Here is a 101,162-nt window from a genome sequence, read left to right on the forward strand (position 1 = left end):
TTCATCTGGACAGCTCGCCACCCTCCATCCCTCAATTATCGACCGATACCCCTTGCATAAACCTCAGTCTGAAGCAGGGGCCACTGTCACACCCTGCCCACAAGCAAGATGCTGGTAACCTTTCCAGCTGGTGCGTGGAGGCCCACTGTTTCTCCTCTCCAGCAGCGCCACATGATCACTGACAAAGACAGAAGAACTGCACATCATTCTGCAACTATTTCACTCTTGATTGTTGGTTTTCGCAGAGGCAAAGGCAACAGACTTGTGTTTTTAACATCCGGTCTATAAAAAAAATGAAGCCAACATCTAAATTTCAGGCAGCCAGTGGTTCTCAACGGGCACAAATGAGTCCATGTAAGGGGAAAGGGAGCCTTACCCCTAGGTACTGCAAGTCAGTGACTTCTTGGAGGGCGGGTAATGTTTTAAGAATGCCCCAAATAAAGGCAGGAGCACAAGAAAAAGAACAGGAACCAGCAGCTTGCCTGCCCGCCTGCCTCTCCCACGGAGGCACGCTAAGGTTTCCTCCTCTCAAAATAACTGCCATGGTGACTTCCATAACAGCCTGAAGAGTCCCCAAGAGCAGCAGAAGAAAAGCACAGGCTGCAGCCCCCCCCCCCCCCAGCATCTATCGGGTGTTCAATGCTCAGAGTATCCAGCAAGAAATTGCAGCTGAAAATGAAAGGACAGGCAAAACAGGCCATTTAAAAGATGGGTTTCATGAAAAGTTGGATTTTGTTGGATAATGGGGAGTTATATGGATCACATGCTATTCTCAATGCATTATCTAAAATATTGTATTTGTTAAAAAAACAAAAACAAATACACTCATTGCTTTATCATGAAAGCAAGAACTCATTTCCTTTTAAAATTAAGATGGTAGATCACTAAAAGCTGAGGAAGCCCTGAAGGCATGATCTGGGGGGGGGTCCCCCCCACTGAAGACCGCAATGCCAAGCTCTCTTTATGAGGTGAAGCAGCAGCTGCCCTTCTGTGCTCACGGCATAGGGGCCACTGTAAGTCAGCGGTCTGCTTTCAGTCTTTCCACATGCCTGGGAGGTCCACAGACACCTCCCGACTTCAATCGCTTTCAAACTTGATGGAGTTTATTTGCGTTGAGATGGTGCCGCCGCAGTAGCTTCCCCTCTTCTTCTTTGTCTTCTCATGACGGAAGGATTTGCCTTTTGTAAACTTCAGGACGTCGTTGGCCTTTGCGCCCCAGTCTCCAGCTGCTCCTTTCTGGAAGGGAGGAGACAGACACAGTGACCCCCCCGCCCCCCCAGCCAGGAAGACAACATTCCGCAGTCGTCCAGCCACTATCGGCTTCCCGGCCACCCGCCCCACCCCCCCGGTCCCGGCAGTCTCCAGACGGCCGCTTCGACCCCAAGCCATGCACAGGCTTCCCCTTGCCCATACCGCTATGCCTCCCCCTTACCTTGGCATCAAAGGAGTTGTTAGCTACCCGGGAATCCAATTCAATCTCTTCCTCTCTCACTCTGCGGAATGGACTTGACTGCTGTTGATAGAAAATTACCTGAACTGTCATTTAAATGCAGAACATGAGCCGAAGGCTCCTTGAAACTCCTGCACTTATCGTCCCAGAAAGCAAGTTAAGAAACTCTCCAGGCCAGAAACTGTTTTCAGAGTCCCTAATGGGCTACTGGGTCTCCAATGGGGCCCCCACTGGGGAGAAAGACAGAGTGTAAGGCAAATAAGCAGTCCAAGATACTGCCGCCACCCCCTCTCCCCACTCTGCCATGGAAGCTTGCTGGGGGACCTTGGGCCGGTCACTCAACTCTCAACTGCCCCTACCTCAGAGGGTTGCTGTAAGGATAATACTGAGCAGAACACGATTCTGCACTCTGAGTTCCCTGGAGGAAGGGCAGGATCGATGTGTGGCGGCCGGCCCCTGGACAGTTCACAGGGGAGCTATTTTGGTTAGAGTAAGAAACTGCAAGGAGGAGAATGTAACACAGAAACCTAGACACGGGAGGGGTCCCAAGGGTCCTCTTGTCCAACCCCCTGCTCAATGCAGAAAGTTCACAGCTTACCCACCCCCACTCCCCCTATGACCCTTCTGTACACTCATAGGAAGGCAAAACATTTGATCGCCTTTTCTCATTACTCACCTGCTTCATCTTGGGGAATGAGTGGGGTGTCTGAGGTTTGCTTTTGCTCTTCTTGAGCTCAGGAGTTTCCAGCACCGGATCGTCTTCCCTTTTTCGTTTCTTGTTGGCCAGGCCTACCCGTTGCCCACATATATAAATAAGCATATCAGAATTGCACACGGCCAACGCATCACACTCCATCAAACAGGCCGCACAGCCGCCCACCGCGTAAACTGCGGTGGGAGAGGAGAGGAAAGGCTGGTAGGGAGTGTGGGGGGAATGCCGCTGAGATCACAGCTGATGTCAATCGAGCAAATTATGTACGACACAACTGCCCAATGTAATCCCCCCCCCACACACACACACACAAGCTACGCTATTACTGGGAAAAGACTGAACTCGTAGCATGAACAGGCCGAGGCCCCCCTCCTCACCCATGCTGAACGTTGTGCACATCCTCCCCTGCTAGCAACCTACCTCCGTTTACTGCCCCTTGGTCCAAACCGCTCTCGTGGCTTGTTGTGACACCAGCCACTTTGCAAGGCTTCGCTGCAGGACTTTTCCCCACCGGTGTGGATGAGGCCTTGGGCTTCTGCTTAGCGCTCTGAGCCCCCTTCCCTAGTCTGCCTCCTCCCTTTTTAGGCTCTTCATCACTGGAGCTATCGGAAGAGGTACTGCTGGCACCTGCTGCCTGGCGGCTTCCGGGTGTTCTGCCAGCTGAGTTTGAGAGAGGCTTGCTCCGTTCCTCTTCACTGCTTGAACTCTCTGAGTCTGAACTGCTGGATTTGGAAGCGGGGGCCTTTGATTTGGAGACTGCTTTGGTAGTCTTGGCACCAGGCTTGGACGTGGGGGCTCTCTTGTCTTTGCCAGAGCAGCTACCGGCCTTGTTTGCCTTCTTCAGAGCTGGTTTTGCTGGAGCTTCTTCCTCTGAACTGTCGGAATCTAGGGAGAAAATTCTAACTTAAGAAAAGGAGGGCAACTCCCTTGAGAAAGCCCTCTGAAACATGAAATAGATCCTGTCCAAGCTATCTTCACTGGTTTTATTGTAGAAGAGAGGACATGCATGCAGAATGACAAACCTAGTTCCCAATATAGTTCCCAAAGTTGTCAATATCCAAATGAAGGAGAAATAAATCTCTTTCTCCAAGCAACAGGCTTCGGCTTAGGAATGTTTGCCTGCAAGGGTCTGAGCTGAGTTTTCAAGGTCGGTGCCTGTGCTATTGTTTGCCAAGTCAGCATTAGGCTATTTAAAATTTTACTGCGCTCTGATTTTTTATGCTGCCTTTCTACCCAACTTTGGAGTCCCCAAGGCAGTGAACAATCAAAAATATTAAAACACACTTTAAAAACACATACACGTATAAACAATTAAAGCAAAAGCATCAACAGGAAGGGAGTGAATGCCAAATGAAACAGAAAGGTCTTCAACAGGGGGACAGACAAATCTACCAAGGGAAGTAATTCCACCATTTTGGTGCCACGCCCAAGAAGGCCCTTCTCTCAGGCTGCCACTTATCAAATGCTGCACGTTCTGAAACCCGGAAAATGGAAAAGGAGTGGGTCTGAATGAATTATCTAAGGTGGGAAACGAGCCTAAGTCTCCACCCTCTGCCAGCTCTTTGGAGACTGAATCACTTCATTCCTCGGTATATTAAATTTTCCCCCTGCTGTGACCGTGGCCCAGTCAACATCTCTTAGCATAACCTGCCTACCTCACAGGGCTGTTGTGTGAATAAAGGGGAAATGCTACATATACTACCCTGAGATCTTTCGAGGAAGGGTGGGATGAAAATAAACAATCAAAGCAGTACCTGACAGGTTTTTCCCCTCGCCTACCACATTTGTAGTAGCTCTGAAAGTTTGGGTGGACCAAAACCCCTGATCTTTTTCAGGATTCAGCAACCCTTGATTTCAACCACCCACTTTCAGTTTGTGACAATTACAAAAGAAGAACAAATTGTAATTAAAACAAAACCTTCAGGATTAATTCTACAAATGTTCAGAGTCTATGCATTTTGAGATGCTGGTATGCTTTTCTGGCTAGTAAAGGACTTGTGCCAGAACTCCTGACTCTGGGCACCATCTCATTTGCACCCTCGGGGGGCGGGGAACCAAGGCTGGGAACAGCCGACCCAGAGCAGGGCCTGCCTGTCACTTTGCAGACCACCAGTTACCTGAGCTATCAGAGGAGCTGTCCGCTTGCTTCACCTGCGCTGGTTTCGTGATCCCCTTGGCTGCGGCAGGTTTGGCACAGGGCTTGACCGACACCTTCCTGCCTTCCTCCTCAGAGCTGGAGTCTGTGCAAGGAAAACACCGAATCCACAGGTGCGTCAGCAGACCTGATGGCCCCCTTTATAGGCTGACCTCACAACCAAGTGAAAGGTCAGCAGAACGTGATGCACATTTTGAAAATCTGTACCTTCTACTCTTCAATCAAGCCAGGTTCTCAAAAAGACATACAAAACACTATTACATACAAACAAATATTAAAATCAGCCAATACCACCTTCAAACAAGTCTCCACCCGGCACCAAGAGCCCAACAACAGCTATGAGCCCCCACGATAACTGAACCGTTTTTATGAGGATGCAGGAGAGGGGACGGATCAAGCCGCTACCAGGCAAGGGAGAAAACATGGGGCTGGATCCAACAATACACAAGCAGAAAGTGATTAAAATCTTTTGGAAATCACACACAAATCTTTCCCACATTTCCCCCCTTCCCCCACAATCCCACCTGACCCAGGTTCCAGGAAGGTGACGGCACAGGGAATTGGCCCCAAGAACCATCTTCCTGGGCCAGCAGGAGGCAAGGAGCACAGAAGCCTCTGCCCAGACCTGCGAGGGGCTGGGAATAGATAGCCACGAAGCCCATCCCTATACCGCACAGCCATCCCCCTTGCCATGGGCCTGAGCCAGGAAAGAGGCTAGCTGGCCAGGATGCCGCTCCTGTATAATGCCCCCCACCCCAGTAATTCAGGGATATGAGCATTACAATATGCAGGCCTCCATGACAGGTACACGGCAGAGAAAACCAAGTTCCATGAAGGATCAGGAATGTAAGTGTTTAAAAAATACTTAGGGTGTTAAAGATGAAAATGTCTCAATTCAACCAGATTTAAAACCTAAAGCACCTCTTTAAACCAAGTTTACACCATCATACAAGAATGTTGTCTAGATATGCTGTGGGGTGTCTGGTTCATTCCACAAAATTAATACACTTGACAAGAAAGGATAACAGTTTTCAGAAACAGTTACATTAAAGAAGACAACTGTGCACATTTTCCAGAGCAGGCATTAAGAAGTTAGGCCAGTGTTGTTTTTAACATATACAAGCCTAGGGCATGTTCTGGAATAATTGCCAGCTTGCAAGATGGCATGTCTTTGGCAAAATAATTCCACACCAGACATATTAAAAGCAGGCAGCAGGTGATCTGTTTCCTGACTCTCTCATTGCCTCTGCAACAGGTAAGAACAAACATGCTTCCAGAAAAAGGCCATACAATTACCAAGGACCACGAGCTCCTTGCTTGCATCCAAGGTACTCACCCGAATCATCCTCTGAGGAAGACACTCCTTTTTGGGTGAGAGCAGCAGATTTGGGGTGAGATGGTTGTTTAGCTACGAGCTGTTCAGCTGCAAGAAAAATAAAAAAAATACTTCCACTGCACCTTCATTTCAAGGACATTAAGTGACTCAGTCCCAAGACAGCAAAAGGGTCAAATACAGCATTAAAAACGCTACTAGGACAGACAGGGTAAGAGATGATACGTATGCTTTTGTTGTTCTCAGCCGAGCACAATGATCTCTGGGGGGGCGTGTAATGGGAGAAACGGTCCTGCAGGTACGCTGGCCCCAGACCGTTCAGGGCTGTAAAGGTGAGTCGTGATGTGCTGGGTTGGAGCAAAACCTTCTCCGCTAATGGGAAGGGGAGGTGCCAATTTCTCCCTCTTCCTGAAGACCTTTCCTTCGCCCTCCACGCTGCTCTGGAGGGTTCCGCATCCTCCAGGAGTCGCATCCTGGGCAGAAGCAGGAAAGAAGGAGGCAGAAGAGTTCCGTTCCACTGTTGGAACAAAACATCCACACAAGGGAGCGCCGGGAGGGACTGACAGCAACGTCATTGTTTGGGATTCTTCAAGGTTTCAAGCAAGAAGCCATGGTTTTTAAGGGATGCAGAGTCCTCCCGTAGAATAACCATGGTGCTTTAGGGCTATTTAGAGTGTTCAAGCAAAAAAACATGGTTTTAAAATGTTCTTTAGAGAATTCCAGGAAAAACAACATATTAAATGATTTTGTAGGGTTTTTAAAGTGAAAAAACATGGTTTTCTAGAGTGCTTCGGGGGTTTCGAGCAAAAAAGCATGACTTTAAAGAGTCTTCCCATGAAAAACCAGGGCTTTTAGGCTTTTTGATGGGGAAATCATTGGTTTTAAGGGTGTTTGGGATTTTGGAAAGAAAAACCTGATGGTTCCAAAAATATATCTTTAGGTTTTTTCGACTAAAAAAACATGGGATCTTCAGAATTTTTGAGTGAGAAAAAAGGGTTTTTAAGCTTCTCTCTCCCCCGGAACCCAAGCAGAAAATCATGCCTTTTCAGGGTTTTTAAGGAACATTTAGGGTTCACGCAGGAAAATCCATGGTTGCTTAGGGTTTTTTTCCAGAGAAGGGCCAAGGGTTTAAAACTGGTAGAAGGCCCAGGTTTGCAGAAAAAATATGAAATAACCTCTCTGCAATAACCCCAGGTCAGACCAGAACCAATGGGTTGAAATTAAATCAAAAGAGTTTCCATCTAGACATTAGGAAGAATTTTCTAACAGTTAGAGCGTTTCCTCAGTGGAACAGGCTTCCTTGGGAGGTGGTGAGCTCTCCTTCCCTGGAGGTTTTTACGCAGAGGCTAGATGGCCATCTGTCAGCAATGCTGATTCTATGACCTTAGGCAGTTCATGAGAGGGAGGGCCTCTTGGCCATCTTCTGGGCATGGAGTAGGGGTCACTGGGAGCATGGGGAGGAGGTCCTCCATTGTGCAGGGGGTTGGACTAGAACTAGATGATCCTGGTGGTCCCTTCCAACTCTATGATTCTAACTTCTTGTGGGTCCCTTCCTGGACATACATACATACATACATACATACATACATACATATATATACATGCTTATGAATCTGCTCAAAATCCAACCATTTCTTTAGTGCGCATTCCCTCTGTACTGTGCATATCTAGGGCACATTTACGCCTACATACACACACCATACCTGCTGTCTTCTTTGCCTTCTGCTCCTTTTTGCCACTGCTGTTAATTTTCTTGCAAGCAACACCTGGCCCTTTGCCTTTCTTTGGTTCTAAGACCAAAGGTGGCGGCACAGCACTGTACTGGCCTGCAAACAAGACAAATGAGGGGCAGGAACGCCAACAACAAGACCTATGCAAGAATTAGGTGAATCACTTGACAAAATTAGGGGCCTTATGTGTTCTTCAGGTGTGCACTTCCCACACTTTTCAGCTCTTACAAGAAAAGGCGTGGAGCGCTCGAGTTTTCAAAAATGGATATTGCACTTTACCTATATAGCCTCAGAGGAGGTGCCACGGCAGACTTAACAAGAAAGTTCTACATCAAGAAATACTCGCATTCTGGGCTCAGAATTATGCAAATCAACAGACTGCACAATACCCTGCTTATCAAAGCCGATACACACCATGCTCTTCCCACAGCCTACTACGACAACTTTAGAACATGACAGAACTAAACAACCACCCTAATTTTCCTGAAGATTTTTCCTGAAAAAGATAATTTTCCTGAATTCTAGACCTCCACCTCCTGGTACAGAAACCAACCTAAAATATCCTCCTGTCACTCACCAGGCTTGGGCTTGGAGGCGGGCTTCTCGTCTTCTGAACTGTCAGAAGAATCCTCCTCGCTGCTGCTGCTGCTCTTCTGCTTGCTCACAGCTTTGCCTTGACCAAGGGGTGGACGGGCAGCTTTAGGTTTGGACAGCGAAGCTTTCTTCGGGGCAGTCTAATAGTGAGTGTGTGTGTGTGGGGGGAGACAACACATTCCATTAAGGGTGACATTTTAAAAGACTGATTACAATGCAAATCCACTCCACTCAGTTACTAAGCAACAAACCAGAGACACGGGAGGTTATGTAAAGAATGCCATTTATTCTGGCAGAGCGGCCATTGTTAGTGAGCCACAGGAAAACAAAACAAAGTAACACGATGCTTCTGAAGTGCCCTACAAGGTTCAGAGAGTTTCCCATATCTAGACCCACTGCTAAGCTGGGCTCGCCTTCTTTCGTCGCCTTTTGGTGTGAAGTGTTAGCTCGCCGCTTCAGTGTTAGCTCACCAGTCTTCACAGGAAAGATCCTGGCTCCCTCTAATAATTCTCCAATCCGGAGTAAACCTGCACAGGATCAGGCTGCTGCGTCCCCTTGCTGAATCTTCTCCACACTTACTCATCGTTCTCTAATTCTGTAGCCCTGGCCCTATTCTGCATTGTTCACTGGCTCTCATGCTCTCCGTCTGCATTGTTTCATATCCTGTAATCTGACCTGAGTCTCAGAGAGAACAGCAGACTATAAAAGTAGTAAAATAAGTCAAATTAAAGTATTGTTTGCAGTAACCCAGCGCACATGGAAGCGGCGGTTGTCAGCCATTATAATACTTCCCAACTAGCCACTTTCCAAAATTCTTTTTTGGCATTTGAAGATGATCTCCCAAGTTTTGGACCTGGTAAAGGTGGGTGGAAGGGAACAGCAAAAATGTATCCTTTGCACTTCCTTGGCATGTCTAATCAGAGGATTTCTGATGCCCGCCCCCCCCTTTTCTCCCTACTGCAGAATTCAGTTTAAAAGCTATTCTTTGACCATGATTTGAAGAGCCATCCGCCCAGCCCCATTATTGCTCTGACTCTGTACAGGCACCCCGACTCCCCAAAACGGCCCTCGCTGCCTTTCAGACTCCACCCACATCCCTTCAGGCATCCATGAGATTCGCTACAGCCCTGCCTCCTACACCAGCCTGGTTTGTGGAACAGGCAGGACGGCTGGCGATGTGGCCCTGGACTTTGGCCTCCTACCTAGAAAGTAAAACAGCCCCAGGGTGGTGGAGGGGTTAGTGTGTTGGACTAGAATCTGGGAGAACCAGGTTCAAATCCCCACTCTGCCCCGGAAGCTTGCTGTGTCCGAGGGCCTGTCTCACACATACATACACCATCAGTCTAACCTACCTCACAGGGTTGTTGTGAGGATAAAATGGAGGAGAGGAGAAAGATGTACACCAGCCTGAGCTCTTTTGAGAAAAGACAAGTTAAAAAATTAACAAATATACTCTGTTTTTTCCTCAGCCCGAAAGAAAGGCTGTTATCCTAGAATGCGTCTACCTTTAAGAAGGCTACTGTTCCCAAATTCCTGAATGGGACGCTCTCCTCTCCTACATGCAGATGAGTGATCCAGCGGATACAGAAGTTTTGGGTGACCAAAAAGCATTTAAGAACTTCTCAAAGACTTATGAAGCCGCCTGACAACCATGGAACCCCCAAAAAGAGACCTTCTTATAGTTGGAGCTGGTTTAAAAAAAAAAAAACAGTTAACAAAAAATGGAATGAGGTAAGCCATGAGATCTGTCAGTGCTTTCTAGTTTCCTCAAACAATGGAAAGAACTATACAGTCAGTGTGAGGTTGAGGTTTGCCAATGACAATTAAAAAACAACAACCAAAAAAAATTATATAAATCTGTCCACGGGGGTTCCAGAAAGATCCGTTTCCTATAAGTGGCTTTTCACATGTATGACAACAATGAAGAGATCGACAGGAGCTGACAAATTATGAAATCTCCTGAGGAGGAGGAAGAGCTTAAATGAAGAAAGGGGCTATGTGGGATTGACAAACTTGAAAGGAACCCAAGAACGACTGGAAAGGCAAATAATATTGTCGCTTCCACGCTAAGACCTACTGCTTACCTTTGCAGGTGTGCCTTTTCCGGTGTCAGAATCTTCACTGCTGCTGCTGCTGCTGCTGCCACCCTCTGCTGTGCCATTAGCAACTCTGGGTGTCCCCTTGGCAATTTTTGCTGTCGATTGTGATAAAGCAAAGAATATTCCATACCCAGAATGTGCCAAGTCTACCACTACACACAGCGTGCAAAGGTACAGACTTTTCCCAGGGATAGTTTACTGTGCTGTGTGCCTTCAGACAGCATAGATGGGCTCAAATTAGTATACACCACAACTATCACTTCAGTACTCTCAGTTTACTTTAGATAAAATTAATACTGTACTATATTTGATTTGAGTTGGTCCAAGACGCCCAGAGGAACACTGCAGCTCAGTGCCCATAAGCTAAAGGAAAGGCACATATTTGTGGACTTTGTATTATTTTTTCTTTTAAATGCCAAAAAAGCTTCACGTGTCATCCTTCCATCAAGCCACCAGAGCAGGGCAAGGCATCAAATGAAAAATATTCCCAGAATTCCAAATGCCACCAGAGCAGGGCAAGGCATCAAATGAAAAATATTCCCAGAATTCCAAATGCCAAAATACAGATGCAACCTTCTATCATACAAGTGGAAAGCAGAGAAATATCCAGAGCTGACTGAATGGATGAATAAATCAACAGAATATGTAAATATGGCAGAACTAACATCATTGACATAATAGGTCAATTTCAGCGATACCCCTGAATCAACCTCTTTATTTATCTAAGCAAGAACCATAAGACAATAAAACAGATATTTGTTAATGTCCTCAGCACTCTACCCCCACCAAATCTGACTGAGGGAGATGCCTCTTAAGGTCAAACGTGCTTACTAAATTTGGAAGCCACATCATCATTCTGGAGCGCCTCTGCCGAAGAGCTTCTTCACAGACCCTCCCCATTGGTGCTGCGTGTCATGCAGGCAAGTACCTGGCTTCAAAGGAGACCTCCCTGCCTTTCTGACAGCTTCTGGTTTCTGCGGCTGCTTCTTCGGCGCTTCATCTTCTGAACTACTGGAATCTGAACTGGAACTCGACGAAGTCTTCTTCTGGGGCTTTGCTTTGGAGGGAACTTTCTTCGCCGGGAGATCTTTTCCATTCTAGTGCCACCCACAAAAAATGACAGAACAACACAGGTTGAGTGAAAGTAAAGCGCAACTCTGCCCAGAGTGAACGCTGCTTGGCCGCTCGAACGCTCAGCGCGAGCAGTCCCACTCCTCCCTCCCTCTCAAATTCCACCTTGTTCCAAGGAAGCTGAACATGGGAATGTTACCTCTGCCGCGCAACAGCAGAAGAACCCTCCTCTTCATCTGGTGCATTTCCTGGCCTCATCCTGGACATACAGGCACCTAGCCATGCAGCCGCACAGGCTCTCAGACCCGCAGAGGGCTTAACCTTCTCTCCCACACGGCTGCAGGACTCTGGCCCAGAGAACCACCAGGTCTCAGATTCACATCCCCTTAACCTGAGGCTCTCGCTTTTAAGACACTCAGCCTCAAATTCAGGGAATTCATCCGGTATTGGATTGTCTCTACCCATCCAGTGCTGGGGATTCTGGGGGAGGTGCTTGGGGGGACACACACACACGCCCTTAATTTACAGAGGACCTGGACCAGGCCAGCTGGACAATACCTCTACTCCACACCGTTACAGCAAGTGTCATTAAAAGCACGGCACGCTCCTGCCTCCCCCGAGCAACGGCCTTTTGGAAAGCCTGTTTGCTATTACTGATCTCTTCATTCAGGGTTGCCATGAACAGTGAAAAAAACCTTGGCTTGAAAATGTCCCCGTAGAGAAACTGCATCATAGTAACACCACCAGGGTGCCTTTGCTGTATTCTGTGACCAAACAGGTTCCCCTCCCCTCTTCCTTCAAATTCTCTCTCTAGAACCCTAGCCTTTCCCTTCCTGCGTTTCATGACTCACACGGCCCTGACTCCCACCGCTCATGCATCAGTCCCACCTGGCCACGCCACTATTTTAACTGTGGACAGACATCCAAAATTCTCTCACACTTTTTGCTTTGGACATGGGCTGGTAGCTCCCCATAAAAACCTGACCATGAACATAACTCTGGTTGCAGAGTTCTACGACAACTTTTTGCCTTTCCAATACCATCACAAAGCCTTACGATGAAGAACCAGACAGCCCACACAAGACCACTCAAGCGAGTCTTCTGCTTTTTTCAAGCTCTCTCTCCACGGAACAGGACTTGGGACGAGCAAAGGGGCACCCGCACTGACCTTGGCCCCGACCTTCTTCTTCTCTTGCTCAGAGTCTGAAGAGTCGCTGGAGTCCTCACTGCTGCTTTCTGCCTTGACAGGGGCTGCCTTTACCGCTGCTTTACGGGCGGGGGCTGGCTTACTTCCTGGAGCTAGAAAAAGCAGGGCACTGAGGCACGGAAGAAGGAACTAAGCAGCAGTGGCAGATCTTGACTGGCACCAGGGGTCAGCCTGGATTCCAACAGAAAATAGGCTGATCCTGCATTGAGAAGTGGGTCGGACTAGATGGCTTGTAGGGGCCCTTCCCAACGCTACGATTCTACAACAATGCGGTGAAGCAACACCACAATGCGCATGTGGCAGCTGATGTGATTTGTTTGCCACATTTTGGAGTGCCTCGCTCTATCTTTAATTTAGGAAACCTCTAAGGAAAACCAAAGGAGCAAACATTCGAAGAGTGATAAAGGACAGGCAGAACAATTCAAGAGAACAACAACAAAAACCAGGTTAAAAGAATGAAGGACTGATGATGGTCAAAGTGACACTCTCACATTAAATGTGCACGACAGTTTGATTGCTTGACTCACATTGAGCTCTCTGATCTGCAAACAGCCACTGTTCATTCCTGCAAGCGAGACTACAGATTTTAGTCTACGAAGAACCGGGGGGATGATTTTTACCAGCTATGCTTCTGATCTCTTCCAGCGCTGCAACTCTATGGGCCCAATCATGAAGGATGGACAGCGTTCCAGTGAGCCCTACGTGCTGATCACCTACTCCAACAGATCCTCTAACACCGGATCACTCTTTGATCCAGTTTACATTACCCACAATAGCTAATTCAGGTTCAGAGGCAACATCCCTCTGAATACCAAATGATGAGGACAAGCAGCAGGGGAGGCTGCAACCTTCATGCCCAGGTGGTCACGTTCCTAGACGTTACCACAATGGTGACCACACAAAAGCAGGATACTGGTCAAGAGAGGCTTCATGGTTTAGTGCTGCGGAGCTCTTCTTAAGACTCGGGCACAGCAACGGGACGGCCGCCAAGCGTGCCACAGCCACGTGCCTCCTCAGTCAAGAATTAGCTCTCTCTCGTCAGTGCCAATAAAAAGGTGGCAACGCTCACCTGCTTTCCTGGCTGGGGGCGCCTCATCTTCGCTGGAGCTCGAAGAACTGGACGAAGACTCTCTCTTTGCTTTCTTTGCAGGTGGGCCATTGGGAAAAGCTTTCCGTTTTTTGGCTTCAGGAGACCTGAAGAAAAATATTTAGATTACTATTCGGTAGTACGGGGTGGGGGGTTGGGTTTTGCCCAGTTGAAATGATGCCATAAGCCGGCAGCAGATACACGGGCACTTTTAGCTCAGCATCTGCAGATCCACATAGTACCCCTCCCTCCTAGTTCCTGGAGAGCAGAGGCAGAGAGACGTCCAACAGGAAGGAGCAGACAGGCTGTTGGGGGTGTAGGACAGAGGGACAGCTGGGTGTCATCAACATATAGGTGTTGCTATTAGATTACAAGCCTCTCTCTTTGCTGATTTCCCCACAACAGACAATTGATGGCCCTGCACCAATAAGCAGCAGCCCTTCCTAGTTCTCTGGCTCTCCCCCAAGGCAGAGGTGCAAGGTAATCAGGCAGGAAATCAGATGCAAGAATGCAGCATGCAGCAGACACAAAGAACACATCATTTTTAAACCAAATTCAAGTCTTCCAAACGTTTTACAAACATGCTCAATAAGTCCTTACAAGAGCACTATAAGGCAGGCCAACGTGATTCCCAAGCTCAGGTGGAGCTAACAGAATAGTGGCTTCTGCTCAGCAGTAAAGCATATACTTCACGTGAAAAGAGTCCCAGTTCAAGTTATGGCATTTCCAGTAAGACCACCTCTGGTAACTGGTGTTAGGAAAGATCTTAAGATGGCACTGCCTGTCACAGCAGGCATAATAGCAAATAAGGATCAGTAACAACTCCAGGTGAAGTAAAAAAGCTTAGGGCAAAAACTGAACGTTTGGTTGGTAGCAGACATGAGACCTCCCAATCAAGCTTGCTTTCAACTTGTAACGTTCAAACAGACTGATTTGCAAGGGAGAACTGGCAGGCAGGCAATGTTTAACCTTCCCCTAGTTTTACCCCTGACTACTTTTTGTCCTATCTACTTAGAGATAAGTTTCCCCACTGTCAAGTGGGGTGCACCTGGGTTGAAAGGAAGGTGGTGTTGCGGTTCATCTTCCCTTCCTCCTTCCTACCACTTCTCCCCTGCAAATATCCTCCTCTCTTCACCCCCTTCTTTCCACGTTAGAAGCAAGCAGAGGACTGATGGTTGTGCGTCTGCCACTTTACAATCCAACTTGCGTTAGACAACATATCTTCAAAACGTAACACGTGAAAACACCCCGCGGGCAGACACTGCATCACTTACTTCAGCCAGTAGTTGAAGACGTCCAAGAGAGAAGCAGCATTGGGATCTTGCTCTGTCTGAAATGAAAGTAGAAAACAGAACTTTTAAGACACTGGCCTGAGATCAAAGCTCCTCTCCACAAGAGCTGCCAAGGCAGTTTGGAAAAGTAGTTTAGAGAATTAAGACCCCCTGTGTGGTGGTGGAAAGGGCTGTCAAGTCACAGCTGACTTACGGTGATGCTGCAGGGTTTTCAAGGAAAGAGATGTTTGGAGGTAGGGAGTCACGAAAAATCTGGCAACAGTAAAACCTGTTTTATATACCTATACACCCGGGGTCGCACAAAAATTTCACAGGCAAAAAAGGGGTCGTGAGTGGGAAAAGAGTAGGAAGCCCTGGGGCCAGACGAAGGAGCAGAGTGGACCGAAGCCCTGCGGAAGTCCTCACTTCAGGGGCAAAAGCATTTTGCAACCTCCCACCTCCAGTTTAAGCGCTGTTGCCCAGCACCTTAACTATATACTTTTATCTCGCCCCCCTTCCTCCTAGGGGCTCGGGGTGGTGGGTGTGTGTGGCATGCGTGGTTCCCCCCCACCACCCTTCACAATTTTAGCAGTCCAACATCCCAGCAAACAAGATCAAGCCAGGGAAAGAATGGCTGGAAAGGTCGCCCCGCAGAGCACCTGCAGGCTGAGAATGGGGGAGGGACGGCCCCCCCCGTCGCTGTTGACTCCGGCGGGGTTCCCAAACTCTTCGGGGGCCGCCCCCGCCCCCCCTCGGTTCCCCAAACTCAACCCCAGCGCCCCCCATACCCTATCCAACAGCACAGTTGAAGGGGCCCCGCCTCCAGCGCCCCGCCTTGCCTCGCAGTGCCCCCCCCAGGCAATCCCGCCGCGCCCCCCCCGGGGGTGGCACTGCCCACTGCGGGAACCGCGGCTGTGGACACTCGGCCCCCCTTCCTCCCCCCTCCCCCCCGGCGCTCCCTGGGCAGCACCGCACGGGCACGTGGCCGCCGGGGGTTCCTGGGGGGGCGGCCGCTCCCCGGCCCCCCCGCCGCCGGGGCTTCCTCTCACCACCCCGGCCGCCTTGCCGAAGGCGCGCGCCGCCCCCTCGAAGTGGTTCTCCCTCAGGAAGGTGAAGACGAGCGGGAACAGGTCGCTGGGCACCGCGCGCCCCGACGCCGCCATCGCTCGTCGCCCTCGCCGCCGGAACAGGAAGGGGAGGGGCGGCGGCCTCGGGGCGAGGGGACCGGAAGTGGCGCCGCCGCCGCCATCTTACCATAGGCCACCGCTTTGCCTCCCCCGCCCGGGCAGCGCCCCCTGGCGTGGCGGTGGCCTCACCCCCTCCCTCCCTCCCGGAAGCGGCAGGTGCGAAGGGGGCCCCGCCCAGCACACACCTGCTCCGCCGCCGCCTGGCGGCTCCCTGCCTGCCTGCCTGCCGGCCTGCGCGGGCGGGCGGGGCTGCTCGAGGCGGAAGGACGGCGCGGTGCAGCGGAAGGCGCCGCTTCGGTCCGCCTGTCTGGGGCGGGGAGCAGGTCCCTCTTGGCTGCGGGGGGAGAGGCCGTGTTTCAAGGCTAGATGGCCGCCTGTCAGCCATGCTGGTTCTGTCACCTCAGGCACATCATGTAGAGGGACGGGCGCCCTGGGGGGGTGTGTGTGTGTGTGGGGGGAGAGGTCGTTGTGACTTTCCTGCATTGTGCAGGGGGCTGGACCTGATGACCCTGGCGGTCCATAAGGTGTGATCCCCCCCCCGTGTGCAGCCTGAGATGTGGGGCTGTATTGGGCGCAGGCTGTCGTGGGTCGTTTGCTTTCCTTTTTCTGCTCCCATGCTCAGACTTCCAAATTCTCTACCACAGGAGTCCCCCCCCCCCTTCGCTCCTGGTGTTTAAGGCATTTTTGAGAAGTGATTTTGCAAGTGTGTGGATAATTCTGATTTCCTGATTTTGCCTCAAGAGGGGGGGGAGCCGTCCCAAACATCTGCAGTTGTATCACAGCCGTTTCAAGCCCCTGTAGAGACACGTGGTTTGCTATTTGAGACACCTGTTCGACCACAGAACAGACTAAAGAAACACACTGATTTATAAGCCTCTCTTCCAAAAGCTTCTTGCTGATGAATGGGGGCTGTTTGTAATGTTTAAAGCAAGAGAAACCCAGGAGAAACCTTTTGAGTTATCCCTGTCCGATACGAGCAGCTCCAGCAGCGTCTGCAGTGACTAACCACAGCAAGGGGGTCACATGAAAAGTCTTCCAATTTAGCAAGCTACGTGAAACTTCAGGGTTGCGGGTCAGTGATTAAGAACAAAGCACTTTCTGAACCGGTTTTAAATTGCACTTAAAGATTTCCCCTTATTGTTTTTGATTGAAACCTCTACATCATGCGCTACTGGACTCAACTCTTAACTGTTCTACTGCAGACCAACGTGGCACGGCTACCCTCTGGAATCTCTCCATCCCATTAATTCATTTAAATAGGCCATTTCCAGAACAGTATACAGAATTTTTTTAGCCGCTTCTATAAAATGCTTTGACAAAACTAAGTTGTCCTTTTTTAAAATGCTTAATACATTGATGTTACATATTTTGTTCTATGTTCAGAATGTCTGTCCAGGCGTCCACAGGCGCGGTCTGGAAAAACCAGCCGTAGCCTCGAGTCCTGTCACTGGGTAGGCCAAAGATAGGGAAGTGGTTAATTCACCCAGAGGATTTCAGCAAGTCCAAGGCAAAATAACAAGCCTGCAGCAACGCAGTCCCAGCCAGAAGGCTCCGGTACCACAGATGTAACAGACAGCCAACGGGCCAGATACCGTCGGGGTGTCTGAGCCCAGAAGGCCACCGCCCTGGAAAGCCACTGGAAGCCAAGCAGCAAGTTGACCCCGCCGGCCCCTCTGGACGGACTCCTCAGCGTAGGCCTGGGCCGCAGCTACAGTGCTGAAAGGGGAAGGGTCACCCACGGTTACCTTTGCCACCGGCCAGGTCTGAAGACGAGTCCATGTGACGTCTGAAGCATCATGGCCCCCTGCCTGCCTCGTGGGACAGTTGGTAGCCCTTGTGGAGACAACCGCTTTGCAAGAAATACAGACCAAACTGGCCAAACTGTTTGACTGGGCAAGACAGTGCAACGTATTAGACTGATGGGGGGGAAACCACCAGCGGCCTGCCTGGATAGCCCGGGCCCGGCACGATGTCCGAAGCAAAGTAGGCTTGGCCCCGGTGAGCGCTCGGATGGGAGGCCGGCAAAGAAGTCCCGGGTTGCTCCGCAGAGGCAGGCGATGGCCAACCCCCCTCGGAAAGGCTCTTGCCTCGACGACCCCACCGGGTTCCCAGGGGCCAGCTGCAGCTTGACCACCGTGTTTTAAAAATGGCCCCACGTGCCAGGCCGGCCCTAGCTTAGGGGGGGGGTGGTTGCCCCCCCATCGGCCTAATTCGTGGCGCTGCCTTGTCCAGCCCAACCGTTTGGCCGGTTTGGGCTGTGTTGCTCGCGAAGGGGCTGGAGCCGCCACCCTCCCCGCCCTGCCCTGCCCTGCCCTGCCCAGCCCAGCCCGAGCCGGCGGCCTGCTCGGCCGGAGCCCAGGGAAGCGGCCCGCCCGCCCGCCCGCCTCCGGCTGCTGCTGCTGCCGCCAGGGCGGCCCGCTCCAGCCACGGCCCGGCCGAGCCCAGCTGCTCGAGCGGCTGCGTCGGGGGGCCCGGGGGAGGAGGCCCCGCGGCGGCCGGCCCCCCCGGGCGCCCCCTCCCTCCGCGGCCTGCAGGGGGGCCCCGAGGCGGGAGGGGGGGCCAGAGACCTTCCTGGGGGGGGGCTGCCCGGGGGTGGGGGTGGGGGTCTCGGGCGTTCCCGCCCGCAGGGTCTCTGCGGCGGCCCTGCTTGTTTGGAACGGTGCTCCGGCGGCCCGCTGGCGAGGCTGGCCCAGCTCCGGCCGGGGCCTGCAGGTCTCCCGCAACAGCCGCCGCCGCTTCCCGGCCGAGCGGCCCGGCCCCGCCGCTGCTGTGCAGGGACGGCCGCCCTTCGGCGCCAGGCGCGCCTGGGAGGGGGGGGCGCCGGCCGTGGGGCCCGCGGGGCCCGCCTCTCTCTCGCGCCGCTTGGCAGCCGTGGGCGGCTCTCGCCTGCCGGGGCGCGGGTCGCGCGGGTCGCGCCGGGCGCCGCGGCCACCAAGGCGGACGACGCAGACGCAGCAGCAGCAGCAGCAGCAGCAGCGCCCGGCAGGGGGCCGCCGGCCGCGCCCCCGCCCCGCCCCGCCCCGCCCCTTTCCCCGGTGGGGTGGGGGAGCGGCCGCCAGGCGCCCGCAGGGGGAGGACGTGCGCGCCGCCCCAGCCAGCCAGCCGGGCAGCCGGGCGGCCGGGCGGGCGGGCGGGAGACCAGCCAGCTGGCGCGGGCGGCGGCGGGAGGGCCGAGGCTGCTGCGGCCCGCAGGCACGAGGGACCCCCCGGCCCGCCCGGCCTCGGCCCGGCCCGGCATGGCGGCGAGCGCGGCGTCCTCAGGTGGGTCCCGGGCCGGTGGCCGGTGGGCTCCCTGCGCAGCGAGAGCCCCTCCATCGGGGAGGGGACGGGAGGGCCCGGGGGTCCCGCAGCCCTGCCTGCAGTAGGGGCGGCGGGGGGGGGGCTTTTGCTCCCTCACCGGCCACACCGGTGGGGGGTGGGGGGCAGCCACGGATCCCGGCCTCTCCTCCTCCTCCCCCCCCCCGGCCTCGCAGCCCGCCTCCTCCTTCCCCGGGGGGACCCAGCCCCGCTTCCCCGATCCGCCCCGCAGGAGAGATGCCGGACAGACTTCTGCGGACCCGGGGGTGGGGGGGTGGGGGGTGAGGGGGTGGGGGGGGGATGGTTAGACCTGGGAGGCCCGGGTTCCGAGCCCCGCTCTGCTGTGGAAACTGGCTGAGCCACCTGGGGCCACTTGCACACGCTTCGCCTAACCTCCCTCACGGGGTTGTTGTGAGGATACAGTGGAAGCAAGGAGCACCAAGTAAGCGGCTTTGGGTCCCCATGGTGGAGAAATGGAGGGCACCAACGAGTTAAATACAGACTTACATGAGTGTAGAGGGTTTGGCTTACACAGATTCATGGAGAATTCAGAGAGATGCTGAGCTCTCCTTCCCTGCAGGTTTGGAAGCAGAGGCTAGATGGCCATCTGTCAGCATGCTGATTCTATCACCTTGGGCAGATCATGAGAGGGAGGGCACCTTGGCCATCTTCTGGGCACTGGGGGTGTGGGGGGGGAGGTGGCTGTGAGTGTCCTGCATTGTGCAGGGGGTTAGACTACATGACCCTGGTGGTCCCTTCCAACTCTATGATACTATGAGAAGAGGGCCGTCATTGGCTACCAGACATGGTGATTAAAATGAGCCTCCATAGACAGAGGTAGTAAACCTCTTGAATACCACTGCTGAGAGGCATCACCAGAGGCGTGGCCTTGGCCTTGCTTTTATTTCTGTTGTTTCTGTTGCTGATAGTCCGCTTTTCTCACTGAGACGCAGGGTGGATTATACAATATATACAGCAATGCAATCATAGAATCAGAGTTGGAAGGGACCACCAGGGTCATCTACTCCAACCTCCTGAACAATGCATGAAATTCACAACTACCTCCCCTCCCACACCCCCAGTGACCCCTACTCCACGCCCAGAAGATGGCCAAGGTGCCCTCCCTCTCATCATCTGCCTAAGGTCACAGAATCAGCCTTGCTGACAGATGGCCATCTAGCCTCTGCTTAAAAACCTCCAGGGAAGGAGAGCTCACCACCTCCCGAGGAAGCCTGTTCCACTGAGGAACCACTCTAACTGTTAGAAAATTCTTTCTAATGTCTAGATGGAAACTCTTTTGATTTAATTTCAACCCGTTGGTTCTGGTCCGATCTTCTGGGGCAACAGAATCAATGGGATAAGGCATCTAAAAACCAGCATAAAAGGGCTACAACAGCAGTCTGAAGAAATGCATATGTATTAGGCCCGAAATGTTGAACAGCGCAGAAATTGCCTTGCAGAATGGGTGAAATCTGCACATTTTGTCCAGCTCCTGCTAATAACCAACCTGGGGCACTGTGTACCAGCTGGAGTCTACGAGTTTTCTTCAAAGGCAGACCCATGGAGAGTGCGTGACCGTAGCCGAGTCTCAATGTTACCAGGCATGGATCCAGGTGGCTAGAATGGGCAAGTCGGTGCCCTCTTCGGTGGCCCGCCAGGCCAGCTAGTTGGCCACTGCGTGAGGCCGGGGGATGGACTGGAGGCCTAACCCTGCCCTCATCCGGCAGGCCTCTTCTTAGGCTTTTATGAAGCACAAGGTGAGGAATTTCAGCAAATAAATTACTTAGTAGGTGCCCTGAAAGACTGGGGTTGATAGAGCTGTCTGTGTACCAGTGGCAAGCAGCCTTTAAGTCTTCAGAAAAGGTTGGTTTTTTTGAAACTCTCATAAATAATCCTCTGGATGTTAGCTAGTTCTGGCTACATTTGAGGGTCCCTGTTTGATCTCGTAATGGTACACAGGAGTCTGGCAGCAGCTTTAGTTTGTTTGGGGGGGGGGCGCTGCTCTCTGGCCATATCCGGTCCCCAAAGTGGTTCACAGCACAAACTGGAAACATCAAATCAAAAACCTTCAAAATGGTGCATTATATGTAAAGGGAGGACCATTTTCCCCTACTCTAAAGACAAGCAGGATTTGATTCCAGCCCATGCTTTTGCGCCCGAGAGTGCCTTTTACTAGATGCAGAGAGGCCGTGTTGTGTAGTGGTTGGAGTGGCAGGCTAGGATCTGAGAGACCCAGGTTTGAATCCCCACTCTGTCATGAAAACTCGCTAGGTGACCTTGGGCCTGTTACAGACCCTCAGCCTAGCCTACCTCACAGGGTTGTTGTAGAGAGAATATTGTAAGCTGCTTTGGGGACAAAGGTGGGGTATAAATGAATGAACTAAATGAAAGTGTTGGGTCCTCACTAGGCAGACATTGTGCAGGGGGTTGGACCAGGTGACCCTGGAATCATAGAATCATAGAGTTGGAAGGGACCACCAGGGTCATCTAGTCCAACCCCCTGCACAATGCAGGAAATTCACAACTACCTCCCCCTACATCCCCAGTGACCCCAACCCTCCCCCTGCCATGCAGGATCCCACAATCAAAGCTCTCCCGACAGATGGCCATCTAGCCTCTGCTTAAAGACCTCCAAAGACAGGGACTCCACCACCCTCCGAGGCAGCGCAATCCACTATCGAACAGCCCTCACCATCAGAAAGTTCTTCCTAATGTTTAGGTGGATTCGCTTTTCTATTAGTTTCTATTAGGTCCCTTCCAACTCTGCGTTGCTATGATTTGTTAAATGAAGGGATGAAGGAAAAATTATAAACTGCAGAAACACAGGGCCATGAAATGCAGGAAGTGTGGGGTGAGATGTGCTTACATGAACTGTACGTGTAATCCAGGAAAGTATAGAGGCCCTTGACAATAGCTGTGTTGGCGTCCACAAGCACTAACTGGCCAGCCCCCCTCGTTTTCCTGAGGCACTTAACCCCTGTGGAGGCTGAGGAGTGCCTGCTGCTGGTTTCCCCCCATCCTAACCTCAGACTGACGCCTGCCTGCCACGTGAGGACAGGCGTCTTACAAAGTGGCTCTTCTCACGCAAGGCTCAAATCTTGTTAGTCTTTAAGGTGCCACAAGATTCCCGTTTGTTTTCCTTGCAATGGACTAACAAGATTACCCCTCTTAAATGATCAGATCACAGAATCCCTTTGTGGCGGTCAGTTTAGTGGGCAACCAAGGAATCCATCTCTGTGATCTTGAGTTCGAGAAGCGCTGTTGATGAGCATCCAAGGAACTCGCAGACTCTTGCTAGCTCAAAGCTCCCCAGATTGAACAGTGCATTTGCCCCCACCCCCCGTGATCTAGGCAAGGGGCACAATTAACATGTCCTTTTGTGGGATGGGAGAACGGGTCATCCCCCCGCCCCTGTGGGCAGTTTGCACAAAGTAGTAACGATACTGCTTGCGCTTTGTCAACACTTTATACTCCAGTCCAGGGCTTACTCAGAAGTTGTTTCATTCACCGAGTGCGCCTGCCTAATCTCTCGAATGGTCGTCTTGCAGCTGTGCATGTTTGTTCAGAGGCAAACCTCACTGTTTCTAAAGAGGCTTATTTCTCGGTAGCGGCATAAAATCACAGGCTGTGCTGTCTGGGGCATGCTTTTCCCAGTTAGGTGTTCCAAAGGCCAGTAAAATCAGTGGAGATTAAGTGTGCTTGTCTCTAAATAAGACTGCAGTTTTAGAGCCTGATCCTGGACTTCTTTGCTTCGAAATAAAGCCCACTGATTTCCGGGTAGCTTAACTGCCCATTAAGCCTGTTTAGGGTTATGGCTTTAGTCTCTCCTTTTTGGTGTTGCCATTTATTGTTGTGGTTTAGCAGGGGCCGAAAGCTGCACCGTTGCTTCTTGGCCTCACCATCAGGCCTCAAGAACGGTGTCCCCTGGTCAGGCCAGGGTTTGGCCACATCTGGATGTACACGAGTCAGCTGCTTCGTTTGCATTTCCGGTTCCTTGGCTTTCCCCTGCATGTTTTCCTTCAGTGTGCGGACGCGCTGTTGTGGTAGCCAAATGTCAGCAGGACCGTTTCCCCCCCAGAATTCAGCATTGCTCCAAGATGGACTTTACACGCTAGCAGGAGAATATCTGGCCAGACTGTGTGTAGAGTGAGGGGCACCCTCAGCCGCTCAGAACGTTGCTTAGGGTCTCAGGCTAAAAGCGAAAACGCAAGTGAGTTTCTCTTCCCTTTTTACACTTCTGTTAGCTCAGCGTGGCTGGGGGGGGGGGCTTGTGCATGTTCCTTTTGGGGAGTTGCATGAGCTGTCCTCACATGAGGAGCCCACCCACGTTACCCACAAGTGTGAACAGAGGAAACGCAACAAAGTGGTGTGCGATGCCCCTCCCAAACAACTGTTATTTTTATGTTCATATTTATTAATGTATATCCTGACTTCAGGCTATCAGAAGCCTCAAGGGAGTTCGCATGTAAAATAAAATAACAATAGAGCTTTGTCTTCCTGTACAAGTGAACCATTTTAACAGAGCTGTGGGTGGCACCTAATTCAGACGTTATGTCTGGGGAACATTATCTGCTGGGACCCACAAACTGACTTTCCTAAGAGAAGCTCACATTCTATGTGTTTGTTAGAGAATCCTTCAGCAGTCTCCAGACAAGCATGATGGTTTGTAGTGTTCACAGTTTGGGATAGAGTTTGGGATAAAATTCATGGACCAGATCTGTGGGTGTTGTTCATGGCTGCTCAGAGGAGAGAAAGCCCCAACAACCATTATCCTTGAATACTTTGGGGGGGGGGAGGGTCAACAAACATGTGCTCAAGAGGTAAGATTTGGCTACCAGGGAACCGTAGATGAACTGTTGTATATCACCCAGAGCCCTGACCTGGTTGGCCCAGACTAGCCTGATCTCGCGAGATCTCCTAAGCTGAGCAGGGTTGGGCCTGGTTACTACTTGGATGGGAGACCACCCAGGAAGAAGTCCAGGGTTGCCACACGGAGGCAGGTAATGGCAAATCTCCTCTGTCTGTCTCTTGCTTTGAAAACCCGACCAGGGGTTGCCAAAAGTCGGCTGCGACTTGACGGCACTTTTCACCACCACCATGCTACAGAGAAGAAAGGCTTAAACACTCTTCTCTCTCCATCCTGCTTCTCAGATCAAATCAAGAGCACACCCATGGCTGCTTTGGATTAAAAAAGAACACAACAACCAGTCTTGGATTTCCTACATTAAGTCTGGCTTTGTCCCAACCTGTTGACATCAATGGACTTCAGCTTGCGTAGGATTTCTGCCGCAAACAGGTTCTCCCTGGACTTTAAGATAGGCAGCAAGCCCTTTTCCTCAACTCAAGCCCCCAAGCCTGCATGCCCATCTTTTCCAAAGGGTGGTTTTCCTGAAGAAGACAAGCTGGGAGGCAGTGATAACATGCTTGTTAATCGTTGCTGTGAGCCAAGTAGCACTGCCGAAAGCTGTGTTGTGTGTTCCGGTTGACGGAGTCTCCAATTGAGCCCTAACCCCATTCCCCAGCTGAGCTGCAGCTCAGCCCTAGGAGAGCTTGGAAGCCGGCTCTGAATGATGAATCGTCACCTGCTAATTGCGACTTGAGAAGAGTATACAGAAGGAAACTTGTGTGGTGGGGCTGTTTGAGTTGTGTTGCATTTACACAAGTCTAGGCAGCATGTCCCAAAATCATTTCACTGACATTGTGGGCCTCTGCCTGTTTACTCAGAAGTTAACCTTACTGAGACCAATAGGACTTCTTGTCAGGGGGTATGCCGTAGGATTGCAGCCTGAGTTATTTTGCAATGTCACCTCTGTGATTCAAACCGTGGAATCGTAAACAAAGTTAAACTATCCTAAGGCCTCTGATTTCAGTAGCTTTAGAAGGGCATAATCCTGCTTTGCCCTGACCTGGATGGGCCAGGCTTGTCAGAGCTCAGAAGCTGAGCAGGGCTGGCCCTGGTTAGTACTTAGATGGGAGACCACCAAGGAAGAAGCCCAGGGTAGCTACGCAGAGGCAGGCAATGGCAAACCACCTCTGAGCATCTGCTTTGAAAACCCTACAGGGTCGCCATAAGTCTCCTGGGACTTGATGGCACTTTCCACCACCCGTATTGTTTAGGATTCTCTCATAAATGTATTCAGATGGGTAAAGAAACAATTCAGTGTATGCAAAAATGAGGAAATGAAATAGCTTCCTGCTTTTGCAAGGCTGATCTCATCACTGTTTGTCAAATATTTGCCTTAGTAATCCTCTAATACCGTAATCTGTACTAGCCAAAGCAGAGGCTCAGCTACTTTTTGTTGGGAACGGAGGGATGTTTTACAAGACAACTTCTTGGAATATTCACATCAGAGTGGTCTCTATGCTATTTTTTAAAGTTACTTTGCACCAATAATTTGAGCAGATCGTGAGTCTTCTGTATATACGACTTACCTGCTCATTGCAGACCCAAAAGGAATTGCCACATTTACTTGTACTTGGAGGTAAACATGCAGGTAGAATGGAGATGATTCACAGGGTAGGGTTGTTTTATTTATTTGCTTATTTTATTTATAGCCGGCCTTACTCACTGAAGGAACAATTCTAAGCAGGTATACTCAGAAGTGAGTCTCATGTTATTTAGTGGGGCTTACTCCCAAGAAAGAGCTTTTAGGATTCAAGTCAGAGACTCAAGGCAGATGACAGAGCGGGGAAACAATGCAGTCCAGTAGTATGGCACATATCATAAGCAATGTAATGGGGTTACGGATCTGAAAGAGTGCAAAATATTTTCAGATATGATGTGTCAAACAGTGCAGAAAACGGAGTTTCAAAAGGAGATAACAACACAGTAAGAGCTGGATAATATATTCAGTCAACAGATATTACGTACCATCCACAGTGCTGCTAGTCTACAGTCCCATTTGCTTTATAAAAGTGCCCTTGTCAGCCATTTTGTTATAATATAGCCTTTTTAGCTTTATAAAAATGCCCTCCCAAACAATCCTGTCTCCCATAGTTTGTGGAATGGCAGCGGTGCAGGAGCCCTCCTGACCTCCTCAGGTAGGCCACTCCACAAGGAGGAGGCCACAACAGAGAAGGCGCCTGTCAGGGCAGTTGTGAATCTTGCCCCCTCGCAGGGGGGCACCACCTAAGACCCAGCTCAGCTGAGCGAAGCTGTTGCATGGCAGGAGAGGGGTGGCCCCCTGCATCCCTGAGGGTACCAAGGCCACCGAGCGCTTGAGCTTGCCCACTTCTGGGATGACGTGAGGACAGACGGTTGTGGCCCTGAAATGAAACAAATTTACTCTTGTGTTGACAGCTAAAATATATAGTGGATGCCACAAGCCTGCCCTGCAAGGGAGAGGCAGTTGGTTTTAGGTGCAGTGAAAATATTGTTGCCGTTTGTATTTTGAGCATCCTGGAGGGATGCAGGGTGGCAACAGAACAGAGGGTTGGTGGCACTAAAATCATTACATATCTGAATCGGCACAAGGTGGATGCTGCCGAGAGGTATGACTTTTCCCTGGTCTCCGTTCTGCGGTGCCCGATTGTATGATGGACCTGAACCAGCGGCCGTCTGCACCCTGAGGTGCCATTGCAAAGCTTGGCAATATGAACGGTGCAATTCAAAATTCTGTTTCTAAAACCTGTCTGCCTTGTTTCCCTTCTGCACAGAAGAGCGCCCCGGTGCACGTGATGTGCTGATTATGTACGGGAGAGATGCCGGCGAGTGGTGTCAGTATCTCCAGAGCCTCTTCCATTCCTGCCAGGACCTCCAGAGCTACCTGGTGGAGAGCGGGACTCCGGTCCCCCCGGAAAAGGTGGAGCTCTGCCGGAGCAGCCGGTGCATCGTGGTTCTGCTCTCCTGCGAGCTGGTGCAGGCCTTCCGGACCCCGGCCGTCCTCCAGAGCCTGCAGGAGGTTCTCCAGCCGCCTCATAAAGTCGTGAAGCTGTTCTGTGGCGCGGCAGAATGCGAGGATTACCAAGAGTTCTTCCAAGACTGGTCCCAGTGGAAACAGCTGACGTACGACGATGACCCCGAGTCCTACATTGTAGCTGTCATGAAGGCAATTTCAGAAGGAGGTAAGCTGGCTGCACCTTTGGCCACCTGTGGGGTGAAAAACCAGGTGCTCTCCCTGTCCCAGCTGTTCAGCCAAGGTTCTCAGTGCCAGGGTCGAAGGGCTGAATCGACCAAATGAGTTTGTTCAAAGCACTTGTAGGGAGGGCTGACTCTCCGCCCCATTCCCACTTCGTAGGACAATGGTTTGGGCTGGTCTAATCCAGTTTCACTTTCTACTTTTTGACATGCACAAAAGCTTGAATCTATCTTACAAGTTTTTATCCTGTGTGGCATGCGTGGTGTTCTCCCTTCCCCCTTTGCCCTCACAACAACCCAGTGAGGTAGGGTTAGGCTGAGAGAGTGTGACTGGTCCACAGGTCTCCCAGTGAGCTTCCATGGGGTGAGTGGTGGGGATTTGAACCCGAGTCTCCCAGGTCCTAGCATGGTATCCTGGCTACTACACCACACTGGTACTTACTGCACTTCCCTTGTATTGTTGTGTGTTTTGCATAGCAGTGTCACAATTTGTACCTCTTGCATTCCTTGGCCATGGAATCGCACAGCTCACACACTCCAGCATCCCTTGCCTGGGCTCTCTGCCTCCATAGCTGCCAACTGAGGGCCAAACTAGACAGTATATTTTACACAAGTTCATCACGGTGATTTGCTGCCCTATTTAGGTCGCCAGGCCATGCCTGGAAACAGGTAGGAGGTTCAGGGGCGGGAACTTGGGACGCATGCCGCTGTGGGTGCCACTACATCACTTCCATGGGAAACCTGGAAGTGATGCAGGGTAACTCTGGGAATCACTGGAACATCTATGGCAAAACCATAGAGTTTCTAGCCACTCTGCATCACTTCTGGATTTTCCCTGGAAGTGACTCAGCAGGTGCACGTGATGGCGATTTAAAAAAAATTATCTGGCTGCTCCTCTGAGCAGTGGTTGGTGCGGCCAGCAGGACAGCAGCTCTGGTCAGAGAGCCACCGTGAGTTCCCCAGGGGCAGCTCTGCTTGGAAGTGCTGCTGCATGGGCCCAGTTTGGATTGGGACCCTGGGGCGGGGGGAGGCAAGAGCCCCTCCTCTGCCCACGCCACAATCCCAACCTGAATCGTTATCAGTCTGCTCGCCTGGATGTAGCTTTATGTTACATCTCAGAGGCACCTTAGATAATTTAGGACATTTCAGTTTTATATGACTGTTTTATAGGGCTATTTTAAATATTGTTTTAAGGTTTTTATCTATTTAACTGGTATGTTATGCCCCTTTGTAAGCCGCTCTGAGCCCTGCCTTTGCTCAGTTGAGATGATGATGATGATGATGATAATCAGGCCCCTGCAGCACTTCTGAATGGAGCTGTCCCTGGGGATGCACCATTGTGATATGGCTTCAAGTCCACATGGTGAACCGGTGTGAAATAGTTTGGCCCTGAGGCTCCAGCCCATGAAAGCAGAGGCTTCCCAAGATCTCTTTGTCCTCCGGAGGCCCAAGCCCCCCCCCTCCTCCAGTTGTGTTTGCTGCAGCAGGAGGACTCGGCTACCCCTCTGGGACAATTAAGGATCATTTCATAAGAACATAAGAAAGGCCCTGCTGGATCAGACCAAGGCCCATCAAGTCCAGCAGTCTGTTCACACAGTGGCCAACCAGGTGCCTCTAGGAAGCCACAAACAAGACGAGTGCAGCAGCACCATCCTGGTTGTGTTCCACCGCACCCAAAATAATAGGCATGCTCCTCTGATACTAGAGAAAATAGGTGTGCAGCATGACCAGTATCCATTCTAACTAATAACTATGAATACCCCTTTTGAAGCATGCCTTTTGTCATCTTAAATGGCGAAAGGAATTCTTAATCAACAGGAATTTTTGTCCGTCTCGAGCTCTCAGTTCTTTGGAGGTGGGTTTGCTGCTGCTGCTGCTGCTGCTGCAGGGTTTCCCCTTCTGTTTTGGGACTTGCACTTTCCACCAAAGCCTCCTACCGAGGCCGCTCGGTCAGTCACTGATTAACTCAGCCTTGTGCAGTTCCACAGGTGTGACGTAAGTCCAAACATGCAGCAGGATAACTGATCTTGGTCACCCTGGTAGGGATGTTTCTTAAGAATATAAGAAAGGCCCTGCTGGATCAGACCCAGGCCCATCAAGTCCAGCAGTCTTTTCACACAGTGGCCAACCAGGTGCCTCCAGGAAGCCCACAAGCAAGACGACTGCAGCAGCATTGTCCTGCCTGTTTTCCACCGCACCCAAAATAATAGGCATGCTCCTCTGATACTAGAGAGAATAGGTATGCATTATGACTAGTATCCATTTTAACTAATAGCCATGAATACCCCTTTCCTCTAGTCCCCTAATCATTTCGGTTGCTCTTTTCTGCATCTTCTCAAGCTCTGTAATATCCTTTTTTAGGTGCGGGGACCAGAACTGTACACGGTCTTTCAAGTGTGGTCTCACCATAGATTTGTACAAGGGCAGTATGATATCAGCAGTTTTATTCTCTATTCCTTGTCTAATTATGGCCAGCATGGAATTTGCCTTTTTTACAGCAGGCGCACACTGGGTTGACATCTTTATTGAGCTATCCCCTACCACCCCAAGATCCCTTTCTTGATCTGTCGCTGCCAGCACAGATCCCATCAGTGTATATGTGAAGCTGGGATTTTTTGCTCACATTGAATCTCATTTACCATTTTAATGCCCATTCTTCCAGTATGTAGAGATCCTTCTGGAGCTCTTCACAGTCCTATTTTGTTTTAACCACCCTAAATAATTTGGTGTCATCTACAAACTTGGCTACTTCACTGTTTAACCCCAACTCCAGGTCATTGATGAACAGGTTGAAAAGCACCGGTCCCAACACAGATCCCTGAGGCACCCCACTGCTCACATCCCGCCATTGTGAAAACTGACCGTTGATTCCTACTCTCTGCTTCCGATTTTTCAGCCAGCTCTCAATCCACAAGAGGACTTGTCCTCTTATCTCATGACTATGAAGTTTGCTTAGCAGTCTTTGGTGGGGGACTTTGTCGAAAGCTTTTTGGAAATCCAAATACACAATGTCCAAAGACTCATTCCTGTCCACATGCTTATTGACGCTTTAAAAAAAACAACTAATAGGTTAGTGAGACAGGACCTACCTTTACAGAAGCCATGTTGGTCTGTAATTTCCTGGGTCCCCCCTGGAACCTTTTTTATAAATGGGTGTTACATTGGCCATTCTCCAGTCCTCTGGTACAGAGGCTGATCGAAGGGACATATTACATATCTTTGTTAGAAGTTCAGCAATTTCCCATTTGAGTTCTTGAAGAACTCTAAGATGAGTACCATCTGGTCCCTGTGACTTGTTAGTTTGCAGTTTGTCCAGACGTTCTAGGACTTCCTGCCTTGTTACCACTATTTGCCTCAGTTCCTCTCCCCTCTCCCCTCTCCCAAATCTCTGTTCAGGAGAAGGAATCTGCCCTGTATCTTCAACAGTGAAGACAGATGAAAAGAATTCATTTAGTTTTTCAGCAATCGTTTTATCCTCCCTTAGAGTTCCTTTACTCCCATTGTCATCCAATGGTCCAACCGCTTCCCTAGCTGGTTTCCTACTCTTAATATACTTAAAGAATTTCTTATTGCTTGTTTTGTTGTGTTTAGCAATATGCCCCTCAAAATCTTTTTTTGCACCTCTAATTATCTGCTTGCAGTCCTTTGTGCAAGTTTGTGTTTGCTCCTGTTCGCCTCGTTTGGGCAAACCTTCCAGTCTCTGAAGGAAGACTTTTTTCCTCTAATTGCTTCCTTCACCTTACTTGTTAGTCATGGTGGTGACCTCTTGGACTTATTACTACCTTTCCTGACCTGCGGTATACAATCTAGCTGAGCCTCTAGTAATGTGGACTTGAGTAACCCCCAAGCCTTTTCAAGAGATTTAACCTTCCTAACTGTTCCTTTCAACTTCCTCTTTACCAGTTTTCTCATTTTAGAGACGTTCCCTCTTTTAAAGTCAAAGGTAATTGTGTGAGATTTCCCACTTTCCCACTTACATATAAATTAATAAATTTCTTGGTCAAGCGCTGCCTACCAAATGGCAGCAGATCCACCACGCCCAGCAGGCATCAGCAAAATAGCTTCATGTACCAGTTCTCTCTCTCTCCCTTCCCTCCCCATTTTGGGAGATGTCCAGCTTGGCCTGACCTGGATGGCCCTGGCTAGCCTGATCTCCTCAGATCTCAGAAGCTAAGCAGGGTCGGCCCTGGTAGGTACTTGGATGGGAGACCACCAGGGAAGAAGTCCCAGGGGGGTGGGCTACACAGAGGCAGGCAATGGCAAAACCTCTATCGCAAAACGGCTCCAACCCCAAATGTAGGGGAAATGGTGCCGTGAAAAACAAATATAACATTTCATTAAATGTTTTAAAAAGTTGGTGCACAAATGGCCATGGTACCCACTGCAGAATCTCTCCTTGTTTGTACAGAATACATGTGAGGGTCTCTGTCTATGTGTCTCTGCTTTCCATCACCTGCTTTTGCTTTGTTATCAGTGAACTCGTAAAAGCAGTTCACACCTTCTGGTCTCAGGCGCCAGGCCTGATTGCCCCTAGTATCTTCCCCCCCCGCTGTTCTTCCTGTCAGTACTCCCTCAGGCCGATGCGGCCTTGGAAGTGTGATAGCTTCACCAGACTTCCTGGGACTCGTCTGATGTTTTGTATTATGCCAAGCTTGTAACTTCCCATAACAATAAGTGTGAACCCCAGTGCCCCAGTGCCCTGGAGTCAATATATTCTGTAAACCCGAATAGCCCCTCACTTGCAGCTTTCTACCTGTGCCTGTCTCATCTCCTGATGTCTTCAATAAATCCTTTGTTTCTTTATCAACGTCTGAACATTTGATTTGGAGAAGTAAACTCAGAGAGAGGGGATCTCTCACATTAAGCTGCAAGTCCTTGCCTCTCGGACTGCTGCTGTACCTTTTGGGACAGAATGCAAGGCGACGAGGAAAACACCCCTACTACCCCTGACGCACCAAATGAACCGGTGGTGCCGGAGAAACCGGACCCCAAGGAGGAGGGTGCCAAGCCAAAGAAGCCTAGGGATCCCATCCCCGACCAAGGCCGGGACGGACGTCCCCGAGGACTTTTTAACAATTGGCTGGACTCCCCCAAGGGTTGGTCTCTCTCCCGAACCGCGGCGAAGGATCGCCGGTTGGCCTTCCCCAGCACGGGACTCGAAGGGGACCCGGCACGCAAGGAGGCCCTGATGGAGGAAGAACGCAAGCAGTGGCAGGAGGATCGCCAAGCCATGCAGGAGCAGATGGAAACCATGCAGCGTGTGATGGGTGAGATGGCAGCGGCCCTGGACGCGCTGAAAGTGCAACCGCCCGCCGGCAATCTCCCGGACGGAGCACCGGCAGCCCCTCCCGCGCCTCCTAGCCTCCCGTCCCGTCGGGACCTGAAAGTCACGTATGACGGTTCAGGGGACCAGTTGACCTTTTTCATGGTCCAAGTGGACATTTTTATGCGAGAACAAGGTCGAACCTTCACCTCCGAGGAGTCCCGGGTGCAGTACGTGGCTTCCTTACTGCAAGGGGAGGCGGCCGCCTGGATGGTGCTGCAGTATGAACTCCGCTCGCCGGTGCTGCGAACCCTGGACGAGTTTATGGTAGCACTCCGAAACCGCTTTGAGGACCCGACTCTGGGAGAGCGGGCTAAAGCCTCCCTGATGCAACTGCGCCAAGGGACCAAGTCGGTGGCGCAGTATGCAAGTGAGTTCCAGTCACTGGCCAGCCGAATCCTGGACTGGAGTGAGGCCACTTTGGTACAGTGTTTCAGGGAGGGTCTCAACCCGGACCTCCAACATTGGGCCTTTATGCAAGGGAACCCCCCGGATGTGGAAGGCTGGGTTCGCCACGCTGCCGACATCGAGAATCGCAAACAACTTTTGACCTTGTCCAAACAACGCATTGGACGAGACCCGAGACCCCGGAGCGACCGGGGCCGAGACTTCCGACTGGGGGGCAGCGGGGGTCCCTCGGCTGCTGAACGCCGCAAGCGTTTTGAGACCGGTGTCTGCCTGACCTGCGGAGGTAAGGGACACTTCGCGTCACAGTGCCCCTCTCGTTCGGGCCGTCCCAACCCCCCACGCCAAGCCCCGACTGAACCACAGAAGGCGACTGCCGAGGACCAGCCCCGCCGCAGGAGCGGACCGCCGGGCCGACGTTCCGGCGCACCCTCCGCTCTCCATGCGCGCCCCCAGGACGGAGCCTCCACTTCTACTGGCCCGACGGGGTCCCGGATTACAAGTACCACTTTTGATTCGGACGGGTCCCCGACCGCCACCACTCCTTCCCCCTCTTCCAGCGAGGAGGAAGAGTGGGAACAGCCGGCAAAAAACGCCGTCGGTCTGCTGTAGAGGGGGCTCCGCAGCAGACCGCCCCTGTTGTTGTGCAAGGAGCTCCACCGATGGTAAGCGCCCAAGAGGACAATGTATATGTGCGTGTTCACCTTTCCCTACCAAAAGGGGGTCCCAGTTTAGAATTCCCCGCTTTGGTTGACTCGGGGTGTGCCCGCACCATGATTAGTGAGGACACAGCCAAGAAACTGGGAGTCCGGCGCAAGCGGCTTCCGGGACCCCTCCGCTTTTCCCAAATGGACGGGAGTGATTTTAAACGGGGCCCGGTGACCCACAGAACTGCAGCCGTGATTATGTCCGTGGGGGAACATTGGGAACGCTTGTACTTTACCATCGCCCCTATAGTAACCCCGGTGGTATTAGGGATGAACTGGCTGCGGGGACACAACCCGTCCATCGACTGGGTTGAACGGGTGCTCTCGTTTCCCGAAAACCCCTGTAGATTACATGACAAGGAACGGGTTGTCCGGTCTCCGGCCGCCGCTGTGGTAGGGTCTCCCCCCCCAGCCACCGTTCCTCCTCAACTGCCCACTGAATACTCGCAGTTTGCGGACGTCTTCGATGTTAGGGAATGTGACGAACTACCCCCCCACAGAGAGACGGACTGCGCCATCGAAATTGTGGGGGAAGGCAAACTGTCTAAAGGGAAGGTTTACCCCATGAGCCCTAGTGAAAAGGCGGTGTTACGGGACTATCTGGATGCCAACCTGGCGAGGGGTTTCATACGCCCTTCCAAGGCTCCTTATTCGGCCCCAGCCTTCTTTGTGAAGAAAAAGACGGGAGATTTAAGACTGTGCATTGACTTTCGTAGGCTAAACGCCGTCACCCAGTCTAACGCTTACCCTCTCCCTCTTATTCCCGACCTTCTAGCACAATTGAAGGAGGGCCGAATCTTCACCAAACTGGACTTAGTGGAAGCATACCACCGCATTCGCATTAAAAAAGGAGACGAACCCAAAACAGCCTTTTCCAGCTGTTTTGGAATGTTTGAATACCTAGTCATGCCTTTCGGACTTTCGGGGGCTCCCAGTGTGTTTATGCAATTAATTAATGAGGTTTTGCATGATTTGCTGTTTCGGGGGGGGGGGTGGTATTTCTCGATGACATCCTTATTTACTCTGAAACCATGGAAGAACATGTGCGCCTAGTGCGAGAAGTGCTCCAGCGGCTGCAGGAGCACAAACTATATGCTAAGGTGTCCAAATGTGAGTTCCACCAACCTTCCATTACATTTCTTGGGTACGTGATTTCCCACCAAGGGTTAGAAATGGACCCCGCAAAGGTCCAGGCGGTGTGGGATTGGGAACCCCCCACTACCCGCCGCCAGCTTCAGCAGTTTTTGGGATTCGCTAACTTTTACCGCAACTTCATTCCCAACTTTGCCCAAGTTGCGCTTCCCCTCACTTCCCTGTTGCGTACCAAGGACAAGGGGGCTAGCGCCGCGCTTCCCTCAGCCCGTTTGCAATGGTCCCCCCAGTGCCAGCAAGCTTTTGAACGTTTAAAGCTGCTTTTTTCATCCGAACCCGTTTTGGCCCACCCGGATTGCACCAAGCCTTTTGTGGTGCAAGTGGATGCCTCGGATGTGGCCATGGGCGGGGCCCTATTGCAGAGGGATGAAGGGGGGCGGTTGAGACCTTGCGCCTACTTCTCCAAGAAGTTTTCCCAGTCCGAAATCAACTGGGCTATTTGGGAGAAGGAGGCGGCGGCGGTCAAACATGCCCTCACCATATGGAGGCACTTTTTAGAAGGTGCCGAGCTACCGTTTGAAGTGTGTACCGATCACAAGAATCTCGAGGCTCTCAAGGGAGCTAGAAAGCTCAACGCCAAACAAATTCGGTGGGCCCAATTCTTCGCAAAATTCCGGTTCACCCTCAAGCATGTCCCGGGCAAAGAGAATGCCCTAGCTGACGCTTTGTCACGACTTCCCCAGTATCGCAACGATTTCGATCGCCCAGTCGACTCCCTGTTCACTCCCGAGCAGCGAGGGGAGGTTCCTAGCTTAGCCGTCACTACCCGGTCCCAAGCCCAACAACCTGACACCCCCCCTACGCTCAAAGGTATCCCGGAAGCCTTCCAACAGCGACTCCGGGACGCCTCCTTACAGGAGGAGGAGCACCATCTCCTCCCCACGGGCTTGGAACGAACCAACACCTGGTGGGTGCAAGGGGGAAAACTCTATGTCCCATCCTCCCTTCGTAAAGAGGTATTGGGACTTGTACATGGTGCCAGGTTGGCGGGTCATTTTGGTTTCATAAAAACTCTTCACCTGGTACGGAGGCAGTTTTGGTGGCCCGGTATGAGATCCGATGTAGAGCTGTACGTGCGCAGCTGCCCCACTTGCGCCACAGCCAAAAGACGGATGGGAAAACCCCCAGGGCTCCTCAAACCGCTTGAGAACCCCTCCCGACCCTGGGAAGTCATCGCCATGGATTTTATCACCGACCTACCGCCAAGTCGGGGAAAGACGGTTCTCTGGGTAATCACGGACCTCTTTTCCAAACAGGTCCATTTCGTTCCATGTGCAGGTCTTCCTTCAGCCCAGGGCTTGGCTAAACTGTTCGTCACACACGTCCTCAGGCTACACTCGATCCCGAGGAAGGTCCTCTCCGACCGGGGGGTCCAGTTTGTTGCCAAATTTTGGCGAGCCTTCCTGAAGCTAATGGGGGTGGAGGAACAGGGCCTTTCTTCCGCCTATCACCCCCAGACGGATGGTCAAACGGAACGAGTAAACGCGGTGGTAGAATGTTATTTGCGCTGCTATGTAAATTTCCACCAGGACGACTGGGTCGACCTGCTGCCATTTGCCGAATATGCGTACAACAATGCGCCTCATTCCTCTACCGGCTTTAGTCCCTTCCAAGTAATATACGGGACGGAATTCGGTCCTTTCGGTTCCGCTCCCGTCACGCCAGAGCTCCAGTCCACCCCTGATCTTCAGGAGTGGATTCAGGTAGTCAAATCTACCTGGCCATGGCTGCTCAAGAATCTTGAGAGGGCAAAAAGCAAGTACAAGGAACAGGCAGACAAACACCGGTCTCTGGGATGGGAACTTAAGGTGGGAGAGCAAGTCTATCTGTCCACCAAAAACCTCCGCTCTCTGCGTCCCTGCAAAAAATTGAGCGACCGTTATGTGGGACCTTTCCCCATTACCAGAGTAATCAATGAGGTAACCGTGGAACTGGAACTCCCAAAGACCCTCAAGGGGGTCCATCCAGTCTTTCATATAAGCCTTCTCAAACCTTATGTGCCAGCTCCCCAGTTCCACCCCCCTCCCGCACACGAGATTCCTACCGTGGTAGGGGGAGATACCCATTTGGAAATATCCAAGGTTTTAGATTCCAAATGGAAAAAAGGGAAACTGTTTTACTTTGTTCGGTGGAAAAACCTTGGGTCCGCTCACGACGAGTGGGTGGCCGCACCCCACATGGCGGCCCCTCGCTTGATCCGAGAATTCCACCTCGCTTATCCCGATAAGCCTCGCCCTCTCGAGAGCCCTGGAGGGGGGCCTTAAGGGGGGCAGAATGTGAGGGTCTCTGTCTATGTGTCTCTGCTTTCCATCACCTGCTTTTGCTTTGTTATCAGTGAACTCGTAAAAGCAGTTCACACCTTCTGGTCTCAGGCGCCAGGCCTGATTGCCCCTAGTATCTTCCCCCCCCCGCTGTTCTTCCTGTCAGTACTCCCTCAGGCCGATGCGGCCTTGGAAGTGTGATAGCTTCACCAGACTTCCTGGGACTCGTCTGATGTTTTGTATTATGCCAAGCTTGTAACTTCCCATAACAATAAGTGTGAACCCCAGTGCCCCAGTGCCCTGGAGTCAATATATTCTGTAAACCCGAATAGCCCCTCACTTGCAGCTTTCTACCTGTGCCTGTCTCATCTCCTGATGTCTTCAATAAATCCTTTGTTTCTTTATCAACGTCTGAACATTTGATTTGGAGAAGTAAACTCAGAGAGAGGGGATCTCTCACAATACATTTATTTACTGGCATGTTCTTTTTCAAAAACCTAAGCCATGTTCAACTTCCTTTTCGAGGACCTCCCATGTCCAATAATTAGCAAGTTGCGGAGATAACAGAAATAACTTTTATTCTTTGTACTCTCGCTTAGATTCTGGTTGTGATTCGGTGACTGATGCAGAAGCGGAGGATGTCAGAGAGCGACGCAACTCCTTCAGCGTGTCAGCGAGGCGGCATCAGGGGACACCAGGGGCCAAAGCAGGAAACCTCACTGCAGTGGAGCCTCATCGCATACGCTGTGGGGTACAGTATGTCTCCATTCTCCCAAAGGTGGTCAGGAGGTGACACCATGGCCAAATATTGCTGCTCTGGGGGTGGCGACTTAGCTCTGCTTGCCACCCTTGGACATCCCAGACTTCTTAAACGGCTAACAAAAAATGACAACTTTGTGGTGAACTTACACTTTAATCCCTGGAATGTGGTTATTGTGTGTGTGTGTGTGTGTGTGTGTGTGTGTGTGTTAAGAATCGTCAAGTTGCTTCCGACTTATGGCGACCTTATGAATTAATTACCTTCAAAACATCCTATCGTTAACAGTCTTGCTGTAGTCTTGCAAACTGAGGGCCGTGGTTTCCTTTATAAAGTCAGTCCATCTCATGTTGGGTCTCTTTTCCTGCTGCGTTCAACTTTTCCTAGCATTATTGTCTTTTCCACTGAGTCTTGACTTCTTATAATGTGACCAAAGTAAGATAGCTTCAGTATGGTCATTTTAGCTTCTAGGGAGAGTTCAGGATTGATTTGCTGTAGAATGCACTGATTTGTCTTTTTAGTGCTCCACAGTATCTGTAACAATCTCCTGCAAAACCACATTTCAAATGAATCAACTTTCTTCCTGTCTGCTTTTTTCACTATTCAACTTTCACACCCATACATAGTAATAGGGAGTACTGTAGCATGAATTATCTTGATCTTGGTTACCAGCACAGCCCTGGGATGCCGGCTTGGCCTCCCACCGATGTCCTGTCAGCTCAAGCCCTCTCACTGGCGTCCGGGGGGCGTTCCCAGGGTGTTTGGAGGGGCCTGGAGCAGCCAGTAGGCAGCTTCCTAACCCCTTTCAGGCCAGGGAACGCCTCCCCCTTCAGTAACAGCGGTGCTGTGCCAGGTTTTTGTTGGCGCAGCATAGCTGTTTGCTATGAGACTCCCCCCCCCATTTTTTATTTTTAACCTTTAAAAAGCCCCTTTTCCTTCCTGTGTCTGACTCCAAACCTTTTTGGCAGTGGCGCCACGGCGAGGCCATCCCTGGCCGCGGCAGCTTTGAGGAATGGGCTGAAGGCCTCCCTCTCGCCATGGCTAGCCAGAGGCCAAGAAGCTCCCAGGGTGGGCGTGAGGGGGCCTCCTTGGCTGGTGCCTCCCCTTGCAGGTAGCGCTCAGTTTCGTTCCGCTATCACGGCTGCTTACAACGGTTGACAAAACCTATCCGTGTATTTGCCTTTAAAAAGCCGTCTCAGGGACTAAACAGAGGAGATTCTCGGAGATCCATGGCTGTAGCATGAGATATTTATGCCAAACGAAATGACTCCCGGTCCCAGAGCCCCTGATATGCCCACCCTTTCCATTGTATTTTGGCAGGTATTGGCAATGCTGTTCGTATCGCTTTTCTTACAGTAAAGGAGAGAGAAACATGAAATTCAGAGAGTCATGAAACTTCTCTCCAGTGCTCTGACACAGGACTGTGCTTTTGTGGTTGGTTTTGGACTGATATGATCGTGGTTTTTATTCTAGTGGGGAACAGATGTTGAATTTTTTTTATTCCTCAGTAGCTTTATAATTGCTCTCCTTCTAGGTGCAGACAACCATGTACATAATCCTAAAATGCAAGCTGGATAACCAAGTGAAAATGGAAGTGGAATTTTCTCCTGCAAATTGTCAGTCTGTGCGAGTCCTTTCCAAGATGGAGAATGAGTATACAGTCTCCGTTTGTACCCCTGGTAGGTGCCAACACTTGCCTCCCTTGGCTAAAGCGCGTGCCTCAGGCAGAAACTGGTCCCCGGCCTGGCTCCTCGTCGCAAAGGTGAATTGGCCTCAGCTGGTGTGTAAGCGGAAGCCGCCGCCTCCTGTCATGCATGTGCAGAAAGCTAAAATTAAGTCTGCTTGAAGCCCGAAATAGATGACTGTTCAAATGTTTACAGCGAAGGCTACACTTCCTGTTTTGTTTTGCCCTCTTGTGTAATGTGTGAAGTGGGGGCTTTGCGTGTCTCGTGGGTTGTTGTATGACCCCCAAATGTGGGGAGAGCAGCGATTACCGAAAGCAGAAGTTGACTTCTGCTTCCTGCTGTCTTCACTTTCGACAGAATGTGAGAAACCGCCGTTCATTTTCACTCTGTAGAGTTTTAAAATAATACAGGGGGACTTTTCTTTGGTATTCAGATGTGAAGGCTTATGTAGCTTCAGGGCAAATGCTTCACATTAGGACAGCTGGGCTAAACTGCATTCACTTGACTATCTGAAAGACAGGTATTCGACACTTAAATCTTTAGAGGAACGTTTGTCACTTTCCTAAAAACACTATTTTTCCACACTACGCATAGTTAAATTGTGGAACTCCCTGCCCCAGGATGTGGTGATGGCTGCCAGCTTGGAGGGCTTTAAAAGGGGAGTGGACATATTCATGGAGGAGAGGGGTATTCATGGCTGTTAGTTAGAATGGATACTAGTCATGCTGCATACCTATTATCTCCAGGATCAGAGGAGCATGCCTATTATTTTGGGTGCGGTGGAACACAGGCAGGATGGTGCTGCTGCACTCGTCTTGTTTGTGGCTTCCTAGAGGCACCTGGTTGGCCACTGTGTGAACAGACTGCTGGACTTGATGGGCCTTGGTCTGATCCAGCAGGGCCTTTCTTATGTTCTTATGACCCCTCGTGTCTGTCTGGGGGGTGGAGGACGACACGCACCAAGAAAAACACAGCCTTGTGCATTTTGCATGATACACAAACATTCCCTAAGAATATTGCTACACTCATGATGACATGAAAAGCTGTACTTTAACAGAGCACAGAAGGTCTGTCTGACCTGCCTGAGTGCCCCCACCTTCTCCCCTGTGCCTCGGGCACCCGAGTGATTTTAGCTTCCAGGTTCAACAAACCTTGAAATATAGCCTGGTTTCTGCTGTTGTTTGAATTCAGGCCCCTGGGTGAATTGGAGGTTGTTTGCATGTCACAAGCGGGGAGTCTACATTTCAGTGTCTTCCCAGTGGAATGGCACTCTGTGTGTTTGTGTCTAGGGTTGCCAGGTCCCTCTTTTCCTCCAGTGTGAGGTTTTCGCGTATAAGCGTGTGTGCGTCGACATGGTAAAACGACCCTTTACCACTCAAACTAAGAGATAAAGGCCCCTCATGAGGCGGCACATCCAGTTCTAAACCGGAAGTGCCACTTGCAGTATGCACGTGAGTGTGCACATTTGCCCGCTGACCCTCAGGTGGTCAGCGGGCATAGGGGGCAATTGCCAGGGTTTTGCCCGCCACCAGCGGGCACTTGGCAACCCTAGGTCTAGCGAATGCCACGCAGGCCCAGCCTCAGCCTCACACAGCTGGTTCTGTTGCCCAACTGCAGGGCCTGTGCTGACGGCATTTACTTTGCAGCGATGGCTGTGGCCATTCAGCCACACAATAGTTAGGCACAGGAGCTGGGGAGGGACTGTGGCTCAGAGGCAGAGCATCTGCTTGGCATGCAGAAGGTCCCTGGTTCAATCCCCAGCAGCATCTCCACTTAAAGCGATCAGGTAAGAGATGAAGAAGAAGAGAAGAGTTAGTTTTTATATGCCGACTTTCTCTGCCACTTAAGGGAGAATCAAACCGGCTTACAATCACCTTCCCTTCCCCTCCCCACAACAGACACCCTGTGAGGTAGGTGGGGTTGAGAGAGCTGTGACTAGCCCAAGGTCACCCAGCTGGCTTCATGTGGAGGAGCGGGAAACAAATCCAGTTCACCAGATTAGGCTCCGCAGCTCATGTGGAGGAGTGGGGAATCAAACCCTGTTCTCCAGATCAGAGCCCACCGCTCCAAACCACTGCTCTTAACCACTACACCATGCTGGCTTTCATGATGTGAAAGACCTCAGCCTGAGACTCTGCAGAGCCGCTGCCAAGTCTTGAGCACACGATATTGACCTGGATGGACCCGGGGGGGGGGGGGGGCGTCTGGTTCAGTATCAGGCAGTTTCCTGTGTGCTCACCTGTGTTCAGGTTGCCTTTCCTAGCATTATAATGAAAGACTGTATGACCAGATACTCCGTGAAGGCCGTATTGGTCTTATTGCAAAAGACAGTCTTCTTATCAGAAAATCTGACAGAATCAAAGGCTGTAAGCTGTTGCTTGGTTCTAAACATCAAGCCGCTTTGGATGAGATGCTTTCTGATTGGCAAGAGGCTTTTGGTTCAGCTATGCTGGCGTTTAAAGAAACCCTTTTAAAATGTTTGCTCACGTTTCCCTGTGCTGCTTCTCCTCGCGCAGCCATTTCCCTTTTGGGCCTCTTGCATGATGGATGGGAATCTTTTTCTCCTTCCTCAGACTTGCCACCTGGCCCAGTAGGTCTGCGGTTGTATGCTGGGGATTTAATTGTAGCCGAAGCGGACGTTCTCTATTACACTGACATGGAAGAAATCAGCCACTTGCTGGCTTCTGCGGCAAATCCTGTGGAATTTATGTGCCAGGTAAAATGTTCAAGTGGCTTCTGCTGGGGTGGAGGAGAGAAGGGCCCGATTGTTGGATCTCTGAGCAGATTCTGAAAAACAGCTGATGGCATAATAACAAAGCTGGAACATTTGTCTTAGCTACAAAGGTTGTGGTTGGTCGTTCTTTTGCACCAGCACGGCAGTGTGGCAGTAGAAACAACTGTTTCGGAGGTGATCTCTCAAGGGATACCATTCATATGAAAGGTTTGGCCACAGTAATATTTATAACAATATTAATATTAATGTTTTATTTCTATCCCGCCCTCCTCCTGCCAAAGGTGGGCTGGGGTGATTTACAACAGAATAAGACAATTTTCATTGACAGCAATGACAAAGATATAAAAACATAGACACATTTACTACTCTAAAATGTGGCACCTTTTGTCATCTAACAAACCTCAATGTTGAACATCCAGGTTATAATTTAGACAACAGGAGGGAATAGCAACAAAACCCAGCCTGAATTAAAACGAAGAAAGTGGGGAGGCGGTGGGGGGGGGGGAAGGGACTGGGTAAGAGAAGCAAGCGGGAGGGAAGCTTGAAGTCCCAGGCCGGGGGATAGAAAGCCATCCATGTCAGCCCGTTGCTATCCTCAACCGTAGGCCTGGTGGAATATCTCTGTCCTACAAGCCCTTCAGAACTGGGAAAGGTCCGCTAGGGCCTGGGTCTCCTGGGACAAAGAGTTCCACCAGGCAGAGGCCATGGCCAAAAAAGCCGTGGCCCTGGTTGAGGACAGCCAGGTGGTCTTTGGACCAGGGATAACCAGGAGATTGTCAGAAGAAGAGTGCAAAGCTCTTGGGGGGGGGGTATAGCGGAAGAAGCGGTCCCGCAAATACAAAGGTCCCAGACCGCTGAGGTCTTTAAAGGTAAGCACCAATACCTTGGGCCTGATCTGGAATGCGATCCGACACCAGTGCAGTTGGTGGAGCGCAGGTTGAATGTTACCTGGGCCTGGTAAAAAGATGGCTACTGCTAAATGGAAGGCTGTTCTGCATAGTTCTTGAATTCCTAAACGGAAAGAATGGGGGCCGGTTCGATCCACCCATTGTGCTCCTTTGATCCAATGGGATCACGTAGCTTGGAATGAACGGCGAGTAAGAAGAACAGCGAACGCAGCCACGGTTCCTGCACTCGCGCCTTAGGATCTGTGGAACAGAAGCGAGCCGCTCCCTCCAGTGCCATCCTCTCACGGTTCCTGAGGGCTTTGTTTCCCTAACCCTGTACGTTGCCTGCCCTGGAATTAAGGCCCACGGCAGGGAGGGGGCCCTCCTGACTGCTCGTCCGGTGGGCCGTGGTTGTGGGACGGCCTCCCCGGGGAGGGGTGTCGGACCCCCTTCAGGAGGCAGCTGCCAGAGACAGTTCTGTTCAGGGCTGCATTTGACTGGCTTAGCTTTTATTTATCAGCTGTCCTAATTGGAGTTTTTAAATTGTGACCTTTTATTGTGTTTTTATAACAGTTTTATATATATGGTAAGCCTTGAATTCTGCAGGAGAGAAAGGTGGTCAATAAATGCTTTGAATAAAATAAATAATAAATAAAACATTACCCACAAAATCTGTCCCTCCTAAGGATGACTCCCGGCCCTCACCCTGAGCCCACCCTGCAGGCGTCGCTCTTGTTTTAAATACGCGAGGATGCCTCACAATTCAGTCAGGGGAACCTCTATCATTGGAAACCTTCCAAACAGTTCCCCTGTAAGATGCCGCCTGGCAAACGGGTTCCCCCTACCTGGGCCTTGTCTGTTGTGGCCCCCACTTGGCGGAATGGCCTGGCTGAGGATCAGGAAGCTCCCCACACTTCTGTCATTTCACAGGATGTGCAAATTGGCAGGTGGGTGTGCATTTTTATGAAGGGAACAAGTCTGTAGTAAAATTGGAATTGTCCAGGAGGATGCTTTCACAGGGCTGGAGTTCACGGCACAGTCTATCCTATACGTGTCTTGTTTTTCCTGCATTGCTTTCTAATGGCTGTAATCCAGTTTTTGCTTTTCGTGTGTCATTGCCTTATGCTGCTTTTCTTGCATCGTTTTCTGACCTTGTAACTCAGCCTCATTATTGTGTCTGTTATATGCCTTATGCTGTTCCTATTGTGTTGCTCAGTTTTTGTAATCCGCCTTGACTCTCAGGGAGAGACAGGTGGACTATAAACGACGCAGATAAAATAAATGTCTGCCTCTTTGTATTCAGGCATTTAAAATAGTTCCTTACAACACAGAAGCTCTGGACAAGATCCTGACGGAGACACTGAAGAAAAACCTTCCCACCAGCGGTTTGCACCTCCTAGGGATCAACCAGCTGGAGGAAGACGACCTGAGCACAAGTGGGTATTGGTGGCGACAGGGGAGACACAGAATGTCTGCCTGTCTGTCTGTCTGGAAGCCTTTCTGTCCCAAAGAGGCTTCTGCATCCTGTGAAAGGTTGGGAGGGGTGGGGGGAGAATAAGTGTTTGGCCTGCTTGGCCGTCCCAGGTGGATGGTCTGTCCAAGCCTTTTTTTAAACTCCAGTTCTACAACACTGTTTGAAAGTAAAAGACCGTCTCCAGGGACGGAGGCCGTGGGAAGGCTGGAGGGACTTTGCCTTTCCGAGTTTGCTTGGAGATGGAGCTCAGCTTTGAGGCCCCCCTCAGGGCCAGCCCTGCACAATGAAACCAGCAACACATGAGATACTGTGTGGACAGGAGGCTTCTCAGTGGCGACTACAGAGTTCCTTTCCCCAGATAACACGGGGAGAGCGGGTGGAGATTCCACCGGTGCGTATGCTTTGGGGAAATCTCTTAGGATCACAGAATTAAAATGTTGGAAGGAGCCCAGAGATTATCCAGTCCAGCCCCCTGCATCACACAGGATGACCCAAAGCATCTCTGACAAATAATCGTTCAACCTCCGCTTAAACGTCTCCAAGGAGGGAGAACCCGCAGCATCCTAAGGCAACCGATTCCACCACTGAATTTTCCTTATTGTTAAAAGTTTTTTTCCTAATACCAATATTCGGATCTCTTGATTGTGAAATGTGTACTGCTCAAATGCTCCTTGTTTCATATGATTTATATAATGTGGACCTAACTCTTTTTGCACGTGTTACTCTGCATACCCTGTTTCTATTTCTGGAGATTCTTGGCTGGCTGAATTTTGTTAAAGGACGTGTGGCTGTGGGAAGAGGGGGTTTTAAGCAGAAGCACCATCTGCCCCCAAGATGACTTTGAGTCTAGTGCCACATTGCCTGGGTGCTGCCGTGTATGAAAGCTCCCAAGCCGCCCCCACCCCCAAAGGCCAGTTCTTCAGCCAAACCACCCATGAGGATGTGCGGGGGAGGGGGGCTCTGCCTGGGTGGTGTGGGAGAAGGCAACAGGCGTGGGTTGTGCCCGTTGCCAGCTCTCAGACCCGCATCATTTCCATTCCTGGTCCAAGGGGGGGGTGAGCGCCAGAGGTGCTGGCGATGTGCAGAGGAGCGAAGGGGCGGCCCTCCATTGGGTGCAGCTGCCCAGACCCCAGCTTTGGAGGCCAGGGGGGAGGGGGCAAGACACTCGTTGCTTCCCCACCTCCCTCCCCAGTCGTTGTGCTGATGTTGGTTTTTTGGGGGGGTTTAAGTGCTGTTGCATGGTGTCGAATTGACTACCACTTGACAAAGGAGGTTCCCTGAGCCTCATGCAACTCAGGTTCCAGGGTCCAGGAGTGCAGGGTCCGTGCGCAGGGCAGGGCCCAGCCCAAGCCAGCCCAGAGACCAGACGCAGGGTGGAGGGAGCTCAGGCTAAGAGTCAAAAGAAGGGATCCGCAGGGAGCCAGAGGCAAGGAACACACTCCAAGGGCAGGCAGGCTCCGCTAGAGCGCAGGCGCTCCAGGGCAGGGCCCTCACGGGCAGACACGGTGGCCAGGGGGAGGAATCAGCTTGTGAGGCCTGGCTTTATAGGGCCTGAGACTGTGCGACTGGCTCCTTGGGGGTCGTGTGCTGCGCTCCGGTCAGGTGGCCTTAGACCAAGAGAGAAGGTGGCCCCCAGGAGGGGCTGCTGTTACGTGCCGCCTGCAGCCACTGGCTGTGAGGTGCTGGAAGGGTCCTTGTTCGAGTCCTACCCGGGCACCTGACAAGTTAACATTTCTAGATTTAGCTAAAAATGCTTGCTTGTTGACTTGTGATGGATAGAAGAAGAGAGTTTTTAAATGACCTTTGGTAAATGGTGGCTGGCTCCACAGGCTCCGATGGAAGGCTAGGGAGACGGGGCTGGGCTTTAGGGGGAACACGGAGTCTGCTTTGAAGATGGGGAGCGTCTGCCTGGATGCTTTTCCTGCCCCCACAAAACAACTTTTCTATTGGTCAACGGACAGTCCCAAAGAGCTCGGTCTTGCTGTGCCTCCTTCCCAAGGAAACCAGCAGTGTTGTGTAGCAATTCAACCTCTGAAACTTCTCACGCCACACTGGGTATTTTACACAATGAAAGGAGCTTAGAGTCTACATTTTGATGGGGTGGGAAGGAATGTAATGGAGGGAGGAGGGGCAGAACGGGTAAACTAAAGGAAGTCAGGATAAAGGTCTGAGAATGCAGAAATACAGTCACATGCTTTGTTTTGTTTGGGAATTATGCCCTTAAGGAAGTGATGTTGTAATTCCGCTTCTTTGGCTATAATTCTGCTTCTCGCAGACTGCAGAAGTGCTTCCGCTATTGGGAAAAGGACCGAGTGTGGATGAAGAAAGCTTGGCGTTAACAGACCCAAAATAAGACCTGTTGTTCTGGTTTCTAGGAAATTGCGCTTTGGGGCATGGTAGAAATCACAGGAGAAGTTAGTATGGGAGGACCCTGCGGGCCGGCTGCAGGAGGGTTTAGCAGAAGAGCTGCCTGCTGCCTGTGGCCAGGATTGTCATTTCTTCCTTTTGCAAACTGTGCCGGCATAGGTTTTTCTTATAACTGCTTCCTCTGTGCAAACAGGTGTTAGTAAGGTATGTGAGACTTTGGTCCATGTTAATATTGGTTCTTTGTGCATGCGCGCACATGAGTGCATGTGGCATATCTAGATTGCGCAGTCTGCCAGTGTTTTTGCACTAAAACTAAGAACATAAGAAAAGCCATGTTGGATCAGACTGTTGGATCATCAAATCCAACAGACTGTTCACACAGTGGCCAACCAGGTGCCTCTAGGAAGCCACAAATAGGACAACTGCAGCAGCATTTATCCTGCCTGTGTTCCACGGCACCTAAGATAATAGGCATGCTCATCTGATCCTGGAGAAAATAGGGATGCATCATGACCAGTATCCATTTTGACTAATAGCCATGGATAGCCTTCTGCTCCATGAACATGTCAGCTCCCCTCTTCAAGCCTTCCAAGTTGGCAGCCATCACCACATCCTGGGGCAGGGAGTTCCACAATTTAACTAATTCTGGTTGGATTCTGGAGCAGCCTGCAGGTTCTCAGAGTTTGAGAACTGAAGTAGGCAAGAGAACGATTAAGTTTTTGCCAAGATTCATGAAGTCCGAGGGTATTTCCACATGGATGTTTGGCATCTGAAAGAGTATCTCCTGCTTGGTGGATTTGTACATCTAGCACTCTGCATCTGTGATGCCATTTAAAGGCTCTGCCGAGCTTCTGCGTCGCCTGCTTCGCCTTTACTACCTAATGGGGGGGATCATCTCTTGCACTTTTCAGCTATCATGGTCCAGGGATGGTGGGCTTACATGCTGCCCCCTCCCCTTTATCGCACTGTAGTTGGCAAGAGGGCACAGGCGGTGGGTGTTTATCGAGATCAAGCTTTGAGCATTTAAAATATAACAAACATCAGGCTGAATTCTAGGGTGGAAGGCGTGTCTCCATTAAAACAATTTCTTCTTGTTCTCTGTGATTTTTCCCAGTTTTGATACTACAAGAGGGAATATATATTCTCTCTCTCTGTTTTTGTCCAGGTCAGAGGGATGAAGAGCTGCCCACTCTCTTGCACTTTGCTGCAAAATACGGGTTGAAGAACCTCACAGCCCTGCTGCTCTCCTGCCCAGGAGCCTTGCAGGCGTACAGCGTGGCCAACAAGAACGGCCACTACCCCAACAGCATTGCAGAGAAACAGGGCTTCAGAGACCTTCGGCAGTTCATTGATGAATATGTGGTAAGAAGGATCATGAGCCTTCTCTTTTCCCTTCACTTGACCCCGTCAGTAGATGTTGGCAAAAGAGCAAACTGTATTCAGAATCCAAATGCTTAGCAGCATGGTAGGGAACCCACAAGACCAAAAATGCTTCAGAGGTGCAGTAGGGGGAAACTGCAGAAGCCTGCCCCCCACCCCATGTGGAGAATGCCGAGGTGGACGCAATGCCTCCTGGAGCACAGGAGAATTTCCAAGGATCACTTTCAGTGACCAAAGGGGTGAAAAATAAAAATCTATTTCCACTCCCGTGCCTCTTTGCATATGAATCTTCTCTTGCGCACAACACCCAGCTCTTATGAAAAAAAAGTCCTGCATCCCAGTACAGTTTTGCCCTCTATGTCAAGGCAGTCTTTTCTTCGCCTTTCCTCCCCTTTCCCGCTTCATCACATGCAGGCTGGATATCGCTCCGCTGCCTTTAAACAAGGGCTTGCAGGATTGCCCTGCTGAGGCCCAATTTTGCTTGGTTGCACTTTGAACTGATTGTGGGTCTGTTTTTTGGGCTGGTGCCATGGCAGTCGCTGCTGGCTCAGAGGGGATTCTTCTGGCTTTCTTCACTTCCTAGGAGACAGCAGACATGTTGAAGAGCCACATAAAGGAGCAGTTGATGGAGGGGACAGAAGACAACTCGGCTTACGAGTCCATGGCCCACCGCTCCACTGACCTGCTGATGAAATGTTCTTTGAATCCTGGCTGTGATGAGGAACTCTATGAATCCATGGCTGGCTTGGTCCCTGGGGCCTCAGAAGACTTGTGTAAGCATAGAGTTTGACTCCTTGCGGTGATGTTCTCTCTCAGCAATGCCCCTGCTGTAAAGGAAGCTGTGCCCAGAGGAGGGCTGGCTAAACCTGGCATTGAACTGAGTGAGACACAAGGGTCATTGGCTACATGTTTTGAAAAGAGGCAGAGGGTTCCCCCCCCCCCGACACACACACACTAGACATTTTTTGATGGAACATATTCATTCACTACTATACAGTATCTGCATAATATTGTTTCATTCCAGTGTTTTCTCTGTTGTCCTCCTGTCTTTGCTAGAACTTGTTTTGTGGCTATTTTTCTGACTTTGCAGTTGCAGGGCCAGTTTGCCCATTATGGGCTGGAAAAGTGAGGCCAATGCACCTGGTGGAATTACTGTTCCTTGTGGCAGTTGGTAATGTGCTGGGGAAATGTCTGCTTTTCTGCATTGCTTGGCCCAGTTACGCTACTTTGGTTGCACTGTCATTACTGTATCCTTTTATGTGGGCCCTTCCCCCACCCCAGCCAGAGTTTTGCTTTTCCCCCCCAAAACCCATTTCATTTCCCAAAATTGCTGTTTCCTGAATTCAGTCAGCAATGGTTGACCAGTCTGTTGCATTTCCAAGTAGCTGCTCCTCCAGGCAAGATGCTGACCCCTTACTCCATCGCTTCCTCTTTGTGCCTTCCGTTGACTCATTCATTTTTTATTGCTGCAGTTGCTCTTTGAGAATTGCAGCTGGATAATAAATGAACGAGCCAAGGGGCTGTTGTATAGAGGAAATGGCTGGTTAAAAGGCTGCCCGGCACCACGGCTTCACGGGAAGAGGCCTCTGCTGACTTGAGTGCAGCAGTCCCTAAACAGACTTTCTGGGGATTTAGTCCCATGGAGTGTTTCTGAGTTTACTTACCTGGAGGGTCTTGCGCTGGAGGTGTGTTATGGAGACTGGTGCAGTGTGTGGGATAGCAGGTTTAATTCAGCTTTTAGCAGATAGAGGAAGAACAGTGCCTCAGCAGTGTGGAGTGTGGGGAAGATCCTACTTTGTATGTGGAGGAAATTGGGCACTTCCCCCTCTCTTTTCAAAGGGGGAACAAAGTGGGGAATCAAGAGGGAATTCATGTTTTGAAGGCTGATTGTTTTGGTGGTTTGACATTTGGAGGACGGGCTCCAATGAAGATAGATCTGACGCACAGGAGGATTTGAAAAGGCTGGGGGGGGGGTCCCGTCCCCCCTCTTACAGGTGAGCTGCAGTGTCTACCCAGAGAAGAGGTGTGTGTGCCCTGGCATGGAGTGGACAACAGCTGACCTCAACCTCTTCCTTTCCGTGGAGAAGAGTCATTGTGCTCCATCCAAGGGGCAGGCCTCTAAACAGGGTGTTTCCCCTCCTGGAAGCTGGCAACCTTGGGCCAGTCACACACTCTCAGCCTAACCTACCTCACAGGGTTGCTGTGAGGATACAGTGAAGGAGATCAATGTAAACTGCTTTAATATACTCAAAGCTCATACCCTGCCAGAAAATATTTTTGTTAGTCTTTAAGGTGCTACTGGACTCCTTTTCTACTACTCAAAGGTAACACGTAAAAGATGTAACATGAAAAAAAAAATCAAAATTCTAGGCCAGTTTTCATATTGTAACAAATAGCACTTAAACACTGATGCCCCTACATTCATTTTAAAAAAAATTAAAAATGAAAATAACTTTAAAAAAAAAGAAAGCAGTGAATGCGTTTCCATTTTCCAGATGTAGAAATGCTTCAGTCAGATGCCAGCAACCCCCGGACGACAAAGGACTACATGATGCGCAGATTCTTAGAAGGTGAGTGCAAGGGGGAAGAAAAGGCTTTGGATTGCTTGGTGTAAACACCCTCATCTGACCCCAGCCAAAGAGCCCCCTCCTCATATAGTTCATAACGTGCATCAAAATGTGACAGAAGAAAGTGTTGAGTTATCTACCCCATCTTATTCTAATGCTCTTTGGAAACCCGACCACCTGTGGCTTCCTATGCCTCTGTTCGGATCTGATCGCAGTTACGACTTTGGTTAGGATTGCAGTTAGTATGCAGATGTGCGTTATGAAACCTAATTTCTTTGATTTATATCAACTTCTGGAGGGGGCGTTTTTGAATGAAGACGTAACAACCCTTTCCATGCCAGCCATTTTCCTGCTCCAGATGCCCCCCTGAGCTGTTCATGCTCCAGCCCTCAGGGGTCTAGATAGGCTAGGGGTGGGGAACGTCAGGCCCGGGGGCCATTTAAGGCCTGTGACATCATTTGGTGCGGCCCGTGGACTCTCCCACGAAAGCCCCCGCCATTGCCACCACAGGGCCATGTGTGTGGGAAGTTGGGAAGGCTTCCCCTGTTAGCACTGAGCCACTTGCACGGCCCGGTGACTGTGTGTGGAGTGTGTGTGTGGGGGGGAATCCCGATCGCCTGGCTGCTTGCACAGAACCCGGTGAATGCATGTGTGTGTGTGTGTGGAGGAGGGGGGAAGGCCGGGAAGGCATGTGTGTGTGTGTGTGTGTGGGAGAAGCCTCCCTCTCTTTCCTTCCTTCCCTCCCTCCTCTGCATAGCCTCCTAGGTTTTCCAGCCAACAGGCATGAGACCTGGCAACCCTAGCCTCCCCAACTCCCCTGCCGGGAGATCTACACCTGGTATGGCTCCCGAATGATGTTATAAATGTGCAAATGGCCCTTGGCAGGAAAAAGGTTCCCCACCCCTGAGATAGGCATTGTAGCTTGTGGGACAATTTGGCTTGCGAAGAAAAAGTCCTGCACCCCTCTGGGCTCAAAATTGGCCCTTCCATAAACTGCCTGAAATTTTAAAAAATACCTGTCAGAGATTATTTGTAAAAATTTAGACTCAATAAGTACTTTGCCCCTGAAAACCTGCAGCCAAGGAGAAAAACATGAGTTCTTTACAAGTCACCCAAAGCAGTCAATGTTTTTGAATGCTCTTAAATTAACAGCCTGTTAGTAATGAGACCTATAACTTTCAGGATAATCTCTGGAGACTTCTAATTAATGGTGTAAGAATGCTGATATTCCAGGCTTGGAGAAAACACCCGAAATGGTTTATGTGATTGTGAAGGAATGGGACTCGGAGGTTTTAAAATGCTAGAAGGGGCTCCAGGAAGAAAGTTTCTGGAGGTTCCAGGAAAAACTTCTTGGACCCAAGTTGACCTAGTGACTAATGAGTTTGCCGACCCCTGACCTAGACAGTGGTTGGAGACAGGGTTAAAACTGCTGAGAGGGAGGAGAGAGGCCCTCTTTTTTGGCTGGGACACTCAGGGAAGGCAGAGCTCCTCTGAGGCCTGGAGGAGGCAGCCATGTGCTGACCATTTGCTGCTGGCCCCCAGAACACTGATGAAACCTTCCGGGTCATGGAATCCAGACGGAGACTTACAGTCCCCTAAGCTTAAAAGCCTGTCCTATAGTCCAACATCTGATAGGGCATGCATAGAGAGGGGGACAGAGGAACTGCGTTTCTCCCAGTTCTTTTGAATCCCTTGCTCAATCTGTTGCTGTGCTAGCCAGTATCCTTGGAAATGTTTTACTTTTAATAAATACTTTTAAACTTTGAATGCTGTCCATAGTTCTGTGTACCACATAGTCCTCCACCAGCTTGGAACACGCTATTGGGAAACGGAGGGAGGGAGGCTGGCAGCTGGCAAGCAGCTGTTTCTCCAGTGGCCACCCCAGGCAGTATCTTGTCCCCGTGGTGCCCAGAAGTGGGGCAGGCGGGAGACCCTGAGGCAAGGCCTCAGGGTTTGAGAGGGATGCTGGGGGGAGGATCCTGACCCCCACCCCAGTGGGCAAGTCCTACAACGGTCAGGTGGTGGCAGCAGTTACCCGAAAGGAGAAAGAGGCAACCCCCCCTCCAGGAGAGGTTGAGAATCCCTGGGAGAGGGCAGGAGTGGAATAGGGCCTGAGAACCTGAGCCAGGCCCCCTTCCACCACAGTGATCAAAGAATGTAATTAGAATAGAATTTAAATATTTCCGTATCTGCATAGTGCAGTCCTGGGACTTTGCTGTTAGTGATAGAGGCGACCAGCCTTTTCATCTTTCCTTCTGGAGAGCCATTTGCATGCCCTCACTATTCCCCCTACACCTCCAGAGTTTTTTTAAGCAGTAGAAGTCCAAATAGCTGCAGCTGCATCGTTGGACTTAGAATGTCCTCCATTCTCTTCAAGCAATTCTTATTTACTCTAATTTTTTGCCGTCAAGACACAGCTGTCTTATGGCGACCCCGTAGTGTTTTCAAGGCAAGAGATGCTCAGAGGTGGTTTGCCATTGCCTGCCTCCGCCTCACGCCCCTGGTATTCCTTGGAGGTCGCTCATCCAAATATGGGGCTATCCACAGACTATTAATTAAAACCACAGTGAATGTTGTCCTTTCAGTTTCATGAGCTGCGAAGATTTTAGTGTATAACTGATATTTCCTGCTAATTTTGAAGAGTATTATTCACTTTGGGCTAGTTATATCAAGGTTAATAAAAATGCTGTTGAGCTTCTAATAAAATCTTGTTCTTATTCATAGAGGCAACAAAAAAAAAACCAATTTGAATACGTCTCTAGCTGCATATTCCGCAACCTTAACATTACAATGCAACTTTTGGAAAGTTCTACATAAGCATGTATGATTGATCGGCCACATTAGTACCCCTGATTGATATCCATGAGAAGTTAATGCATCAATGGGAAAATTGTTACTTATACTTATTTAAAACATTTATAAACCCGCCTTTCTCCCATATGCCTGGGACACAAGGTGGTGAACATCAGTATCATTATTAAAAATAACATTAAAATTACAGTCAAACAGCTATCAGAAGAAGAAACCCTCTTTAAAACTCAAGGCATACACAGGACCCCCCTGCATAGCCTGATCTTAAACTTCCCCCCTCTCCCTCTGTTCTTAGTTCCCTTGTTTCTTTCTCTTTGCTCCTTCTTTTGGTCTCTTTTCCAGTTCCTCCTCTTCTTTTTTCATTCAGTGGGTTGGGATATTCCGGCCAGCTGCTGATGTGACAGATCTCCCCCACCTCCCATTTTATGACACCGAAGCGCAAACAGAGGCATCGCTCTGCAGGGCTTTCCTTCTATCAATTTGCTTCCTAGGGGTAAGTGTGGCTGAGCCAGAATGCAAAAGCGATATATACGACCTGTGTGAAGATGAAGAAGTGTATCACACTGTCGAGCAGGACAGCTTTCCTTCTGAGCTGATCAACAGACCCCCAGTTCCCGTGCCGAGACCTGACCCCACCAGGCAGGAGGACAAAGAATCCTACATTTATAAAGGTGACTGACTGCACAAGAATCATCCAGCTGCTCTTTTACGGACACAAAATGGGGGTGGGCTGGGGTGGGAACTCTTGTGACTCCTGCTCAAGAGGAGCTGTGGCTCAGCGGCAGAACCTCTGCGTGGCGTGCAGAAGGTCCCAGGTTCGATCCTCAGCACCTCAGTTTAAAATGGCCAGGGAAGAGGTGATGTGAAAGACCCCTGCCTGAGGCCTTGGAGAGCCGCCACCCATCTGAGCAGACAGAATTGACCTCGATGGGCTAGTGGCCTGATTCAAGATAAGGAGGCGTAATATGTGTGTGACTTGCGTGCTCCTCCTCTGGGCATTTATGGGGCCACAGCCTACCTCACTGCTGGGGCAATGTTTGTATAAAGAAACACTTCCACATGGGGACTGAATGCCCACACAATGATTTTCACCACTGCAGCAGCGCTGCTTCTGTCATCACGAGTGTGACAGTCACAACAGCCATCCATGCGGGTCTCCCCAGTGTGGAGGCATTTGCTCATACAAGCCAGTGCCTGCCCTTGGGTGCCTCAAAGGTGGGCCTGGTGGGCCACTTCACAGGGGCTGGCAGGTGTCCAAACCAGCCTCCAGGATTTTCCAGTCCAGACCCCAAAGGTGTTTCTTGCATGAAGGAATGATGCTTTATTGTCTGTTTGGGCAAATGCTCAGGAGGCTTGATTTTGACGTCCCTTGAATGGAAATGATGCCCATCCATAGTGTGGAAACTAGTCGATGTGGGCTTTAGTATGGAAAGAAGTCGATCGGCACCTGCTGTGCCTTACTGGACCGTCCTCATGCCTCTTTGTTATCTTAACAATGAATCACAATGAGGGCAGGGAAGAGTCCCTTCAAACAAGTTGATGTAACCTAGACTAATACTCACCCTGGATTCTTCTACTACTATTAGCTTTACTTGAGGAGGCTTGCATAGATCCTGGCCAACAAATATTTGAAGTCCACATCTCATTCCTGATGTTGTTGACTTTGGGCTGATTCCAAATTGGAGGTCTTGTTTCCTCGCATGATTTGCTGGGTGGGATCCAGGACCAAATGCCAGAGCTCAGTTTCTGCTTTAAACCCGTCAGGTTTCTTGGTTGTCAGACTGTGACGTCATACCACGATCAGCCCGTCTGCCTTACTGACCAGTCCACAGGTTGGCCAGTGGGAGACTGAGGTTGACTGGCTGGTTTTTACTGGGCCGCAACAAGTCGGATAGTTCATTCCCTTGAGTTTTGTGGGCTGGTTTGATTCTGCGGGGTTTTCTCATGTCCTGTATAACTCATCTTTGCCTAGTATTTGCAGGAAAAGACAGAGAGAGGCCTGGGAATCTCTACGTGTCTTCAGAGAACCTTAGGAAAGGTGAGTCGGCATTAGGTCCTACAGGCTTGTCTGGGGTGGGGGTGTGTGTCTTGACCTCCATCCACAGTTAATATAATCCATCATAGTGAAAATGCTCTGACAGTAAAAGCAACTATCTACTTCAGGGGTTTGTTGTTTGGCGTGTTGAACAGGGGCAAGACTGTGTTCTTTCTTTCATGTCCAACATATTCCTTGTTAATCATCATGATAGCTTTACTTGCTTGGCACAACTTTCTCCTAACTCATTTTATTTATTTAGATTTTTTTTTGCCCTGCCCTTTCTTCCTGGTTTCTGCACTTGGATTATGGAAGTTCTTGTGTCTTCTTGTTATCTGAACAATGAATCCCTGTGAGGGCAGAGAAGAGTTCCTTTGAATGACTTAATATTGTAGAGTTCACTCCGGGTTCTGCTCCTACTATTAGTTTTACTTGGGATCTTCCAGGCATAGCTGTGTAGAAGCAGAAGGCTAATAACAGAAGAATATTAAACTGTGTGGTGTAGTGGTTAAGAGTGGTGGTTTGGAGCGGTGGACTCTGATCTGGAGAACCGGGTTTGATTCTCCACTCCTCCACATGAATGGCAAAGGCTAATCTGGTGAACTGGATTTGTTTCCCCACTCCTACACATGAAGCCAGCTGGGTGACCTTGGGCGAGTCACAGTTCTCTCCGAACTCTCTCAGCCCCACCTACCTCACTAGGTGTCTGTTGTGGGGAGAGGAAGGGAAGGCGATTGTAAGCTGGTTTGATACTGCCTTAAATGAGAGAAAGTCGGCATATAAAAAACCAACTCTTCTCACTCTCTTCTCTTCTCTTCCCCAGACAAGCAGACCCCTCTTCTTTCTTTCCCCCCTCCTCATTCTTGTGTTACTTAAAACATTTGAGAGAGCTTCACATATGTTTTTACAACCTTGTAAAGAAGGTCAATGTTATCCTTTCCATGATGGGAGGTGTGCCAATTCTGAGAGTGGGTGTCCTAGGGTGTGTGCGGGTGTGGGACTTCCAGCTGCTGCTTTGAATCACAAGACCTCCATGGGTTGGGTCAGGCAGCTCCAGTGAAGCCCCATGCTTGGAGCAAGCTTGGCGCCTGGGAGTGCTAAAGGAAGGAGGAATTGCCCAAGCAAGTGCGTTTTCTTCTTTTCCAGTGTCAGCTCCGAGGGCTCCTTTCCAGTCCAGCGTCTACGATCCCTTTGCTGGGATGAAGACCCCCGGGCAGAGGCAGCTGATCACTCTGCAGGAGCAAGTGAAGCTGGGGGTGTTGACTGTGGACGAGGCCGTCCTGCACTTCAAAGAGTGGCAGCTGAATCAGAAGAGGAGGTCGGACTCCTTTCGTTTTCAGCAGGTGTGTGGGTCAGAAAGTGCTTCCGTGGGTCAAAGTGAAGAAGCTACAGCATTACAACTCCCATCCCTCATACAGGTCTGTGTCTACCTTTCTGGGTGTCAGAGCTGGGAAAGGAAACAATTTGCCAGTTGCCTCCATGGAGGTTTTTTTTTAAAAGTAAAAAAGTGCAGACAGTCCCACAGATTAACAAAGGATCACCATATGTCCTTCTTGAGGACCACCAAGAGGATGCAAAATGGTCCCAATTAACTACAACAAATGTCGTGACTGCAAAAAGTGTTCTGCACTTGAATACATGATCAAAATTGGGCAGACGTGAGCAGACGCACAAGCATTTGTTGAGGGGAAGGGATTCTCCCACAAACTGGAAATAGGTCCAGTATCTGTAGGTAGAGGAGACTGGGAGAGAGTTAGGATGTTTGCACGTTTTGTTTGTGTTTTTAATTGGTTTTATAATGTGTATTTTAAAATCTTTTTAATGGTTTCTGTTGTTTGTTTCTGGGGACCCTACGTCAGGTGGAAAGGTGGCATAAAAATGTTCTGAATGAATTAATTCAAATGTGTCAGGGCGGAGATAGGTCTGTAATTTCAGGGAAAACTGTCTTGAGCCAAAAGGAAAGGTGGGATACAAATATTTAAATGAATAAAATGTGGACAAGGGGCCCTGGGAAGCGGATCATATCTTGTTAAGCCAAGTCTTGTTCCTCGGCCACCAGAATCGCTCTTCTAAAAACCTGGGAATCGCTCATCTAAAAAAGGTACTGGCCAACCCATTTATCTAGACCAGGGGTAGGCAAACTGTGGCTCGAGAGCCGCATGCGGCTCTTTGGCCCCTTGAGTGCGGCTCTGGGCTGCAGGATCGTGGCCGCCCACCCGAGAGAAGCCACCTTCCCCAGGCGTGGAGGGCGCGGGGGGGGCTGGCTTCTTTCGGTGGAGGATCGAGGCTGCACGTCACGGCAGAGGAGAGCCTGGCGGCCCTGCCCTGCCCGGGTTTTGCGCGCACGCAGAAGTCCCGCAAAAGTTCTCCGCCTTTCCGCCAGCCCAGAGCCGCTGCCACGCCTGGGGGGGGGGGGGCGGATCTTCGCAACGTGCTGACCCGAGCACCGGGGAGAGGGAGGGAGGGAGGCCCCGATCCAGCACACACACACCCTCCCCCGCCTTCCTCACCTGCAAGCTCCAGCGTGTCGCCCTCATGGCCTGCCCTTCCCTTCCGCCACTGGAGAATGCCAGCAAGAGGGGAGGGGGGAGGACACCCCTCCACCTTCCTCCTCTTCTTCCTCCTCCTCCTCGGAGGGCAAGGCGCTGAGGAGGGGCGGACGGCAGGCCGGCCGGGGAGGGAAGGAAAGAGTCCAGGCGGCGGCAAGGAGGAGGCCGAGAGGCGAGCGCGGGAGGCCGAGGCATACCGGGATGCGCCAGGGCGGCCGCTGAGAGATCAGTGGGGGTCGGGGAGATGCAAGGCCATTGTTCACATTAAGTGTTTGTTAGTCATTGTCATGATTTAATTTTATGGATACCTGTGAGCTCTTGCCCTGCGGCAAACCCATAAACACTTACAATTTAATTTTTATCAATAAATAAGATCATTATTAAGTATGATATCAAGATTTATTCAGTGTACCTATAGTTTAATTAAGACTTAAAACTTCAATTAAAGTTTATTAAGTTAATAAACAGTGTACCTACCTATATAGTTTAAGTTTAAGAAATTTGGCTCTCAAAAGAAATCTCAATCGTTGTACTGTTGATATTTGGCTCTGTTGACTAATGAGTTTGCCGACCACTGATCTAGCCGGAACTAAGCTGAATCTTGCCAGCTGGGTAAGCACATGCATTTCCCCAAATCCCTGAAAACACCATTTCCCAAGGCTGCATTGTCAGTGGCAAGATTTATTTCAGTCCTTATATCCCTCAAACATTAGATCTAAAATTACGCTGCTCAAGATCAATGGATCAAGGAGCTTCTAAGGGATAAAGGAAAGGAAAACACCATTTTGCATTTTCAGGAAAACTTGAAAAAACTGCGAGACAGCGTCACACGGCGGCAGCTTGAGAAGCAAAAGACAGGCAAGCATTCAGGTAAAAGACTTTAAATATCTGGGCAGGTCTGCTATCCTCACTGTGATTACCACGGGAGCAGTGAGAACTGGCTGCCCGCTCTACGGTGGGCAAGACTCTGCTCCCGTATCACTGTCTGGCAGGAGGGTCACGGGGGCTTCCTTTGCTGGCCCCGACTCCCACATCCTTGCTGTCAGAGGGACGGTGCTAGTCCTTGCTCGTAAACTGCTGGATGCTGCGTGGCTGCATATCGTGTGCCGAGAATGGGCTGACGCGACCAAGTCTTGCACAGAGCTTTTGCACAGAGTCTCTCACACAAAGCACCGTGGGCCGTGCAGTGGTGCAAAAGATGCAGCTTGCAGGGGTGCTGGATTTGTGAGCGTCATTCGCTTCTTTCTCCTAGGTGGCCAGTGTCCCCCCTCGGCCCCCACTGTAAACCTAGCAAAGAGGGACTAGAGGGCTATCATCACTTACCCAAAGTACAGCCTCCAGCTTTGTGTGGGGCAGGAGCCTCTTGCTCTGGCACCACCCACCTACCAAGCCTGCCCACAAGCGACTGGCGGTGGCTATCAGCACTGGTGCCCTTCCGAGGGGCCGCTTTCCATCTCCCCTGGTTGCCGTGCAGCGGGGAAGTGGGCTCAGGTTCTTTGTGCCGTCAGTGGCCCCCAGGGCCTACACAACACCTGAGTGTAGGGGGGGTGGGGGGCCAGGCACGGTTCAAGGAAACTCCCAGCAACCCTGCCCATTCTTCCCCAAGGAGCGGGGGAGCCGCTTCCTCTGGGGCAGTCAGACGGTCCTGCCCAGTTGCAGTTTCAGCCGCGGGCACGCAGGGGCGCGTTCACGGGGCACTCATTCCGACTTCTAAATGTCTCTGGTCTCCGATGGTTTTTTCCATCACGAGGTTACAAGACTGTTGCATTCTTGTAAATGACTCTGGAATTATTCTGTTTTCTCCCTTAGACTTGGAAATCACGGTGCCTCTGGGACATTTCCAGAAGACTTCCAGGAAACCAGAATGTGGCGTATATGAATTCGGCCCCCAGAAAAGTATCTTCCCACTGAGTAAAGAGATAAAGCGAGGGGGCTGGAAAACAGAGAGCTCATCTAGCTCTGCAAGTAAGCAAGCAGCCAGAAAGCCGCCTGAAGAGAGGCCTGCCGGGGAGGCTTTGGGAAAGAGAGGGCGACAGGCAGTGAGGCCGATCCAGTTCAAGAGGGGACGCCAGTTGTTAAAGATGGCGTCGTGTCACAATTCTGTCACTCCCGGCCTGCACCTCATAACACTATGACCAACCACGGTTGCTGGTCTTGTTTTCCAACCAGGTAGTTCAAGTAACCGATCTAGTACTCGAAGTATACTAAGTGTGAGCAGTGGGATGGATGGAGACAATGAGGTAATTTTTTTTTCTCAATGCAATTTTCTTCTTTAGCAAGTATAATATTATTGAGGTTTATAAAACTGATGATGGTGTGGAGAGAGTGGACAGAGAGAACTTTCTCTCTCCCATCATAGTAGAACTCTGGGGTAGCCAGTGGGTGGTTGATTCCTAACAGGTAAAAGGAAGTGATTCTCCACCCAAAGGACGTGGTCTGCACAGGGCGTGGGGGCCCCCCCCTCGTTATCACCTGAGAGAGGCCTGTCATGGTCATGGAGACTGTGAAATCCTGAGCTGCTCCCGACAAGGTAGCGTCTGCATGGATGTTGAAATCCCCCCAAACCAGCCGAGGAGTCCTCAAGACCACTGCCAGCTGAGGCAGGGAGACCATTGGGCAGCAGGGTGGGCATTATGCCAACTGGACCCCAGTCCTGCCACTCAGTTCCAGCACTCGGGACACATTCTCAAAACCAGAGGAGTCCAGGACAGGGCAAGGAGCCAGTGGGACAGAATCCCAATGGACCATGGCAGCGCCACGTTGCGGCTCGTGCTTTGCCAAGCACAAGCTGTTGTCCTCTTCTCTGGGCTTTGAATCCAAGACAGGGTACCCAGGATAGTTTAGGGGCAGCAGCAATTCCATGGAAGGCCTTGCCGTGGAGTTTGAGGGGAACTGAGACGTCACAAAGACAGATGAAACGTTGGTTCCTAGAGCCAGTGTGGGGTAGTGGTTAAGAGTGGTGGGTTTGGCGTGGTGGACTCTGATCTGGAGAACCGGGTTTGATTCCCCCACTCCTCCACACGAGAGGCGGAGGCTAATCTGGTGAACCGGGTTGGTTCCCCTACTCCTACACACGAAGCCAGCTGGGTGACCTTGGGCTAGTCACAGCTCTCTCAGCTCCACCTACCTCACAGGGTGTCTGTGGTGGGGAGGGGAAGGCAGTGGAAAGCCACTTTGATTCTCCCTTAAGCGGTAGAGAAAGTCGGCATATAAAAACCAACTCTTCTTATTCTTCTACATCACATAAAACTAAGCATAAAGAGAAGCTGGAAGGCAGGAGGAGGAGGAGAGAAAAACTGTCAGCAGTCCAAAGTTGCACTTTTCACAATGTTGCCCCATTGGATTCAGAGACTTTTCAGGGGGTTATTTTTTAAGCTTAGCCAGTTGTGATCCCTTGAGGAGAATAGATTTAAGGTGGCGCAGTTGATGGTTGTGGGGCAAAAACCCACTTCTTCATTCTTGATACAGGATAATGAGATGCCAGAAGTGAAGAGAAATTTCAGCCCCAGGACGCATCAAGGGGACCAGCACCACTTCGGGACATCCGGAAGAACTCCGAGAGTACCTCCTCGTGTTGCTAGCAGGTTTTGTATAGCAGCACATATCTTTGCTCAAACAGCAGATCAGACCAGGGCCTAATTTACAAGTGGGGCGAGAGAACTTGACCCACATGGCGCTTAAGGATTTTGGTGAAACAGGACTCTCAACTGAGACACACGGGAGTGCTCGCCCGGCAGGCATTCCACCGGCATGTCAGTATTACACAGGTAGCACCCCGGTTTAGGCGTGTCCCTGAGCAATGTATGAATTGCACAGGGAAGTTCTTTTGCTCCACTGGTATCACATTTAAATCAAGACCAAGGTTGTTAATGCAATATTTGTTGATAACATCATTATTTAAATGTTGACTAGTAGTAATAAAGTTGGTTCTTGTAGGTTATCCGGGCTGTGTGACCGTGGTCTTGGTATTTTCTTTCCTGACGTTTCGCCAGCAGCTGTGGCAGGCATCTTCAGAGGAGTAACACTGAGAGACACTACTCCTCTGAAGATGCCTGCCACAGCTGCTGGCGAAACGTCAGGAAAGAAAATACGAAAACCACGGTCACACAGCCCGGATAACCTACAAGAACCAATGAACTCTGACCGTGAAAGCCTTCGACAGTAATAAAGTTGTTCTTGAACTAGAAAGCAATGCTCAACATACTGTAACGTTCCCTTTTAAAAACAAACCTGGCTTAAAATGAAAACTGAACTTAATGCAAACAAAACCTGTTGGGTGGCTACTAGCCATGGTGACTAAAGGGAACCTCCACATTCAGAGGCAGTCAGCCTCTGAATACCAGCGCCAGGAGGCAACATCAAGGGAAGGCCTCAGTGCCAGGTTTGTTTGGCCCTCCAGGGCAACTTGTTGGCCACTGTGTGAGGCAGGATGCTGGACTTCCACTTCCCATCTGGTATAATGAGGGAATCGTGAAGGCGCCATTTTAGTTTAGCTACATATAGCCCGATCTCGTCAGATCTCAGAAGCCAAGCAGGGTCAGCCCGTTAGAATTTGGATGGGAGACCTCCAAGGACTACCAGGGAGGGACGTGAGGCGATAGCAGGCAATGGATAAAGCCACCTCTGAACGTCTCCTGCCTTGAAAACCCTACCAGGGTTTGCCGTATGCCAGCTGTGTCTTGACAGCGCATATCCACACACAGGGCACAGAGTTGTTTTAATGTACAAATTACGGTATTATGGTTGTCGTTAGCCACCCTGATCCCGGCTTGTGTCAGGAGAGGGCAGGGTAGAAACCCAATAATTAAAAAAAAAACACAAAACACTGAGCTAGCAAAAAGTTTCTGCAGTTAAACATATGCTGTGTACTGATCCAGTTATTCTTACATTCTGCTTTTCCCACATTTTGTTGTAGGCCATCGAGCAACGACAGCGTTCACCCGCCACCAGTGCCCCCAAGAGGTCGGTGAAATGCTGGACACCATCCTTGGAATGGGTGAAGCATGGGAAATGCCTGTTTTCATTCTGAAGACAGCCTTTTGAATGGTCAAGAGTTCAGCAATAGTTTCTCCCCCTTTTTCCTCATCCCACCGTCAAGAGAGTCATCTCGGCACAGAGGTTTACTTCAGAAGCAAGAAGCTGAAAGTCCTCACTGTAATGGCTTTTCAGAACTGGCCAGAAAAGACACGGAGAGGTTTCTGGGAAGCGTCCGATTCATCCAACTTAGTCATAGCAAACCCACAAGGTCTCAGTGGTCTTCTCAAAATCTTTCAATTTATTAAAACAGTTCTTCAAGCAGAATTTTTCCTGTTTCTGCACTACTTGTTTATGCTGTCTAGAAACGGAAATGTTCACTGAAGGCAGGCAGATCGGGGCTCTCATGGTGAAGAAACCGCAAGGTCACGATCTTGAAGGTGCTCAAGTCCCTTGAAATCTCCCCCGGTGCTTACGGATTTTGTAATGGTTCTATGGTACTGTGCCTCAGACCACCAACCCAATGCGTGGCGCTGCTTGTCAGATAAACCAGCAATACGGAAACGCTGAGCAGCAACTCCTATGTTTAAGTACCAGAAGGAATCTCCATGGAACTCTACCTTGCCTGAGTATGGTACTTCTATGATGACCTACCAAAAGCCACCCATCCAACTGTGGACGTAAAAGACGCAGATACTCAGCAATTTATGAAAATGAATAAAATGCGCACACAAGTGTTCAGTTTGTTTTCCTTTTTTGCAAAAAGCTGGGTGTGAAGGAAAGCCAACAGTTGTTTCCCAAAATATGGAGAACCCCGAAGGAGGCATGTGGGTCTCTGAGAGAAGTGGGGGAAAGGAACGCTTCAGCCAGTAAGGCCTTTCCTCTGTCTGCCCCCCCGCCCCGGTGATACCTTCTTCTCTGACAGCAAATCCCTGAGTAGATGAAAGCAAACAACAAATAAGTAAAAGAACCATGGCTAGTTGGAGCAGTAGGTGGCAGAGGCCCCTCATTCCCTTGGGATAGTCCGTTCTCTCTGAACTCTTTCAGCCCCACCTACCTCACAAGGGGTCTGTTCTGGGAAGAGGAAGGGAAGGAGAGTGTAAGCCGGTTTGATTCTCCTTTAAAAAAGATAAGAGTCGGCATATAAAAACCAACTCTTCTTCAGGTGGGGTGGGATGGGAAGAGCAGGACTGCATGCCCTGTCATCCTACTCTGCTTTGTTCCTATTGTGATCTTGCAGACAGTCCGAGAGATCCCATGTTATTCTTCCTCTAATGCCAGAGTCAGATTAATATCTCCCTTCCTCACACGGTAGCGTTCTCCTGCACACACCTGTGGCTGCATGCGAGAATCGCTATGCGGCCACCCAAATAGATGGTTGATGGTGGCTTAGGAGGGCCAGCAGGTAGAACATATTTTAGAGGAAGGACTGAGTTGGATAAGTTTGAGAAACCCCCTACTGGAGGACCAGGCAGGCACGGTGGGATGGGGGAAAGGAGGAGCTCAGCAGCTCTGCCCTCCACAAAAAAGGTGCATTTGCAGAAGCCATCGGCAGCTTTTCGTTTTCCCTTAGAAGCTCCCGATACCATGGAGTTCAAATGCCTGTGGTGGTGTATGGAGGGTTGCCAGCTCTGGCTTCTGGAAATTCCTGGAGATGTGGGTGTGAGGCAAGGGACCTCAGTGGGAATACGACGCTGTAGTTTGTCCTCCAAAGCTGCCACTTGCTTCAGGGGAACTGAAGATCAGGCGTCTCCCAGGAGAACTCCAGGCCCCAGCGAGAGCTTGGCCACCCTAGGCATACGGAAGGTTTGTATTTCCGAGACAGCTTCCTGTTTGTCCGTCCTGGTTACACGAGCTGTGTGTGTCCTGGAGCCTGGCTTTAGATGTGTATGCTTTCTCTTTGTGTTTTGCCTTTCTGTTTGCTTTGGCCTCCACCGACCTTTTGCTGGAGGGATCACAGCGGCTGTGTGAAACCTCTGCAGAGCAAGCCCCACAACCAGAATCTGCAAGGCCATGGGTTTCTTCAGGACCCTGTTTGCTGTCTAGGAGCTTCTAGAAAGACGGCATAACACCGGGTTGAGTCTGGTTCCTTCACCGAGACGTAGAGTGATGCCTTTTCCTCCTTCACCCTTTTAAAACCCATTGGCCTGAGGGAGTTGACTGAAGCCATCTCGTGCCGGGAGCGCTGCAGAAGACGTCTGGGGAACGCGCTCCCAAATGTGCCCGGGCCTTCACCCTGCGGCAGCCCCAACCCTGAGCTGGGGTGACCACAGGCGACCCCAGCTCGTCTTTCAGGTGGGCCCTACCAGGGGTTTCCTCCCCACGACTGTTACCGGATCCCCCCGCCCAGACCTACCTAACAAAGAGAGCAATGCAGGGTTGGGAAGCCGCTCCGCCTTCCCAGACGCGCTTCCGATGGCTGCCGCGGCCGGTCAGGGTGGCCACTCGGCCGCAAAGGCTGGCGCCAGGGTGAAAACGGCCTGCCCCGCGCCCGCCCGCCCGCCCGCCCGCCCCCCACACAACCAGCCGGGCAAGAGGAGGCCCGCGGGCGGCTGCTCTGCAGCTGGGGGGGGGGTGGGGGGTGGGGGGGACCCCCTGAGACAAGCCAGCTAATCCGGGGGGGCCCCGTTCCTGGCTTCGGGTATCGTCCCCCCCGGGGGGGGCACCTCCCCTCCGCCCCGCCCTTTCCCTCTGGCGCTTAGTTGCTGGATGATTCCCTGGTCAGCGGCAGAGGAGCTGCGCGCCCCCCCCGGGCCCCCCTCCATCCCCCCGCGGGGCTGGGCGGGGCTGGGCTGTTGCCCTCGTCCCTGGGCTGGCAGGAACAGCAGAGCGGCCGCCTCCCTCGCCGGCTTCGTGTCGCCCCGGGGCCCCCAGAAGCCCCCTGCGACGGCAGGTCCTCAGAAGCCTGTGCAGGCCGAGACCCCCACCCGCACCCTCCCCGGGGGGGCTGGAGTTCTGGCGGAGTCTCGAGGCCCACCGCCTCCCGACCCCACAGGCCCCACGGCCACCCCCCCACCCCCCCTCCCGCCCGGGAGGGAGGGAGCGGCCTCTGGGAGGGGGGAATCGTACTCCGCGGAGACCCCACCCCCCACTGAAGCCCCAGGGCCTTCCTTTGGCCCCTAGCAGGGTCGGCAGCCCCCTCCGGCCCCCCCCGCAGCCTCCGCCCCGTGGACTGTCCGGCCCGAGGGCGGCCGCACAGCACCCCCCCTGCGCCCTGCGCCCTGGGCGGCGTTTGGGCGTCGCGGGCCGCCGTACAGGGGGAGCGGGGGGGGGCTCTTCCGGCGTGCGGCCGGATGACGTGGCGGGGACGGCGGAAGCGGCGGTCGGTCGGTCGGGCGCCTCCCTCCCTCCTTCCTTCCTCCCTCCCTCCCTCCTCGGCGGGCGGGCGGCGGCGGCGGCGACGGGGCGATGGCGCCGGCCGGGCTCGCGTGGCGCTGGTGGTGGGCGGCGGCGGCGGCGGCCTTGCTGGCGGGGGGCGGCCGGGCCGACGAGCACGACCACACGGTGAGGGGCCCGCCCGGGAGGGGAGGGGCAGGCAGGGGCCGGGTTAGGGCCTACAGGTTCGGGCGGGCCGCCCCCTCCCTGCCTCCCTGCCTCCCTGCCTCCCTGCCTGGGCCGCGCGGAAGCTGGGCTGGGGGGGGGGCGGCACCCTGGGCCAGTCATGAGCTTTCAGCCCCGGCCTGCCTCGCAGGGTGGTTGTGTGAGGGGGAAGGGCGGGCCGGGGGGCGATGACGGCACCCAAAACACAACACCCCCGCAGGAACCCTCCGCCTCCGCCGGGCCGCGCGCCGCCCTCGACCTGACGGCCACGACCACACGGAGCAGGCCCGACGGGAGGGGAGGGGAGGCGGGCGGCGGCGGCGGGGCTCGGCTGCCTGAGAGCCCCCGTGGTGGTGGTGGTGGTGGTGGTGGTCCTCCCTCCGTCCCTCTCTCTCTCTGCCGGAGAGCCGCTGCCGGCCTGAGGAGACAAGCCTGGCTCTGGAGGGCCGAGAGGGGGGGGGTCTGGTTCCTGTGTGTCGAAGCCTTGTGGGGGGGGGTGAGGCCCGTAGTAGTAGTAGTGGGGGGGGTTCCGGAGGCCCCTCCCCCCCGCTGCCCAGATGCAGGAGGAGTCTTGTGCCGCACTGAAGCCCCCCAGGCGGAGCTTTCTGCCGGCGCGCAACGGCGCGTGGGAACTCTTGCGTCGTGTGCCCTCAAGTGCCCTCAAGTGGCTTCCTTCCCACTCGTGGCGGCCCCACGAACCCACGAGGGTCCCTCCCTCCGGAAGCGTCCCGTCTTTGACAGCCTCGCTCAGGCCCTGCAGGCCGAAGGGCAGCGGCTTCCTTGATGGGACTCAGCCCATCCATCTCCAGTTGGTGAACTAGAGACCCGCTTCTGCACCGGGGGGGGGGGGGTTAGGCTGCCTTCCTCCTGCCTCCCCCCCCCCCCGCCCACAGAAGCTGGTGGTGGAGTAAATTCCGGTTGGACTTGGAGATGCTGCAGGGGCCCCCACCGTTTGTTTTTTGCTGCAGTGCAACAGCGGGTGCCCCCCTCCTCCCCCCCTTCTGGAAGTGCTGCCGTTCATACGGCAATAAAGCCACAACTAGACTTCCATGTGAAAAACGGTCACCCGTCCTAAGTCTCGGCATCCACGGAGTCGTGGAATGCTGCAAAAACTCCCACGGCAGCCCTGTGAAGAGAGGCCGGTCGTGCTTGTGCCCATGTGCTACAGAGGAAGGGGTGGAAGCGTAGCGGCCTGTCTAAGGCTTGCTTAGCGAATTCAGTGACGCCGAGGTCGGGGATCCAAGACTTTGACCACGTCTTTGCCACGATGCAGCTCAAAGGCAGCCCGGTGGGCTTAGGGTGAAGCTTAAGAGGGCGGCGGAAGAGCTGCACGGCTGAGTGTTTTCAATTCCTGGTGTGCTGCACATCAGTTGGCCGCATGCACGAACAGGAGCTTGGTCAGACTACTGGTCTGTCAACATTGTGATTATTCCCCCTGATTGGCTGTGGCGCTCTAGGGTCTTTGGTGGAAGGCTTGGACGTCGGCCACTTCCTGATCCTTTTAACTGGAGATGCTGGTGACTGGACCTGGGGCTTTGTGCACACAAAGCAAATGCTCTGTCACTGAGGCCTAAACACACCCATACACCCAGGCCGAGTGGTTGAGTATCTGCACAGCCTCAGCTAGTTGTATGAGGCTTTGCAGAGTAATAAGCGCCAAAGAAAAGTACCTGCTCTGAGGAGCTGTCCATGTAAATGTCCACTGAAGAAAGTCAGCAGGGAGGGGAAAAAAGATAAGTAAGAGGGCAAGGGCAAGTGGAGATGAATAGATGTTTACAAGTGCTTGACCTTTGTTTCTGTTGGGGTTAAGAGTTTGGATTGCAGAGGCAAGAAGCCAAAAGCACTTCAGGATCCATCATGGAACATGAATGTCCAGGTGGCGTCTGTAGCCCGTAGTTCCTTTCACCAACTTTGGGTGGTGGGACCTTCCTGTCGCTGACCTGATTATTTTTTCTACCTCTCAAGTGGCAAAAAATAAGGTAGCGTAGGGAACGGTAGTTTGCATACTTGGTTGTGTCTATTTGCCATTTTGCTTGTAGAAAACGAAGGTGTTTATATTTCTAACTTCCATAAATATGTAAAATAATACAGTTTCATATGCTTAATTAGTTAAATTGTGGAACTCCCGGCCCCAGGATGTGGTGATGGCTGCCAACTTGGAAGGCTTGAAGAGGGGAGTGGATATGTTTATGGAGGAGAAGGCTATCCATGGCTACTAGTCTAAAATGGATACCAGTCATGATGCATACCTATTATCTCCAGGATCAGAGGAGCATGCCGAATATATTAGGTGCTGTGAAACACAGGCAGGATGGTGCTGCTGCAGTCGTCTTGTCTGTGGGCTTCCTGGAGACACCTGGTTGGCCAATGTGTGTACAGACTGCTGGACTTGATGGGCCTGGGCCTGATCCAGCAGGGCTTTACTTATGTTCTTATGTTATAACTATTCATTATAAATAAATTTTATCTTAAAGCAGTGAACTACACTTATGTTTGATAAGGAAGAACTGCATACATTTTCACTGTCCCCAAAATTTCTACTGTTTTCTTAACAAAAACAAAAAACAACTGGGAGAGAAAAAAGAGGGTTTTCTGTGGCCTCAAAATTTCTAGAAATGTAACATTTCTATGGGGGCGACAGTAGGAAACAGGCAAAATCTGATTGACTGTATTCTTGTAATTAATTCCTGATGTCAATAATACCCTTGTGTGGGTGGCTGTGCCCCTCTTTATCGAAGCTTTGCGAGAGTCCTTGTCCAACACAGACTTAATTTAGGGTCAGGCCCCAGCTTCTCAGCAGCCGCCCTCCAGCGTGTTATGAGGCTGCAGGCAGGGCTGTGTCGCACGTGCAAATTTGTGTGCTTAAGGAAGCTCTTAAGTCCTCCCGACTGGCAGTTAAACACTATCTATCTTATCCTCTTTCGCTCCTAGCACCAGCAAAACCGATTTGGAGCTGCGTTCAGATTTAATTTGAAACCAGGTTCTATTCTAGCAAAAATTTCAAAGACACTGTTTTTCATTTTTTAAAATATTTTTTCTATCTACACTGACTGCAAATGACTTGGATTCTGATCCAGCTGTTCTTTCAAACTGTTTGAAGATAAACTTGGTGACTTGCAGAATCCCCACAGGCCATACTATTTTGCACAGCACGGACCCTCTGCCCCCCCCCCTCCCCAGAGTCTGCCAAGGCTGAAAGGATTGTTCTGCATAGCTCAAGTGCTTGGCTAGTCCATTTCGAATAGCACATGGGCCAGGCATGAAGCACTGGCTGATTGGCTTTGTGGGCTCTCCTGTGGCATCAGTGAAGATACAAAAACCCCTGGGGTGGGGTGGGGGCGAGGAAGGCAATTCTTGGGGGAGGAAGCTTTCGCACAATATACAATCAGATGTAGACTTCTATAGAATCAGAAGTAAACAGCCACCGAGCAGGAAGCAGCAGCTCCTTCCTGGTTTGTGAAGCACGGGAAGACGTTAGGAGAGCTGAGTTTCCTCTTCCAGGCTGTAATTGTGGAGCAGGCAAATGCAAGAGAGAACTTGCAATGCCGTTGGAGCAGCAGTTGGAATGACTAGCAAGAAGAGGGCCGGGTTTTCTTGTCTAAAAATGTAGATTAGGAGGGTGCTTCATGGGGGACCATGTATGGCAAACACAGTCAAGTTAAGAAATGCATGGGCTTTTTCCATTTGCCCAAAGTTTTTCCACTCAGACTGATCTAGGCTAGACGTCAGGATCCTGAGATACTAGTAGTGTTTAGGACATTTGCAATCCCTTCTATCTGATGAGAAGCATCAAAGATAATTTTGTCTTAGAAGGTTTGTTGATTAGATGTCAATCTCACGTAATTGTTTCACTTGCTAATTCTTGCATTTTGTGGCCCCTTGACCCTGTTGTTTGTTTTCAAATTTCCCACATTAAAAGACTGCCTAGATCCACTCCTCAGCTTCTGAAAAAATGAGCTGCAGTCCGCAGAAGTTTAAGTCGGAGCGATGTTTTATCAAGTCCTTAAGGGGCTGCTGGACTCTTGTTTTTTCACCAACAGACTGACCAGGGCCCTCTGGAATTACCACACTAGAACAGTTAGGGATAGAATTGTCAAGAAGGGACCATGTCCGGAAGAGAGGGATCCTTAGTGATGCTGAGGATGTGGTGTGATAAATAGTTAATACTTTGTATGCCCTGACCTGGATTGCTCAGTCTTGGAAGCCCTCGGATAGGAGACCACCAAGGAAGAAGTTCAGGGTTGCTACACAGAGGCAGGCAAGGGCAAACCACCTCTGAACATCTCTTGACTTGAAAACCCCCCTACGGGATCACCATAACTTGGCTGCGGCTTGGCCGTTAAAAAAGGGGGGGTATATCTGAATTTTAAAGTTGCACCAAAACGATGCAGCTATGTTAAATAAGAGGGAGTCCCTCAGGTAGGAGATGTGATAAACTGAAAGGGAGGACAAAGATTTGACTGACTTCAGGCTGTGCAGAGGCTGTAGAATGCCCCAGACAAGAAGTCCACACGCCATTTCAAAAGAATGCCTGTGTAATTAAATAGAAAGATAAGGTGGCTTCCTTTTTAATTTGGAGATCTTTCCCAATGATAATATTTTTGAATTGATACTAGACAATAAATGAATTAAATAAACATTTTGAATACCTCTTCACTCCTTCCAGTGGGTGGCAGGTTGATTTGTTTCAGAAAAGTAGTGTACACGGATACGTTTAAATCTCCAGTGTTACTTCTCAACATTCTTACTTCAGCAGTCTTCCTTTTCCGGTTTCCCTGGAAGTGTCCCATTTTGCCATTGGGCCTTGGAGGCCGCCTCGTGTGGCCTTCGTGTTAACCTGCCACGTCCTGAGTGTTTGAATCCATCCCAGAGTGGCCTTTTGGCAGCAGTTTTGTTATCGTCTTGATCTCTCCCAGGCATCTGTGCGTTAAGGGGTACAGTCATTTAAAGGTTGATGTACTGGAGGAAGATGACGACCTCCTCTGGGTTTCTTTCAAACTGAGTCAGCGGCACAAATCAGATGAGAAGCCCTCAAGTGCAGTTTGGTCCTCTGGAGCAGGGAGCAGGTGACCAAATGGCGAATGGCCCCTGCCTCTCTCCATCAGCCTGGTGGTCCTGCTGGCTGCATCAGCGCAGTCCATGGCTGTGTGCTTCTGGACTGTTGTGAAAGAGCGTATGCACCCAGCATCCAGAACTTCAAGGCCAGAGGATGAGGCAAGCTGAGTTAGCAGTCTGATTTGGAAGTGCCGTGCATTATTGCAATAGATGCTCATTCAGATGGCATGCCAATGGTAGCAGGAGAGGGGTGTGTGTGGAGGTGAACAGAGCTGGTGGAAGGCATCCATCCCCCCCTTCCCGGCTATTTGCAAGGCTGCTCTTCATTTGGGGATATGGTTTACTGTCAAAGTGATTGACAGCACAGGGGTTAAAATTACTAGCTGAAGAGCAGAGGAGGCGGGCGGGCTTTTTGCTTCTGAAGAGCAGAATGGGCCTTTGCTGGGGGGAGGGGGTTCAGTGCTCTTGGCTGCTCAGGGTAGAAGATAACCCGAAGACTTCCCAAGTCTGCTAGTATTCAACTTATCCTTAAGTTAAAGCCAACTGCTCTGTGCTTCTTGGGGGAAAGGGATGGGGAGACAGGGTATCACGAGAGCCAGTGTGGGGTAGCGGTTAAAGTGTCGGACTAGGACCTGGGAAGGCCAGGTTCAAATCCCCACCTGCGCCATAGAAGCTTGCCGGGTGACCTTGGGCCAGCCGTACACTCTCAGCCTTGACTTACCTCACAGGGTTGTTGTGAGGGTTAAAGGGAGGAGAGAAGAATGATGTGAGCTGCTGTGGGTCCCCACTGGGGAGAAAGGCGGGATATAAATAACTAACTAGGAAGGACAACCAGCCTGTGATTACTTTGCTCAGCCTGCCCTTTGCTACCCATGGCGAATAAGTGCAGTATAGAAAGGGGTCTTCTCATTACACATTTTCTCATGAGTACCTGTTTGGCTCTAATGCGTTCCTCATTCTTCTAACTATGCTTTCTTTTCAGTACCAAGACAAAGAAGAAGTTGTTCTGTGGATGAATACTGTGGGACCATACCACAATCGCCAAGAAACCTACAAATATTTTTCTCTCCCTTTTTGTGGAGGATCAAAAAAGAGCATAGATCATTACCATGAAACACTGGGAGAAGCTCTTCAAGGGGTTGAATTGGAGTTCAGCGGTTTGGACATTAAGTTCAAAGGTAAAAAACCAATCTGTTCTGCTTTTACTAGTGCTTACAGAAATTGTATGCCACCATCCCAGTCTTAAGCATATTAAGTCCATAGAGACATGTCTTTATTATCATATAGTTGTTACTAAATGTGTGCAGGGTCATAGAAGAGAATCCCTGCTTGTTAGCGATAATATTATAATATGAAGTCTCTCGTTTGAAACGGGTGCAGACCTGGTCATGGTTGAGGGCTCAGGAACAGAGGTTGCCTCCCGCCTTTCCTCCTCCCTTGTGTGAATTCTTCCCACCTGCCTTCATGAAGCTGCCTTATACCGAATCAGACCCTCGGTCCATCAAAGTCAGTATTGTCTACTCAGACCGGCAGCGGCTCTCCAGGGTCTCAGGCTGAGGTCTTTCACATCACCCACTTGCCTGGTCCCTCTAACTGGAGATGACAGGGATGGAACCTGGGACCTTCTGCATGCCAAGCAGGTGCTCTACCACTGAGCCACAGCCCCTTCACTAAGGCTCAAGTTTATATCAGCGCTAGTCTTAAGGATGGCCAGGGTGTGCTGTTAGCCAGCGTTGGAAATTGGCTGTCACACATTACCTGGGGAACTTACACAGGAGCAGCTGCATCTGGCACCCCATGTCCAACCCCTTATCATAGTAAAAATGGGGGGGTGTTATTGCAGGTGGGAGAATGGATGTGCTTTACTTCAAAGAAAGGCATACTTCAGAATCTCCGTTCTGCCTACAGTCTGTATGGGATGTGGACATTACAAAACGAGGGTGAATTTGTTTTCTTCTGGAGTGTCTTAGAGAGGGCCAAGGGCTGCTCAGCCTGTTGCCGCAGCGGGGACAGTGCAGGAGGGAGCCTGGTGGCACCAGGAAGACCAACCGTTTCTTTTAGCATCAGCTGCAGAGGGCCAGAGCTTGCCAGCAGAGCGTCTGGCTGTGGAGGCCATCGTGGCTGGAACCAGCTAAATTTTTCATGAATTGGTCCTATAGCTTGTAAAGATGCGTTATAAACTTTTGTCCTTAGTTTTACTACTAAAATTGTTGGTAGTTTTTATTTCCACCTTTGCTTTATATCTGAAAAAAATCCCATGAGAAATAAAAAGTATTAAATTATACCCTAACAGCAGCTTTCAAGTAGTTTTGCCTTCAAGGAGCACTTTGCCTCCCTGCACATTGCTGAGCATTCTGGGGCATGCTGTGGTGCATATTTCCTGTTCAGCAGCGGCCTTGGCCGAGCTTTCAGGACCTCATTGCTGCTGGCCTGTGTGAATGGACAGTATGGCCTTAAATTAATTCATTTAGAAAATGTATACCACCTATCCAGAAACCCGCTTGCTCAAGGTGGCTTAAAACTAATAAAACAGAACCATTAAAACATGGGCATTCAAAAACAGCACCATTAAAACAAGACAGGGTATAACAGCAGCATAAAAGACACTCTGAGCAGCCTAGAATGGTGTAGATAAAATAATCCTCAAGCCAGAAACAGACCGTGAAAAGTTTAAAAAGTAAAACTGCTTAGTTAAAAGCCTGGGTAAAAAAGGAATAGCTGAGGTCTAGAAGAAAGTAAGGGAGGAGCCAGGCGAGTCTCTTGGGGGAGGGCATTCCAGAGGCAAGGGCTTTGAAATGTATTCATGCTCTGTTATCCTTGCTCTGATTCCATCCTGGTTGGATCACTGCAATGCACGCCACATGAGGCTGCTGATGGACAATTTGGAAACGTCAACTGGTCCCAGAGGGTGGCAGCTACCCTGCTTTTAGGGAACATACCTTGCTAGTTTTGGAAGCTCTACACTGGCTGTCAGCTGGCATCTGAGCCAAATTCCCAGTGGTCATGCTGACCTGAAAGCCCTGAATGACCTCAGACCTGAGTACCTGAAGGCCGAGCAGCTCCTGCCCCCTGAAGACAGACGTGGCCGTTTCAGTTGTGGCGCCTGTTCTGTAGAACGCCTTCCCTCCTGCGGCTCACCTGGGGCCAAGTGCACACTTTTCTGTTCTCGCAAGCACTTTAGATCCACTATGGTTGATTTTTAAACGCCATACATTTTTATTATGCCCTTGTTTTACCTAGGTTGTTAATGCTGACTTTAGTTGATGTGTTTTATTGTTCAGAGGGTTTTTGTTTGTTTGTTTGTTTTTCCTTTTTTTCTTTTTTTTTGAGGTCTTGTTTTTAGGGGTTAATGTTTAAGATTTTAATTGGCAACTGTAACCAATCCCTTGTGAGCTGAGTTGGTTATAGTTGGGTAGAGGAGGGAGATAGAGCTCTTTTAAATAAAGCACCCAGCCTTCCAGTGTAGCTGCAGGGGGAGAGCCGTGGTGGGTGGGTGGGCGGTCCTTCAGAGGGGCCCCTGTCCTCCATGAGCGAGCTTTTCATTCAGGGATACCTGATAAGCTTCTGAGGAATCCAGTGTTCCCCTCGAACAGGGTTTTTAAAACACCACCTGAGTTGAATTATTTTGTTTTTTAAAATCAGTATCTGAAGGTTTGCGCAACCGGAGCCTTCTGAGAAGAACAAATAGCCTCTCCTTGGTTTGCCTTTGTTCTGGCCTTCCAGCTTCTTGGGGCTAAAGTCACTAGAAAATTTGGCACATAACATTTCTCCTGACTGAAGGCGCCACCCCAAGCTTGCCTTCTGTGTTGTAAAGAGAGGTGAGCTCAGTGGCAGGCAGGGCATCCTCCGGAGCAGACCGCTTGGAAAGCATCCATTTAAAAAGCCTGATGAAAACATGGGGCTCCAAAAGCTCTTCCTCTGGGCCATGTTTAGTCGTGCCTAATTCTTCCCTTAATGAGGAATGTCGCTTATGGACGGGTAATTGCATCCAGCTCAGCACGTTTCCTTAGGGTGAAGGTCCCGTTCTGTCCTCCAGGGCCGAATGGAGAGGCTCAGCGTGCCGACCTGCAGGGGGGGGGGGCGGGCTTCCTCTTCCCCTCGCCCCTCCTCCCCCTGCTCCCTGGCAGTGTTGAGCCCCCATTTCTGAAGGAAGGGGGAGGAGAGCAGAAGGCCAGTGTGGGATACAACTTCCTCCCTGTCTGACCAGGCAGCTCCGGCCACCCACCACTCCTGGCATCGGAGCCCTGGCCCACAACCTCAGACACTCTGCTTTGGGTGGGCACAAGAATCCTGCAGTGCTGCGGGCCCCCAGGGGGAGGAGCAAAGGGCACAGAGTCTGACCCTTTGCTGCACTGGCAACTTGGTTGTAAGCTCTGACCCCTGCCTTCCTCTGCCAGTGGAATCCCCTCTGATGAAGCATTTTTTCACGGTTCTGAGGTATTTGCATCACGATTTAAACACAGTCCTACAGGGCCGGATTTAGGTTTGATGAGGCCCTACGCTATTGAAGGTAATGGGGCCCTTGATATGTCCGGCTGTCCTTTGTCAACAACAAATTGTCGCTGTTTTTTGTGTTGAATATATGCTATATGGTAATTTATGGACCTAATAGGTATCTAAAGCCATTTGTACATAACAAAACACTGTTGCTGTATGTAAGTTTTATTTTATTTGTTTTTTATCTTATATTTTGGAAATGTACATCCAGGTTTTTTTTTCCTTTAAATTTTTTGGGGGCCCCCAAGAGAGTGGGGCCCTAAGCTATAGCTTGTTTAGCTTATACGTAAATTCGGCACTGTAGTCCTATCTTAACTGTGCATTTCTTTACTCTTGCACTCTTTCCCCAAGCTTCTGAACAATTCACTTAAGAAAACAAAGGTTGTCTTACGACAACAAATTACAACGGTCAGCCATGAAAAACTTGTGGCAGCTGCAACGTTGATAAGTTAGCCAGTCTTACTTGTTTGATTCCCTTAGTGACAAAGATTCTTATGCCTTTGTTCTTGCCTCTTCACCCTCCCTGTGTCTTCACTGGGGGATGCCCCTTCTCCTTCTGCCAAGAGCCCTTGGGGCTCAATTCCTGATCCCCAGCTGTCTTGTCTACACCTGCTGTCGTAGAGACCTCAACCAATCCAGTATACCCATGACATCCGGCTGCACCTTTCTGTCTGCCTCTGCCCACAAGTCTTCATACATCTTGTCTTTTGACTCTGCCTGTCCTACCCAGACAGAACTGCTTCCCTTCATCAGAAGCCTGCCTCTCCTCAGCTGCTCTTAATGTATCCGCATGAAACCTTGGCTGGATTTTTGACTGGGTAGGAGCACCGAAAGGGAAGAATTAATCAGTTGACAAGTCATTTTGCTTTTTACCATTCAGCACTGTTAAAATTTGCGTCTTGCCTTCTGTTCCCACAGTTAAAAGTAGAGCATACTCTGGTTATCTTCTGCCTTGGCTGCCATAATCATCTTCTCTGTGGCATTGCTGTATTTCAACCCTCTCGCCTTGCCTTGAAACTTTGCTGCCAAAATCCATCCTTTTCTCCTGTTAGGTAGACCGTATGACACCCCTCCATAAATTCATATCCTGCTCTTTCTTAAAGCTCACTGCAGATTGCAGTAGAAGTTAGTTTCATTGAAACTAGCTGCATTATCTCTTAATCCGGCCGTACCTTTTCTGCGCAAACAGCAATACAGCTCTTGGCAAGCAAATTGGCTTCCCACCGTCTCCATCCAGCCATCTTTCAAGCTCCCCACAGCCATGCTGCCTTGTTTTTCTGCCCTTATTTATTGCTCTCTATTGGTCTGTGACATTTCCTTCTATCTGGATCCTCCCTTGACCCCTGGAAGTCTTTCTCCCCTCTTCGGAGCATCCTTACTGTCCCAGGCTACAAAAATGGTGCAAGGGGGTGTGACAATGGCCCGTCCTGGGTGACCCCTGCTAGTCAGAGTAGACAATACTGACAATGATGGGCAAAGGGTCGGATGAGGCAGCTTCGCAAGGAGAGGTGGAGCAGAGAGGCTGCATTCACTCTTCTTGGTGCCGGGGAATGCTTTCCCCTGGATTTTCTTCTTCCATATTTCTGTCTTTTTTTAATCTAACTGATCAAATGCAGTGGTTCTGCCTGAGGATGAGGGTTTGTGCAGCTGTACTGATAGGGAGGCGCGTTGTTGTGGCTGTTTAAAATCAAAAACAAAGTGGGTCAAAATGAAGTGTGCCCTGAGCATTCGAGGCCCATCCGTGGTTTTCTGAAGCTCTGTCAGTGGAAACGGGGCCACATAGAAAGACCAGTAGGCCTTAGACTGAGACAGGCAAGGGCAGTATTTGGCTGTTGGGTCAACCTTACTACAGTGATGGTGGGGATCAACAGCTATACCTTGTTCCATGAATATCCTGTTAACACACTGTGTTACTTTCCACAGATGACGTAATGCAGACAACCTACTGTGAAAGAGAGTTGGATAAACCAACAAGAGATGCATTTGTATATGCCATCAAAAATCACTACTGGTATCAGATGTACATAGATGACTTGCCAATATGGGGTAAGAAATGCTTTGCTTTTTATACCCAGCTTTTCTCTACCTTTAAGGAGTCCCAAAGATCCCCGTGGCGCAGAGTGGTAAGCTGCAGTACTGCAGTCAAAAGCTCTGCTCACGACCTGAGTTCGATCCCGATGGAAGTCGGTTTCAGGTAGCCGGCTCAAGGTTGACTCAGCCTTCCATCCATCCGAGGTCGGTGAAATGAGTACCCAGCTTGCTGGGGGTAAAGGGAAGATGACTGGGGAAGGCACTAGCAAACCACCCCGCAAAACAAAGTCTGCCTAGGAAATGTCGGGATGTGACGTCACCCCATGGGTCAGGAATGACCCAGTGCTTGCACAAGGGGACCTTTACCTTTTAAGGAGTCCCCAAGCGGCTGACAATCGCCTTCCCTTCCCCTCCCCACAACAGATACCCTGTGAGGTAGGTGGGGCTGAGAGAATTTGGAGAGAACTGTGACTGGCCCAAGGTCACCTATCAGGCTTCATGTGGAGGAGTGGGGAATTCCCAATGTATAATGTATATTCCTAATATAATATATTCCCAATGTATAATGTAAATATGAAACAAAAGAAGACAAATCACATCGGTATACCTAATTTTAAATTGAAGGATTATAAAAACCAAACTAAGAGGGTCTTATTGACAAGAGATTCTAATAGATAAATGGGCACAGTTAAGGCATCTAAAACAATTGTTTTATGCAAAGCATTCAAAAATTTGTTTAAAGAAATAAAGAATGACTGAATATTTTATAGCCCTCTTCATTTATTCATACAAATTATAGCTTTCATAATAAAAAGATTAACTTTTCCTCATGTATGTAAAAACACGATTAAATAATTTTTATATGCCTTATTGTATAAATTATGGAAGTTAAAACTGCTTTAAAAGTAATCTAAAATATGCAGCAAAAGGTTTCAACAAAATCTTTAAAAATCCCAGCAGGTGTTAGGATCAAGGTTTGGATAAACAAAAGTTTGGCGGACTTGACATCAGATGGAGGGGTAGGGCCATTGCACAGATGCGGTAGGGCAAATAACATGCGCATGAAATAGCTAGGAGAGGTTGTCCAGAGACAGGAATCATTGCTATGCTGGTAACTGGCCCTTCTTCGCCATCGGAGCCAGTGACTGTAGTGGTTGGCATGTTGGACTAGGAGCAGGGGAAAAGTTAAAATTCCCGTTCTGCTAATGAAATTCTCTGAGCGACCTGGGACCAGTTGGTGTCTCTGAGCCTGATTTACCACACAGGATTGTTGTGAGGATAAAAAATGGAGGAGAGGAAGGACTATGTACCCCACCCTGAACTCTGTGGGAGAAGGGTAGTGTAGGAATGAATGGATAGACAGATCCAAGTGAAGCGTTAAGATCCTTGAATGGTTGTCTGGAATCAGTAATGGTCTGGGATGAGAGATGAGGCTGGTAGGAGGCCAAGGGCATACTTGTTGGTTTCTGTTTTCGGGTTATTTGGGTTTGGATAGGATTGGGTAGGATAGGATTGGGTTCTGGTAGGTACAAATTTAAAAAAGCATCCTTCCACTTAACCTGTGCCTGGTGGCTTTTCTTTACTGAACTTTGAATTTTCATTTCCTTCTGTAGAGGGTTAGTAATCTGCAGGTAGCCTATTTATGCATTAACTGACAAGTTATTATTTATGTAGATTATTTATAGGCTGCACTTTCCATATGGCAGTTTACGAAATTAAACTATACATCAATACAGATTTGGTACCAGTGAAAGAATGTAAACCACAATAAAACAGCAGTTTAAAGGCAGGAGATAGTTCAGTATAGCAGATTAAATTATTATAAAACCCCACTGTGTTAACAAAGGAAATACCACTGGGCTGGTAAAGGAAGATCCTTATACTGAACATGATGCCTGTGTGAGCAGAGAAGCTTTTACTGGGCACCGGAAATATGCAGTCTGCCCCCATCAAGTCCTGCTCATTCATTTGCACTATCTGACGTTTCCACATAGTTTCCCAAAGGCCCTCATATGCCTCACATTGACCTATATCTGATTAGAGCGTGGCTTTACCACTGCCAGATTTCACTGCTCCAGAAGTGGCTGCAACTGGCAAACTGACCAAAGGCACAGGGCACCGGAGGCTAAAGCAGTGGCTTGGTAAAGCCGTAGAAACTCAGGAGGAGGCATCGAAAGAGGTTTCCCGGTCGTCAGAAGAAGAATGCTCTGGTGCCCTGAACAGCTCCTTGCCCTTCCTCCCTTTAGTAGAAATGAAAGAGCTCTTTGCAGGTGTTCTATTTTTGTGCAGAAGTCGAGTTACTTCAGGGCAGACTTCTGCATGCATGTTTGAAACACAAGGTATGCCTGCAATTCTATTCTCGCATTGGCTGGGGACGTCGCTGGTCACCTGGGTGACAGGGCTTATTTTATCGTACACTAGGTTGGGTGTGTTAACCGAAAGTCACAAAAACATTATTCTACCTCCCCACAGGTATTGTTGGAGAAGCAGATGAAAACGGAGAAGATTACTATCTCTGGACCTACAAAAAACTTGAAATAGGTTATAATGGAAATAGAATTGTGGATGTGAATCTGACGAGTGAAGGAAAAGTTAAACTGGTTCCTAACACCAAAATCCAGATGTCTTATTCTGTAAGTGATTTAAATTTGTATGTAACTTTAAGTTGCTTTGGCAAAAGCGGGCATAAATGGGCAGCTTCTTCAATGGATTGAAGTTAGTTTAATTCTGCCCTTAGCACGGTGTTCCTTACAAATTATCTGCTGGCTCTGCCCAAGTCCAGAAGCACGGAAAGGTAGGGGTGCTGGCTAGAGGAGCAAAGAAATAAAATCTGCATTTGGCCGTCGTCTGCTTCAGAGCAGCAGATGGAGAGTTCCGTGTCTCCTCCTTGCAGTGCGCTTGGAGCATTGTTTTCTCCGTTTGTAATCAATTTTGTTGAGTTGCATTGTTTCACACTTTTATTGCATTGGGTTTGATTTTTTTAATTGAGTCTCAATAAAGAAGGTGGACTATAAATAAAGTAAATGAATTCCTACTTAGGATTTGCGAGACTTGATTGTGCGAGGGCTGTACAGAACCAAAAAAAGTCACGTCTGGCTTTTCTGATCGTGGTGTTAACAGTCACTGGGCGAGTGGCACCTGGCAGAATTTACAAAGAATTTATTTTGCCTTACGCGGTTGGTGCCTTCTTGACCACTTTTTTCCTAAGGCAGTGATGAAGATGATCAAGGCAGCTCTGCTTGTGGCCCCCCCCCCCGGTGTTTGCTGGCCACGGGCCAGTTGCCTGTGGCCTCTCAGCGTTCCATGGCAGGCAGTCGAGCGAGAGGTTCAGTGGTAGGCAAACAGGCACATGTTCTCTTCCGGCTGGTCATGATGTTTTATAAGCCTGGGGCCAATGTCAAGAGAAAGGAGGCAACCCTGGTTCTGCATGATGCATGTAGAATTAGTCTTATGGGGGGGGGGCGTTATATTTTAGACTGTTTCATTTCTTTGTCAGTTGGAAGTAATGACCTTAGAGTGGGCCCCTGGAGATTTGCAACTGGATATTCTCAATTTTTCAAGTATAATTATCTTTCTCTCTCTGTTCTCTAGGTGAAATGGAAAAAATCAGATGTGAAGTTTGAAGACAGATTTGACAAGTACCTGGATCCGTCTTTCTTTCAACACAGGGTACCTTTTCTTAATTTAGTTGTATTTAAAGTTTATAGACATTACTGTTGATAATGACTAATAACTAATAATTAATAAACTAATAACTAATTCCACCGCTGGTTAAAATCTGAAGACGAGCCTATCACTGATTTTTGGATACTCCGTGTCCAGGCTTTAACCAGAGTGAATTGAGAAGAGCTACAGAAGGATCTGTCCAAACTGTGAGTGGGCCACAGTGTGGCCTGTGAAGCTCAGGGTTGCTAAGTGGAAGGTGATGCACCTTTGAACAAAAAAATTCTAACTTTAAATATGTGCTGGTGAGTTCTATGCTGGCTGAGACCAAGATCTTGGGATTCTGCTGGCCGTGTCTTGGGAAGGACGTTGCAGCAGCGTAGGGGGAAAGCCAAGAGGAGAGGAGGCTCCGGAGGAAGCGGAGGCCGTGGAGGAAGCGGTGGAGGTGAGAGGACACCATTGGCTTGACACTGCGTATGAGCAGCATGAGGTGACCTGTGGCCATGTGGCTGATCAGTCCCTGGGGGGTGGGCACAGCAGCATCACAAGCCGTGCAGCGGATGCTCCCTGGGTCCAGGCAGTTTAAAGGAAGCAGCAACCCAGCAATGACTTCACAACACAACTGACATTTGTTTGCTCTGGATTTTAAAATTTGGCTCCAAAGGGGTGATTCATTCATGACAGTAGAACCCCCGGGGGGCTATTTGGCCTGCTGCTTGCTACGTTTGGCTGCTTGTTCTGTTGCCTGAGGGGAAAGCAAACACGTTAACAAGTCCAGCGGCCGTTTTTCATTGCAGATCCACTGGTTTTCCATCTTCAATTCCTTCATGATGGTCATCTTCCTGGTGGGGTTGGTGTCTATGATTTTAATGAGGACCTTGAGGAAAGATTACGCTCGCTACAGCAAAGAAGAAGAAATGGACGATATGGTGAGGAGAATCTCATTAGCTAACTGTAAAGTGTTTATGGATCTCTACAACACCCCCTTCATTCACGTGTCAGTAAGACTTTTCTGGCCAACTGGCAGAACAGATTAGCTGTCACTCTTGTGTGTCGAAGCATTGTGTGTGGAAACTCTGGTGCCGAAGGCCGGCTGTTCTGGTTGTGGGCCCGACTCCTTCCTGCTCAGTCCCATGTTTCCCTGGCCTCAGCTTGGCTAGTGTGGCAGGGGCCTAAGTTTTCCTTTCCTTCTGTGGGGTGTGGCCACCCCCAGCCTGCTCAGTATGCAGTCCCAACAGAGGAGGTGTTGGTTGTGTGGCACAGGGAGCTCCCCCTCTGTCGTGGGATGTCCCCTGTGCCTCCTGCCTGGGAAAGCCCCGGGGCATAATTGAGACGGGCAGGGCCAGCCTGTCTGTTAGAAGAGGCGTTTGCTGTCATGTTCCTTGTTCTGGAGCAAGGAGCTCTGAAGCTTTCAGCCCCAGAGAAGAACAGGGATGTGCGCTTAATCTAGCAGGCAGCTTAAAAATTTGTGCGCCCGATAAAAACAAAGCAATCTTTCAAAATGCATTTTTGCCTGGAAGGAGGGGAGGCAGTCTTGCAGCAAGCCCATGGTTCTCTGGTTGGAGACTGAGACCAGCCTGTGCTTCCCCCTTACCTCTGAAGGCCAGAGTGACAGGGAGGGAGGGAGAAGCAAGCTCCTTCCGGCTCTTTATGTTCTGACCAGTGGCTTGGGCCAGGCAATCTTCCTTGCTGCTATGGGAGGGGCTGTGGTTCAGTGGTAGAGCATCTGTTTTCCGTGCAGAAGATCCCCGGTTCAGTTCCTGGCATCTCTGGTTAACAAGGATCAGATAGTAGGTGATGTGAAAGACCTCTGCCTGAGACCCTGGTGAGCCGCTGCCAGTCTGACAATATTGACCTTGATGGACCAAGGGTCTGATTCCGTAGAAGGCCGCTTCATGTGTTTACGTGTATGTATGTTTGCTGGGAGCACGAGGTTGCCATCTCTCCCAAGTCCTTGGTTCTCTCATCAGTAGAAGGGCAGAAGCGCGAGTATAAAGCTCTAATCTAGGACCTTTCTAGACACGTGCTGATGAACTCCCAGTGGTGTGTCTATCCGGTTTGGTTAGAACTGCTAAATACAAGGATTGTGGCTGGAAAATGAACACACTGACAGGCCCAACTTTGGCCAATGAGAGTTCGGCATTCTCTTGAGTCTTGGGAGCTGTGTGGCTGGATTCAGGCCAGTGTTCTGCTTGGGGAAGCCTTAAACCGGCTTGACGGCATTCTCGTTTCCTCCTTTGGGGCGGCTGTTGACTTTAAACCATTTTGTTTGTGCAGGACAGAGATTTGGGTGATGAATATGGTTGGAAGCAAGTCCACGGAGACGTGTTCAGACCCTCCAGTCACCCTTTAATATTTTCATCACTTATCGGGTCTGGCTGCCAAATCTTTGCAGTTTCCTTCATCGTGATCATTGTGGCGATGCTGGAGGATTTGTACACAGAGTGAGTAGTGCTCTGCACCTTTGTCTTCTTTTAAAGGGCAATGCCTGGTGAACCAACTTACATGCATTTGAAACTGAGTTTTCAAACATGGCTGTTATTGAGGCACCAAATAACACACACAGAGAGAGAGACGTACATAGCAGTGTCAAAAGTGTCCTCTGACTTACAGTATGGAGTGGGGCTCTAGTTATTTTCCACATTTGCACGTTAAAGCACAGGCCAAAAGTTCTTGCTAATGAAATTTGGTGATGGAGGGCATTGTATGTTTGGCTTGCATCTAATTTGTTTGTAACCTTGGAGACTTTCCAGCTTCAGCATGGGCAGTAGATGGCCTGTAAGACAGTTTCTTTCTTGTGTATGTACCTAAAGCACAATATTTTCAGTGCCCTCCTAAGCAAAGTTACACCCTTCTAAGTCCACAGAAATCAGTGAGCTTAGAAGGGTGTGACTCTGCTGGGGCGGGGGTGGTGGTGGTTGCTGTTTCTACATGGAGCCCAAGGACATTAAGCCCAGCAGTGACAAGTAGTAAGAATTGCCTCCAAGTGATCAAGCACTGATCCATTACAAAACTTGATGCTTCTTTCACATCCCAGTCGGAAGGTGTGGGGCGTGTTCCAGAGAAAAGTGTCAGGATGCAGAGATCCGATGCAAAATGTCATCAGCTTGGTTAGAGTAGGGGAGAAATGTGGAGAATCAACATCTGCAGTGAGATAAGGCTCCTATGTCCCTCTTCAGCCCTGGGGCGGGGGGAGTGTCCATTGTTCTGAATTTGTGAATGAACTCAAGCTCAGCAATCTCACATTGTAATCTTCCCTTGAAGCTTCTCTCTTTGAGGACTGCCACTCTTAGGTCAGCCATGGGATGTCCTGGAAGATTTAAAAAGTTGTTTAATTGGTCTGTTAGTCAGAGGCCTTCATTTCCACGTTTTAGTGTAGTTTAATGCTCCTTATTCCCAGTAATGTTTAATTACACCAGTTAGTTGTCATGTTCTAGTACTAGTGACATCTGATTTGGGAAGCAGTTCTTCTCAATCAGGGATGCCACATCGTCCCCTTTTCAGCAGGTTGTTCTTATCTAAAACTGAGCTGTTTTTCTCTTGATAGCTGCTTGTTGTTTAGCTCTTAATAGTAGGCCGTCATCTGTGTAGCCAAATCTACGTGTCTTTCATTTTAGGAGAGGATCAATGCTAAGTACCGCTATTTTTGTTTATGCTGCAACATCCCCAGTGAATGGCTACTTTGGAGGAAGTCTCTATGCCAGACAAGGAGGTAACCAGTGTTGTTGTTTTTTTGGCGTTTTTAAAAAATTATGTTTATTACTGCAACTCGTGTAGCTGCATCGTATTAAAGGTAACTTGGGGAGGAGTTTCGTCTTGCTTCCCAGTACAGCTGTTGACTTTTGTGGATTATCTGCACCAGTAAACATTTCCTGGGGTGTTTAAGATAACTTTGTGCCAAAGCAAATATCTGTTTGTTACACGCATCCTTGAATATGTTTCAGAACTAATGAACATCAATATAATGTTGCCAACAGTATTTCCACTAGAGGGTAAGCAGGCGTGGGTGTGGGTGGAAGTCTCATAAAGCATTGCTTGTAGCGTCGGTTGCCACATGTGTGTTTCTAATAAAATGGCAGTAGTGGCTAGACAAGGGGGGAGCTATGAGAAATGGCGGGGGAGGGGTCATCTTGTTCCCCAGCCCCATCTCTCTCTGCTGCTGCCCACTTCAGCTTGCCTCCCCGCCCCACAACCTTGCCAGCTCCAACTTCTGCCCATGTATTATGACCCCTCTGCCAGCCCCTGCTTTGGCTTCCCTCCCCACCCCCCAACTGTGGTCATTAGAAGGTGAGGGACGGAGCAACACGCCCGCCTGGGACCCTCAGTTTTGATGCTGCAAGGAAAAGTGGCTCACAGGTCCCGCCTTCATTTCGAGCCTCGGTTAGCCTTCTGTCTGAGTTTGCTGAACCGACAGCTGAGCTTGCTGTAGCAGTACCCATGTTAATGCCCACAAGGCACTTTTCTAATGGACTTAATAATAGCAGTAGGCGCTCTTACCTTTCTGGCTTGTTTATTTTCATCCCCCAGTCCTCTGGTTCCACTGCTGCAGCCATACTGCTTGCAGGCGTCAGGCAGGGTCCCTGGCTTCAGTTTGCCGGGGCTCTTGTGGCTTCTCAATAATCCCACCCAACCTGTGCTTTTTTTTTTTTTTTTTTTTGTGAGATGAGATGGGAACGGTGCTGACGGGAGTTCAGCGTCTCAAATGAATTGGAATGTTTCTGCCTGCAGGAAGGCGGTGGATAAAGCAGATGTTCATTGGGGCGTTCCTGATTCCTGCCATGGTGTGCGGCACGGCCTTCTTCATTAACTTCATCGCCATCTATTACCACGCATCCCGGGCGATCCCCTTTGGGACAATGGTGAGTAGTTTCACAGCCTAGCAGGTTTTAACTGTTAAATCACAAAGACCAGTACAGTTTTCCATCAGCAGTCTAACAAGCTGGTAGGAGCTTGCTTGCAAATGTTTTTTCTTTAAATTTGTTTCTTTCAAAAAGCTGCTGAGGAGGCAGCATTACCCTTATGTAGGTGTAGGTCACCCTTGCACCGGCTAAGTGGGTATGGATGCTTGCACAAGGGCACTTACTCCGGCGTAGGGCTGCCACATGGCAACATGAGGCTTGGGCACTGGTGCTGGCTCCCCAACAGTGTTTTTCTGGCACAAATTCTTGCGCTGGTGTCCGGGGGTGGGGTGTTCCTGGGGGTGGAGGGGAATGCCTCTTTTTGCAGATGTTGAGTTATGCCAGCAAAAAGGTGGTGTAGCTCCATGAAACTCTATGGGAGAGTTTCACAGGGCTTGGTGGGAAATCTATTTTTATTCCCCACTGTGCTGCTGCAACCCGGTCAGGAGGTGGCATGGCAACACCGTCCCCGGGTGCCTCGTAACCACCACCACCCCTTCAGGATTGCTCTGCCTGCCTGATGATATAAACTAAGATGCAGGGAAACCAAATCATCCTTCATTTAATGGGAGTTGCATCGTCTTTCAAGAAATCCAAACTTGTAAGGACTCCCACATAAATTTCCAAAATAAAATATTAATTTTATGAATATATCTACAAGGTGTATGAAAAAGAATTGCTCGTAATATATATATAATTTTAATTGGATCAAGTTAACTGCAAAAACAGGAAAGTTATGTTTAGTAGTCTGTTGAGGGAATTGAGTTCTAAATGTAACTTTCTGATATGGTCAAGGTGAATTTTTTTAAATAGATAGATTTGAGTTCAGTAGCACCCTAAAGACCTATGAGATTTGTGGGATATAAGTTTTAAAGAGGCTTGACTCTCAAAAGTTGACACCCCTAAAATCTTGTTGGTCTCTCAGGTGCTCCTGGACTTGAATCTAGAGCTGTTCCACTGTAAACCAGCAAGGGCTTCACCCTCTGAAGCTTTTTTTTTTTAACATGGGTTATGCTATTTTCATAATTTAGCTGTGATAAACTGCAAGAGAACGGACAGCTTAGTTATTTAATTACTTCTAAAACAAAGTTTGGGAAATTTTCAGATCGCTTTATGAGTTTTGTTTTATTTCCCCTGGAGTACATTTTGCTGTTTTCTCGCTGTGGTATGCCTAAATTGCTAGCAAGGACATGGAAAGTATCATCTAATGAATGTCTCTGCTTAATTCTGGATGCATTTTATATCGTCTCTCCTTCTGTGGCTGTGAGTTTACAGGTGGCCGTGTGTTGCATCTGCTTCTTCGTTATTCTTCCCTTGAACCTCGTCGGCACCATCCTTGGTCGGAATCTTTCTGGTCAGCCCAACTTCCCTTGTCGAGTCAATGCCGTTCCTCGTCCGATCCCAGAGAAAAAATGGTAACGTTTCACTGTCGTTTCTTTACCTTCTTGCATCTGGTAGAATAGGCTTGTGACCCATGTAACCGCTTTTTCATATGCCAGAGAGCGCTGGCTTTCTGCTGCGACAAATTATTAAGGGTACTTCCGGGTGTCGTGCATTGTTAGTAGCAAGGAACAGGTGGAAAAGAGGAACATCAGTTCTTGCCAAGGTAGCGCTTCCCTCATGCTTTGGGGCAAGCAGTACTTGCCTCCTTCAGTGGGTGGATTTGCCATGGATTGGTGCTCGATTCCTGAGTGCTGATTGCCTGCAGAACCCTTCTCCTCTGGAGTTCATCTTTGACAAAAACCTTCTGCTGGCTGAATTCCAAAGAAACTATCTGGATCCCCACAGTCTTCAGCTCTCTGAGGTGTTCAGAAACCTTTTAGAACTTGCTGCAAACATCTTCAATCAGCAATGATCTACCCTTTGATTTCACTACATAACAGAAGAACTCTACAGTGAAGTCCCTGGCTCCATTCATTTCTGTCCATTCTCTTTGTTTTTCAGGTTTATGGAACCAGCTGTTATTGTTTGCCTAGGTGGAATTCTCCCATTTGGATCCATTTTCATTGAAATGTGAGTCTTTTTTGCCAAAAAATAAGCAAACTTTACCAGTAATCTTAGATGATGCTTATCAGCATGGTCTAATTAAAGACGTATATAAAATATAACATAATAAAATCTTTTTCTTTAGGTATTTTATCTTCACGTCCTTCTGGGCTTACAAAATCTATTACGTCTATGGCTTCATGATGTTAGTGTTGGTCATCCTCTGCATCGTGACTGTTTGTGTGACAATCGTGTGTACGTACTTCCTACTAAATGCAGAGGACTATAGGTGGTAAGTGTGTGTGTTTTGCTTGTTTTTTTTAAAAGGGCAAGCTTAATCAGCAAGAAAGGCTAGGTAAAAATGTTGCCCTATTTAAGTGAAGCGTCTCCCAATGTTAGATGTATTTTTTAAAAAGATCTTGCCCTTTTAGGTATGAAAGGGACAGAACTGGAAAAAATGAATTGCGTGAAACCAGATCAATAGGCGGGCACCTTAAAAATGGTGCAAATAAAATAAAATTTCATTGAAGGCAGTAGATATACACATTTTAATGACATTTGAAGTGATTCTTATTTTGGGGTGGGGATACTGCATTGTTTGCCAAACTGTTTTATGCCTAATTGGGAGATTTTGGTTTCTTGTTTTTTTTTCCTTCAGGCAATGGACAAGTTTTCTGTCTGCTGCTTCAACTGCAATCTATGTTTACATGTATTCCTTTTATTACTACTTTTTCAAGACAAAGTAAGTAGCCTTTGACATTGGTGTGTTCCAATTTTAGATAATGAAATTTTCATTCTGAAAAACCTTCTAATTATTGGCTCCCAAATTATCTTGAGAAACAGTAAAAACCTGATGTGTCTGATGAGGGTGTTTTCTTTTCTTTCTCTCTCCCCAGAATGTATGGCTTGTTTCAGACGTCATTTTACTTTGGTTACATGGCAGTATTTAGCACAGCCTTGGGAATAATGTGTGGTAAGTTTAGAATGTATTCCGACTCTCAGGCCATATCTTTGTTCATGTCTGTGCTTTACTGGATTTCTGAATTCCATGGAGAAGCAGAAGTCTGTAGATTTTTAGCATTGTCCCCCACATAGGAATGTGCCAAAATGAGTGAATGAATGGGTATAATTGGTAGGTTCTCATGACATAGTTCGTGTGGGAAACAGCTCCCTCCCGCTGAAATTTGTGTCCCCATCCCAAGACTCCTTTGGTTGTAAAAAAGGTCACGTGCTTTAGCTCATAATGTCTAGGGGGTTTAAATAGCTCTTCATATCCCCTGAGAGCCCCCCGAATCCCAGCCCTGCAAGCCAGGCCAGTCTTTTAAGAGTTGCGCACTCCTGCCTTGTCTGAGTGTGCCCCACCCCCGGCAGGGGAATTGGGGGCCCTTGCTGGCACCTTTGCAGTTGGCCCAGCCAGGCTGCTGTTGTAAGGAAGCGTGGTCCCACCAGCCAGCTGGGTGGCACAGGAAGGGGCTCTGGGTGTCACAGGGCCCTACACCCCTGCCCAGTTACAGGGCTGTCTGAAGGGCCAACGTGAGACCCCCCCCTCTTGGACCACACAGGTCGCCAAGCTTTGTTCTGACTAAGAACATCCCTTTTCTTGAACACCCCCCTCCCCCCAGGAGAAGAAAAAGGACAGGCATCATTTACCGGCATTTTCCCCCTGTGAATTTCCCTCCTCAGCTCATTTCTGTCTTCAAACTCAGTGGGCTACCACAGCCAGTAAAACAGTTTTTCATGTCATATAGATTCCTCCATATATCCCCGGAGCGTAACTTGGCTCAGGGCAGGTTCAGGGGTTGGGTTTTGTTTTGTCTATTGGGCTTGGGGCCCACTAGGCACCTAGACAGGATGCTTCAGGGACATGTTTTCAGACACTTCTGAGAAGCTGCGGCCTCCATGCTGACGGTGTGTGAAGTTGAAGCCCCGCCTTCTGAAAAGCAGTGCGAAGGCTCACTTCACGCTGAACAGAACCCGTGCCGAGCACGGTAAGTCCAACATGGCCAGTGCATAGGGTTGTCAAGTGCCAGGTGGTGGCGGGCAAACCCCCGCCAATCCACCTGGCCACCCACTGACCAGCTGAGGGTCGGCGAGCAATCTGTGTAGGCAGGGACAGGTCACTTCCGGTTCACATCCGGAAGTGCTGCATTGCAAAAGGCCGGTTTCCACTCAAACTCCCCGTTTGAGTGGTAAAGGCCTGTTGCGATGCGTCACTTCCAGGTGTAAAACGCATCACAAGGGGCCATTTGAGTGGAAAACGGCCCCTTGTGATACGTTTTACACCTGGAAGTGCCGCATTGCAACAGGCCTTTACCACTCAAACTGGGAGTTTGAGTGGAAACCGGCCCTTTGCAATGCAGCACTTCCGGGAGCGCACGACCCCCGCCCCCCAACTCCACTCCAAAAACCTCCCGCCGAAGAAGAAGAGGGACCTGGTAAGCCTACCAGTGCAGCTCCTAAACTGCCCTTAGGAATCAATAAGTTGGGTAGATAATTTCCTTTTTGCGGCCCAGCTTGCAAAAAGTTAGCATGAACTTTTAAAATACTAAATCTGATGATGCATGTATTTACTGAGTCCATTAGTACTTTTGTTCCCAGAAAACTGTGCATAGGATTGTGACTGTTGGTATAGTTCATTGACTCTTAACCTGACATTTTGTCTTGCTTTTTCAGGAGCTATTGGTTATATGGGAACAAGTGCCTTTGTTCGAAAAATCTACACTAATGTGAAAATTGATTAAGAAACCTGAACTCTGGAACAGTCAACATTTTGGGGGTGGGGTGGGGGAGGGGGCAAAGTATATAAACGTGCACACCAAAAAGTGCAAGAAGAAAACCGTGTGTATAACACTGGGCACTCTGGGGGGGTCTCTGTTTTGTGGATCATTTAAAGCAACATCTGTTTTCATTGATCCTGCGTTCTTACTGATGTTCTCCAGCTGTTCACAGCAAATGCTTGGATTGTATTCAGTAGGCATTACCACAGTACAGGCTAAACTTCCCCAAATGTAGTGCGTTAAAGTTGAAATAGACTAGCTCTCTTCAGTGAAGAGGACAAAACTGTATTTAAGCATTTGTTCCATTCAATTAAAAATGAAAATGAAAAGGCGGCTCCTTAAACTTAGCTGATTAGTTACTGGTACTTTAAACACTGTTCCAGAAAGATCCCTCCAACTTTAATGCTATTTGACAGGGTAAAGTAACGCCTGGGGTGGCGCTCCCAGGATTAATCTGCAGTGTCATTATATGCGCAAACATGTTTTTATTCAAACATGGCAAATAATTTGCATGCAATGTCACCAGTCTAATTGGACCAGTTTCCCATTAATTCATCTTTAAAGGAATATCCAGCTATATCTGAGATCCATCCAAAGAAACTTTGAGTACTTTGGGGTGGACTTCTCTGCACTGTAAGTTGTTTGTACAGTTAGAAAACAAAAATATTAAAAAGAAGATGCAGTCTGTTTTTATTAAATACTTGGAGGTCTAGATTAAAACAAATTACTGAATGTCTATAATTTCTCTGTTCTTTTTTCTTTCTTTTTCTGGTTCATTTTTCCCTTCCATCCCCCAAGGTTTGGAGTGTTTCTTTGATGATGTAAAAGGGGTAATAAGTGTATAAAACGTTAAATAATGTAACTTAGATGTAGCTCCCAAATGTATTTGGATGTACAGATTTACTAAAGAATACTTTTTTCTGATGATTCAGTGTACAAATGTGTGGATTTGGGTGACTTTTTACATCTTGCCTGCTGTTGCATGAAATGTTGGGGGGGTTCCTCGCAATCTCTCTCTGTGTGTGTGTCTTGTTTTCTGTTTACTGAAGCTATTTCAGAAGCAAAGACTTGTAATTTATGTCAGTTTAATTTTGTTTGGTTCTCTCTGGACACTGGTGTAACATCTCGAGCAATGCTGCTTTTAAGTGTTCAGGAAATGAAAATAAACTTTTCAGACAAATGATCTGATTGTGAGAAAAAAACTAGATAATAGTTTTAATAGTTGGCAGTGCTTATTTTTAAAAGCACTGCTGCAGAAAATCTATTTCCGTACAAAGTGCTAATGAACCAAAAGCCCGAGGGTGTGTCCCCAGTGCAGCCGCAGGGGTTTCTTCCTTCCATCTAGAAAGAAGGACCTGGGTGCATCAGAAGAGGGTTCTGGCCAAGCGTATTAAAGGTGTAGGGGAAAGAGGGAGAGGGTTGGCAAATAAAGGTTATAATTTTATGGATTCTTATTTGTAACAAAGCCTTTGGAGCTTCTTGTTTCTAGAGAAGGTGTGAGATGACTTTTGGCCTGTGCCTGGTTGGCATGGCTGAATAATACCAACAACTGCAGGTGTTCCTAAAAGACAAAACTACTGTGAGTGGGCAGCGGTTCTTCCTAACCAATTCCCCCCCCCTCCCCAGATAAGTCCAGTTGAAAACTTATTTTCATTTGCAAATAGTGGTGCCAGAAGAGAAAAAAGAACAATTTACAGTGAGCGAGTTGTTATCTGTGTGATCAAAGGCCATGATGCATTTTCAGATTTGAGTCTGCAGTTCTTTATTTGTCTAAATAGAGGGCAGCTACGAAATAATTTGGGGGCCCTCATTTGTTAGACCGCAGTTCATTCTCTAATCTTACTGTACCATTTTCCTTCTACATTGTAATACAGCCAGTGGAATCCATCAGATGCTGCTCCTTTGGCTTCGGGGTGGCTTTCGGGCCGGCCCCATTAAAACAGCAGTCTGAAGTTTCTCAGCACTAGTAGGCCGGTCAGGAGCTCCTTGAGACACAGACGAGGTGGACACTCTCATGCTGCAAATTGGAAGTATCAGAACAGGCTAGACACTGCTTGACCTCATTAATGATGATTGTTTTCTGTTTCTCTCCTTCATTCTTGGGTTTGTGTTTTCTGTGCCCCGAAACATCCTAATTCTGTACCAAGGGGGGAAACAAATTTTATTACCTGAATAAAATAGGCAATTAAGCAATAAGCTTACTTTATATAATTGTTCTTCCAGTATGTTTTTTAAAAAGATCCAGGAGTGATGGACTAATGGTATGGGGATCTGGGATTTGGTTGTGAGTCAAATCACAGCAAGAGGGGATAGGAGATCCCCAGGGGGGTGGGAGGGGAATTTGCCCAAAGTTCTCATGGCCGCCCCTGGGTCAGTTGCCCCTTTGTCTTTTCAGCTTTTCACCATCTCCTCCTGTCCATGCTTCCGAGGTGCTTCTGCTGTTGTGTTGTTGTGTGTGCTTAAAACAGCGGGTTGAGGTCGGAGGCAGACTCACCAGCATCCGTAGGCCGAATCATGGTGAAGACGCCTCATTCTAAAAGGATACCGAACGTAGCCGAGTGTGCGCACACACAAACAGCCCAAGGAGTTTTACAGACAAATGCAGCTAGATCCTGCCACACAGTCTAGGAAGCGAATTGGCTTTCAGAACACTCAAACAGCGCAACGGGTGTGCTGGAAGCACCACACTGTCTGGCCCATGAGCGCCATGGTGCCCTGACACCTTTCCTGGCCGCCAGCCAGGCACTTTAGAAGGTGGGTGGGGCCAGGTGAGGCTTGTGGCTGGCAAGGATTCTTATTGGCCATTGGAGATTTCATTGGCTGTGCAGATTTATTTAAACTCTTGCTTTGGCAGCCGCTGCCATCACAACACAAGGGTCTCCACTGTGTGCCTGAAGGTGTAAGGTGTGGCTGCCATTTTGTGGCTGTGCCCATCACACTGTGTCAGAATACCAAAGGTGGCCACAGGCTCAGAAAGGTTGGGGGACCTCCCCGGTCTAGCTGCTGCAGAACGTTCTGTGCTTGTGTAACTGTGCCTGAGCTGCTGCTTCGCTACACTGCTTTCAAGAGCCACAAGTATCATCCCAGTGTAGGATGCAAAAAAGCCACCCCACTTTTAGAAACAAGAGGTAAATTTATTTTGCTAGTCGGGAAAAAGTCAGCCTCGTGGCCAGAAAATAAGACTCTTCCAAAATGTCACGCCTCTCATCTCAGTTTTTATACAATTTCGAAGTCTTTGTCTGATTAAATTTCATGATGCAGTCTGTACAGCCCCGTGATGTGCCCACCCCCTCAGCTCAATTTATCAATTCTTGTTGATTCGTATCTCCCTGTACTAGTCACTGACGTAATTCTTTACACCTGTGCAGAAGTTTTAACAAGTTGTAGCAGAAGTAAACTTTTGTTAGGATATACTGCTCCCTACTGGCTTATATAGATAACTACAGCTTACAAGTATTAATTGTTCCCATATATTTTAGTAAATGATATCTTATAAACTTGTTCCTTTATAATTTTCATATATCTTGTGAATGACTAACATGCTAGGATTAAATCAAACAAATTGAAATTGTACACTTCCTTCACCAGGGTTGCCACTAAAAATTTATTTTTCATTTCCCTGACCAACATTTGTCAATTTCCCATCCTACCATTCAAATATAACCACAAGTTAAAAAATGAATAGGTTGTGTTGCATTAATGCAAGGCTTAATGAAATGTTCCACTCTACAACTACACAAGTTTCAACTGCAAAAGTATTTGTCAAAGTAAGAGATTTAATATCAGCTTCTTTCAACATTAACTGCAGCAACATCTGTTTTGCAATTGCACCAAAAATTACACCAAGATACAAACTTCAAGTAAACTCTGAATGCTAACAAATGACATAACATTTTTGTTATTGTTTTAAAGGTACTCTAAAAATTATATAAACGTTCTATCTAATATGGTTTCTCAAGCCACATAATAAAACTTAGTTTTGAAATTGCAGTAATAATCAAGTTAGAATACAAGTAATCTGTTTTAAAGAATTAAGATATAAAACTATCACTTCTACAGTTTTCTTTTTAATTTGTAACTTTTAGTTTCTCATCAATTGTTTCCTTTTTTTTTTAGCATTTTCAAGATGTTTAATTTGTCCCTCAAGTTGTTTCTTCTGTCCCTTTTGAACCACCTTATTCAAAGCTTAATCAAAACAGAACAAATGTTTGGCATTGTTTCAGCTGTTTCAGTAAAAGATCAGAGAAATATGGTGCCAGGCCAAAAAGCAACAAAATCCATTGCTTTTGTTTTTCCAAGATGAAACTTTTGAGTTATCTGAGAACATTCGCTTGAATAACTCACTGATGTTGTTACAAGAGTTAAATGACATCTTCATCACCAGTAGTTGCAAAGTCCACAGGCCCTCTGCTGTCCTAACGCAGTCCTTGATTACATAGGCAGCCATACTAGTTTGTGTGGTGGGTAATTTTTTGCCATTTTCATCACTTTGATCATGTTTTCAAGTTTTCGCAGGGGCTGTCTCTTCACCCTCTCTGGTTTTACCATCTGAACTTGTACGTGGCTTTGAACCTAAACATACTGCGGTGGACTGTTGACTTAATTTTCAGGTCCTTCTTCTGGTGTGATGGTCCCTTGTGCATGAGACTCCACAGCTCTAATTCCCATATTACTTAGTTGAAAGGTTTTGTAGCACACTTTTGTGAGGATCTGTATGTCTTTGTGTGCTGGTATCACGATTCCCCCCCCTTACTGGACTCGTAAAAGCAGTTCAGACCATTTGGCCTTCCCTGATCTCAGGCACCATATCTGTCAAGCCCGGACTGGTATGTCTCACGAGTGCCTCCCCTGCTGTGTTTCCCCGGCTGCGCTTTGGTTCACTCCCTCTTGCCAATTCCGGCCTTGGGAAGTAGATAACCCTAACTAGCTCTCTGGGGACGATTGATGTCTGTACCGTGCCCATCTGTCTTGTAGCTTCCCATAACATAGGTGTGACCTTTTGCTCCCCTGTAGGGGATATAATTCTGTAGTTGAGCAGACTGGCTCACTTGCAACTTTTATCAGTGTGTGGACTGTATCTACTGTAGCTTCCAATAAAAGAACCTTGTTTCTATCTGCCTGATTGAACAAGTGAATTTATGGGATTTGCACAGAGAGGTCAGGGACCCTCACATTAAGTTGCAAGTCCTTACCACGTTGACCCGCTCCTGTACCGTTTCTGGACAGTTATGGCTGGCAACGGGGATACTAACGATAAGCCGGACGACGGCGACAAGAAGGACGACGCTGTGCCCACAGAGCCGACCGTGCCCCCGCCGGACGGGAAGTCCCCGGGGAAGACACCGAGTGGGGGCGACGGACGACCTGGTTTGGGAACTAAACCTAAGAAAACCCGCTTGGAGAGCTGGTTGGAAACTCCCAAGCATTGGTCGCTACCGAAGAGCGACATACAGTCAAGGCGGACTGTACTACACGGGGTAGGATTCGAGGACGATCCCGCCCGGAAGGAAGCTGTACTTCTTCATCAAATGGATGAAGAACGGCTGCGTTGGCAGTCTGAGCGCCAGGAATTACTGGAAAGAATGGACCTTATGCATACAGCGATGCTGGAGATGGCCGGAGCCATGGATGCGCTGAAGATTCAGCCTCCACCCGCAGCTCCACCAGACGGAGGACGGCAACCACCACCCAACCCCCCAGTACCCCTCGCTCCTTCAGCGCGCAGAGACCTGAAGATTACGTATGATGGGTCAAGCGACCAGTTAACCTTCTTCATGGTACAAGTGGACGTTTTTATGCGTGAACAGGCCCGGACATTTACTTCAGAGGATTCCCGGGTCCAATACATCGCTTCTCTTCTTCAAGGGGAAGCGGCTGCCTGGATGGTGCAGCAGTATGAGCTACGCTCCCCGGTTTTGCGAAGCCTCGATGACTTCATGGTCGCCCTTCGACATCGTTTTGAGGACCCGCATTTGGGTGAGCGAGCAAAGGTTGCCTTACAGCAACTACGCCAAGGGACTAAAACCGTTGCACAGTATGCAAGCGAGTTTCAATCACTGTCGAGTCGAGTTTTGGACTGGAGCGAGAATACCAGAGTGCAGTGTTTCCGCGAAGGCTTGAACCCAGAATTGCAACACTGGGCCTTCATGCAGGGCAACCCTCCCGATGTTGAAGGCTGGATTCGCCACGCCGCCGATATTGAAAACCGTAAGCAACTGCTCCTCCTGTCCCGGCAACGCACCGGACGAGAGATCAAACCCCGTGGAGACAGGCCCGGAGGTCCGAAGGACCCTCGTATCCCCTCCGGGAGCGGACCCTCTATGGCCGAACGCCGCAGGCGTTTTGAAAGCGGGGTCTGTCTCGTTTGCGGGGGGAAAGGACACTTTGCTTCGCAATGCCCTTCTCGAACCGACTCGCCCGATCTCAACCGATCCTGAGAAACCCTCTCCCGAGGGGCAACCCCGCCGCCAGAGCGGCGGACCGCCTCCAAGCCGACGCAGCGTGCCCTCAGCCCTGCACGCCCGTACCGAGGTCGTTACCTCAGACATCGCCGACCCATCGAGGTCACGGATTACAATGGAAACACTTGACTCATCGGAGTCGCGGATTACTAACCCCACCACCACCTCCTCCAGCGAGGAGGAAGACTGGGACCTGCCGGCAAAAAACGCCGCCGGTCTGCTGTAAAGAGGGCTCCTCAGCAGACCGCTCCGAACGTTGTGCAAGGAGCTCCACTAATGGTAAGCGCTCAGGAAGACAATGTATATGTCAAAGTTAAACTTTCACTACCCAAGGGAGGTCCCACCTTAGAATTCACAGCCCTGGTGGACTCGGGTTGTGCCCGTACCATGATGAGTGAAGAGGCAGCAAAGTTGCTGCAAGTTAGACGAAAGCGGCTGCCCGAACCCATCCGTTTTTCCCAGATGGACGGCAGTGACTTTAAAAGGGGACCCGTAACCCACCGCACCGCAGCGGTTATCATGTCCTTAGGGGAGCATTGGGAACGCCTTTATTTTACCATTGCACCCATAGTCGCACCCGTGGTTTTGGGAATGAACTGGTTACTGGGGCACAATCCCTCCATAGACTGGGTGAAGCGGACGCTCACCTTCCCGCGCAACCCTTGCGAATTCCACGACAAAAACAGGGTACTCAGCGCTCCTGCAGCCGCCCTCGTGGGGGCCCCCCTCCACGAGACTGCCTTACCCCAGCTTCCCTGCGAGTACTCTCAGTTCACCGATGTGTTTGATGTGCGGGAATGTGACGAATTGCCCCCCCACAGAGAAACGGACTGTGCTATTGAAATAGTCGGGGATGGCAAATTGTCCAAAGGGAAAGTGTACCCCATGAGCCCTAACGAAAAGGCTGTGTTGCGCGAATATTTGGACACCAATCTGGCGCGGGGCTTCATCCGCCCGTCCAAGGCTCCCTACTCGGCCCCCGCCTTCTTTGTCAAGAAAAAGACGGGGGATTTAAGACTTTGTATTGATTTCCGTAGACTGAATGCGGTCACTCAGTCTAACACCTACCCCCTCCCTCTCATTCCAGACCTCCTCGCGCAATTGAAGGAGGGCCGAATCTTCACCAAATTGGATTTGGTGGAGGCTTACCACCGAATACGCATTCGAGAAGGGGACGAACCAAAGACTGCATTTTCTTGTTGTTTTGGAATGTTTGAATATTTAGTGATGCCGTTCGGACTTTCTGGGGCTCCGAGTGTGTTCATGCAATTAATGAAGTCCTACATGATTTATTGTTTCGAGGGGTGGTGGTATTTCTAGACGACATCCTTATTTATTCCGAAACCATGGAAGAGCACGTTCAGCTGGTACGAGAAGTGCTGCAACGGCTGCGCGAACACAAACTGTTTGCTAAAGTTTCCAAATGTGATTTCCATCAACCCTCCATCACCTTCCTGGGCTATGTAATTTCCCACCAGGGGCTGGAGATGGATCCCGAAAAGGTTCGGGCAGTAATGGACTGGGAACCACCCGCCACGCGTAGACACTTGCAACAATTTTTAGGCTTTGCTAACTTTTATCGAAACTTCATTCCTAACTTTGCCCAAGTAGCGCTCCCTCTCACCTCGCTCCTGCGCACTAAGGGGAAGGGAGCGAACGCCGCTCTGCCTTCGGCTAAATTACAATGGACCTCGGACTGCCAGCAGGCTTTTGATACGCTCAAGCTGCTTTTCTCGTCCGAGCCCGTTCTTGCCCACCCCGACTGTAATAAACCTTTCGTGGTTCAAGTCGATGCTTCAGATGTGGCCATGGGGGGGGGGGCTCTTTTACAGCGGGACGAAACTGATCAATTAAAACCATGTGCCTACTTCTCCAAAAAGTTTTCCCAGGCGGAGATTAACTGGGCCATATGGGAGAAGGAGGCAGCCGCAGTCAAACATGCCCTCACCATTTGGAGACATTTTCTGGAGGGGGCGGAATTCCCCTTTGAGGTTCGCACTGACCACAAGAACCTAGAGGCTCTAAAAGGGGCTAGGAAGCTCAACGCAAAACAGATTCGTTGGGCTCAATTTTTTGCTAAGTTCCGTTTCGTGCTGAAACACGTTCCAGGGAAGGATAATGCGTTAGCAGATGCTCTCTCTAGACTTCCCCAGTACCGCAACGACTTCGATCGACCTGTAGACTCCCTATTCACCCCTGAACAGAGGGGGGAAGCCTCAGGACTTGCAGTAACCACCCGCTCCCAATCCCAGCACCAGCAGGTCTCCCCCCCCCAAAGGGATTCCGGAGGACTTTCTATTGCGGCTCCGAGAGGCTTCTCTGAAGGAAGCGGAGCAAGTTCTCCCCACGCAGCTCACCCAACAGGACTCTTTATGGGTGCAGGGGGGTAAAACCTATGTTCCGGTGGCACTCCGAAAAGAGGTGCTAGGAATGGTTCACGGGGCCAAACTTGCGGGGCATTTTGGGTTTGTCAAAACCTTGCATCTGCTGCGGCGACAATTTTGGTGGCCCGGCATGAGATCTGATGTGGAGATGTACGTGCGCAGCTGCCCCATCTGCGCCACTGCCAAAAGACGGATGGGGAAAACCCCCGGACTCCTAAAACCGCTTGAGACTCCTACATGCCTTGGGAAGTGATTGCTATGGACTTTATTATTGACTTACCCCCCAGTCGGGGGAAAACCGTGTTGTGGGTAATAACTGACTTATTTTCCAAACAGGTTCATTTCGTTCCTTGTGCAGGACTCCCTTCGGCTCCGAAGCTGGCTAAACTGTTTGTTAATCACGTGGTAAAACACCATTCGATTCCGAGGAAGGTCCTCTCCGACAGGGGGGCTCAGTTTGTAGCCAAATTCTGGAGAGCCTTCCTAAAAATAATGGGGGTGGAAGAGCAGGGGCTTTCGCCAGCGTACCACC

At 49.8% G+C, this 101,162-nt stretch overlaps 3 protein-coding genes across 3 annotated transcripts; 2 read left to right on the forward strand and 1 right to left on the reverse strand.

Moving 5' to 3' along the window:
- Positions 1 to 1,077: 1,077 nt before the first annotated feature.
- NOLC1 (nucleolar and coiled-body phosphoprotein 1) lies at positions 1,078 to 15,872 on the reverse strand. Its single transcript, XM_056848282.1, has 14 exons — positions 15,759 to 15,872; positions 14,713 to 14,768; positions 13,421 to 13,545; positions 12,313 to 12,443; positions 11,002 to 11,170; positions 10,059 to 10,168; positions 7,958 to 8,114; positions 7,354 to 7,476; positions 5,654 to 5,740; positions 4,280 to 4,402; positions 2,583 to 3,047; positions 2,127 to 2,239; positions 1,433 to 1,513; positions 1,078 to 1,236 (listed from the first exon to the last, which is right to left on the reverse strand). Exons 1-14 carry the CDS (start codon positions 15,870 to 15,872, stop codon positions 1,078 to 1,080), a joined length of 2,013 nt encoding a protein of 670 aa, XP_056704260.1.
- A 1,993-nt stretch (positions 15,873 to 17,865) lies between these two features.
- Positions 17,866 to 63,334, forward strand: PIK3AP1 (phosphoinositide-3-kinase adaptor protein 1). Its single transcript, XM_056848283.1, has 18 exons — positions 17,866 to 17,879; positions 18,129 to 18,502; positions 26,868 to 27,257; positions 37,718 to 37,869; positions 39,410 to 39,554; positions 42,134 to 42,276; positions 44,485 to 44,617; positions 48,188 to 48,384; positions 48,986 to 49,175; positions 50,898 to 50,972; positions 54,272 to 54,451; positions 55,753 to 55,818; positions 56,968 to 57,158; positions 59,162 to 59,234; positions 60,174 to 60,329; positions 60,534 to 60,604; positions 61,833 to 61,948; positions 63,280 to 63,334. The coding sequence occupies exons 1-18, from the start codon at positions 17,866 to 17,868 to the stop codon at positions 63,332 to 63,334; spliced, it is 2,721 nt and encodes a 906-aa protein (XP_056704261.1).
- A 3,412-nt stretch (positions 63,335 to 66,746) lies between these two features.
- TM9SF3 (transmembrane 9 superfamily member 3) lies at positions 66,747 to 91,795 on the forward strand. Its single transcript, XM_056847998.1, has 15 exons — positions 66,747 to 66,842; positions 72,916 to 73,111; positions 78,354 to 78,476; positions 80,934 to 81,094; positions 82,053 to 82,130; positions 82,922 to 83,053; positions 84,402 to 84,568; positions 85,742 to 85,836; positions 86,853 to 86,983; positions 88,298 to 88,437; positions 88,967 to 89,035; positions 89,154 to 89,300; positions 89,667 to 89,750; positions 89,905 to 89,981; positions 91,682 to 91,795. The coding sequence occupies exons 1-15, from the start codon at positions 66,747 to 66,749 to the stop codon at positions 91,747 to 91,749; spliced, it is 1,764 nt and encodes a 587-aa protein (XP_056703976.1). The 3' UTR covers positions 91,750 to 91,795.
- The last annotated feature ends 9,367 nt before the right edge of the window (positions 91,796 to 101,162 follow it).

The sequence above is a fragment of the Euleptes europaea genome, chromosome 4 (genome assembly GCF_029931775.1).
Source record: "Euleptes europaea isolate rEulEur1 chromosome 4, rEulEur1.hap1, whole genome shotgun sequence".
In the NCBI taxonomy this organism is placed as follows: Eukaryota; Metazoa; Chordata; class Lepidosauria; order Squamata; family Sphaerodactylidae; genus Euleptes; species Euleptes europaea.

Bases quoted from the DNA above. Each gene is read 5' to 3' on its own strand.
- NOLC1 (XM_056848282.1), bottom strand. From the start codon at position 15,872: ATGGCGGCGTCGGGGCGCGCGGTGCCCAGCGACCTGTTCCCGCTCGTC. The intron at 12,444-13,420 runs GTGAGCGTTGCC...TGCTTTTTCTAG, and splicing joins GCCCCCAGCCAGGAAAGCAG to CTCCAGGAAGTAAGCCAGCC. The intron at 1,237-1,432 runs GTAAGGGGGAGG...CCTCCCTTCCAG, and splicing joins ACAACTCCTTTGATGCCAAG to AAAGGAGCAGCTGGAGACTG.
- PIK3AP1 (XM_056848283.1), top strand. The intron at 49,176-50,897 runs GTAAGCATAGAG...TCCATTTTCCAG, and splicing joins TGGGGCCTCAGAAGACTTGT to ATGTAGAAATGCTTCAGTCA. The intron at 60,605-61,832 runs GTAATTTTTTTT...TTCTTGATACAG, and splicing joins GGATGGATGGAGACAATGAG to GATAATGAGATGCCAGAAGT.
- TM9SF3 (XM_056847998.1), top strand. From the start codon at position 66,747: ATGGCGCCGGCCGGGCTCGCGTGGCGCTGGTGGTGGGCGGCGGCGGCG. The intron at 73,112-78,353 runs GTAAAAAACCAA...TACTTTCCACAG, and splicing joins TTTGGACATTAAGTTCAAAG to ATGACGTAATGCAGACAACC. The intron at 89,036-89,153 runs GTGAGTCTTTTT...CTTTTTCTTTAG, and splicing joins GGATCCATTTTCATTGAAAT to GTATTTTATCTTCACGTCCT.